The sequence below is a fragment of the Theobroma umbraticum genome, unplaced genomic scaffold (genome assembly GCF_002168275.2).
Source record: "Theobroma umbraticum cultivar Fairchild unplaced genomic scaffold, ASM216827v3 scaffold_44.0, whole genome shotgun sequence".
NCBI classification, from domain to species: Eukaryota; Viridiplantae; Streptophyta; class Magnoliopsida; order Malvales; family Malvaceae; genus Theobroma; species Theobroma umbraticum.
Window position 1 is genome coordinate 11,325,907 of NW_018397255.1, and position 133,484 is coordinate 11,459,390.

The window sequence follows — 133,484 nt, forward strand, 5'->3', positions numbered from 1 at the left end:
TTGTGCCAGAACAGATTATATATAGATGCCGTGTAGCAACAATTGCTTCCCAAGGCATGGCATGTAACAACTACTGTTAAAATATTAAACCTTGCTTGGGCAGACAATTTTAGAGGACCAATACCTAACTCCGTCTTCCATACTGCCTTTTGTTTCATTTACCCTATTAGGAAAAGGATTATTAGTTGCACTAATAGACTATAATAACAAGCAGTTGAAATATGAAGTCAGTCCATTAGTAGATAATAAACAAAATATATGAATGTAATAAACTGCACACCATATCATCTGTTCGTACTTACACATTTCAACGGTTCCACCTAGAATGGCTCTCTATGTAAGAAAAGTACTGAACATGACTCATGCATTTAGTTAGGCCAACCCACTTTCTTCATTTACAAAACACCTTACGTTCTCAAACATTGTCCTTCACATTGGACAAGTGTTGCATGTGTGATCGAGTTGTCTACAAGTTAACAAGCTTTCCTTCATCACTATTGTGGAGGTGTCAACTGGCTTGGTGATGGTGCCAGATTTGTAGATGAAACTGTAAACGACGATGGGCAATTTTGTCTTTTATGCCCAAACCTTTTGCATTGTGAACGTCTTCGTGGTTGACTACTTTCCACTATCAATGGAATTTTTCTCCTCCTTGGTCTTCTCACTTGACTTCACAAAGGTGGTGGCAAAGCGACCATTTTTTTTACATCAAGGGAAACATCCCAAACACTAGGATGCTCAACTAAAAGAATGAACTTAGCATAACCCTTCACCAAATAAGTAGTCTTGTAGTAGTTCACCCAAAAATCAATGACCTCACATTTACACTTACTACAAATTCGATGAACTCATGTTGAAGCACAATGTCAAAGTTAAGTTAATTAAAAATCAAATAAAAAACAAGGATATTCATACCTTATTGCCGAAATGAAATGGTTGCATGGTAGTAGATTTATCTAAACTTCATAACATGAGCATGTTTTCATGGACAAGTTCACAACTCCGTCCATCATACCATTGCTAACTTCGAACTCCACTCAATCGACAGGTTTAACTACAAAGTGATGTGCATCATTGAACCGTTTGCTCAACTACCTCACAACTTAAAAGTTGAGAGGCATGCTCACCTTGGCAACCTCCTTGTATCGGTCATGGAACCGACGCTGAAACATGTTTCTAAGAACTTGATAAGAAAAGTGATTGGCATTTGTCTTGCATGATTCAAGCACAAATTAACACATTTCGCAATGTTGGATGTCATGAGTTGGAATCACCTTACCAATGATTGTGCATGTGCCTATTTCTCAAGGCCTATTCTCATAAAGTCCAAGTGGGCTCCTACGTGCATTTACTTTAGCTAGTTCATATGTCTGTTAAAATCAGAAACCTTGTAACAGTTTCAAGTAAGGGTGAAAATCACTTAAATGTCATCGCTCTTGAACTTGTTTTTGAAGTTTTTCATCAAGTGGTAACCACATAGACCGTAGTGTGCGTTTGGGTATGCATTTTGAATTACTTGCATGATGCCAAAATACTGATTAGAAATGAACATTGTATTATTAGGATAACCAACCGCACGACACAGGCTGCTAAGAAACCAAGTCTAGGAGTCTTTCTGCTCAATGTGGCCTTTTCCAAATGTAACTGGGTATACGCACTTGTTCGCGTATTTACAGACAACCATAAATAGTACACTATTGAACCTACCTTTCAAATGCCTAGCATCAATAGTAACTACAGGATGCATTACATCCTTGAATCCCTGGATACAAGCCCCGTACAACTAGAAATAATATTTGAATTGTTGTACCTCACTAGTAGCCACTATTGTGACAATAATATGACCTTCACGTTCCAACATGTAGAAATACAAGAGAAAACATTGGAATGACTCTTTTGAGGGACCAAAAACAAGCATTTTCGTATACTCCTTCAGTTGACAAGTCTTACTATGCGAACATTTCAATCCTTAGTGAACCTTCATCTCACCAATTATGTTTTTAGGTCTCAATACTACTCTATTAGCCTGAAGCTTATGTGACATAACTTCACCAATTATCTTCGCACTCACAGTTTAGAACCGTCCTTACAAACCATTGGCAGTACACATGTGTAGCTTTTTGGAAAGTTCGAACTTGCCAATAATCTACTTCAAGTAACTTGATTGCAAGCACATTGAAATTGCATGCTTTGTTTTTACAAGCAACCTCAAAACAAGCCTGAAATGACCTTTTAACTCTTATCTCGAACTGCTTTTTTAGTGTCAATATGCTCGAGACTTGTTTCAATTTTACCTTTAATGAAAACATTTTTCCTCGGTATAAGTGATCACCGATTAATGTGGACTCCTTTATGGTCACTAGTTGAAAGGCGAACTTTTTTGCACTCGAATATGCCCCATACAAGATACCCTTGCAGTTTTCTTTTCTGATGATTATCATTAGTTGATGTCTAAGGTGACCTAATCTTGTTCTTAGTAATGACGAGGTATTGTTTATGGGGTCATCGTACAAAACATCTCCTAAATCTACACCCTCGTCATGTTTAATTTCACCTTCGACATGATTACAATTCAAAATGTAATTATCGTCAACCTAGTCATCCTCTAAATTGTCATCATGCCAGCCATTTGCCTCGCTATCAGAATCATCATCAAAGCTATCTTCACTGGTAGGAAACTAACCATCTTCACCCTGATTTGATGCACCACCATCCTCGAGTGTCGCCATGTCATCCTCATGTGTCATAGTGTCATCCTCGAGCATCGCATTGTCATTTAAAAATGACATTAGACCCTTTATAGTTTCACCCAAGTACTGCATTGACTGGACAAAAGCAAGTAATTGGTTCGACATGCTGATCGGAATCGTGCAGCCAATTATTGTGAGAATGTTATGTGTCTACCAGGCTGCACAAACTCATGTGCATACATCGATTGCCATTGTTGTGGGATGGAGACTGAATTCTATAGTATTTGTGAAAGAATGTAAATCTGATTCCAATTGAAGTGATTATCATGTTGTATAGCTTTTTCATGTGGCATAATATTTGTATAGCATTCCTTACCAGTGACGTACATTGCCAAAACATTCCTCTGCTCTAACAGAATTAACGTAACATCCTCATCGTCCTTGATAACTAGCCGTGATAACTCTCTGGTTACACTGATCAATGCATGCAACTCAATTTCTTGATTCTGTGAGTTTACCCCAATAACATTTTCAACTAGCTTCATTAATCCTCCAAACGAAAAATCACTCCTAACCCTTCGCATTCATGACTCACCACCCTTGTAAATACCATTGATCTAATGACCATCATTTTTTATCACAAGTCTCACAATTGGCACATTGCTATAATTTCAAAAAAAAATTAAGGGTTAAAATCCATTTACACGCTATGTTGCTACATGCCATGCAGTAAAATTTTGCTACATGTCCTATTAAAAATATGTTCTTCTTACACATCATGTTTAAAAAAATTTTGCAGGTTTGATGTTCATACTACCATTTGCCACCCCACAAATTTTTATTTTTATCTTATGATGGAATCCAGGTAAACTTGGCTTTCCTTTTAATGTTATGATATGTTTCTTCTATCTGATACTAGTTTTTCCATCATCGTATAAGACATGGTAATCAGTGGGCTTGCTTTTTCCCTACATAACAAAAAATGCATATTGTCTTTTCTTTTCTCTTTTCAGAACCACTAATTATCAAGTATTATATGATGAAAGTAAGTTCATTGCAAATAGCTTGCAAGTGCTCACAAACAAGTTATGTTACCTATAATAGGTATACATTGTTATCTATATTATCCTATATTGAAAAAATTAAATCAATTTATCAACAGCCCTACACATGTCAAGTTCTAAAATATTGCTACACGTCCTACTGAAAAGATGTTGTTACATGCCATGTTTAAAAAAATAAATTTCTACACGCCATTTTCAACCATTTTCCTACACATGTTCACTACAAGCCATGTACACAAATATGACATTACACGCCATGCCATGTTCGCGTGTAACAACTCTAGGCAATATTTTAATTTACAGACAAAGATTAAGAAATGAATGAAATGGATTTTTCATTAACTTTGTGGTTTTGTCAAAAGCATTAAACCCAATAATATACCTTGATATCATATTTGCTCTTAGATCTATATATCAATGATGATATAGTGAGATAGCAAGAAATAAATCAAAGCACTATCCCGATGATCCTTAAATTAGACAGACTTGGATGGCAAGAGAAAGCTGAGAGATATGAGAGAGTTAGGACAACTTAGAGACTTGATAGAGTTGAGATATTTGAGAAAGCTGAGGAGCTCAGAGAGTTGAGATAACTAACAGAGCATTTAATTTCTCTGTATGGCAGAAAGGGGAAATCATGAGATTAATTTCTCCGAAATGTCTTCAAAGGCAATTTTGTCAACTATGGTAACATTTGGCCAGAAACAATTAACTTTATATTGATGACTATTTTTTGAAATGGACTTAACAATTGGATTATTTCTCACAATTTTCTCTTTTTAATTTGATGCAATATGACCTTGCACTTGATTAAAATGAAAAAATGTGGCATGCATTCAAATATAATTGTTATTCTACATATGTTTTATTTGTTAATATGTAATCACAAAGATTAACCGTTAAATTTTTACTTATTAAAAATATTATTATTTTACTTTTTTCTTTGAACATATGTTTTGCTTTAGTTTTTGGCTAGATGCAAAAGATAAGAATAAAGTAGAGGGAAAAGAATACTCAACTTAAACATATGTAATAAAGTAAAATTCAAGAAGGATTATATCATACGCATGAAATATATAGCACCTTAGTCTTCTTGTAGTAACTTTTTGTTTAAACAGTGAGATAATCGATATGCTCAATTTTCATATTTGTAAATTTATATATGTAGAATCTTCTAACAAATATATATAATGCTTGAATGACAATGATTAAGTAACTTTTCTAAAAGTAGTAGCTAGCGGGTCCTTTCCCTTCCGACATTTCCCTGTAATATGTCTTTAACTTCTCCGGTTTATCATAGAATGAAAAACAGCTATCCAACATGAAGCCCCGTTTTTGCTTTTAGCACATAACTTGAGCGGTATTTTGCTTAAAATGCAAGGCATGAAATCTATAAAGGGTAGACCTTTGCCTTGGGCAAACAAGGCGCAAATCAGTCTAAAGAAGAAGTTTTTCAGCAATGCCCAGGTTGGCTTCTCGGTCTCATCTATATATGCGTTCCTTTTTCTTGTTAAGTTTATGCATTCTATGAATGATTTATTTTTCTCTCTTCCCATTTTTAATCACTTTTACAGTCAAGGCGATCCAGAAACAGGCGCAGACAAGTCTAAAGAACCAATAAACAATGTGAAAGAAATTCACCAGAAAGCGTTAGACGACCTTGTAAATGTAAACTCGCTCTTCACACTAGCCGTCTTCGTGGGCTTATCCCTCGCACGTCAAGGAGAGCACAGCCTGGAGAACCGCGCCGAGTGTGACGCTGGTCCGGAACATGCGAAGCGGCTTGTGGTAAACGAAGTGGCGTCGTTTGCTTGCTTCCTCTTATCCAGCCTGGTAGCCAAGGCCCTGAAAATCCATGTCACAATCTGGGAGAAAAAAGACTTCAAGAGTGGCCGTAACCAGGCTATTAGGGCAAGCATGTTGTTGCTATCGGTGTGGGCGTCGGTTTTCGGGTGCATATTTCTAACCATTTCGATGGTTGATGTGATCCAAATCAAGGTTGGGAAGCTCTCCTGTGGGAGTGTTTACGCATGGAGGGCTACGGGAGCTCTGATTGCCATTGTGCTTCTTGCTCTATCTATTTACGTGCCCTTTATGATGAATGCAATATTTACTTCCGTCAAGAATGTTTAAGTTTAAGAAACAAGCAATACCTCCGGGAGATGAATATATATGCTGAAGTGTAGTAGTAGTACTACTACTACGGACTACGTATAGAATATACGTGCTAATTAATTAATAAATCCGTATGCTTACTGGTAATAAAGAGGCATTAGAAGGGAGCCTCGACTCTAGCTACTCTCCCTATTGTATACTAGATTTTTCTTACTTTTTGTATTTTCAGATATACTTGAATAAAAAACACACAAACATATACTATAATTCCAAAAGCTTCTTTTAATAAATAACCTATTCGTGTTATTCTATTGGAAAAAAAATGTATACAACATTTCAAGAAAATATAAAAATATCAAAAAATATAGTTACTATTATATAATATATATATATATACATATATATCAAACCAAAATTAGATAAGACAAAATAACCTCAAATATCTAATTCTAACTTCAAAATGAAATCTAAAGAAAAATATAGAAATATATAACATTGGATTAGAATTTCTATCATTTTCCACCACAAAGAATATATTTATCAATTGAACAAGTTCAAAAGTCAATAAATAATTATAAAACCAGTATAACCGTTGAAAAAATTATAAATAATTGGTAATCTAAAGATTACAAATATTTGATATTATTTTATTTTCATTTATTGTCAATATAGAAGTGCAAAATCTAATCACATTGAAAAAACTACATTATTTTATCAAATCTATACACAAATCTCATACGAAAGTGATTTAATTATTTTCAAATCATTGTTTAAAAGAATATGAACGGATTGAAATTAGTAAGATAATATCTTATGACTCTTTTATCCTTTCAATAAAAATATCATTGTTATTTAGTGTCAATATAGAAGTGCAAAACCTAATTACATTGAAAAATGACTATATTGTTTTATCAAACCCTATATGCAAATTTCAAATAAAAGTGATTTAATTATTTTCTTTTTAAAAAATTATTTTTAAATCATTAATTAATAAAATATGAAAGGATTAAAATCAATATGGCAATATATATGGATAATGATGGTATGGTTAAAATGGGGAAGGGATCGGAGACATCGAATCCTTTGGTTGACATTGTTGGCAAAGATAATAGGTGTACGAGAAATGGGCATAAAATTGAAAAGGAAGGGTCGACGAAAATCAGTCAGTCATGTGCAAATGTGTTTGAGAGGGTATTTATAAGCAAAAGACCCCCAGATGCCTAACTCTACTGTGCACGTTTGAAAAATGGCCAAGGGTTGGCTCTTTATGACTTATGAGCGGGAGTTTTCCCCGCTAGGCAATCCTTTCGGTTGGGAACCCTACGGAGCATTGTGTTGTCTCGTGCGATTGGCACGCCCACACACTACTGGCTCATGAAACTAGCACGCTTGCAAGTCGGCCTACAGACTATCTTGATGTTGCACGCAGTTTGACCCAATGGTGTGGGTGTTGGCTAGGTGGCTGTGGCCCTGCGCGTTTAGGCTGTCTGGCTTGCTACTTGCTTGAGTGCCTAGCTTATCTGCTTAGGCAAGCAACTCTATCGCTCGCAAGTGTGACCTTTGCACCCCGCTCATGGCTTGTTTCCTGATGGTCTGGCACCTCAGATGGCCTTTCAATCACGCGGCATGAAACACTTGGTGGTGTTTAGGGGGGACTTTTAACATATTGAGAAATTGAAGGGAGATGGAATTATGGAGATCTGCTTCTCAATTTGATGAGTGCATCAATGAATTAGAGTCGGTTGATCTCCTGTTAGAAAAAACAATTTCACATGGAGTAATAACATAGAAATGCTACTTTTAACAAACTTGAAAGATTTCTTGTTGAAGCAGACCTATTGAGGTGTTACAATAATTTATTACAAAGCTGCTTGCCAAGCTCCATTTTTTATCACAACCAGATGCTATCGGGGCCAAATGAGGTAAATTAAGACCTAAAATCGTCCAAGTTTTTCAACTATTGACTTGAGGAGAATAATTTCCATGAGGTAGTATGGGCAAACAAAGAACAAGGGACCCAAGAGGCTGATGTGTGGGAAGGTCTTAAAGAACTAAAGCCATTCATCAAGAAATGGCAGATAATGAATTTTGGGGGCATGCAAGAGAGAATATCCAGCTTACAAGAGGAGATACACGAGTTAAATGTTGGAAGGCAAGTGTCAGAAGGGGGAATTACAAACAGATGAAAATAATAAAGGGTAGAATTATGTGCACTTTGTTGAGTAGAAGAAATGAAATGGCCAAAGAAATCCCGAGTGAATGGGGTATTTAAAGGGGATAGGAATATAAAGTTCTTTCATGTAATGGAAGAAGATTTAATTATATTGAGAAAGTCAAAGTTCTTGACAAAATAGTTAATGATTTGATGTCTTAAGAGTGAGGTCGCCAAGCATTTTAAGAACATGTATAATCCTACTGAGGTGGTCAAGTTGCAAGATTTGAGTTACAACTTCAAAAAAACTAAAAGAGGGGTTGTTATCCTTTTTGGAAGAAGGGGTTTGGGAGCCTATCAACAGATGCAGTACCAACAAAGCACTTGAATTGGGTGGGTATAATCTGAATTTTTTTCAAAAGCCATTGGCTAGTGAAAAAGGTGAAATGATGGAGTTTATGGGTGATTTTTGTAGTAATTGTAGGTTGAAAGAAAGTGTTAATGCCTCTTTTATGACAATTTTTTGCTATTGCTCTTTTAGAACATTTATTTCAACGATTACCAACCCCACAAATTTAAGTAAAAACAGACTAATTAGTTATTGGGGAGGTGATTGATAATAACTTGTTCGTTTTAATTAAAAGGAGGCAACCTATTGATTGTGCTTTTATTGAGAATGAAATGATTGACTTCTTGATACAGGAGGGTATCGGTGAGTTGTTGCTCAAAGTGAAATTTGCAAAAGTTTATAATAGCGTTAATTAAGAATTATTGGATTTGGCTATGAAAGGGTAAAGTAAAGAAGGTGATGGAAGAGTGCCCTTTGATTATGTTAGTCTTAATATTAGTGAATGGGACACCAACGAGCTAATTTAAGTTGCAGAAAGAATTTAGACAAGGTTGTTCATTATCATTGTTCCTATCAACATTAATTGCTGTTGATGCCATTAGTAGTATGATGTATAAAGTGGAGTTAGAATCTTGCATTTACAATATGCCAATGACATAATGATTTTTTTTCAACTTGGAACTTGATAGGTTATTAAATGTTAGGAGAATTATATTAAGGTGTTTTTTTGATTATTTTAAAGCTTAAAATTAATTTTTCAGAAGAGTAACTTTGTTGGCATCGGTGTAGACATGCAATCAATTGGGGTTAGGGTAGAGAAATTATCATGCAAGGCTGTAAATATCCTTCCTTCTAACTTGGGTCTATTTTTAGATACTAATTAACTCTTTAAAGATTTGGAAACTGGTAATAGAGCTAGACTAGTAAGGTGGACATTATGCAAGTCATTATCAATTAGTAACTGGGGGTGACTCTATTGTGGTTGGTTATGGTGAGCCTCCCTATATTCTATACATTTTTATTTTAAATTTCTTAATGGGTGAAGGATGAGCTTGAAAAGATACAAAGTTTTTATGGTGTGGGTTGCTTGGATTATTTACAATTCGATCATTTCAAATTCAAGTTATTCGAGTTTGACACTTAGGTTATTTGGGTTTAAATTATTTAAAGTTCAAGTTATTTGCTTTTAAAGTAAAATCAATTTATATTTAGATGTTTCAATTAGTCATACGAATTTAGGTCAATTCAAGTTTTTGGTCATTTTGGATTTAGGTTACTTCAGGTATAGATTTTTTTGGGTTTAAATCATTTTGAGTTTAAGTTAAGCAAATTTGAGTTGTTAATTTTTTCCTAATCAAATCGGGTTAGGTCAGGTTTGAACTTGGACAAATTGAAAAGTTTTACAGATTTAAATTAATTTTACTACCTTTAATTTCAATTGTAATTTTAGAATTAAGCAAAGAAAATATAGTTTTATAATAAGCAACTCTTGCTTTTATACAATAAAAAGATAGTAACATAAATTAAAAAGAAGGTCTAATGCTCAAACAAGCTATTAAACTATTTAAGAATATTTAAATAAATTTTTATTCTTTTATTGCATCAAATAAGTCCTTATAATTAATTATTGATTAATTATCATTAATTAAAATCCTCGTCATAGCATATTCTCATTCAACTCTTGTATAATTCATAAAGCAAACAGAAATTTTTTTTTCTGCATTCATCTTTTTATTTGATTCAACTTTTCCTCTTAAAAATTATTTCATTTTATCTTTGTTATTTTTAATTAGTTAAAAATTATTTTATACATTTCTTACATTTTAAAACTTATTATTTCATTTAATAAAGTTTAGTCATTCATATGTTATTTATTAAAAATAAATTAAAAGTACTATCAAATTAATTTTTACATTTTATAGTACTTCTTTATTAACTTTGCCAAAATGATGTGTTAATTTCTCTTTGCTCGAACAACACTCCTTACAGAATTGTCACTCCAGTCAAACAGACCCTTACAGCTTGAACAGTTTAACATCAAACAGAGCCTTGGAGCTTGAACACTAAACATCGCACTAATTTTAATCGTTCATTTTCTTACAAGAACATGATGATTCACCTCAGCCTACATGATAAATGCCCATCATCTCACTCGAGAAAACAAAAAAGGCAAAAAGAAGCTAGATTACAAGCCACTCTTTGGGGAGCAAACACTATGTGAAAGAAATTGTATCAGCACTATTAACTCTGCGAAAGTGCCACCCGCTTCGACTCGATTTCCCTTACACTTTGAACAATATCATCAATGTTCCTTGATAGCTGATTTGAATGCTCCTCCATTTCTTGTAATACCATATCAAGCTGCTCCTGAAATGCTGCAGAGCGCTTTCGCTCCCGTTGTAACTCAGCTGTCAATTCTCGAATCTTTACATCTTTCTCATCCTAGAAAGTGCATGTGAGAGAGAAGTAAAATAAATGGCATAGTTAATTTGTCCAATAGACTATGGATCTTTAACGATAGCAAGGCCAAAAGAATTCCAACTTGAAAACACCAAAACCAAAAAATGGAGATTGTGTGACCATCTTCAGGTCCAAATTTCAAGCTGGTGGAGACATACAAGCACACAAATATTTCAACTGAACCCATAATTACGCAATCAGTAAGAAAATAGCAGTCCACTCAGGCAATTCAAGTTAATTGGACTATCTACAGGTTTTGCATGTAAGACTCAGAAGCTGTTGAAGCTGAATTTTCAGCTCTTCTGTCTGCGCATTGAAGAAAAATATTTATAACTGCTCTAATTTCATAAACTAGATTAAAAAGCAAAAAAAATGACATCCTTAGGTCCATATGTAAAATTTTAACAGCATTCTCAGAGCTGCATATCATCTCTGAAACAGCCAACTCAGTTTTTAAATCCAAGTACCAACTTGTTGGGCACATGCCCCCACCTAAATCATCCAATCTATTCCCTCAAAGACATTGGATTACACACGCAATGCATTTATCTATGAACCGATCTTCCTGGGAATGTGAGAAAAATTCAAAAGTCTTATCAATGGCAAAGTAACACCTACAATAGATACAATTTTATGAACATAAGAAGTGGCTCCGAATCAGAGGAACAGCTCAAAGTCAGGTAATTGAATATGGTACAGAAATCTTATCTTGTCTATAATAACAAATGAAGGTGATCCAGTCTCAAGCAAGTTGTTCAAAAGTAAATCCTTCCCCAATGAGCTTGTTCAATCAACAGAAACTTATAGACTGCAAGGGGTTGCAGAACTTCAAGCTCAAATTTTAAAACTTATTAAAATTGGTGCTCTCTGATACTTTCCAGCCAAATAGCTTCCATTTAAGGAATATGTAGCTCTAGAAGTCTACCTTCTTCCTCCAGCGTCTTAAAATCCCTAGTTGTGGAAATTGTAACAATGTCTTTACGTCAGTCCCCAACAGCTAGTTGTAATGTTGAAAATCTTAATGCTCTGTGAAACTACATCTAACTTTTTAAAGCTTCAGTTAAATAGGTTTTGCACTATTCCCTGATCAACCTACATGTTCACCTAAATTAGCTGACCCTGCAGGAGTATTTTGCTATACCAACCTCACTTGTAAAAACAGAAATTGACCCAATTTTGAAGGCTTAAGAACAGTGAGAGTCATACTTCTTCAAACTTTCACAAAGACAAGGAAATATCATTAGTAATGTTCCAGGGCTTTGATTTAGAGTATCGCTCTTACTTAGGACATTACTTTCTCCTGACTGATACCTAGTTCTGTTTGTAAGAATTATTTGTGTCGCTACATTGCCTGTTTGAGTTCTTGAAACTTGATTATCAAACATGATTTGATGTAAGTTCCTATTTTAAGGCATGGGATAACATTTCAATAGTCTTATTTTCTAAATAATTCTCCCTCATTCTGTAATTAATCCTTACATACTCTTCACTGACTCTGGAATTGAGATGTAAACCCCACTTAAGCCTTTGCAGTCCTTAAACAGCAAAAAAACTTCTCCTGCTCTATATCACCTAATTTTCAATTTTATTGAGTTTACTCCACAAAAAGACTACAATACATTTACATTCACCAGTACTGTTTCAGTTTCACACTGCTATAAAACCAACTTAACTACAATACTTCTTACCAATTCCACCCATTATAAATTTATAATCAGTTAATTTCTTACAGAATCCATTTCGTACTGAGGCAAAGCATATTCTTAAAATGAAAAGAAAAAAGAAGAAAACTTACCGGTGTTTGCGACAAGAGCATGCTTCTCCGACCACTGGTAGGAATAGGAACCAGCTGATGATTATGTTCTTTAACAAACCTCGTAACCACCCATTTACCAGTCTTTTCTTTCTTTACCACAATCATTGCTTTACACCCTTCTCTTGTAATGGCTCTAGGCTTTCTATTTTCACTTCTACGAGGCCTTAGCTTTCGAAACCCTTCTTTATTGCAGACGAGTCGACGCCAAACCACTTTACCGTCACGCATTGAACGGCGAAACGCATCCACACGCATGATGAATCCGACGCGTGTGGCGTAGGCATCGTAAAACACTTTAGCTGCTTCTTCCGATTCAAATTCCATTCCGACGTACGGTTCTTCATCGGAAGTTCCTTCCGTTGTATCTAACTCTTTTCCATCTGAATTTTGTCCTGTTTCATTTTCAGCTTCTTCAATGGAAGGATTTTCATCCACTGATAAGAGAGGGAAAAGAAAGAAAGAAAGAAATTGATCAAGGCTTAATTAAAGTGCTTCATTTCTAGAATCGTATTTGATGTTGAAATATAAGGAAGAGAGAAAGGACTTACTGGATTGAAGATCCAAGGTGAAATCCAGTGAAGCGCAGGGCACGGCGTAGTACGAAGAGGTGAATTTTTGGGTTCCAACAGAGGCTTTGAAGTGAAAAGTACAAAAGGGCGAACGGAGTTGACGAAAGGTCGGCTTTGATATCTTGCGAGAGAGTCCCGAGCCGGAGACACGCGAGCTGTCTAAACAGATTTTGCTCTGCGCAGTTAAACTGTGCCACCTTCACACACTTTTAAAAATAAAATTTAACTTAAAAAAAAAAGCCTTTAAAATTTCAAAAAAGGAAAATAAAAATAACAATTCACGGAAAAAAAAAGAAAGATAGAGAAAATAAATAAAATATGTTTTAATTGAATAAATAATTAAGTTTATAATTGTACTGATTATTTATTCTAATTGTACCGAAGGGGAGGTGTTTGTTTGGGTTACCCGCATGATGAAACCCGAACCGAATTCACCAACCCGAAAAAGCAAAAGATGAGTGAGCCAAGGAGCAACGAATTGGGTGCGAGCTTCTACACGGGAGATAACCCTAGGAACTCATTGTCTGGGCAATCCACGTTTCAATCCAACGGTGAAATCCATCATTTCATATTGAGGCTTGTATTCCTTTCTGCATCGGATCAGAGAATCATCGCCTCTCAAATTATCTTTGGATGTCTCTCAGAAACTGTTGATTCCAGTAAGTTTTTCCCTCTCTCACATTTTGACGCTTCGATCAGCTTTAATATTTTTATTATCATCGCCATCATAATTACTATTAAATAACATCTGAATTCCCTCCAACGATTTACTCAAGTTACTCCAAAACACCCTTCTCTTCTGCTTTCTTGTTTGAGAGAGACGGAAAAATTTTTATGTATAGGTCGACAAAGCTTAGGCATGATATTTCTTTGGCTCAAGAATTTTAGGGTTTTTGTTGGCAGGCGCTAGTAGTGAAAGCAAATTGCAATTTTGGAGTATTTAAGCCAGGAAAATTTTAAGGAATGGCCTTTTTAGGAGAAAAAAAAAGTTGTAAATATTGGTGTGGATTTGGATGATCTATACAAAGAAGTTAGTTAGGTGATTCTGCCTAAATAAAGATAGGATTTGTTTATGGACTGACTATGTGTAAATCTTGGGGTACGTTTATCCTCAAATTGTTATTTTGTTGCTGGATGGTGGAAGTAGGTGCTCTTGAAAATAAAAAGGTTTTATATAAGATTCTGGAGATACTAATATGTAATGAAGATTGACTAACCAGTTCTATCGAAGTTATTTACCGATTGTTGCTGCATTTGTTGTCTTCAGGTCTTGTTTTTATGAATATACCATTTTTGGTCAGGGTATTGTTTCAATTCCATTATTCATGTCTGTATCTGTGCAACATTTGCTATTTGGTGTAATCAGTTACCTCAGTCAATCATTTATTATCCCTTTACAATTCATATTGCCAATTCTTGGTTGAACAACTGTCTTGAGTAATGGCATTCTGATTAATGTTATCTTTGTCATCAAGTTTCCATTGGTGTATATTTTTAATTTTTGAAGGCCTGCTGTGATGCTTTCATCTAAGTTCATTAGTTTATTTTGTTTCTTTAGCCTTGCTCCATAACCAAAATATAGAATCATGTGCTTTTCTATTTTTCTATCATTTAATTGTAGCAAGTTTTATCTTTTGTATTGTTTGTGTATACCTTTCTGCACATTTACTTGATTTTAGAACTTTCTTGTTGACAGTCCTTTTTCCATCTTTGGATTTTAATCCTTTTCTACTAGTGGTCACTTGAATTTAGTGTGCTTATCTAGAAGTGTATATGACTATATTGGAAAAGTTTGGAAAACTATTTCTGACATGAATCATATATAATAGCAAGCAGGGCATTATAAAATTTATGATTTGCATAGCATAAAAGGCATATTACTTTTTTTTTAAAACTATATGAATTTGTCATTTTGGTTGACCTAAAATGAGGTGACAAAGATGACATCAGAAGGTTTTATTCAATTGCTTTTTGGCCACAGTGGATTTAGATAAGGAAGTTGGGACAGTAGACAGCTCTGTAGAAGAAAAGACAGCCGAACAAGAAGTAAGAGAAATCGTAGAGCCCTATGTGGGTATGGAATTTGAATCTGAAGATGATGCTAGGAAATTCTACGTAGAGTATGCCAGACAGGTAGGATTTGTGGTGCGCATTATGCAGCGCCGTCGTTCAGGAATTGATGGAAGAACTCTTGCTCGCCGTCTAGGATGTAACAAACAAGGCTTCTCTCCTAATCATAAGGGCACATTTGGACCAGACAAGAAGCCTCGCCCTAGCGCACGAGAAGGTTGCAAAGCTACTATCTTGGTAAAGATGGAAAAGACTGGAAAATGGGTTGTTACGAGATTTGTAAAGGAGCATAATCATCCTCTTATTGCCACGGCCAATGGATTCAGTACTACGGTGAGTTTTTATCAACTCTTATATGATAAAAGTGAAGTTCAAAATTGTTATATAAAGAAAGAATAAAGTTTAAATGTTCTAACTTTGTTGATTGACTCTTATATAAACAAAACTTGAGATCATTGAGTTTCTTCCTTTATTTTTATTGTTTTTACTTTATTTACATATTAAGCAGAACACTTTTATTTCTAGATATTATGTTTTTGGTTTAATTCCTAATTTTTATGTGGCCAATATCAGTTTTGGTTTTTAATATTATATGTATGGTGGGTTTTCTTAGATAATTTAAAATTATAGAATATGCTGCTAGAAGGGTGAAACTTTCTTTCCCAAGGATTAATGACCATGATGGAAATTATGGTCACCACTTTACTTAAAAATTAAACTTAGTTCTTGCTTTAAAATCATTTCTAACATATGAAGTATTTGTGTTCTGTACCCATTGAGTAAAGCTGGGGATGGATGCCTTCTTTTTATGGTGCCAACTTTTGCCATTACAACTTGTGCTTTTGCTCCTTTAAATTGTTCCTCATTGAAAATGTCCTTGTCCTTGGAAGCTTTCTAATTTTAAAAACGTGTATAGCATGAAGGTATCCAACCTAGAATGAAATTGTCGATTTGATATATGAAGAAAAAAGAATTGCAATTGAATACTCCAACTTTCATTCTATTAAGCTAGTTGTGCCCTTGCTAACTCCGTTAGTGAAGTGTCCAAAAATATCCAATCAGAATGTGTCATTTTTTTTCTTTTTTATTTTAAATTTTTCTAAATTAATTTTTTAATTTGGAATTAAAAAACAAAAAAAAATTGAATTTTAAAAAATAAGCAAAAGAGAGAGAAATCAGGGAGAGAGGGAAAGGGAGGGAAGGGAAGAGTGAGTGAGAAGGGAAAGGGGGAAGGAGGAAGGGGGAAGGGGAAGGTGCAGCCATCGCAAGCCAGATCGTTGTTCATCTGCCTAGACTGGCACCAGTCAGCCCCTCCCCGTCTCTCTTCCCTACGCTTTCCTTTCTCCTCGATTCCCTCTTTCTCTCTTTTTAACTTTTTTCTTTTTTAATTTTCTTTGGTAAACTTTTTTTTTATTTTGTTTTCTAAATTCTTTTTTTTTAATTCCTAAAATATTTTTTTTAAGAAAAACAAAAAATAACATTAATTTTTTAGACACTTTGTGTGTTCTTATCAGCTATAATTAGCTACGTCACACATTGGGTAATGGAGTTAATCAATGTGCAAACTGAGAGATCAAAGTATAGTTCAAGTACCAAACTGTAACTTTTTTGTAGGTAACAAATCAATAGTTTCACTATAATTCGAGTACCAAATTTATAATTAACCCAAATGAAAATAAATGCTACTTTGTGTCGGACTATAATAGTTGATGTCCTGCAATACCCTGCTTCAGGTTGAGTTAGCTTCGGAAGAGTTTGTGTGTGCTGAGTGTGACTACAACAAACACACACTGCATTGTCATAACTAATATTAGCTTCCTTCTGGTACTTATTGAGGTTCTCATATCTGATGATGAAGGATGATCGTTTGCTGGTGAAAGTTTGTTTTCTGTGCTTGTCTTATAAGCCACAACTAATTAATTGCATAATGATTGTTAAATGTCTATATACTTGTATAATGACCATTCAATAAATTGTCTTTTCTGTTTTAATCCACAGTGGCTGCAGCAAATAAGTGGTTTGTTCATGTTTTTAGGGTGATAAGGACAAGAAAATTGAAGAACTCACTATGGAGTTAGCACATCAAGAGCAATTATGTTCAGCTTATCGAGAAAAGTTGTTCACTTTTATGAATAACGTAGAGGAGCAAACAGAAGAACTATCTTCAAAAATTCAAGTTATTGTTGACAATGTTAGGAAGCTTGAATCTGAAACGCAGAGATTCTCCCACCATAGATAGCCTTGGCATTATACTTGACAACTTATCTGTGGTGAGACTTGTATATTTGGTTTCTTGGAAGCTTTTAATCATGTACAGAATTCTTTAGGATCATTTTGTTCTAGTTAAGATGCTTAACATTTAACATTGTGCAATGAACTTTAAAGCATCTTGTTAGATGAAATGAAAGCTTCATGATTCTCTCTCCCATATTGTGGGTTGGTTTTTCAACAAAAGTCGGAAAATGGTTATACTCTTAGAAGGAGAAAACCTTTTTGCCCGTATTAGGAGCACCCTCTTGGAAGCTGCAGCTAGAAACCAGAGACCTGCTGCCAAACAGCTGAAATGGTCATTATTGGTGGACAGGACTATGGTCAGCTGAGAAATGCAAGGACAATGGAATCCAAGCTGACAGTGAGATTGCTTTTATCGACAGTCAAAATTTACAAGTTTCATCGTAGTCTTGGAGATTTATTAGCCTTTCTGAGATTGCTCTTTGTAAAGTAAACCAACCTTGATGTGATTCTGTGGCTTTTTTGAGATCACTCTTCAAATAAGAAAGCCTTCATAGCATGTTAGTCTTGTTCTTCACCACCTCTCCCCTTCATCATTGCTTTGGACAAGCTAGAGCAAAACTTTATTGGGCTTGCTCTCATAGAAATGCATAGGTTTTAACTGTCCCTAGCTGCAAATTCAGTGTAAGAATATAAAGATAAAAAATTAATAAAGGAGCCATCACTTCCCAATTTCCATCATCCTAAAACATATTGGAAATATTGGCTTTCTTAAATAAATAAAACAACATATCATCCTAATATCTAAATTAATGAGACAAAATCCAATCATATTAGAATCCGAAACACAATCCCCAACATAAAAGTTAAAAGTAGTCACTGGTCACTGGTCACTGGTCACTGGATTAAGCCTCGGAAGGTTGTCCCCTCTTCTTTGCTTTCACAGTCACTTTCCAAACATCAACCGTGCGTGTCCTCCAAATAAGAGATGAAACGGTGCCGTTGAAAGTATACTCTTTTTTAAAGTGGGGCCCAGCACGGGCAGGAGAAAACAACAGGATGTGATAAGATACGGCTACCCTCCATCAAGTGCCACCGCAGGCCTCACCTGAACCGTAGCAATTTTTTCAATCCTAGGGTTTCTTTTTTCTTCCCAGTAAGTAACTAATCATCTTTTAACCATTTGTTTTTTCTTATCCTTTTCTCATTTTTAATTATTAGTTTCTGTTTTCTGTTTGGTTCCCTGGAAACCCAAAGAGCAAATATTTAAAAATTTAGCAGCGCCACATTGTTTCGTTTTATGCAACGTGTCACTCCATTTACTTCAAATAGACGCTAGTTCTTTGCTTGATCCATCACTTTTCTTTCCCTTCATTTTCTATTCAATTGTGTTACTTATGTATTTGTACTGTGTCTCTGTACTGAACATAGTGTGACCTTTTGGATTAATTTATGATTGGTTTGTAATATTTCATTTCTGAGTGTTTTTTTTTTTTTTAAGGAAAGTCAATGTTTTTCTGGAGATTTATTTGGATGGTAGTTCCTGTAATTTTTGTTTTTCAGTTGCTCTGAATTGTACTTAGTTCCAAATGAAGTAAAGTGCAGTAAAGGTTTTTTTTTTTTTTTTTTATACTAAAGGGTTAAATTTCAAAGAATGGGAAAACTTTTTTCCTGCCCACCATATTTATGAAGGTGGAATCTAATATACTTGGGATGCTGATAGGTAAGACTGATGCCTAATCATTTAACGGTTTGATGCCAAAAGAAATTGATGATTTTCAGGACAATAAATGTTAGACAAAGTGGAGATCATTGGTGGGCTTGCTTATGTTCAAATTCCAGCTAATTCTTCGCTTTGGTAAAGTAGGTTATGAGCTTAAATAAATGAATTTTCACTGTGCGTAAAAAATGCTTTACATATTCCCCTTTTTAACAGATCCTTCGCATATTATTCAGAGCTCTTTATGGTAAGTATCAAGACTTGAGAGAACTGCATTTGGTAAAAAGATTTATAGATATTTCTCTGCTCTATGGAATAAGAATTAGAATCTCAACTTTGAGTTTGGCTAGTTGATTAATCCAAACATAGGTTGTTGGGATGTAAAAATGGCACAAGATTTGATCTTTTAGATAGCATTATAGGGCATTTTGTCAAGTTGGTCCCGGCACTTTTATCAGTAAGGGTAAGTGAAGGTAAATTTCTGCATGACCATGTCTTTCAGCATTGTTCTGGAGAGGATTTAAGACTCCTGGTAGTCCTTACTATTTTATCTATTCAGTCATCATCTGGTAAGAGATTGATATAAGGGTTCATGATCCACTTTTGTAATTGTTTATCGGAGTTTGGTTATAGTCATTCAACTTTTCATAATGCTTCTACTTTTGCTTCTTATTTCTCGTTTTATCTTTCTGCTCTCTTTTCAATTTCAGTTATGTGAGAGAAATTTGAAAATGAAGGTGTTTGGTTTTGCTTGCCTCCAGCTATAAATGAACAATTTGGTAAAGAAAGTGTATAATGGAGAGCTCATCTAGTCAAGGGATTGATTCAGATGAAAGTGCAAGGTGTTTGCAAGTTGAAAACTTTGATGAGCAGGAATTGGTTGATCATGAGCTTTCAGACAACATTGATTTATGCATGGGAGAAGTTGACAAGATTATAGAAGAGTCCACTGAGAGTTTACCGTTGTTAAGCAATGCTGTGGAACCATGTATTGGCATGGAGTTCAAGTCAAGAGATGCTGCAAGGGAATTTTATGTTGTTTATGGCAGACGCACTGGTTTTACAGTGCGAATCCATCATAATCGACGATCACGAATAAACAATATGGTAATTGGTCAGGATTTTGTTTGTTCAAAAGAAGGTTTTCGTGAAAAGAAATATATGTACAGAAAAGACAGGGTTCTTCCTCCCCCACCTATCACTCGAGAAGGCTGCCCTGCGATGCTGAGGTTGGCTTTAAGGGATGGGGTAAAATGGGTTGTTACCAAATTTGTAAAGGAGCATAATCACTCATTCATGTCACCAGGAAAGGTACCATGGCGCGGGTCTGCCAAAAATTTGATCAGTGAGGTACATTACTGTTCTCTTTTAATTGTAAATATGAAGGTACATATGAGATTAGCCTACTAGTTCATGCTATCAAATTCTATAGACTAAACCACATATGAGATGACAGAAGTTATGGATCAGGATTGGTGAGCCATTACTCTTTCAGCTTTTGTACATTTTCAAGTATAGAGACGAGAAAATGCTCCCTAGGCTCATATGCATTTATGTTTCCTAATATTTTTCTTCTACAATAATTTTGTTTTTTATAGGATGAGAAGGATCAGAGAATACGGGAACTAACCCAAGAGCTGAACAATGAAAAACAAAAATGTAAAAGGCGGTGTGCGGCTTACCAGGAACAATTACGCACAATATTGAAATTTGTTGAGGAACATACTGATCAATTATCAAAAAGAGTTCAAGATATAGTCGAGAACATAAGAGAACTTGAAGATGCCCAGCTGGAAGATTCAGATTGCAGCTATGTTTAGTCTATCTTCCGGCTAGGCATAAATATGTCTGATACATTGTACAATTCCTTTTTCCACCCTCGTTTGGATTTACCCTATGGTGATTATACTAGTGCAAATATAAGTTAATTTGGACCATTCCCTGCACACTTGATTTTATATTGCAAGGCCTTTTGTGGGGACTGTAAAGCGCAAAATGTGCAAAAGAGAACATCAAGACTAGAATTCTATTTAACCGTTTCCCAGATGGTTAAACTGTTGTTATAATTCCAGTCTCCAGTCTACCCATTATATCTGGAGACAGGGAATGTCTATATGTTGGCTTGAACTAGAAAAGGGCTAATTCCGCAACAGAGAGAACAGTGAGGCTACCGAACCCGATTAGCCAATTCTCCCTGTTGTCTTAATTGCGATCTACCCAAAATATTGGAGACAGGAAATATCTGTTTGTTGGCAAGAATTGCCTATAAAAACCTGCTTGCGAGTGCAGTCAAGCAAGTACAGCACAATTTCGCACACAGGTGTATCTGCTACTCTTTTAACTTAAGAAAAATGCAGAATAAAATCATAAATGTCCTCCCTTTGAAATGGATGGGGAGGCAGTCGGGTTCTTGGAAGTTCTACATTTGCTGTGTTGCATACATGCCTATTATAGCTACATTCATATACCAGAAGTTTAGCATTTGTACGCTAATGGTGGAAAATGTCATGTAAACAAGGGTAGACGATGCCAACGCCAACGGGCAACAACAGCTACAGGAATTTGACATGCTCTACACATTCTGCCGACTAAAAAATATGTCTGCACATATACGTTTTATAGATCCTCGACTGCCATGTTACTGAAAACTCAAGCATTACTGTGATGATTCCCAACAAATACTGCTCCTTCGCAATGCATTAAGGACTATGCAATCAAGCCTCAACAGATGAAATAGAGTAAATAAACATCTACAACAGCAATGTTAGCAATTACATTAATTATGAACCCTCCTATCTCCTCTTTTTCTTTAAGAGTGAAGCAGCACGTATAAATATCCGATCTACCTCGTCAAAGTTTGGTGAGTCAGCATCTTTCTCTGATGCTGTGGGAACTTTTGAGCCCATGGATATTTGACACAGGCGCTTCTCAGAATGTTCAGGTTCCCTATCACTTTCAACTGGAAATTTATCAAATTCATCCAAAAAAAGTGGTCGCTCTTCCCTCCTCTCTGTCTCAGTGTCAGACTCGGTCTCAAAAATATCTGACAAATCCTCAGAATCTGAAGCCATAAGCGAATCTGTAGTGGATTCATTTTCAGAAAGTTCCTTGCTCTCATCCAAAATTTCTTTCAATTTATTTGAACCCTCAAACTGCACGCTTGGAATGTTCCTAGAATCCATTTTGTCATTATCAGTGTTTTGCACATGTTGCATTGGATCAGGTCTATTCTCAGCTTGAGCATGAAGCAACTCAAGGTCCTGCTCAAGCTTTGGGATATACTTCCTAACAGCTCGAAGGCCATCCCTATATTTGGATTTATCCAGAGCCTGTACAACGGGAACAGAAAGAAATGATGTGAAGGCAAATTTAGATAATTACATATAAAAAAAAAAGGCACTGCAAGCTCTCTGTCTGACAATCTACCAAATGAGAGCTCTAGAAGCATGCTTGATCCACATTAAGATTACATTCTCAAAGCTAGGGTGAGAGTCACACAGTGAAGTTTTAAAAATAATCTTAAAGAAGAAAGAACTTAAATTTTTCTGAGATTTAGAAATCAGTTTAAAGTTGACCTAGGTTACTCAACCATGACAAAATATGCTAATGCAAGATACTGGTAAATATTCTACTCGATGAGAGACAAGAACAGTATGTTCTTGGTAATTTTCCAAAAATTTCTACCCAGTGGCATTTTATCCTCAGTGTAAGGTTATTTATGCAGTTCCTTTTACAATCAAACACCTCCATATCAGACACATTTAGTGAAAGGAAGAAACTCCTAAATTGAAAAACAAAAAAAAGAAAAAAAAGTCTTCAGCACCACAGCGTAATGAAAATTAATTCAGTTTAATTCCCAAAAAGTTTCTTTATTTGAGAAATTTAAAAAAACCATGGCTCATTTTCATTTGATGCTTCTGTGCCTAATTGACTTCAATGTCCCCATTGTGTGAAATGACCAAGAACCATTCAGAAAATGTCTTCTTTATGGGATGAATTAAAAAGAGATTGTTATATTCATGCAAAGTTTGTATACTCAGTAAACTGAAATTCACAATTCCATTTCTCATATTTTCAATATTAGGGAGAAAAAAACAAACCCCCGTGAAGAGATAAGGAGAGAAGAAAGACCTTCTTTCTTGAAAGAGTGACCCGGGGTGACATAATTTCCGTTGGTGGTTGAGAATAATTCTTTCCTCTGTACATTATTATAGTATTATCATCATGAATGTTAAGCACAATTCCACCTGTCAACCTTGCGAGCTCAGCAGCAATCTCCTTGACTTCCTCTGGTGAAAATGTCTTAACCACCACCTTCAAAGTCTGATGTTTCTTCCAGTGAAGGTGCATGTTCAGAATTACACCCTGGTAAATTCCTCGTCTTCCTACTGGCACATAATTTTTGCACTTGAGGCCCATCTTCAAAAAGAAAAAGTGCTCTTCCGGAGTCAATATTTCTGGATCATGGGTTGTTTCTGATGATTCTGCAGGCTCAATCTTCTTTAAAGCTGTTACAAGTCTTTCTTCTTTCTTTTGAGACTGGAGAGAGAACAAGTGAAGGAAATACACATTTAAACAAGAGAAAGAAAGAGGATTAGACACAGAAGAATGCATAGCAACTAGCATATATATGACTATCTAGAGAAAAATCCCAGCTTCAAATTCACTCAAGAGAGAGAGAGAAATATAGAGAGAGCACTGGCCTGAATTCTCCTTATCAATATGTAAACATTCTGTAGACAAACTTGGAGCTTACCTTTCTAAGTTTGTAAAGAATTTTTTCTTCAGCTGTCATTCTTTCATACTCTTTCTTCTTCTTCCACCTGAAGTATTTCAACCACCTTACTACAGCTCGTTTACCCTTCAGCTTCTTCCTCTTCACCGTACCATCACCACTACCAGCATTATCAACACTAGCACCTTTCCCAGAATGGTTGTGCGTCTCAACAACTTTTTCAGAAGCATTCAGAAATGGTGCTGAATGAATCCAGACATGCCCCTCGAGCAGAAACCTCCTTATGTCATAGATTGGGACAAAAGCTTGCTGCCAACCAAAAGCCTTGCATATAACATCACCCAAACTACTGCATCGTGAGTAAATCCTCATGCAAATTCTTTTTGTGAATATACACACACACACATATATGCATGATACATTAAACACTTACTTCAATTGCACTAAAGCTTTAAAAGATTCAAATTCACTTAGTCATTTAACAAGTTATATCATTACGTTACCCAGAAAACACACCAGGCTTCTGAAATATAACACAGACGCAACAAGATTAAAGCATTAACGCAAAAAAATAGTTGGAAAAAGGAGATGCATACAAAGTCATTGCTGGCCATGAATTCGTTCAAGATTCTATGAAAACAGAGGAGCATAAGTTAATAAGGTTTTCCTATTAAACCAAAGAGAAAGGGTTTTTAGTTGGATCAAAACAAACAGTAACCCCCAATTAAAATTGTTAAAAGTTAACATGAAAATGTGAGGGCCCTCAAATTCCTAATACACCTTCTAAAAGATGTTATTCCAAAAGCAAGTAGAAAATTTAGCAATCCATCAATATTGAGTTAACTTTAATGAACTCCAACCGAAACTCCAATCAAGACGAAAACAACCCATTTAATATCAGTCCAAAGATGACTCATTTTCATGTCCAAAGCATCCCAGATTGCCAAAAGACAAGCTTTTTATATGATAAAAGAAAAACCGGATTTTCTTCAACGAATTAACACATTTCTTTGCAAATCCAAAGGAATGGCACTAAGGAAAGAACCCCATCTACTGACAGGCTCAGCAACCTTAAAAAGTCATAATCCAAATACAGAGAGAGATACCTGGTAACTTTAAAGGACTTATTGGAGATGAAAATGAATGAATTAGAGGAAAGATTCTTGAGCCCATGAGGTTTACGCAGAGCCACTGAAGCAGAACGTAAAATCCTCCCCGCCATTTCTCTGTTCTCTCTCTTCTGCACTCTCTTGGTCTCGGTTTGCCCTTTTATGCGGTGAACCGGTTTAGTGCAGGCCCGCGCCCACGGTTCCGCCCCTATGTTTAACTCGTTTATGTGCTTTCGGCCTGGTAAACTGATCATCACTTGTTGGAATTTCTTAAAGGACTTTGAATTCTTTTTTTTTTTTGTTTATAAAATATTTCGATTGTATCTCAAATAGTATTAAGGTAATAAATAATAAATTTGTGGAAATTTATTTTTATGAAAAGTGAAGCTGTTGGAAACTTTATTTTTCTTCTAGTATTATTAACAAAACATCATTGCTTTTGTTTTTATAAATATGAAATAATACTTGAAAAAAGCTTTAATTACTTAAAAAAATTTAAATAAATCCTTATTGTAATATTTTTTATCACATTCAATTAAACTCACATATTTTTATTTTACATTAAATAAGTTTTTATAATTATATCATTAATTAGAATGTCACTTATGACACATGTTGTTGACAAACGTTAATATAGAAAGTAAAAAATATTATGTGATCATATTATTATTTTTATGTCGTGTCAATAATAAATGATATTTTAATAATAACATTTATTTAATAGTTAATTATAATAAATTATTTGATTTAAAATAAAAATATAAAAAACTAATTAAACGAATAAAAACTATATTTATTAATAATTACAGATTTTGATATAATAATTTAAAAAATTTCAAAAGGTAAAAGAAATTGAATTGTTTATCAATGTATCTTTGAGAAAAAATTGCTTAACAGTTTATCAATAATATTTTTCAATAGTTTCCCCTTTTAATTTTGTCCTTGACTCTTCTCTTAAGATGCAAATTAATGAGGAATCACCATATATATGTATCTGATAATCAATATGCTATAGGGAGGCCTAAACCTCAATAATGGGCTACGTACTGATGCAAATGTTAAAGGAAAAGTGTTAATCAACGAATAGAAATATTTAACTTTGAATCTCAATTAAGTAGTACCAAGGCATTAATCATGAATAAATAAATGGAATGATAAAAAAAATTTAATAATAATAAAGAAAGAAAAAGGCATATATCCATGAAGACAAACTGAACAACACCGTATTAGAATATCGAACTAATTACAACAATTGAGAGAAGACATTGCAAATCCTTACAATAATGATGTTGTTGTTTTCTCTATGAACCTTGAACTCAAGGTTTTGTGTGTCTTTCCTTAATTTTTGGTTGTCGTTTTTCTCTTACCCTAGAAGATTTACTTTGTTTCGTGCATGGTATATACTAACTTGAACTGAAGGCAGCAAAGCCACCACCTTTCATCATCTGCTTGAACTCCTTGAAATTAACCATTCCATCTCCGTCGACGTCCACCTTCTTTATCATCCTCTTGCAGTCCTCTATAGTTCTCCCTTGCTTCAGCCCCAGCGACGCCAAAACTGACCTCAACTCCTCAACCGTGATGAACCCATCCCCGTTTTGATCGAACACGTTAAACGCTTCCTTCATGTCCTCCTCCTCGTCCCTCTCGTTCATGATGCTCCGGTACAATGCGCCAAATTCGTCAATATCCACGTAGCCATCTCCATTCACATCGATCTTCTCGATCATTTGGCTTAATTCTTTGTCAGGGATAAAGATTCCCAAGTTCTCTAGCGAGTCGCTAAGCTCTTTCTTGGTGATCTTGCCATCTCCGTTCCTATCAAACATTTGAAACACCCGGCGAAGCTCTGCTGGATCCATTCCTTCCATCAAGAGAATAAAGAATAAATAAAAACCCTAACAAATTAAGAACTTGCTTGAAATTAAGTTAGACGACGAGCTCGACAAACAAAAGAAAACGAAGCCAAAAGAGCAATGGAAAGAAGGACCAGTCGATGTTAAAAAAGCTATTTAGCAGAAAAGGATGATTGAGAGAGACGAAAATAAGAATTGAGGGGTAATTAACAAGGAAATATACAAAAGGCGGTAAGTGGTTGGAAAATGATATGAAGACAAAAGGAGAACAAATGAGTAAAAGGTGGAGAAAGAGAAGGCATACAGTACACCCAAGAGTCTATTGGAATCAATGGTTTTTAACAACATGCATGAGAGCTTCCTTTTTTTGGGGATGCAAAACGCGTTTATAGTTTAGATTCGAGTCATTTATTTAGGGTTAAAATCAAAGGTTTCTCTGCATGCGCTTGGCCGGTAAGTTGGGTAGGCTGCTGGTTTTTATTATTATTTTAGGAATTGGACTGTTAGTTTCTGTTCGGGAATTAAGTTAATCAAAGGAGAGGTCAGGATGCTGACACTTGGAGAGCTGGCTTGGCATGGAGATAATTTGAATAATTTCTTATTTATTTCAATAATTATGTTTAATTAAGAAATGGGAGGTTTTGTCTCAAAGACTTCTTTTAAGAGATGAGGAATACATGACATATACTCGGATTACATCTTCTTGTTATCATTGCTTTGTTTATAGCACTAAGCATTAACACTACAGTCAGTACAAAACGTAGCCTTTGGTAGACCAAAAACGCAGAAGCCACTTACATAGTCTTCATTTCAGGCCAGCCATGTTCCCACTAGTTAATTTTCTATTCAATGTCTTGGGTCCTCTCAGCTCTAATTAGAGGTTAGAGAAAATGTTCCCACCAGAAATGACCTTAAGTCTCTTGCACCAAGGGCATCTTGCAGAGGATAAGCACTTGTTTACATGGAAACTAATTCCAGCTGTTCATAACCCTGGACAGATATTCTTGGTCCGAAAGTGCATTAAAAGAAATTCTTGGTCAGAAACTCAAATAAATCCTTCATCAAACTTGGCTTTTTCATTACTACATTACCAATTCTAGGAAATGCAACAATTTCTGGTAAGATACCTTTCCATAAGTGAAACACACTACATCCACCCCTCTCCTAATAAATACTATGCTCTTCCTTTCCTTGAATCACAAAAATAATTAAAAGAAATGTCCAACAAAGTTTCATGGGAAAATCTTCAAGACAAAAGAATGAGAGTGGAGACTCATGAAGCAAAACTGAGCATGGAGCCTAAACTAGAACTAAGGCTTTGGAACAATAATGAGGTTCATCAAGAATCCAGGAAAGTACTCAATTTGCTGGAGTCCCTTGATAAGAGACCTTGGAATATCTTGGAGCCCATCAACAAGAAGCAGAAGCGGGAATTCTTATGCAACTACTGCAACAAGAAATTCTCAAACTCACAAGCATTAGGAGGGCACCAAAATGCCCATAAACGTGAACGAGCACTTTCCAAAAAAGAGAAGGGAAGGATGGGTTTATATCATCCGTATGGTCATATTTGTAGTCATTTATGTCATCCATATTCACCCACGGCAAGAGTTCCAAATCAGGAGACTTCCCACAAATCCTTACGGACCAATATGGAAGCAATGATTCAGAAACCATACAATGATTCACCAGGGCATGTGAATAACCCAAATTTCAGGAGCTCTCAAATTGCCATGCCCGGATCAGATGACCACTCCTACTGGAATCCTGATGGCGATTTATCCCAATCGGGGACTACTCTATTCCGTTCTAGAGCTCCTCCTTTCAAAACATTTGAGGGTTTTCAGAATACAAATTTGCACAAGTTCTCGCAAACCAAATTACAAGAGTAGGTGATTATTGCAGAGGCGGATTGCCAAGAAATAACAATTCTTTTTAGTTTTGAACTTTTCCCGCAATGTGTTTTCAAGTTTTAATATAAGATCGAGATTTTGTCTTTTAAGTTAGTCCAATTATAATTAGGGCAATGTTATTTGGTCTCAACCATTTTCCTTGCATAAGTTTCTCTACTAGTCTTATTTTACAAAAACAGCTCACCAAATTCTTCTTATGAGATGCATGAAACTATATGCTCTCTCTCCAGCTTAATATTGGGTTCTTTCAGACTTGGTCTCCATTCTCAATACTGGGTCTTCAACAAAATCTTGCAATTCAAAAATACAAAACAAATTGAACTATGACTTGATAATTCAAGTTGCAATTCTCAAAGAAAGCAAATATTTGTTTGTCAAAGGAAAAGAGAATGGAATATGTATTCCAACCATGTGCCCCATAAGATCACATAGGGAGGACCTTAAGGGCGAGTAAGTTGGAAATCAATTTGATTGTTTATATAGCAAACGAAGAAATTGCCTCAAAACAAGTCGTCTCTAACAACGGTTTTGGGACAGAGTGCGTTTGCAAAGATTTCTTTTCCTTCTTTTTAAGAAAGAAGAGATCTGGGATGAAGAGAAAAGGATTATGCCAGTAGGAAAAGGGCCTGAAAAATCAGGAAAAGACATCAGATTCAGGTGAGTGATACTGGCTGAATTTATATCGCAAGTTTTTCTAGTATTTGATTGACTGGGTTGCTTCCAGCTACACCCAACCAAGAAGCTGACTTGCTTTACATTTCTATATCATCCGATCTTTTGTTTTCAAGTAAAAAAAGAAAAACAGAACACAAACACTTTAACTCTGTTCCTCACCCAACAGAGGAAGATAAGTTGCGGAGAGAAGAGCTAGGCAATGCGAGTAATACTACATACATATATATAAGCATGGAAAATTAGGGTTAGGGTTTGATGAGGTTTCAATATTTAGGGAGTCCAAAATAACCCACTGGCCCAAAGGCCCAAATTTTAGTGTAATGTGGACCCAGGCTTTCTGAAACTTGATCCAATCTAGCACAAATGATATCAATATCTGTTATTTAGGAAGTTGGAAAGAGGAGAACGGGGAAACGATACGGGGTGCAGGGGAGGAGAGTGGCGAGCACGGCTGAGAGGGCTTTGTCGCGGGGTGAGATTAGGTTCGGAAATTGTAACCCCTTTTGCTTCATTTTCCTTTGGTTGAACATGTGTAGACCAGTTCGTTGATTGGTAATGTGGCATCATATTAATGGTTGGGCCTATGAATGATGCAGTAGTAAAAGTTTATGTAATAACTTCTACTTCCAAAGGGTCGAAACAAAAATTGACCCTGGTTAATTAAGCAATGAATCATTACTTGTAACAGCATCAAGGCATCAACAGTGTGAAAATATAACTTCCCCTGTACAATAGTAGGGTTCAACCAAGGTAGACAACACAGGTTGAATTTTATCAAATACCATGCCACTAATCGACATACCAAAAACCAAAAAGAAAAATACTGTAATACCTACATTGCAGCGAATTATCTGCGAAGAGAAATTTGTGCTGTCAAATATCAAAAGAGGAAGGTGCATTGATTTCCCATTTGAAGATTTAAATATGGGAACATATTTCAGTCCATACTGAAACTCTTTCCTTTTTCGTTTATTTTCTCTTGTTAAGCTATTAGGAAAACCCTTCTACAACTTGCATTGCTAAAAAGATTCTGCATTAAAGAGCACTACCCCCAGTAAATGGCGTAAGAAAAATGACTGTAGGAGGAGCTTCTGTTCGATGTTTATGTAAATTTATCTCCTCGCAGACTTTTGTTGTGACAGAGGATTAACAAGTCGAAGAGCACATCAAAATCTGCCATGAGAGCATTGGCATTTAGCAAGAGGCGACTTGTAAGGTGAACAAGTCATGCAGTCAATAATCTCTGATTAAGAAAATTATTGAATACATTAATTGAGATAATAAAGGAGAGATTATCTTGTGCACCATAAGTGGATATCAGTCATTTCACTATGCAATAGAGCTTTCTAGAACCCAAGTTGAGAATTTGAAACATATATTGTTGTGAATAGGTTCTCCATGAAATTTGGAGTACAGTAACATTTTTTTTCCCAAAGGCTCGGGGCACCAACGAAAATCAGACTGTTGCAAAAGGCTAGACTAAATGCTAGGGAAAAGGCTTGACAAATCCTCTTTACTTCCCACAAAATGCATCAAGCAAGTTGCCTTGAGCGAGGGTCATCCAAGGCATTTTAACTGAGAACAAACATGTTTTCCCCTCCACCTTCTCATCTAGAAGATAAAACCATACCTTGTTGTCGAAGCTAACACACTAGTATAGAAACAATATTGAGGTTCTGACTTTAACATCACATCAAACAAGGCATGACGAGATCTACTTCGGAATCTTGACATACATGTTGAAAACCTAAAGTTATTTTGGGAACATATTAAGGATCAACATTTAAAGGAAAAAGAAATGACTCTCCCATTAGATTAACTGCAGTCTGTTAACTTATTGGAACTCAAATGTCAAAAGTATCCACAATTACAGCAAAGTAGTAATTCATATTGGATTGATGGTATGATGCCTGAACCAAATTCTTCCCATCTTATTAATTTATGTACCAGAAGCCAAATGCCCCATCTTGATGATAATTAGCAAAAGCAAAAGAACCAGCGGATATAGAGAAACTACAAATTCCCAACCTTTCAAACTCTTTACTGGCATTAAAGTGCATCTAACAGATGACCTCTAACTTGGAATGCCCGAACAATTCAAGTTACATAAAAAACTTCTTTAGCTTTTAACGTATAATATTTTGAACTGATAAGACATACTCCAGCTCTGCCCTATACTTTTATGACTTAAGCCAATGCTGAAGCGCATAAAAGAGATCAAATATCAGGTGAACTGTTCAAAGCAGTGGATTATCTCCTGTGTTTAATTGATATCTGATATCCAATCAAGTTAATTTAAGATACAATTTCAGTCATATCACTAGCCACAGAAGACAAAATCTGTGCAGTGAGATGCTGTACTTATCCAATTTATTCCTTGCATGATGTCATTAAACATAATCACTCCCTTCCCTCATAAAACATTGGAGTATATAAAATTACATCATTTCTAATCAGTTATACCTAAAGCTAAGTTTGCTAAAGAATTAAAGATCACCATCTAAAATTTTAGGAGTAATCTACCCAAAAAGTCTTCCAGCAAAGGTACCTCCATTAAAACAACTTTGTTAAATCAAATTAACAAAATTAGACACCTTTAAAAGAAACAATCATGCTTTATTTTTTTTACTTGCTACAGCTTTAGAAAAATTTTCAACCCACCCGATCTTCAATACTTGAAGAATAATCTCACAATTTCAATCACGGTTTCCTGCAATTTCCCTCCAAAGAGCTCATAGGGTTCCAACTCTTCCACTTTTATCCACGTCAAGCCACAGAACTAACTGGACAACCATCACTATCTTGTCTATACCAGCATTACAAATCTATGACTCAATGACATTGTTCAACCTAGATTCAAATGAAGCTGTATTGATTTCAGGATATATACCATACAAAACACAGGCAAGTACCTGTAGACCACAGGCAGTTCTAGCTAGCACGGCTTATAAAGTTCTGAGATGGCAAACCAATGACCTGGGATCAAAGCCCCCTTCACCCAGGAATCAAATCAAGATAAACACAAGGTTGCACCATTCTTTTCATCCAGGCATTACAAAAAAAAGGAAAGAAATACTACAGCCGTCACAGATACATAATAACTCATCCATGTCATTACTCGGTAACCAAAAACCAGAGTTCTCAATTCGCATTACATCTACTAGCATCAAGTTTTAGCCACGCGAAAAATCCCATAAAATTAAATGCTATTTCAGAAAGTTCTTAAAATTTTTCTGTTAATTCCCTAACATTTCCGCCAACCTAATAAAGCATAGACATTGAAGAAAATCCCAATATAAAATCAAAATCCATAAAATACCTTGCATTTAAATTTCAACGCACCCAAATCATAAGGGCGGAGCAATGCACAAAAATCACAAATAAAATCCTCTTCTTTCAAAGTACCAAAATTATTATTATTATTTCCACAAAACAACAGGAATACACTAAACATTCCCTCATTTCTCTTTTTGAATAAGTTTTTATGGAATATCCCAGGGCTTAGGCTCGGGGACAGCGACAATCATACCTTGGAGCTGAGGCGTTAGCACGACCTGACACCCAAGCCTGGAATGCTTGTTCAAGATACGACCCCTCGAATTCCTTACCAACACGTATTCCTCATCGTAGGTACGAGGTGGAAGCTTCTCGAGCCATTCCTGGGCGATGTTGACCTCGCATTCGGCGGAGCAAGCGTCGATCTCCTCGAGGCGGTGAGAGGCCGGGTCGATCAGCCCGCCGTTAGTCAAGGCCCGAAGTAAGGTCTGTCCCGCTAGGCCCACTACCTCACGCTTCTGGCCTTCCGGGTCGATAGCGAAGAGCTTGACGATCCGGTCTGCGACTTTTTTGGAGGAGGAGGAGGAGGATAAGGTGGCAGAGGATCGGATGAGGATGTGGGAGGAAAGTGACGGGAGACGATGAATTTGGGAAGTGAGCTTTTGAAGTGTCGAAATCGCCATTTTCTGTGGAAGAGAGAGAGAGAGAGAGAGAGAATGAGAAGAGTTTCAGTTCTGCAGGGCGTTTGGAGCTGAGTTGTTTCGGTCTTCAGCAAATTGGTTCGGCTAGTCCCTACGGTTTGAAAGCGTGCGGTGCCGAACCCTGCCTTTTCCCTTTCTTAATATTTTACAAAAATAAAAAAATTCTGAACTGTTTAAAAATATTTTTTATTTTTTATTTAGTTAAATTAAATTTTTATATTTTTATTTTAAATTAAATAAATTTTTATAACTACCAATTAATTCATTATATTAATTAAAACATAATTTATTATTTTATTTTACGTAATATTAATAAAATAGTAACATAATATTATAATTATATGACATTTTTTACATTTTATATCAACACCATATATTCACGAAATAAAAATTTGTTTGAATTGTTGACAATGTATTGATGATATAAGTATATTAAATAAAATAACTGTTTTCTAAGAAATCAAAATTATGATTGTTACAAGCTAGTTATCAATTAATAAAAATTTATTTGAATTATTTTGACAATATTTATCATAAATGTATATTTTATTATGCGTAAAGTATTAAGTAAAAATTTTGCATAGCTTATGATTTAAAAATGACTAAATAAAATGTTAATAAGTTGATATATTTCATCTCATAAATCAATAATAAGTGAAAGAAAAAAAACAATTGACAATGTTATATACATCCAAATTTAATTAATGCTTAATGGTTATTGAACAATGAAATACTTAGAACAATTCTTTCTTTCATGCAAACCACTATATTGAACATATGTACTTGTATTAATATCATCAAATATTATCTACTCCTTTATTCACCCCACAAAAAAGGAAACGAAAAAGAAAACATACTGGTACCTCAGCCCTCAAGAGGGAACGTTAGTTTGTTTTGGTGAGAAGCATCGTGGAAACATCAATGTTATTCACATCATAAATGATTGAGCATTTAAATCCAAAAGTGCTATACAAGAAACCTTCCTAGCAAGAAATGAATCAGATTCATAGCTGACAACCAAGCCAAGAACATGCCTTTCCTTTCCTTATTGCATTGCTCTGATTCATTCTTCTCTTCCAATGCAAAAATTGCTTCTGATGAACTAATATTATCATCAGTTTTTGAGCAACAGAAGAGGCAAAGCAAAAATCGAGAGAAAGAGTAGAATGGATCGTCATCACCTATGTTCTAGTATGCACGACTGTTTTAGTGCTGCCTGGAGCAGAATTTCTAGTACTAGTCTCCAGGATCGCCCTGCTAACCCATACATAATCAACGGAACAGTTGTGATCGAACATAGTCCTGGACTATCAGGTCCTGGAAAATCAGCTTCACTTCAGCTTTATAGTTCAACAGAACTCGACCCAAGTAAGTTGTGTTCATACTCTTGTTATTTATTTATGTTTTTGTGAGAAAGAATTCAAAGAACTCATGATTTTCATTTCCGGTATCCGATATTTGGTTATATTCGATCTTTTGATGATTGTTATTCTGCCTAAACTTTAAGCAAAGATAATTACAAAGACAAAATAGAAAACATGTTGGACCGTTTCTCCCTCTTAACTGCCTTCACGTTATTGCATTTGCAACCAATAGATAGCAGGATAGGGAAGCTGAGCGAGAAAGCATGCCTCAGGCAGGGAAAGAGCAGTAAAAAGGATGGCACAAAAATCACAACTTATAAGATAAAACTACATGTGGACCCTGGATTTGGAAATCCAGGAGCTTTTGTTATAGAAAACAATCACAAGCATAGATTCTTCCTTCAATCTGCAACTCTGGAAACTCCAGAAGAAAAGGTCATCCACTTTGACTGCCGATCTTGGGTGTATCCAATCAAAAAGACTAACACCAGCCGGGTTTTCTTCTCAAACACGGTAAGTTATATACAAATTTTGGTCTAGTTTTTGTAGTTATGCGTTTCGAAATGGCATTCCATTTTTGTCATTGCAGTGTTATCGTCCAAGTCAAACCCCAGCTGGTCTTGTAGAGCTGAGAAAGGAAGAACTTAAAAGCTTGAGAGGGGATGGAACTGGGGAAAGGAAAGAATGGGATCGAATATATGATTATGATGTCTACGATGATCTTGGTAATCCTCATAAAGGTCCAGATCATGTTAGACCTGTCTTGGGTGGTTCTGATTCACATCCATATCCTCGCAGGGGAAGAACAGGGTGCCCCGCAAGCAAAAATGGTATCTGACTTTTGCGTAATGCAGATATATCAATGTTACTTAAGGGTTATTACTTCCTGTTCTCACTTTGGATTTTAATTATTGGACAGAAACAATTAACTTGGACACTTATGTTCCTCCGGATGAGAGATTTAGCCCCAAGAAACTATCTGAGTTCATCGCGAATGCAATCCAAGCCACAGCTCATTTCCTCCTACCTGAGGCAAAATCCTTGTCCCATGATTCCAGTAGTTTCGAGTCATTCGACGAGATACGGGACCTGTACTCTGACAACAGAAGCCAAGTAATGAGGGGAACGCTAACAGAGAAAATGAAGAAACTAGTACCAGCTGAGCTTATCAAACAAGTAACTCATGCAAGCAAAGAAGACCACATAAAATTCCCGCTGCCTCAAATTATAAGAGGTGATCCTAACAACAATCTGCCATTACTATTCATAGCGGGTGCATTGCTGTGTGCTTAATGTTTTATTTCTTATAAACTCGTATTGCTTTCCTTTCTTCAGATAATGAATGGGCATGGAGAGAAGATGAGGAGTTCGGGCACCAAATGCTTGCAGGGATAAATCCAATGCGAATTCAAGGCTTGGAGGTCACTCCACCTTCCGGACTTGGTTCTTAAACTATTAGCTTATTAGTCGGTGAAACTTATCAGAAAATTATGTTACTTTTTTTTTTAAATAATAGGATCAGTGGAAAATATTTTACGAACCTTTCAATGCTAGTTCATATTAGCTGATGTCAAATCACTTTCGGTTTCCCTAACCATCTTCTGAGTGTTAATTTTGTTGTACCTTGCTCTTTCAGGAATTCCCACCTCGAGGAAGACTTCAGGACAGTTCTATATGGAAATCAGACATAGAGCACAACCTTGATGGTCTGAGTGTTGAACAGGTAACCTAACCCCTTTGAATTTTCTTCAATGCAATGAAACCATGAAGCAATTTTACATCCGACCCTTGTAATCTTAAGGAATTGGCAAGTAAAGATAAATTTTGAGATGTATACCTTGTTGCAAGTTATGAATTGACTTTCAGCGTATGTATTACAGGCAATGAACCAGTGGAGGATTTTCATCCTAGACCACCATGACTATCTCTTTCCATTTTTAGAAAAAATAAACTCAGGTGGTGTCAGTCCTTATGCATCCAGAACATTGCTATTTTTAAGGAATGATGCCACCTTAAAGCCATTGGCGATTGAACTGAGTTATCCAGATTCGTCATACAGCAACGAGATGAGAAGCGGGGTATTCCTTCCAGCAAAAGAAGGTACTGATCGAGCACTTTGGCAGTTGGCGAAGGCTCATGTAGCAGCTAATGACTCGGCATACCATCAACTCATCAGCCATTGGTGATGAGCCATAGCTCTTCTGAAAACTCTCTCGTCCCTAATGAATCATGATAACAAATTTTTCTTTCACTGGACTGATTCAGAAGAATATTACACCTTTTTCCAGGTTGCATACTCATGCAGTTGTCGAGCCATTCATCATTGCCACCAGAAGGCAGCTGAGCGTGATGCATCCAGTTCACCGGCTGTTGGATCCTCATTTCAAAGACACCATGCAAATAAATGCACTGGCTCGGAGTATTCTCATAAACTCCGGAGGAATCCTTGAGAAGACACTCTTTACGGGCAAATATTCCATGGAATTGTCTTCTGAGCTTTATAAAGAGTGGAGATTCGATGAACAAGCTCTCCCCTCCGATCTTGTCAAGAGGTAATGATCCTCAACAATCTGCAAGTGCATGTCTATTTCCTTTCTTTCAGTAATTAATACAACATAATTAACGGGAGATTTGAACAAAATAAAGATAAGATGATCAGAAAAAACGTTGAAAAAGCCTTCAGTTTAATAGATTATTAGCAATTCACCTAAAAAGTGGCGGAACGTTCAAAAACCTTTAACGGTTGGAGTTGAGAAACGTAAAATTTTTTCATTTCCCAGGCGCATGGCCCTGGAAGACCCAGAAAGCCCCACTGGGGCTCAAATCCTCTTCCAAGATTACCCCTATGGTCTGGACGGTCTCGATGTATGGCTGGCCATCGATACATGGGTGACAGATTTCTGCGACCTCTTCTACGAAGATGATGATTCTGTGAAATCTGATACGGAAATCCAGGCATGGTGGTCAGAAATTCAAAATGTCGGTCATGGTGATAAGCGCAACGAGACATGGTGGTACCAAATGACTACCAAGACAGATCTTACAAAGACTTTAACAACCCTCATATGGATCTCATCAGCCCTTCATGCATCAGTGAATTTCGGACAATATGCATATGCAGGTTACCCTCCAAATCGTCCCACTCAGTGTCGAAAGTGCATTCCAGAGGAAGGGACGATGGAGTTTGCCGAATTCTTAAAAGATCCAGACAAGTACTTTCTCAACATGTTACCTGATAGATTTGAGGCAACCCTTGGTATAGCATTAATGGAGGTCCTCTCACGGCACACATCTGATGAAGTTTACCTAGGTCAGAGGGCAACATCAGAATGGATTGACAACAACGAGGTCAAGCAGAAATTTGAGAAATTCAACGAATCTCTCCAGGAGATAGAGAAGCAAGTCATGGAGAGAAATCAAGATTCAAAACTGAAGAATAGGCGCGGGCTGATAAAGATGCCGTACAGACTTCTCTACCCTGATGCAACTAAGGTAGAATTCAGAGAGGGCATCACAGGAAAAGGGATTCCTAATAGTGTATCCATATAAGTTATTTATGAAGAAAACATATAACTATATTAAATATTATGCAAACACGATTATGAGATATGTAGATAAACGTGCAATTGTAAAACAGTTCATGAAGGAACAAAAAGAAAAAACAAACCAACCCATACTTCATAACGTATACATACTTGCAAAAAATTTCAGGATACATCATTCCAGACATTCTCCCAGGGCAAAGAGAAAAGAGAAAAAAGAAAAATGTCGCTAAGGCATAGAGATGCTGAATATTGCAGTTACAGCTGAATACAATTTTTGACCTGAAAAGTAAGATAATGTGACACTGTAACTTCCTGATTTCTCAATCTAACCAGCAGCTTAAGATTTGCTCAACTAGATCTGTCCATTAATATTTATCCGATGTTCTTTGGAACATTGTTCTAACAACATCGACCTTGAGCAGCAAAGGGTGAATTATCAACATGTGGGGGATTGCCCAATACCATATCAACAACCATTTCTGCAGTTCCTAAGGCCTGAAAATTGAACCAAAGTGATGAATCATTTTTCATGAACTATGATACAACAAGCAGAATTATCAAAGTTAGACAAATCGTTGTAAAAATAATTAGTGATCAAAATATTATCCATTTATGGACTAGAAGCGACAATATGGAATGACCAAGTGTTCACTACAAAAATGGAACAACATAAAATTTTCCAAAATATAATACATAAAACAAAATTTACCATAGAAAGCCCTCCTCCTTCATGCCCAGTTGCAAGAAACATGTTTGATAAACCAGGCACATGTCCAATCACTGGTTTCCCATCAGGCACTGAGAAAAGTAAAGATATCATTTCAGGAATTTCATGTAAATCAATCTATTCTGCAAGTATAAATTTCTAATAGTTGTCTACCAAAGATCAAAATATTACACAAGATGCAATCTACATGGACTTACTGTAAGGGCGTAGCCCTACTCTCACTTTTCTGTTCTTCATGAAATTTTTGAGGGAAAGTTCTTTTAATTTGGGAATGAAGTCTCCAGCCCGTTTCCATATATGAAGAATGATGGAATCTTCGACCTCAGTGCTGAACCCAGCAAACTGACGGCTGCTCCCTGAAAGACAGATCAAACTTATGAGAAAATAAGCATGTACACCACCAAATTAACATGATCAACTGGAAAATGTATGCAAAGAACATGCAAGGCATAGATAATAATGCCCATTTATGCATTTTATTTTGCAGAAATAAAGGCTACTGATAAAAAAAAAGTAAATGTTAATTTCATCTACCATATTATTAAACAATAAGACATAAAAGTTAGAATCTAAAGACTTTGCTAAGAGCATGGAAAACAAACAACATTTTGAAGGTCCATGAACTCTCACTTTTCCTCGAGTGTTAAAAAGAAGCAGAATAATAAGAACATAAAAGCAGACAATATATTCTTTTCCACACCAAAACTATAATTTTACCATGAGTAAATGAATATTTAAAAGCTAGCATTGAGAATGGCAAGCAGTAAGTGTAAAATTTTACCTAGAATAAGATTACCCATTGTGTCCATTGTGGCCGTCATTGAAACAGACAGGGTTTGGCTCTGATCATTCAGCCCTGAAGGTAAAATTGCATTTTCATAATCTACATAACCAACCTCCATCAAACCATGATTCAGTTGAAGGGAATTAAAGTTCTCAAGCACAAGAAGGTGACCCTGTTGTGGATATAAAAGGCAACGCAGACATTACATAAATAACTTTTTAAAAAATCAAATAAATAAGCATGGAAAATGCATCAATGAATTGCATTATTGAAACTCATAAATATCATCCTACTACATTCATGAAATTTTCCTCCCAAGACACGTAAGGAACTCTTCAACTGCATTTAGTAGGAGAAGCTTTGTACCAGATATTAATTGAGCTTCCTTCTTGAGGAGACAGAATAGTTGCATTTTTATGATGGTAACATCATAGTTTACATTTTGAAATGCAACTATGTTATTAGCTTTTTAGACATATAACATGTGCATGTTCAGGCATTACATGGTTCTACAATTATAACCAAAGAGCCCGTTCCAACATGACTCTGCTCTAAGACACGGCTATAAATGGATCATACTTAATAACAGTGAAGAAGTATGAAAAACCTTGGGACAGCATGCCCAAGCATGCTGAAACTGGTTTGTTTCATTCATAAGATATAATCAAACATATGATTTATTCCAAACAACCGCATCAGCATTTAGTGGGTGTCTGGCGAGATATTTTTGTGCTTTAATAATTCATAAAATTATAAGAAAAATTATATTTTTTCACATTCATCTTTTTTATTTGGTTCAATTTTTTTATCTTGATTTAATTCATTTTATTATTTTTTATTAATAAAAGATTATTTTATTTCAATCATTTTTTTTGTTCTAAAACTGATGATTTTGTTCAATAAAGGCGAGTCTTTTATTTATTAAAAAGAAATTAAAATATTACAAAAATAGTTTTTTTATATCTTACAGCACTTCTGAATTATGCAGATTTGATATTTAAGTCTCTTTACAACTCTTGCAAAATATTGAAACAAGACGTTTTACAGAAGCTCTAGCTGGGCCAAATAAGTTCTTTAGCCTAGTTTGGCATTGCTGTTGTGATTGGAAAAAGCTTAAGTTGGGAAAAGTGCGTTTGAAAACTGCTGTAAAAAATTGTAGTTTGAGATTTTTGAGTATTTGGCATTATTGTTAAAAAGTACCGTAGAGAGTTAAAAACACCTTCAAGGGGCTTTTGCAGTTGGTTCAAAAACTGCTGACAAAAAAGTGCTTTTGCACTCAAACCATGGTGTGTTTGGCATTGCATTGGCTGCCAAAAGATGTTTTTCCAGAGCCAAACACAATGCCTAACCAGCTATTAGTCTATAAAAAAAGCCAATACAATATGTCCAAACATATGCCTGACTGCAACAGCACACTGATGAATTATCCAGAGCATTACACAGCACTATGAAGAATTTTTAACATTAATATATCGAATTTAGCTTAGGATATCAGCCCAAAAATTATTTTGTTTTCATAAATGTTTGATATAGCAAAAGGATCTACCATCCTACAACAGCATACAGAGAGAGAACAGAGGGAAAAAAAAAAAGAGGAATTCTGCTATATTGATATGCCGCCAAATTCAAGGATTTATTGAATAAGATCAAAATCTCAAACCAAAGAGAATTAGTATAAAAGACTATTGAAGCCTGTTGCACAACTAGAATGCTTAAAAAAGACTATAGTCCCTAATAGAATTTGGACACGAATACCAGACTAGCACTTCCAACATGACCAGTTAATCAACAGAGATAAGAGAATAAATGTGGTCAACCAGCAAAAAATAAATAGTTTAGTGAAACCATGGCCTAAACAAAGATAGAGATCCAAGCATACGCATAGGTTCATTTGCAAGTATATTATACAGAATGACAAACGTGGCAGTATAGAAAAATAAAATAAGAAATCTTAAATTATGCAAATCCATTTATATCTTGGATTCTTACCTTCCGAGGCTTTACAAGGACGTCCAATTTAACATTTGAGCCTCCGAACAGGTCATGCATCAGAGACCGGCTCCAACAACCGGCTGCAACTACAACGGCCTTACCATACAGGGTATTATTGGAAGTCCGAATAGCTTCAACCTTCCCACTACTAGTAGATCTGAACTACAGGAGTTAGAAGAGTTACTCGAAGACCTGAATAATCATACACACACATGTTTTGTCCCTTGTTCTCATCATTAATATGATGCAGAAAATGATGACAGACCTTTCTAAACCTGTAACTGGCTCATGATAGAACTCTGCATATCTACCTTCCAGTGTAAAAGATCTGTTAACCTATAGATCATTGGAGTCTATATTATTTACATGAAAAGGGATGACATTAAAAATGAAGCAATCATTAAGCCAAATGTCATTAAATAACTAAAGGAAAAAGAAAACAAAGACACCTTTTCGATATATGCAACAGTACGAAGAGCATCCAACTGGCAATCACCAGGTACAAAAGCAGCCCCACCATCACTCCCAACCAAAAGAGCAGGTTCCACGGAGAGCAATTCATTGCTGGACAAATACTCTGCTGTTAACCCAGCTTCAGATAGCTGCCTCACCCTCTCTCTTAACATCATTGAATCCCCAGGAGTTCTACCAACTAACAAGCTTCCTACACAGCTCAAAACACTAGAAATTACCATGACTTCCAAAAAGTTTAACTCAATTTCCAATTAAAAAGAGATAACGAAATACAAAGTCACCGGACATTAACATCTGACATTACCATGCAATTATTATAACGGTCAAATCATACCTGTCCTTTTCCAACCCAATACTTGAAGAGGATCCATGCCTTGATCACGTATTGTCTCAGCCAGCCGTTTCCACAGTTGGTGACTTCTTTTGGTAAGTTCCCATGTCTGGCTTCCAGGATTTTTGTGTACCATCCATATGTACCCCTGTCCTACACCCACCAGAGTTTAGTACAAACCAAAAAAAAACCAGGAAAAGAAAAGAAGAGAATGGCGGAGGGGAATAATAGTTGGAAAAAGAAAAAACAAAAAAAAGCTTTACCTGCACCAGTGGCGCCGGAGCAAGGTATGGCCTTGTCAACGACTGCAACGGATAGATCCGACCCGATTAGAAACTGTCGAGCGATTGTCAACCCGATGATTCCCGCTCCGACGATCACGACGTCGAAAGAATGGGAAGATGCCTTCACCGGTTCTGAACCCGAATAACATGCGGGTTTGGGTCGGGTTGTTCTGGTCTCGTTGACAGACAGTGAAAGCTGTCTCTTAGGGATTTTGCAGCCGTACAAGCTCGATTCGAACGAGAAGGAACACAACCTAACTCTACTGAAAGAAGCGTAGCCATCGTTAACAAAATGGTTCGCGCTTGGGGAGTTTAGTGCCATTGAAGCCATGGTTCCTGCTGTTTCTGCTTTCAATCTCTTTCTCTCTCTGTATTCTATTTCACTCGTTATTAATAAAATGTAAAAAAAAAAAAGTGGGCTGTAAAAAAATCTTTTCGCACCAATCTTTGTAAAAAAACTTTTTATTTAATTTAATATTATCAAAAATTTTTGTCATTTTATTATTTTTCTATATTCTTTTTTCCTCTTCTTTTCTTTTATTTCCTCCAAAAATCTTGGTTTAATTGGCTGCCATATTCTAGGCATCCCACTTCCATTACCCTAATACCTTTTTTTTAATTCTAATTCCTTTCCTCTCAACTTTCAACCCCGAAATATTAGTCAGCGACCTTTCTGTCCTCTTCAAGCTCTTCCACGCTGGCATTGGTGGTGTTGCTTCTGCCATTGATGCCCTCCTCAATCCCTTTTCGCTTCCTCTCCATTTTGTATTTTAAATTTAGGCCTCTTCTCTCAAGCCTCCCTTGGTCGTCGTAACCCTGGTTCTACCGCCAGCGGTTTCTCTCATTTCTTTCTCTTTTTCCTTATCCTTTTATTTCTTTATTCGAAACCCTCTCGCTCCAATTCCCCGTCCCAAAACTCTCGCCTTCCCAATCCCTAAAATCTACCGCTTTATTTTTGTTACTAGCGTGGCCGTCCGCCCCTCATGATGCACTATTTTTTTAAAATTTAATTTAGATATTTCGAGAAACAGACATATGACAGTAATTTCATCAACAAAATAAATTGTTGGTCAATATTTCAGATATACAAAACATAAGCAATGTATCTGCCGCCACCTGGGTGGCATTTGTGGTGCAGTTGTCTTCATATAAAAATAAAAAGGCTAAATGCTTAATTTCAGATTATATATTTGGGTATTTTGTTAATTACGAGATCAAAAGTTTTAATTGTAATAATCAAAGGTTAAATATTTTTAATTCTTTATAATTAAAAACTAAGTTGATAGATGGATGGAGTGTGAATAACAAGGGATGACATAACAAACGACTTCTTGTGTTATCCAAATAGCACCATTTTAATTTAAATCCTACATCTAATTATTGCCCAATTTTGCTTGTTCTGCTTCATTTCCCTTTCGATCAAGCTCTCCTTTGGTCCAAGATTGGCACATGCACGATCAATAGTAAGATGATTCCAAGCTTTTGAAAATTGTGAAATGTGTTAACTCGTATCTGAAGCATGCAAGATAAATACGAATCGTTAATCTAATCAAGTTCAATAAAAGACATGTTCTAGAGTTGTTTTCATGAGCGACACAAGTAAGGCATCAATGTTTCTATACCTTGCAAGCCTTAGGCTACCTCTCAATTGAGCCAAATATTGAATGAAGTACATCATTTTAACAGTTAAATCTATTGAAAGAACTATTTCTTACATTTATCGTGAAGCAAATTAATGTGTCAATTGACTGACCACCCCTCAGGATAATCAATCTTTAAGATTACACATTTATGATCTTCCACCTTCTAGTCTAAATTCAATTTTATTTTCAGACTTTCTAGGCATTGCTTGGCCTAGAATGATGTAGTTGAATTTTATCTTCCTATTTATAAAAAATAATAATAATTAAGCAATTAAGAAAATTAGTAAATACCTTAAAATTTATAATTATTTAATTAAGGTTTTATCATATTTGTGGAAGAATTTAACTAATCAAATGAAAAAATGTTTTAGAAATTAAGGAATTAGTTAAATTATTTATTAAGAAATAAATTAAATAAGTAATATTAGATAATATTTTATTTAATTAAATTAATTAAGGATTTAGAGAATTAATTACATAATTTAATTAATTATGAGTAATCATGTATTGCTAATTAAGAAATTAATTAAATTAGTTAACTTTGTAAGATTTAGGGTGTATTTAAAGTAATTAAGGATTTATTAAATTAATTAAATGTTTAGTAATTAAGCAATTAACTGAATTAGTAATATTATGTCATTTTTAAAATATTTAAATAAATTAAGATGTTAATTAATGAATTAATTAAATAATTTATTTACTTAATTAATGTAATGTGTTATAAATAATTAAGTAATTACTTAAATTTGTAATGTTATAAACAAATACTTAAACTAATGAAATGAGGGAAAATTTGAAGGCATGGAGGGACCTTTCTATATTGCCGTCCACCATAAAAGATATTGTGCTAAAAGATGTTATGTCCATGAATTAACTGAGGTTTGATTATGGGGATTTAGATTTACATGGATAGCTTGGGTACTCTCTTTTCCTATCTCATGAGTTTTATCCTAATGGGTTTTTTCATGAGATGGTTTTTAATGAGGCTTAACTTTCATGTTCATAGGAATATTGTGGGTTGGTTTGTTGTGTAACTTGATCTATGTAGATACTCACGATGTAACTGAGTTTGATGAAGTAAATAAAATTCATCTTCTTTCCAAAAACACTATTAATTGATCAATTATTTTAAATTAATTAATTAAATTAACTAATTAGTTTATTTATTAAAAATAAATATTTAATAATTTTATATATTTTAATATTATTTTTGTCATGTTATTATCTATTATTTTTAAAAATAAATTAAAAGGTTAAAAATTTATATTAAAAAGAATGTAAGTTTATTCAATTTTATATTTTTCATATATAAAGGTAATTTTATAAATTTAAATTATATTTCTAGTAAAGTGTTTTGAAACTAAACAAATACAATCTAATCTTCTTAATAATCATATTACTTGTAATTTATTACTTTTTCATATTATATCAAAAATTATAAAATTATTTTACAATAAAATACCAAACGTCGTTTAAATATTAAATTATACATCATAATTTTCATGAATATTTAAACTTTTTTGGTGGGAAAGAAATCGATTCACGAGGACACTAAGTGACATCATCAACAGGCAGGGACGAAAGCAAGCAGAATACACGAGGTGGGAATTTGAGGTCTAAGAGTGCCGAAGGAGAAAACTCAAGGAGCAGGCAAAGCATTAGATTCAAAGGCCACAGCTAAAAGCATATATGCTTCTCCAAGCGCAAGCAATGTCTCCGCTCCTTCTCCTTCATCATTTCTGCGAACTGAAGGAGGCATTATCTAAATATGGCAGAAACTACTTGCTGTGGACTGAGAACATGTTGCTATCGCCCTGACCCTGAAAACGACATTATCGAGGGAACTTTTGAGATTGATCACTCCCCTAGGATTTGTCTCCTTCCCACTCAACGATCCGTTGCTATTCAGATTTACAGCAGCGATAAGGTCGATCCACGTAAGTTCAGTTTATGTTTTAATTTTATCAATTAACTTTTCAAGATATCTTTGTTCTCCTCGTTTAATGTTAAAAAATAATAATTTCATCCGTAAAATTTATAAATATTATTGTTATAATCACTCAATTGTTAATTATGTATTATAATTTTTTTTATTATAACATCGGGAGATAATTAAAGTAAATGGTGATTTGAAATACGAAGTGAGACATATATTATCTTTTAATTATTTGAAAATCAAAATAATAATGTTTTAATAATAAAAATATTATTATTTAAAAATTGAGATAATTTACATGTCATACAGTAAAATTAGTAATCCTGTGCTGCATTGCGATGTAATAGACACGAGGATCGGGTTGGAAAGTAAGAAGGCACATCTACAGAAGTGGAAAATCAACCGGAAACCGAGTATAATCCAATACAAACTGAACTTTGAGGTGGTGCGCGGGTTCGGCTCTCCAGGGGCTTTTGCTGTAGAAAACAGAGGCAGGCATGAATTCTTCCTCAAATCCGCCACTTTCAAGTACAACAGTCCTGTTCCTGACGGCGAGGAGGAGGACTTCTTTTTCCGTTGTGCTTCCTGGGTGTACCCACTTGACAAGACCGGAGTTAAACGGATTTTCTTCATAAACCAAGTATGTTGACATATAATTATTCCATTTTGGTATTTTGCTATTAAATTTCTTAGAAAACCAATAAGTAGGCAATGCTGATATTAACTTGAGCAAACACTAATATTATTTCCCTCTTCACACAGTTGTATCTTCCAGACAGAACACCCCCCGGTTTAGTTGCACTGAGAAAAAAAGAACTTAAGAAACTGAGAGGACGAGGGTTGAAAGATGAGAGGCAACCATGGGATAGAATATATGAATATGATTGCTACAATGATCTTGGGGATCCTGACAATAGCCCAGAGTATGCTAGGCCTATTTTGGGGGGTTCGAAGGAGTATCCATATCCACGCAGGTTAAGAACAGGCCGCCCTCTTTCCCAGCATGGTATATATAGATACAATCCTGTTTTAAGACACAATTTTATTTATATTTCTTGGAATTTCTTCACATTTGGCATTTGTTGTATGTAGACCATATGACCGAGTCTCGGCCGGTAGGATGCTTTCGAACTTTTGTTCCACCTGATGAGCGTTTGAGCCCGAAGAAACAAGAACAACTCAGAGACAACTTCGTCAATGCTCTTGTGCGATTTCTTACCCCCAAGTCAGACCAACCACCCCAGTCGTATCAAGAGTGTCCCAATCTCATTCAGAAAATCCTACATTTCTTTGTTCCCAAGTCAGCATTTTCAACAGCTGATTTTAGTATGATTCAGTCTATTGTTGATTTCGTTCTAAGGAAGCCAAAACCACCATCCCATCAAGATACCCAAAGTTTAGACTCAATCGATGACATAGTCGCCATTTTCTCCGATAAACAAGTAAAAGAAATGGATAAGCGAGTCAAGCAGAAGCTGAAAAAGTTGGTACCAGCTGAAATCTTTAACCAAGTTGTTGATGCTACAACCAAAAGAAACGTCCTCAACTCACAATCTCCTTCAATTATGGCAGGTAATTAGGTATAGCAATTAAATTTGATATTGTAACTAGCATCTCCAGGTTGGAGTCAGGTGGACATTCTATCTAGGACTAATATTAGTCCTGCTGCTTCTTGTTGACAGAAAACCAGTATGATTGCTTTGATGACGATGAGTTTGGACGCCAAATGCTTGCAGGAACAAATCCAGTACGAATCCGGTCGTTAAAGGTCTCTCTTCCCCAAGACCAGATTCCATCTATAAATATACATTGCTAATATTTTAGCCCTGGAATAGATTGTCATCCCCTACTTTAAAAAACCTTGCAGGAATTCTCACCTCGAGAAGATTCGCTTCCGGAGAGCCTGAAACTTATTCAAGAGGTAAACAGAGAACAAGTTTTTTCAAGAAAGTGTACAATCAATAAAGTCCTTTTGATTTACAAAGAAACAAAGTCATATCACCAAGATAGAAACATATACTGCTTGATGCGGATTGTAGAGATAAGATTGCCATTTTTCCTTATAATCTAGCTAGTTTTCCTTTTTAATTAAATTCCTAAATACTAGTACACGGCAGGAAAAGGAAGAAGATGACGAATTATTCATCTTGGAACACGATGACTACCTCCTGCCATTTCTAAGCATGATAAATGCAAAGGGTGTTTGTGCCTATGCAACTCGAACAATACTACTCTCAAGGTGGAATGACAAATTAACACCAATAGCAATAGAGCTTCGCTTGCCTGATAGCAACATGGTCCTTGGTCGAAATGATGATCGATGGGACCTTGCAAAAGCTCACGTTGCAGCCAATGACGCAGCTCACCACCAATTAGTTAGCCATTGGTGAGTCATTACAATTAGTTTATTGCATTTCCCTATGTTTAAATTAATTTCTTCTCTAATCAAGGAAGCTCCTAGTGGACCGAAAATTTTACTTTGGATCAATTAAATTACTAGTATTTCTTAAGCGTAAAAGTTATGAATACTTGCAATGTTATTAATCCTCTGTGGTTCAGCACATATTGAAGGCTCAGCATTTGTCCACATTAACTTCAATGCAAAATAAGGTCTTTAGTTGTATACTATCGGCTCATCTGCCTACCATTGACACTAGAAGAAAAGAGACTTTTAGTGTGGATGGTAACCCTCACTAAAGCACACTTTTCTTAGTGTGATGTACATTTTACATATTGAAAATTTTCTCCATAACTTAAATTTTCAATGTACATTTACTTAAAGAGTACTGTGACTCAATATTACAGTCACTTATACTTAATTGCCAATCATCTCTTCAACAACTTATGATATGTAGTTTGTATAATGGTGCTTAATTAATTAAAATCTAAATGGGTTCCTATTAGTTGCGGTATTGAATAAAATATTACTGTGGCTATATATATATGTATGTATACTGAAGCCTAATGTTATATTTATTTGTTGTACCTTTTTCGATCAAGGTTGCATACTCATGCAGTAATTGAACCATTCATTATTGCCACTAGAAGACAGTTGAGCGTGATGCATCCAATTCATTGGCTATTGGATCCTCATTTCAAAGACACCTTGCATATAAATGCATTGGCTCGAGGCATCTTCCTGAATGCAGGAGGAATTCTAGAGAGAACACTCTTTACAGGTGAATTTTCCATGCGATTGTCCTCTCACGTCTATAAACAATGGAGATTTGATGAGCAAGCCCTTCCAAAAGATCTTGAGAAAAGGTAATACATGAATCAAAAATTCTATTGCTTCATTCGGTTAGTATAAGAGGATCCATATGCATGGTGATCGAATTACTATCAATTAACCATTGTTAGCAAACGCTATAGATTTAAGTTGCAAGCAATGATTTGACCAAATATAGAATTTACCAGAACAAATGATTTCTTTTTTTTGGCCACGGGCGTTTAGAAGTTGCATTGATCAATGTGGAATGTCATAAAACTCATTATTTAACTTGATTTAATGATGACAATATTGTAATATTTCAGAGGTATGGCAGAAAAAGCAAAAGAAAAGGTCTTCGAAATAAAGGAGAAGCCAGCAGAGAATACAGGTGAGGAGGATCTGGCAAAGAAAACCGAGAATGTGGCAGAGAGAGATGAGGGTGTGGCAGAAATAGACGAGAATGTGGCAGAGAGACACGAGGGTGTGGCAGAAACAGACCAGAATGTGGCAGATTTAGACGAGGGTGTGGCAGAAACAGACGAGAACGTGGTAGAGAGAGACGAGGGTGTGGCAGAAACAGACCAGAATGTGGTAGAATTGGACGAGAATCCAGCAACTCCGGATGAAAAGGTGACATTTCCCGCTGGGGTGAAGCTCCTTTTAGAAGACTATCCCTATGCTAAGGATGGAATTGAGATATGGGATGCCATTGAGACATGGGTGAGAGCATACTGCCAAATTTTCTATAAAAGCGATCGTTCTGTCAGGAATGATGAGGAAATCAGAGATTGGTGGGAGGAGATTAGAAGTGTGGGCCATGTTGATCAAGAGAAAGGGTGGTATGATCTTACAACTCTTGATAACCTGGTAAGGGCTCTAACAACTCTGATATGGATTACTTCAGGCATGCATGCTGCGGTGAACTTTGGGCAATATGCATATGCCGGTTGGCCTCCCAATCGCCCCATGCTATTGAGGAAGTTCATTCCAAAAGAAGGTACACAAGAATATGACGACATGCTGCAGGATCCTGAGAAGTTTTTTGTCAAGATGTTGCCTGAAAAGTTTGAAATGGAATTTGTTATAGCAGTAATGGACCTTCTCTCACGCCATACATCTGATGAGGAATTCTTGGGCCAAAGGCCACCGGACAACATGTGGAAAGAGAATAAACATGACTACCTCTCACGCCGTACATCTGATGATTCATGCTTGGACCAAAGGCCACCGGACCAGATGAGGAAAGAGAATGAAGAGGTAAACGAAAAGTTTGAAGAGTTCAGAGAACGACTTAGAAAAATAGAGGGAAATATACTGGAAAGGAATAAAAGATATAACCTGTCCAACAGGTGGGGTTATGCCAAGATTCCCTACAAGCTTCTGTATCCTGATACATCCAAAACCAAGGGTCCCTCCGAGGAGAAGGAGGATATTTGTGGAAGGGGAATCCCTAATAGCATATCTATATAGTGAATTGTGAATTGACCAGTTTCAATAAGCATAAACTCAATTGGCCTTCATCATAATCATATTTATTTCTAATCTTTTTTTAAACATAGTTCTTTATTTTTGGTTTTCATTGAAATGGCCGAAATTGTCAGCTTGACTGGACTTGGGGAAAATAATATAGTGGTAGTAGTTATTTGTTGAAGTTCTTCTCTCTGCAACAGGAAAACTCTTGGTTTTCTTTTAAAAGATTAACAACTTTGAAAAATTAAGGATAAATAATGCTAAAATGGAGAATTGCGAAACCTTTATTAAATGGGTGTTCAGGCCAAAGCTCGAAAAACTGGGTCCCTCCTCCAAAACCGTACCTTTGGGAAAAATTCTCCTTCCTTTACTCTTTTCCTTCCTCCCTAAGAAACATAGCCTAGTTGTCAAAACATGACAAATAATAAAATATTCAAGTCTAGGTGTAAAAATGTTAGCATAGTATTAGCAGCAATACAAGGAAAACACTTGCAAAATGCAATCAAATATTGTTCGACCTGGCTTAAATATGGTCCACCATAACTTTCAAATATACCGTTGCAACTTAGGCAATTAACCTATAAGCAAAATTTCTGACTTCTTAAAATGTTCGAGCCTATCAGGAATGCAATCAATGATCTGGACTTCAGAGGTTGGTATCAGATTAGTCTCAAATTAGTATCAACTCCAAGCCTCCTACTCAGTTGAAGCAAATACCTGAGAAGTGGAAACTTTTATACCTCACAGGTCGCCCAAGTTAATCATCAAGTCATTGCACCAGTAAACCTCTGATGGATTTGTTTCAGAACCACTTTGAGAAAAACAATCAGGAGTTGCAGAGGCTTTGTCTAAGGAACTTGCTAAATCTGCCTCCCAATAACCCAAACTACATGCCCTCTTGTAAGTCTCATAACCTGCTGCCCTTAGGCCTTCTGAAACCAATTCCCTTAATGATCCACTGATTCCTTCGCTACTCATTATATCCAGAAAAGCTTGAGATAAATTAGGTTGCAAGAAAACCACAATGGCACAGCTCTTATCAACCAAACAGACATCAAATTCTTCAGAGAAAACATCATGCGACCCTTGGAGCAAGCTCTTAAGCATTCCAGCAGATAAGCTATCCCTAAATCCCCACAAGAAAACTAAATGCTTACAGCCTACTTTCCTCGGGCCCTTTGTCCAAATTCTGATACCCCCATCAACTGATTCTTGAGAACTTCCAGAACATGATTTGAAGGGATTTGCATATCCATCAAGGAGAGAAGTTATATTGTCATCACTAGACTGGATAGCACCAGGAGTGATTCTCAGTAAAGAGCACAGTTTTGCGAACAAATGACATATTCTCAAAACAGTTTGCCCATGAATCTTGCCTTCATTTAACAAAGCTGGAAAACCACAAAGTAATGTGCAGAAATTGATTAAACAATGAAAAAAGAAATTGATGAAAATCAGCTGCATAATAGAACTAGAGAGACACACTAACCTCCATGAGAAATTTCCATGTCAATGGGTGCAAAGAACCGATTCTTGAGGTAAGATATGGCTGCAGGTACATTGGTCACATTTTCTAAAGGACCAATTTCCTTCATCAGATGGTTAACATCAAATACATGGGGGAAAACTAATCGCAAAGAGCAAAGGAACTCATCCATGTTGACAGGAAGTGGACCTATGAATTTTGAATGAATAACTGAGAAATCTGCAGGAGCAAGTTACTGTTTAGGTCTACCATTAATCGAAAACATAAGCCAGCTATAACATAGTCTAAAATTACTAGAAACTTTCTCTATAAAGATACACCATTAAGGGAATTGTGGGAGACAACAGGTTTCTGCGAAGCAGATATCAAATCGATCACCTCTCGAAAGCCTCTTATTTTCTTGTTTTGTTCCTCTTCAACATTCTGAAGCTCCCTCTGTTAATCAAGACCCCATTGACAGAGATTAGAAAGACCCAAATCATTCATCGCGATCAAGGATTGAGATTTATTTGCTACCTCAAAAAGACTCTTGTCTTCCATTGAACTTGTCAAAACAACACGAACTGCCTGGGTTCCTCCACCCTTTGTTGGGATTTTCAAAGCAACAAGGTCATCAGAGAACTCTCCTAACATCTGTAACCAATAAACAAATTTCAAGATATTATCACAATAAAAAAAAGCCCAAGAAATTGCCCATTTCCTATAACAGCGTCACATGAGGTATACTTTTCCATCACTCCCAGTTTAAGTATCTTAATCTTTATCAGGTGAGTCTACCTCTAACACAAGCTGAACTTGACGTTCACTGCAAACATCTATTGTCATGCATGGTCTAGATCCATACTGTTCACCCCCTAAGACAAGTTTTCTCAGCGATTTTACAAGAGCCTCTGCCAAAAAGAACTCAACACAGTCAAAAATAGGAAATGAAAGATGCTAAGTTAACCAAAAATCTGATACTGCATCTTTCACCATCAGTCTTTCTGCTTGAGGAATCTGCGCATGCTTTTTTCCAATGCTTAATGCGTGATTTAACCCTTTCTACGAAAATCGTATCAGCAACGCTAGGTGAGGTAGAAGAAGGTTTCATAACATGATGTATAGCAATCGGATTGCCCATTCGAACTTTTGCTACCAACTCTTGTGCTCTGGATAAGTATGATATACCTGTCAAAAAGGGAAAAGCTCTTATAGCTTAGTTAACAATTCCAGGGTGAACATAGATCCCAATTATGATTCCTTCAAAATGATGTCATAACTCACGCAATACTAAAGTTCTTCACTGAGTGTGTCACTTGGCATCATGCTTACAATATCAGAACAATAAGAGAAGTGAAAGAGAATAGGATTTTTACCATCATATATGCAGGCGTTAAAATCGAAACCTTGTTGAGCCATAGCTGTCAAATATGAAGTTTGACATGAAAAACTGTAAGAGGGCATCCCAATGTTTAATTCATCCCTAGGGAACAAGTGGAAGTTATAACTGCAATGACAATAAAAAATACATTAGGACCTAAGAAGAAAAAAAGAAAACTAGAAATTAATTTTTAAAAGTAAAAGTTAATTAACATTTTGGACCTAAAATTTCATACATGTAATCCTGAAATTTCCCATAAATAAATTAACTTCTAATTTTCCAAATATATTAATGATTCTTTTTTCCTTTTCACCTTCTAAATTTGCTTTAATTTTACAAAATAATAATGAAATAATTTTATATAGCTGAAATCTTTCAAATTTTAACAAAAATTTACTTACTGCAACTTAAAACTAAAATTTTTTTGAAAAGAAATGTATTATTATTATTATTATTATTATTATTATTATTATTATTGTTGTTGTTGTTGTTGTTATTATAAAAAAGTCGAGAACTCACGGGTGGGCAGTGACTTTGGAGCCAGAGATAGTGAAGGGGCAGACAGCGAACTGGAGGAGCTGGAAGCGGTCGGCGGCTCGTTGGGCCTTGAGGTAGGCGGTTTCCGGGCAGTCAAAGGAGGAGAGACGGTGCCAAGCGGCGGAGAAAGAGCCGGTGTTCTGGAGGGAAACGGCGACGAAGTCGGAAGAGGAGAGGTGGGAGTGGAAGTCGTGGAGGGAGTCGTTGAAGTTGGATTTCGTAACCTGCCTTACGCTCCATCGGAGCTGATGCTGATGACTATTCCGGGATATTTTGGTGCAAATGAGACGCCTTGGTATCAAAGCCGCCATTTCTTTTGCTTCGATTCCGCTGGGTTTTGGAGGGTTTTTAGTTTGGGTGTGGTGAAGAGGATTTCTGTTGGGTCGGGAACCCGCGACTTGGCCCGTACATTTTAACTTAGGCAGGTAGCCCTAATTATCGGTTCTCGGTATCACTTTATTTGTTCCATAGCCAAATGAATTTAATTTTGATCGTCATTTTTTTGAAAATATTATATATAAGTAAAATCTCAAAAATATATATTTTAAAAGGTTTGAAATTCAAAAATTATAATTTTATTAAAAATAATTGTCAAAATTAAATTTATTTGACCTAAAAAATTAATAAAGGATAAACAAAATAGAAGGGAAAGTTTATTTTTAATATTTAAGTGTTATTAAAACATGCACATTAGTGAAATCTGAAAAATTAGTAATAAGCTATCATTTTGGTTGTTATGTCTTTAATTTAATTGTCATACATAAATCTAAAGAAACATCCTGTCTTGTTTAATTAGTTTACTAATTTCCTTATAATATATCATAAGTGAGGAGAAAAGAGAAGAAAAGAAGGCTATGATTATCATCACCAAATAAAGATCCAATAATATAAATATTACAAACTCATACAACACAAATTGCTTTGATATCTCCCCTTAAATTATTTCATTTCTGTACTCGTGTATAAGCCATTTGTATTCCTCCTTTTCATGTCAAGAAGAAGAGACACAAACAAAGGTCAAGCTCATAAAATGCCTTTCATATAGGTTTCCCTGCCAGGAATCTGCTGTAAAAATCCAATGCCTCTCGAGGTTTATATTCTGGGACAGTATGCCCAGCTCCCTGTACCCACCCAAACAAATAGGTTCAATCAGAATCAATAAATAAATTAATCAACACTGGCAGCCTGAGATATTTGTTCCAATTATATCATGCTACATTCATTATATTAGCAAATAAATATCTGCAATGTGATACCTTTATGGTTAAAAAGGTCAGGTTGTTCTCATAACCTTGTAAATACCTGCAAACACAACATGAAGGCCATTACTATGGGATAGAAAATCGTTTCATCTTATTTGGAAATCTAGTAGTAATATATTCAGAATGAGATTCTCCTTAACAATAAAATACTTAAGAAAGGGACTAAAAGTACCCAGCAACTTGTCCATGGGAAGTCCATGGCCTCCATTCATCCACTATCTCATATCCAATTGATCTAGTCCAGGCTTGACTCCCAGTGAATGGAACACACATATCATGATCCCCACTGCCAGAAAAGTTAAATACATACCACTTATCAGAGAACATAAATCAAGAAGATTTAATGGCTAACATAAAGTATACCATGCATTTTTCATGGTATTAACTTGTTTTCCTTAATTCCCAGCAAGTAGCTGCAATGAGAGTTTAAACATCATAAATTTGATCCCCCAATGTAAATTCAGAAAAATTTACAATGCACAGGTCTTCCAGAGGAGGGGCCAAATTCCTGTGCTTCCATCTAGGTTATATGTAGAAACTAAACAATTTATGACACTAAGGTGGGGATTTCCAGCTTGAAACCCCATTTCATGACTTATGGTTAAGACTCTACACAGAGAGTTTTAAATTATTTTGCGGCAACATCATACAGCATCCAGAGCCATCAACCTCTTTAACATTTTCTCTCACAGTGTATTCCTCCAAATACGCCAACCAACATCCAAAAGCCACAAATATTTTATCAAAGACAGTACTTGATTTGCACTCAAATTTATGTCAAATTATCTAGTATTACAAATTTATTGATGGAGGATGCAATTATCCTGGTCGAGAGATCACATTAGATAGGAATTTATTTTTTATTTTATGGGTTTAATAGTAACTTTTTTATATATTGAGGATATTTCAGAATATTTAGGTTATTTTTACTTCTTTTACAAGGAACAAGGTTTTAGGGTTATATTTGGTATTTTGCATTTTCTTAAAGTTAGGGGTTTAGGTACAAATACCTATGTTACTTTAGTTTTGATGAGATTTTGACTATCGAACATTGAAATTTTGAGATATTGGTTCTTGAGATTTTCCCCCTTTATTGATTCTTTTGGCTTCCTCCTCTGATTGTCTGCTTTTCCCCCGATTTCCTCAGTTCCTCCCTATTTCCTTCTGTCTAGTTCTGATTTTCCCTCTAAATTTGAGTTTTCTATCTCTTTCCCTTACTTGTTCTACATCATTGATTCTTTTTCAACTAATTCCTTTTTTTTAATATCAAAATTTAGCAATAATTCAAAGTCCACTACAAGGTAAGTTCTACAAAAATGGAAAAAGTAAAATAATCTAACTAGCGGTTGAAACAGTGAAATATAGCATGTAACACGTCTAATTTGCTAGACAAATGAGGAAATTAACACTAGAGATTTTCTGAAGAGGCATGGTAAAACCGAAAGCACTGCCATAGCTTGTTCTGAACAGTAAGTTCAAAGTCATAACAACAAACTAGGCTATATATAAATAAGCCCTGAACTTTTTCAGTTTTTCCTAAATAAGCTTCTATTTTTTTATTGTATCTAAATAAATTTCTATTCTATGATTTGTACCACATAAGCTCTTACGTTGAACATCAGATGCGACTTGCATCATCTGACCACTGGCCAACTAGCATTTTCCGCACACATGGCGCTAATGTGCTTTTTCATGTGACAAAAATTAGTTGAGTGACAAAAAACTTTCCACCCAAGAGGTGGTTATTCCAATCCAATTTCACCATGTTAAAAGGGCACGTCATCTACCACCATTGTGAAGGATTACAATTGGCCACCAGCTTAATACTTGTTAAACTCACGTGTCATAGGACATCTTTTTGTCAACATAAGAGGTTATATAGGTAAAAATCATAGCCTAAGGGCTTATGTGGGTACAATAAAAGGATAAGAACTTTTTTGAAAATTCTGAGATTATTCAGGGGTATATTTGGTATTTTAGCCAACAAATTACAATCTTGACATCCTAAGACTGAATCATTCTTTAAGGTAACCTACTATATATATATATATATAGATATTGCCATTTGTCTAGTAACTGAAATAAAGAAAAAGGAAATAAGACTTGTGAATCATGCCATGCCTAGCACCAATATCCCCCAAAGAGTCCTTGGTTATGTTTTTTCAGGTCCATAATGAAAAAAGAAAGAAATGAGGGGGAAAACAAAATGACAAAAAAATTTCTGAAAGGAACTGAAATATTACACAACATTAATTGGAGATTTACCTGAATATGAGTGCCCGATATCCCGCAGAAGTTAGATTCTTGTGATACTTGATCATGCTACCAGCATCATGATCATATAAGATATTGTCGGTACATAACTGCCATGTACCGATCACAGTCTCCTATTGCATCACAGGATCATAAAATTACTGCTTTTGAAAACTTGGAGAGATAATGACTTTGAGAGCGCTTACCTCTTCAGCATGAATTGCTTTCCTAACTGCTGCATCATTCAGCCATTTTGTTGCTATTTCATCATCCTACACAATTCATATAATATTTTGAGTATGCAACTTAACAATCCTTTCAATAAGATGGTTTGAGACAAATCACAGATAAATAAGACCGCCATATCAGTTAAACGAGTCAGATGCACACAAGGAATCTCTTAAAAAAGAAATTGACAAAAGAGCACAGGAAGTCCATCAAATGATATTAACCAAAAAAACTTCTTAAGAGCAAAGACTTGCTTCCAATTGTTCACTTTTCCCTTTGTTTCTCTTAGATCCAATGACAAGAATGGACTGCATAAGGGGATACTGATAGCAAAGTATAAGTTTAATTATCAAACAATCAAGCATGACCTGGCCTATTCACTCCATCTTTATTTGTGAGGAAAGAGTTCCAACCTTAAGAGGTGCAATGCTTTATATAATACGAATATTGAACATATATAAGCCTCCTTTTGGTTGTTATTTTTGCTACTTTGCTCTTTTCCATTTTCTTTTTACTTCCACAAAAACTTGTTTTTACATCCAAACACATATTTTGCTTTCCCTTTCAAATGCAAAAGCAACTATCGGAAGGAGACTAAGCTTTTTGTCCAATGCTTACACAGTTTGCACTTCATTTGCAATTATGAGAGTTGTGAGTCAAGACCTATTTTAATCTACCAACATCAAGGGCCATGTCAGTACTGCACTATTTTGCTGGGATGCCCACTGAATAGCATCAAATTTGCAGTTGACAGGAACAAAAAAGGAGCCCATGAATGTATTTATTAAAAAAATGTGATACAAGATACATAAAAAGCAGTTTTCACATTAGAAATCTTTTGGCAGTTTATAATAGTTCAGAATAAGTTAAACTTACAGTGCATGGAATACTTTGGCTATTGAGGAGTTGTGGCCATGTTGGAACAATTCCATCTCTTACAGGAGCTCTAAGAGGCCAGGCACGACCAAACATCCTCTTCCTTACAGCAAGTGGCCTGTCAGTCTCACCTAACTTCCTGAAGCTGGAAGGTAGTCTAATCTTAACATCTGCAGTCTCAGGTGTTTCTGGCTCATGATAACAGGGTTCAAGAATGTTATACACGTTTAAACCTCTTATGTCCTGCAATTAATCAAAAGTTTAGAAGCAAATCAAAGAAAATGCAATTTCAAATTATCTGAACTTTCCCTTAAATCACTGTAAACGAGCAATTAAGCAGTCAAATTACCTCATCAACTTTTTGTAGTTTGCTTTCACAAGTGTCACTGAGTGGGCTATAGAAATTATCCCGGCACTCATTTTTAACCTCCTGCAATATGTAGCTTGAACTATCAGAACTATGTTTCTGAAAATGAGAAACTATGGCCTGTTTTCACTCTGGCAGATGCAACAAGTTTGAATCTAACAGCTTCTAATAACAACCCAGAAACTTTCCAAGAAAAATCCAAAAATCAAAAGAAAAACGTATGTATAAATTCAAGATTTTTGGTTGATGTGAATTTTTTTTTTTTTTTGATCATATAAGGTACCAAAACTTAGGTTTCTAGGTGCACTACAATTGCTTAGTCCCAACTCATCACATTAAAACCTGCCAATTATGTTAGTATGACAGCCATTCCTAACAAAAAGTATTAGCAACAACTGCCAAACGCTTAAATTTTGTAGAGGCTTCTTTTGGTTAGGGAGGGAGGACGTGTTGCAATAAGTGGTGCTAGAGGCAGTAGAGAGGAAGACTGGAGCAGTCTTTGAAGCGTAAATGCTTTGGGTGGCAAGTGGTGAGGGATGAGAAAAGGTAGAAAGAGTGGCAGACAACAGCAAATGAAAAAAGACTGAATAGAAAGACTGTGTGGAGGAGTCTTGAGAGAGCTTTTTAGTATAATCTCTGTTGAGTTTCTAATAATTTCTCCCTCCACACTCCAATCTCCAAGGCTTTCATATTTATACTGAACAGGAATACTTTCTTAGGAGTTGCTAGGAGAGCATGTTTACTCATGGGAGAACGTGCTTGTTATAGAAGAACAGTTAAAGAACGGTTTACAGGATATTAAAAAAATGATCATGTAATTGGGTAAGGGGCATAAGTTTTGAGTAAATGGAATAGTGGCATTTGATAGTGCGTCACGTATATTTTTAAGAAATAAGGAAAGAAAAAGAGGTAAAGCACATATCCTTCAAGGAAAGGTTAAGAGGAAGTCCTCTTAACTATTTTCATATCTGAGTCACCAAGCCAAACTCTTTAGAACTTCTCAAATGTGCAGGTAACTCATGAACCATGCCACTTGTTCTGAGTTACTTTCACTTCCTCATACAAATAGTTGTTCCATGCTTGATCCTAAGTGTTTTTATGCTTGTAACGCTCTTTGGGTTCTTCTGCGCTTGGAACGTCCCAAGGCGCTTCTGCGCTTGGAACACCTTTGGGCGCTTCTGCGCTTGGAACACCTTTGGGCGCTTCTGTGCGTGGAACACCCTTGGGCGCTTCTGTGCTTGGAACACCCTTGGTGCTTCCATGCTTTTAATGCCTCTGAGCTCTTCTGCGCTTGAAACACCATCAGCACTTCTGCGCTTAAAACACCCTTAGTGCTTCTGTACTTAGAAAAGCCCTTGGCGTTTCTACTTTTGAAAAACCCATGGGTATTTCTGCACTTGGAACGCCCCTGGGCGCTTCCATACTTGGAATAGCCCTGAGTGCTTCCACGCTTGGAACATCCCTGGACGCTTCTGCGTTTAGAACACCTTAGGCGCTTCCAACTTGAAATACCCTTAGGCACTTCCATACTTGGAACACCCAGGTGGGAATGCCCCTAAGCTCTTCTACGCTTGAACATCCCAGATGTAATTTTCCTATATAATTGGGCATCTACAAATTTCAACTTGTTCAAAGAGGTAAACCATATGGCATGCAGGGTTTTGAAATGCAAAAGATAATGTGCTTGACCTACCACAAACAAATAAGAAAACCCACTATTTGAAAACACAGATTCGGGTCAAAAGTAGAACAGAAAGTCCAAATATTATTACCGCAGCAATTTTTTTTTTTTTTTGAAAAGCACTGCAGCAAATTTTTAGACCAAGTAATTACACCTACTACTGACATCTTGCATAAGGAGTCATTTCATGGAGAATCTAGTGTTATTAAGGCAAAAGGAACTGGCATAAAAATATGAAATATCATTTTTGGGGCTGCTCCACGCACCTCATATAAGTCATCTGAAATCAGGCCCATCCCATGTGCAAATGGAACAAGAGCATCGCCATCAAATTCATCATCTGTAACTCCATTTCCCACCAAATATCCCTGTTTATGATGACTTCAGATTGTGGCTAGCAGGCATGAGTTTAAACTTTAACCAAAATAGTTTCCAGATATAGTCATACCTTGAAATTGATAACAGGCTTTGCACCAGCATCAATTCCTGAAAGATTCATATCTGCACTTTAGATTTATCCTTAAAATGAATAAAATCTAAACTAAGAGGATATACCTTTCACCACTTCATAAGAAAGAGTAGGCACATATACTCCAGCATATGACTCTCCAGCAATAAAAAAGGGGTTTGAGAGGAACTCGGGATATAGCTGAAACCACTGTTGCACAGCAGTTACTTTAGACTTAAGTATCTCAGCAAATAAAGCACTCAAGCAATAATGAGCTAAATTTGTTATAACATTTCTATCCCTTCTCACCTTGAGAAGAAATGCATGCGTGTCAGTGGCAGTCTGTAGGTCACCAGTTACATAATCACTTTGATTCTTTGAATAAGAAAGCCCAACCCCAACAGGAGAATCTAAATATATAATGTTGGAGACCTGAAATAAAAATTGTGAACTAAGAAATTGTACCGCAATGGGGGCAAGGAGTATAAACAAATCAAACATCTCCTTTTTTCCCCTATCAAAAACAACTAGAAAATTACAACCTTGGACCAACTATAAAGATTGAGATGCAGTTGGGGCAAACTTCCACTTGTCTTCGCTGCTTCAAAATTGAAAGGACCTGGAATGAACAATAAAAAGCAAGTGCTATATATTGATAAAATTTCTCAGAACTCTCCGTCTACAAAGAATAAGGTGCTGTACTAGAGGTGAAAAGGGCACCACAGGCAATCATTTCAGCATTCATCTTGGCCGTCTAAAATGGAGTACTCTGAAGGAAATTAAATGCAATCTGTTGAAATTCAAATTTTTCTTTTTTGTTTTTTATCTGAAACATGAATTTATCTTATTCTAATTCACTACAGTGAAAAAGAGGATCCATGAAACCTCAGTAAATTATGCAACTGGCCACAAAATAGACCCACATTAATTTTCACCAAGGGCAAAACAGAACAACTGATTTAAAATAGGGCATTCCTGATCCATCTAAGTGAATACCAGTCCATAAATTGCAGAACTTCATTTCACCTTCCATTGCGCATTAATCTTAGAGTTCAATTAAATATTTCCAAAGTCTAAAAACCCAAATGAACTGATTACTTGGGAACAACTAAGGTGAAACAGAAATATCTCAATATCAGATTAAAAATATGAAACATCTTTTATCGATTGATGGTATATAGTGTATACCATGCTCATAAACAAAACCGTCAAAGCTAGAGCATCCAGGTCCACCATTGAGCCAAAGAACCACTGGATCCTCCGATGGCTTCCTTTCAGATTCCACAAAATAGTAAAACAGATTCTTTCCATGACTTTGATCAATATTCACATACCTTCAAGCAATAAAGAAAAATCCACATAACAAAATAAACCAACCAAACTTAGTATTTAGCAATAATTTACCAAATTCATGGATAATCCTTCAAAAAAAAAATTCCCCATGAGTTTGACCAGCAATAGTAATAATTCCCAGGTTATGGGAAACTAGAAGAAAAGCAATGAACTAAGAAAAGATGAAAATATCGAATCAGGGAATACCCGGAATAGTGCTTCGAAAGGAAAGTGCCAGCAAAACCAGGAAGCTGAGTGACCAGAGCGTTCTCAGGAGCTGACTGAGTAACTACTACCACAAAGCTAAAGAAGAGGCAAAAAGTTATGACTTCGTAAAAGCCAAGAGTAGTAGCATTAGCCATAGCTATACTTGTTAGTAGAACTTCCGCTATGGGTATTTATAATTGGGTAGGGAATTCGAGCCTGCTCTTTAAGTAAGGTATTAATCAATTAGTCAAATCTCGGGTACAGAACTTCCACTATGGATTGATTGACAATTTTTTGTGGAATTTAAAGAGGCTGTTTCTCTGACGTGTGCCAACACACTGTTTGATATGGTGAGGATAATGATTCTAGCACAAATTGATGGGTTTTGTCAGTATGCAACTTGGTCTAGCTTTTTATGCTTTCAAGGCAAGACAAGCAAAAGACAAAAAATTGGTCTGAGTAAAGTTTGTGATCCATTGAGACAGAAACTCACGAGTTTGAGGCTTTGAGGTCGATTGATGGGTTTTTGACAAACGGGCAGAATAAAATCCCAAGTTGTTGGTTGAGGATTCATTTAACTGTTTTTACAAGCTGATTTGGAAGCACGATTGCTTGCCTTCACTTAACGTCTGCGTTTTCTTTGTGCAATCCAAGTTAGCATAGTAACTTAGGAAGAAATTTGTCAAAAAACACACATTGGGTTCAGTGAGTTTACATCAATCTGATGTTAGCCTTCACATGCTTTATCTTTAAGGCTTTGTTATTTGCCTTATTGGTTTTCAATCTATTTCTAGTTTATACAAGTTCTCGCACAAAATGTTAAAACACCCTTTGGTTAGGGGATCACCACCATTCTATTACCAATGTTTGTGGTTGGATACATTACCTGCAAAGAATGGACCACCTTAACTCCACCAACCATATTTACTATGCATTTCTTGATATCCTCAACTCATCTTGATGGCATTTTTATAATAAAATGAAAGAGTACTGGTAGACTTCAATCATTGCTCATGGAGGATTGAAGTTCTCAATTTTTTATTTTTTATTTTTGCCTTTTATCTGTTGCTGGTCAATGCCTTAGCCACTACCCATTACTCCCAATAATGCCACTTATGCATCCCCTGTTTGATACTCCATGTGAAAAGAAATCGCAAGCAAAGTGCATGTGAAATGCTCTTGATGCATGCAATGCTTGATTACTTTCAAGTTTGATGATTCAAAGCAGAAATTGGAGCAAATGGTTTATGACTCTGCAAACAAAAGTGAAATGCTCGACAAGGTTATAGAGAATAATTATGCCCCTCGGGTCCACAAAAACATTGTGTCTATAACTCATCAAGCAAGGTAGGATTACAAAATATATTTAACTAAATATGAAGAGATTCAACAATATCATGGGCTAAAATTTTGCATGATACACTACCAAAAAAAAATCTTAAATTACAGACTACCAGTACAATTTCCTTTACAGTCAGTTGCTGTTCTTAAAGCCTTTATGTGCACCTATTTCAATGGCATAACATGCAGTTTTTCCGGCAGGTTGAATGATACAAGTTCAACAAGAATAGTACAGGATTTTCAGGTAACAAGATTGTAAGCTAGTCGCTGTCCATAATTTTGTTTCCCAACCAAACTAAGGCCATCTGATCTATAATATTACTATTTCCCACTGACAGAGGCTTTGTATTGCTGGTTCAGCAGTAAAATTATGGTGCTTACTTGATTTTCTTTCTCACCATTGTTACCTGAGAGAATGCCCAATTAAGGCTATGATTAACAGAATGAAAACTGTTTTACTTGAATCAGAAATTGATGGTGCACCAGAAAAATTAACCCTTTGAGCCTGATCCCTGTAATTACAGAGAAAAATAAAGAAATTAGCAACCAATAAAAGGAAAATAGTAGCAAACAAATTTGTAGAAAATCTCCAACACAACAGCTGTACTTGTACATATCCCATCGGCCTCGTGATGGCATTTCTTGTGGGATCTTGACAGATCCCATACTCAAATTTTCCTTCAGTAGAATAACAATATTGTTGTACCAGAATTTTTTTTTTTCTACAGGAATGTAGTACATCCTTTTCCAAAAACAAGGTTGTTCAATGGAGAATTTGAGCATGAAATTTTCTTTTTCTATAGTCTCTCAACAATTTGGACGTGCAGTGACTCCAAGAGTTTCCACCTCTATCACTTTTAAAACTGGGGTAACTTTAACAAGATGCCCAGGAGATATAAAGACGACCATTAACCCTAACAGTATCACTAATGGAGGGAAACAATCTAGACTTGATCAATTGAAAAAGTGAAGGTTCAATCTAGAAATCTCCATGAATAATTCCCCCATAGGAAAAATGTAACAAACTATAGAAGAGACCGAACCACATTGTTTTGAGATCTTACTTCTGTAATGACGAAAGGATACCACAATATATGGAATTTTCAGGCAACAGAACCTCAGATTGGTCAACCTCTGGATTCACAACACTCACATAAACTTCTTGGCCTAGATACCATGAATCAAGATTCTGCGCACGTAAATTCCAAATGCCCGCATTGTCAAGAGAAACCAATATTGCTGTCCAGGCGCCAGAAAAGACCTGCAACCAGGTTTAAATGTTAGGAGTGGTTGTTCATAGATGAGAACTTAAACATATAAAAAATTTTCAGTAACATTAGTACTCAACTACTTGAAAATATTTAATAGGAAAGTACATTAAAAAGGCTAAAAGCAGAATGTAGCTACTGAGTGTAAACTTCAGAAACTTAGATTGAAGGATGAACTCAGTTTAACAAAAGAAGCCACAAACTAGAAAAATCTTGCTCTTTTTCTATGATAAAGATAGTCAAGCTTCCTTAATCTGAGCACTTTAGGCTAACTTTTATAAGCCCTACAATGAAGTTGGACTGGCAATTTCTCAAGAATAGGTTTCCCCTTGTTTTGTTTCTCAAATCAAGATCAAGATTCCTTTCAATGATTTGATAAAGATCTCTTTCCTGTTTTCTTTTCTCTTACCTTTTTCACCACATTTTTACTGAGCAGTTTCATCAGAAAGCATTTGTGATCAAGATTACAAGGCAGGGGTACCTGTGTTGTAGAGCGTGCAACACCATCCCATTTGTTGTATGTGCCTCTGCTATTCTCAGTCCACACCCCAAAATCCATACTGCGATAGTGATGGAAATTTGTCAAATTCATGCATCCCCACATCCGAGGAAGCGAAATAAGATATCAGAAGCTAAAAGCTCACCCTACAACAAAGAAAGCATAGCCATCCAGATGGTAGCTCTGTACCGTGGTGTCATTGTTCTGAAAGATTATTTCCATAAAACCTTTGAAAGTACCATTAATTAGAGATGTATCAGTTTTGGGAGGTCTGTTCATCAGTCTATTTGGAAAATCAAGCTTGTAGACCCCGGGAATGTTGAACTGCTGAGCAAGTTTTATGGGTGTTGAAGGTGCTAAGTATGAAATACCATTAAGGGTTGTACGCCGTTTTCCATCTATAAGCTCTGCAGGCCTATTAAGGATCACATACACGTCTGTCACGGTAATCTGGCCATACTTGAAAGATCCTTGAGGGTTTGGACGTGCAGCACCAGCAGAGACATTCCACCTATAAATGCACCAGAATGACAAAGATATAGTTAGCGTACCATTGATGAGAACTTCATGGTTTCAGTTTAGCAGCACATTCAGCAGTTGAAAAGTCAATTTCATCTTGACCAAAATATCTGTCAGCATTTAGATAAAGGAAAAAGCAATCTTTACAACTGCTCGACGTTTTAAATATGAGGGTTTTTTAAGCATACAATTCTTATAGCAGCTCAAAGAAAAATTTTCTAGTATATTTTGAACTTTGATTAAAACAAATATAAAATGAACTACAACCTTATTGATCTTGCTTGATTCATTGAGAAATATGTGTCATAATCATTAGGAGGATCGGGAAGAGGACCTGAGGCGGGTCCTTGAGAATTGGAGTAGTGCAAGATGGCGACTCCAGTAACTTTAGCCCAGTCAGATGAATTGACAAACCGAGGACTGGCTACAATGTAATAATCATTGCTAGCATTCTGGTCCATGGTAACCAAGAATGAGTACGACTGACCCACATGAATATCCATGTTTGTGTAGTTTTGCTGAACTGTGTATGATCCTTCAGTCTCAACAAGAAGTAGGTTGTGGCCTTGGATTCTGAAATTCAAGCTAGTTGAAATTCCAACGTTGTGGACCCTGAAGCGATATGTTTTTCCTGTTTCAGATAGAATATTAAACATCAGGCTATTACCAGAGGCACCAGAAAAGGGAAGTCGATGGTATAGTGTCAACAGAGTATTGCAGCAAATTCCAAACATATCACATCAATGATCCAAACATAGCAAAGATATTATGTTGTAATTTGTAAAACAATACAGGGCCACAGGTGGGTATGACAATATAATCAAGCACAAGGACACAGCAATACACATGGATTTAGAATTTCATAATATTAACATAAATATTTAATATAACAATGTAACAGTCATCTGCTTCGAAATAAATCTCAGACAGCAAGTTATGAAAAGAAAGGTTTCTTCACCAAAATACAAAGAGCCTTCTCATTTTACAAGGTATCTAATTATATTAAGTTTAATCTGATTCATGTCTATCCAAGCATCAAATACATATGGATTTAGAATTCCATAATATTAACATAAATATTTAAAAATAACAATTTAGCATTCATCTGCTTTGAAATAAATCTCAGACAGCAAGTTATGGAAAGAAAAGTTCCTTCACCAAAATACAAAGAGCCCTCTCATTTTGCTAGTTATCTAATTATATTAAGCTTAATCCCATTCATGTCTATACATGCATCAAATAAGCATAGACAAGTATCACGACTAAAAAGTCTGACATCACATGGCCATTTTTCACAAAAATTCAGGTAAACTGAACCATATCTAATTTCTTGTTTCCAAATTTTCAATAAACACAAAGAACTACAGCATGCAAAGAACCAGAACAGAAGAAACTGGGATTCTGTCATAAATGCAAGTACAAAACCAGAAAAGCATCCCCCAAAAAAATCAAGTGCAAAAATATTATTAGTAATTAATTTGCAAAGCCATGAAAAGCAAGATACACTTGTCTAATGGTATGAAAATGTAAAGCCATGCTTCAAATTTCATGGAACATCCAAGCCTGCCCTCCAAAAACTAACAATGAATTGATAGGTATTTTCAGATGTCTAGCATATTGAATATCTGCTATTATCCTTCATGGAGAATGTACAAATGAAACCCATCATCTAGGACTAGCTAGAAGCCTAGAATAAATATACTTCTCAAAAATATGGAAGATGGTATGATTTATGTATATATAAGTTTATTACTACAAGCAAGATAATGTTCAGTGAATGGAAACAACAGCAAACCAAGTGTTGCACGCACACCTTCAGTTGTGTACCTGGTTCAACATTTATGATCTGGTAAAAAATCCCATCTTCAACAAGCGTTTGATCATAACGATATGGACCCAGTCCATTGATAAGGATACCATTGGGAACTCCAAGGTCAACTCCATTTTCAACATCTTTCCTTAATCCCTGTTTTTGCACAAGAGCAATTGTTTAGTACCCAAAATTTCACTAAATTAGCTGACAGACACAAAAGCATTGAGCTAAATCAAAATTTATGCAGACCTTATGACTCTTAGTATACCAGTCACTAATAAAGATAGTAATATCACCATCAGGTATCCCAAAGGGTAGTGGAATGACATCTCTGTTGTTTATGATAATTCCTCCATAGCCACCTGCAGCTCTTTGGAAGTTTAGGGAAGGGAAGTAAAAGAAACTCCCTATTTGATCTTTGACCTGAAACTCATATGTCCAGTTCCAACCAGCAGGAATCGGACAATTAGTACCCAAAACACCATCTTGCCAAGAGTTTTTCCTATGTTGTATACCGTTCCTGCATTAAAAATCAATATTAAGACAGATATCATTATTTTTCCTTTTTGATGGAACCAAATAATTGATTTATCTCCTTCATTTGATCTTTTTTAATCATTCATGGCACATGTATTTTTTACCATGTAAGCAGAAGTGGCTCATCAAGATCATTCTTAACATTGACAACAATATTCCAATTTGTAGTGATGTTGAGGATTGGTCCTGGAAACTGCCCATTAATACCAATCACCTGGAGTAATGGTATTAAAAAAAAAAAAAGGTCAGCAGCCAGCGTGTATCAGCTCTATGTAAACAACCTTCCAATGATCAACATATAACATAGGTTTGGGCCACACTTCTGATTAAAAGGTGACATGAGTTGAGGTGCTGAACAGGCAAGACATAGACTAACATATGGATTCCAACATCATTGAGACAAAAACTATAACAAACTAAGCCTTTTCACTATGTAGCGTTCATCATTTGGGTCATATTTCACCATTGTAATTTATCACATTCAAGACCATAAGCACAAACTATTAACAAGTTAAATTCAAAATGTGGCAAAATGCCACTATTAAAAAAAACCAAAGTTTTAGAAATAAAGGGGAAAGAGATACACATATTAGCCTCCATGTATGGTGAACATGTTCGGAAGTTTTTTGCTTCAGTATCAGTAGTTTGAATTGCTCATTATATTAACTAGTATAATTTATCAATATATTTCATGGAAGTTCAACATTTACTGCTATCAATTCAGGAGATAAACAATTTGAGATTCACCTGGAATTAACATACTATAACAGCCTTTGAAACATGAATTTTTTTTAAAAAAAATGCATATTAGGGCCAGCAAGTAATTCAAAGTATAGATTCTGCATTACCAACATAAATAATTCGACGGCAAGTAATTCGCTCAGGCCAGTATGTTATTTAATGTCAAAATTTGGCATGGTATAGACAAAAGCTACCATTTTTGGAATTAAATTGCCTCCTTAAGGACGTTCAGAACAATTATTAGGCAGGCATACTAGGCAAGCATAGTCTATATTTGATTCTAGGGACCGTTTTCTTGCCATAATTAAATAACAAGTGCATGTCGAAAGTTCCTAGTTATCTTGATAACATGATTAGGCAACTCTAAAACCCAACTTCTCAGAATAGGATACTCATTATCATTTACTACTTCAAAAGAACCAGCAGTAATTTAACTCCTTATAGTTACAGTAAATTCACAAATTACACCGTAACTTGTTTACTTAGCAGAAAAAAATCGAAATCCACAGAGAATTCTACATATAATTCACAACATACCATTTTTATCCGAAATCCTAACAACCATTAAGCAGTAGAAAAGAAAGATCAAATCTTGAAACAAGTACATCAATTCCACAAGCAGAAGAAAACTGGACCAGAAGATAATGAACCTGTTGCTTAGCACCAAGTGGAGAAGTCGTGAGGTAAGAAACAGTCCAATCATAGAAGACAAAAGGGTCACCTGCCAAAGAAGCAGTCACCAAACATGCCAGCACAAAGAAGAAGGAAGAAAGCCGGAAATAGGGTGACCCAGACACCATTGGATCTCTCTCTGGAACACAGGTTGAGCTTTGGGGTATCTTATCTTCTTCGATGTAAAGATAAAAGAAAGAAAATTTGGAGTATTGCAGTGTTGGCTAACTGGGTTAGTGAGTTTGAGAGTGCCGAAGTAGAGTCACATGGTAAAGTGGCAGAAGGCCATGTTTGGACACAGCTAGGGTGGCCTTTGAGGCGCCAGTTTCTTCTTTTCTGGTTTTGGGTCCCATTCTTTTTCATGTCCCGCTGTCTAATTTCAAAAGACAACTGACCCACCATGACTTTCAATTTTAAGAAGAGTAGGTCCAATCAAAAAACAAAATACGTTAGTTCCTGTTTAGAATGGAAGTTCATCAATATCCTAGACACTTGTTAAAAGTAAATAAATGAGAAAAGCTGAAATGCCAAACTCTTTTTACCGACAGATTAGGGCCATCTCAAATGCAATTTGCTCTTTGCATTCACATAGCTGAGCTCAGTTCAATCTGGATTCACTGTATAATAATTTTTCCTTTTAAATCTTCTTCACAATTCAAGTACTGTAAGCTGAGCATTGATTTTTTCAGACATGTGCCCTCTTTGACACCTTGGTTGATCCCAAAGCCATTCTTCAATTCTTTGTTACAGATTTTGATGGTAGAAGCTTTTCTTCTATCCAAGCAAATAATTGCTTGTAAATTAACTCAGGCTTCTCCCTTAAGAGGTTGAACTAGATATCATCACTATCACAAAGGGGCGTCCATTCTAACACGACAAAGGAACAGGTGTCTGAATTTTGGTTTTTATAGTAATCCTCAACCTTTTGTTTTGTTTGTAATACCTTGTACTTTGAAAGATAAAGTTTTTTCTTTTACAGAAATTGACTATTTCATATTATTAGAGATAGCATGACTTGTTCTTATTTTTATTTTGCTCTAAAAAAATAATGCAAATAACTTAATATTGCGTGTTGACAAACATTCAAATGTTAACTTTTGATTAACAATATGCATATATTTATATTTAAGAGTGTTGAATATGTCAATATAACACTTAAAAAAAATTTAAACTATTTTAAAATTTTAAATAAATTTTATTTTTTTATTACGTTCAATCAAGCTCTTATAATTTTATTTAGAGTCAAATAGGCTTTTATGACTTTTTTTAAAAGAATATTTTATAAATAACGGTTAACTAATGTCTAATTGTATTAATTAAAATGTTATTTATTATTTTATACTCATGTGCTGTTAATGGTTAGAATGAAAAATATCATATAATTATATCATCAAGTCATATTATCATCCATTATGAAAATGTCAGTATGTCACATGACATAAAAATAACATGATATTTTCACTAATAAGAGTTAGTTAGTAATTAGTGAGAATGACTTAATTGGTTCAAAATAAAACTATAAAAATTCAATTAAACATAATAAAAGAATAAAGGCAACATGTTCCAAGAAGCCCCTAAATTGTTTAAAAAAATTCAAATAAACTTTTATTCTTTTATTATGTTTAATCAAACTCTTGTTCTAGTATTTTAAGCCAAATAAGCTCTTATGAATAATTATTAATTAATTATAACTAGTTAAATTATTAATCATCATTTTATACTCATATGGTGCTAACATGACATTGATATAGAAAGTGAAAAATGTCATATAATCATATTATCATATCACATTAACATGTCATATCATCATCTATTATCACTTATCAACATGTCACAATATTATCTATTATAACATGTCAATATATTACGTAGTATAAAATGATAAGTAGTATATTGATTCAATTAACTATTGTCATGAAAGCTTATTTAATTCAAAATAAAAAAATACAAATACTTAATTAAATGAAATAAAAGTACAACCATTTTAAGGATTTTTTTAAAATATTATGCTAAAAATAATTTTTTAAAATTTTTTTTAAATAGTTAATAAGTTTTTTTAGGTATTGTGCCTAATATATTTTTAAATCTTAGAACTCATGAATATAAAGTTTATTAGTGTTTTTGAGTAATTTTATTTTCTAAATAACAAATTTTAAGAATAAAATTGTCACATCCGTGCCCAATGGACTACTTGCAGCCCATCTCCAGCATGAAGGTTACGGCCCAAATAAAATAAGCTGTGGCCCAAACAGCTCAAGCCCATCAACATCTTAATTTGAAAAAAAAATACACAATACTTAAAAAAAACTTTCAAACTATTAGAAAATATTCAAATAAATCTTTTCTTGTATTACATTTAATTAAATTCTTATATATTTTAATTTTAATCAAACAGATATTTATAATTAATGATTAATTAATTATTATTAATCAAAATATTAATTGTCATTTTATATTAAATGGCATACTAACACGTGATAATAGATGATAATGTGTCATATTGACGTGACAAGTTAACATATCACCAAGGATGGAGTTAGCTAATTTTTATTGACGGGGGCAAAGGTAAAAAAATAAAGTTAAAAAATTTTAAAACTATATATTGAACTTAACATTAATAATCAAAAGATTTATAATAGACAATAATTTATAACATGTAAATAAAAAAAAAAAGAAAAAAAACTTATAATAGCTGAGGAAATTTTTGACAATGACAATATCTTTTTTAATATAAACAACTAAATTTTTGTAAAAACTGATTATCCATTTATTTTAAAGTTTTACCTTTATCAATATAAACACTAAAAAAATAATGTAATAAATTTAATATTTTTATTTTATTATATTTAAGTTCATAATATAAATATTAAACTTATGCATAAAATATAAATAGTTAAATAGATATAATAATTAATAATTTCTTCTTATACTCAAGATAATTTCTTTCAACTAAATATAAAAGTAAAGCACATTAAAACCATATACTCAAAATAATTTTTTCTTATATAATTAGATTAATAAAAATAAATATTACTAAATTTTAAACAATAACTAATAATGCAAAACTAGAACCTAATTGAGAATTAATATATAATAATTTTTAATTTTTAAAAATTAAAAATCATTAAAAATAAAATCTACATAATAAAAATAAAAAATCATGACAAGGGAAATATAACTTATATAACAAAAAAAAATATGGTTGATGATTCATGAAATTTAAAGAGAAATTTATAGAAACTTAAAATATATAACAAATAAATAGAGTTTAAAAAAATAAATAATAATAATATATAAAAAAATATTAATTAATAAAAAACTTTACATCTTTATAATTTAATATAAGAGAGAAAAGAAAAGAGAGAAATATGGATGGAGAAATTAAAAATTAAAAAAATTAAAATTGAATAAATTAATGATATTTATAAATTATTTATTATTTTAAATATATTAAATAGTTAATAAAAATTATTTTTAAAAATTATTAAAAAATATATAATATATAAAAAATTTAAAAAACATGACCCTCCGCCGTTGCATGTCACGTAATATACTCACTTCTTGTCAATGCCACATAAAGATAAAATGATAAATAAGATTTTGATTAATGATAATTAATCAATTATTGATTTAAAATAAAATTATAAAAATTTGATTGAATGTAATAAAATAATAAAATTTTATTTAAATATTCTCAAATAATTTAATAATTTTTTTCAATATTATGTTAAAAAAAAATTGCATTTGAAGAAGAATGTAGTAATATACTTCTGATTAACTATGTTATCTTTACTACACAAACACTAGTTACAGATTTATCCATTTCTCTCTTATTCTTTTTATCACATTGAAGACCATTTATATTAATAAAAGAAACTTTATAGTAATTGAAATTGAGATAAATTGTGATCTTTATATCCTTAAACATATTTTGTTAGTAACTTTGTATATAGACATTGATTAAGAATTGGTGGGCTAAGCACATGATGGGTAATGAAGTGGATAATGTAGGGGAGTTAATCATAATGTACGAAGTAAAGTAGGTGATGGAAATGATACAGATGCCTTCGCAAAAATACAAGCATTATTCACAAAAGACATGCTTAGAGATTTTTTATGTTCCGATTTAATGCCCTGGAATTATTTGTTACTATTATTTATGTCAAGACAAAATCATCATCATCATAATCACGCTTCAACCCTCCCCCATCTTTCACATGCTATGTCCCCCCTCCTATTATTTACTGTTCAACTAATTATTTTTCCTTTTTAATTTAGGCAACAGAACATCTATTAAGTATTGAATTTCCAAATGATTTTAACAATAACAATTTAATACTTAATTTTTTTCAATTTATCAATTAACCCCTTAAATTATTTGAAAATGATTTTTTTTTTTGGATAGATACGATATTCTTAACTACTAAGATGATAAAAGAATTCATGTTTTAAATGTTTATATCACATTATAATATGTACTTATAAATTATTCAAACTACGAAATTAACTCACTTACCAATGATCACGTGTTAAAAGAAAATCATTTTTGAGATAAAATTTAAATTTATTACTTTACTTATAGTGATAAACCGAATTTATTATTCATTTTTGAAAGTTAAACTTTTAACACTACGATTTTTTTTGGAAATATTTATCACCGTCAATTTTAATCTGAACCACGCTCCTTAGAAGCGCGTCTATGCCACTAACGTTCCTCGCGTGTGAACAGAGTCTGGAATTTACTGAACGACCAACTCCAAACATGAAACCCCGGAAATCACACGAACGTGCAATTGCACTTCACAGAATCAACGTGGCAGTAGAATACTGGTTTAACCGTACGATAGGGAAAACCCAAACCGTAGAAGATAACGGCGAGTGTCGAAAAGGGTTGGATGGGGACCCCACTCTTAATGCCAATAATTGATCATTCTCCTAATCCTCTCTGTATTCAAGCTGGCAACACTGTCCCGTTCCACTTCTCTTCTTCTCTCCTTATTGTCCCAATTTTCCCTTTGTCCCAAAAGTTCCTTAAACCCTAGCCCTAATCTCTTCATCCCCTTTCTTTCTGGTAAATGCCCTAAAAGATTTTCCCAATCTCCATGCTCTAACAAAAGAAAAAAAATCCCCTCGCACCCCAAAAAAGGAGACGGAAAAAATGATTCATTTAATTCCTTCCGTATTTCTTTACTTCATTTTCATCTTCACGATTGTGAACGGCGAGCAGGATTCTATTTACGAGATCCTAAAGGCTCATGGCCTGCCCATGGGGCTACTTCCGAAGGGGATAACCCAATTTGACTTCGACGATACGGGCCGGTTCGAGGTTCATTTGGATCAGGCCTGTAATGCCAAGTTTGAAAGCGAGTTGCATTACGATCGGAATGTGTCAGGGACTTTGAGTTACGGGCAGATCGGGGCGTTGTCAGGGATTACGGCGCAAGAATTGTTTCTTTGGTTCCCGGTTAAAGGGATCCGGGTCGATATTCCGAGCTCGGGTCTTATTTATTTTGACGTCGGTGTCGTTTTTAAGCAATTTTCTTTGTCGTTGTTCGAAACGCCAAGGGATTGTATGGCGGTTTTGGATTTTGAACCGGGTAATTCAATTCGAGATCGCAAGTTTGTAGCTGAAGCAATCGCCAAGGTTCAATTTTGTTCACTTCCTTTACACTTAATTGATTAATGCTTTGTAAAATATAAGTTAATTGAATACCAGAATTTAACGTTTTATAATATAATTTGTAGAGTCTACCTGCGAAGCTACGATATGAGTTCGTTCAGGAAAGTTTTGGGAGGAATGAGATTTAGAAAGGTGGAGAAAAGAAGTGCAATAGCTCAATCAGTTTAGCTCTCAAAGGTTTTTTTGGGGTCAGGTCCCCACGCTGTAAATTTTCGTCGGAGAGTCTGCTCTAGGAGGTCGTTACGCTTCCATCCTGTGTGCTTCGCTTGCGTTTTTTCTTATTCTATATAGTGCAGAGTCGTCCACATGCCTAGTCCAGCGGCTCCTGTCTATGTGAGGATGGCCAGTGACGCGGAAATGGAAGGTTGGGAAGCTATATTTTCGATGATAATCATGGTTGGTTTACCCTATGGAAGATAAAAGGAGATGGGAGCATTTGGTCGGCGATTTCAGGTGATTAAATCTTTGGAATTTTATTCATATGTTGAAATTTTCATTGTATGATGAATATAAGCATGGTTGTTAAATTAAGTCTCTTTTTGTTGTAGTATAAAACTTTAGGTTGCTGAGACAAGAACACGTTCATGAATCAATGATGATATAAAGTTCAATAATAAAACTTTCTCTGCTTTGTTTCTAATTTTATTGCTTGGCTAACATTTTTTAGAGGCCTTGTTATACTTGATTATTGTGTTTCCTTAGTCTTGCTGATTTTTTTTTTAAAATTTTTAGTTTTCCCCTGTTCCTTATCAGACATTTGTACTATGAGTTCTATAATCTCTATTTTTTTGGGGATGAGTGAAACAGAGGGAGAATATGGGTGGGCATACTAAGGACTTTGTTATTTGATTGCCTTTTTTTTTCGTTTTCTTTAAGGGACTTATACTTACATTGTTATGCTCAGGTCTAAACCTCGATGGAATCTGTTTTCATTATCAGAGAGTTTGAACTGGGGTTTGTGACTTTGTGTAGTGATAGTCATGGGAGTTTATTTCTCCCAAGGATTTTTGAACTGGCATGCTCTTCTCTAAGATAAAATTTTGATTTTATATTTTTCCTTTTATTTTCTTTGGCTTTGGAGTAGGGTTGTCAAAACTTAGCAAAGTTAGTGAACTTTGGGTATCTACCGAATGGCGGGTGATGCCTTATGTTTATTTTCTACACATGCAATGAAGCAGTGAGAGGCTTTCAAAGTAGCTGTTTTAGTATCTAAGTTATTAGATTTTGGATTTGTTAGTATCCAGAATCAGAGAGTCACTGCATACACGGTATACTTCAGTACAAGGTTCTGTAGCTTGGAGCTTGGTGAGATTTTCTGAGTGTATTAAGTGTATAATTTGTCTCTTCTTCATCCTTAATTGTCAATTTCCCCTTTATGTAAAAGCATGTAGATTGTCATATGAAATACTGTCTGGATGTATGCCAATCTTATAAGCAGTCATTTCTTGGCCTTGAATAACTTGACAGTGATATGTTGAACAAGAAGTCGGATGTACCAATTGTATAAGCAGTCAAGTTTGGAATGTTTGAATTGGGCAAACCTGCTATAAACAAGTGTAAAAATTGAATCTAATTTGTCTTGATTTCCTCTATGTAAAATTTGGCATTTGCCTTGACTGGCTCGTAGGCTTGGCTGATCCTTATCAGATGGCTTTGAACTAGGCCAATGGACCGTCTTTAATTTTATTTGGTAAGTTGGATTTTGCCCCTTCAATGCCCTCCTTCTGTCAAGTCAAGGACACTGTTCCTTTTGCATGGTAGATGTATATTTTTCCTTTGCTGTCCCGCTTTGAAATGGACACTCCAAAAGGCCAACATTCTTTTCATCTCTGATGGGGTTATAGGTTATGCTAACACTCTTTTCCCTTAATATTATTGTATCTCAGGTAAGCATGCTAGTCATTTTCCATTACTTGGTCCTGCTAGGTAACATTGGAGCTAATAGGTGCAATTCTTAAAAGTTAGTTGTTGGTTATGGAAGAATAGCATATTGCAAATTACTAAAACCTTTCTTATTATACAAAGAAGACTATCCAAAGTGAATCTTGTTCTTGGTTTACTGCTCTTGCTGGAGGCATTATTGTCAACAATTAGAAGAAAGAGAGGTATAACTTACAGTTGTTTAATAAATGAATTGGGTGAAGCAAGTGCATTATGGTTTCAAAAGTGTAACTGTGAATTGAGATGCTGATATTCAACCAGCAAACGTTTATTTCACCCTTACCATCTTAGTACAGTCTGTAGAACAATTTTTTATTCACTCAAGAAACAAAAATTTATTTATTTATTTATTTATTATATGTTTTGTTGATGTCATGAAATTACTGATTGTGGTCAAGATTGTGATCTGAGCTGAGAGTCAGAAGATTGAAATGGGAGAGAATGAATGTGGGGTGGGGTGGAAGCCATGTGATGATCCAGGCATCACATGCTACCATGTCATAGGATGCTGGAACGACAATATCTAATATATCATCTATGCATTGTAGTATTATTGAGAATTGACAGTGATAGATTAGGATAAAAGGGTCAGCCTATAACTTATCGGGATTGGCAAGGAGAACATGGCTCTTAAATTTCCACTCTGTTTTAGACATTTTCATAAGGTTAAGTTGTAACCTGGGGCTGGGTATTTGTTAAGATGTTCACACCTTGTGAATGTATGAACAGATCCTTTTAGCAGTAAGATGATAATTTATAATGGGTTGATGTAATTACGTGGTATTTGTCAGGATGTTCACGCCTTGAACTACAAAATCAGCTGTAGATTTGAGGTGTGACAAAGACTTGTATTGCGAGCAAAGTTAAAACCATTAGAGTATGAGTGAGCAAAAATGAAACGAGATCACTTCTCCTTCGCTTTAAAATTATTGGTCAAATGCTTGTATGGTGTCTAGATTTGTACTTCTTATTTAACAATATTTTGTTAGACAACATCGGAATCTTCTTTGCTATCAACTGTACCATACACATTCACTCCAAAAGTATTTATTTTATGCACGAAACTCGAATTCTATGTAGAAATAATTTCTGTCACTTTTATGTTCCTCCCCCGTTATCAAACATGAAGAAATGTTTTTTCCTTTTCTGCCCCCCACGAACAAAAGATAAAAGAAATAATTTTCCCTGCATACAAACGTAAATTTTGCCTTTTGTTTGGCCTTGTCATCATCCCCGTGATAAAAGGTCTCTTTTCATGCATTCTATTTCACTCTGTCCACCCACTGGGTGTCACTCCTTTGCTTCCAAAAGCAAAATAAAAGGCAAAGCTTAATGCGTTAAACTCGTGCCTCATGGTCGTTTTATGTACGGAAAGTTGAAGCTTTAGCTTTTCTCTAAATTAATAATTTCTAATATTGAAAGCGTGGTGTTGACTTTTTAGTGTTAAACCTTTTCAAGTGTTCCAAATGTATGCTATTAAGTGGTTAGGTGTATTAGTTGGAAATTAAAAATGAAACTTATACTACTTACAAAAGTTTTTGAATTATTTAAGTAAATTTTTATTTTTTTATTACGTTCAATTCAATTTTTATTTTTATTTTTGATCAATTAAATTTTTGTTACTAATAGTTGATTAATTGTTATTATTTAAAATATTATTAATAATTTTATGTTATATTACATTAATGTAATATATATATTAATGTGGCATAATAATGTAGTAGCATGACATTAGTCACTTTTCACATTAACATCACGTGGATATAAAAATGACAAATGACATATTAATTAATGATAATTAGTCAAACTTTGTTTTAAAAGCTTGTTTAACTCTAGATATAAAGAGAAAATATTTAACACATTGATAGTGTATAGTTTTTATAAACTATCAGGTCACTAAATCCTGACATTTCATTAATAAGGTATAAATTTGAAAAAATAAAAGGTTGATATTAAAACCTGATGCCTTTTGGGAATTTATCAATTTGCTAGGATTTAAGAGCTTGATTGTGTATAAAAGTTATATACTGTTAATGCATTAAATATTAATATAAATAAAAAAAATACAAGAATGATTAATATTTGATACATTGATAGTGTATAGCTTTTATACACGATTAGAGGATCAAATCCTAATACCTTATTAATGAGGTATTATTTTGAAGAATATAGAAAGTTGATATTAAAACCTAATGCTCTTTGGGGATCTTTTCAACTTTTTTTATCATTCAAAATAATACCTCAGCGTAAGGATTTGGTGTCTTGATTGTGTATAAAGTTATACACTGTGAGTGCATCAAATATTTTTTTATATCGAAATTTAATTGAATGTAATTAAAAAATAAAAAATTATTTAAATTATTTAAAATAGTTTAATTTTTTAAAAAATATTATGTTAAAATGAAAGGGATATATAATAATTTTATAAAAATTTCACAGTTAATAAAACTAAAAGGAAAAAATATGATTACTTAGTGTTGGGATTTTAGAATACTATCAATTAAAAAGAAAAAAAAAAGTGAAAAAAAGGGGATAATCAAGTAGTGCTGAACTTGAGAGAGATGCAACTTGAGAGGTCAAACAATGGAAGAGTGATGAGAATCAAACAAGGTTATTAGGAGTAGGACAAAACAAAAATTAATGGTCCAGAAAAGCAGAAGAATTTTTTAATTTTCTGAAAATTCAACTATCACTTTTGTCAAAATACTTCAATTATTACAGATTTTTCAATGAGAATTGTTTTAGTTTTATTATAATATTTTTTATTTTATAATTCTAGAAACAATATAATATACTTCACGTTCAGGGAAGAAAGAGACCCCAAAGCACAGTAATATCAATATCAACATCCAAAAATGACATAACTTAAACGGCACCATCAACCTTCTTCTGCCGTTTATGCTTTCCATACTTGTTTCCATTTGTGGAGAAGCCTTACCCTGCAATTGTAACTACAACATACAATTTGCAACTTCTTCCATCAGGCCTTCTTGATCAAATCGTGCGTCTCCCAAAAAAAGGGTTTGATTAATGCTTGTCCTAACCATATATATTTTTAACTTATTTTTTATAATTAAGTTATATACCGTGTACTTATTTTCAATGCATTGCGTAGAAAATCTTATTTCATATGGGTTAAGGTGAAATTTGACAATTCAATATTGATGTTTGTCACTATTATTTAATTTTATCACTATATTTTTCCATTTTTATATTTTTAAATAAAAAATAATAGAAATAAAATATTTCACAAAATATTTTATCAATACAAGTAGTAAATTTTCATAAATTTTGATATTTTGTATTTAGCAATTTGTAAAATTCAAGAAAATTGAATTATAATAATAAAATTCAATGGGCATAGTACTTGAAAAAACTCATTCAATAAAATTAAAATAATTTATTTTTTATTACATTGAATCAAATTTTTATATTTATATTTTAAATTAAATAAATCTTTATGATTACAATTGATTAATGGTCGTTAACAAAAACATCACTTGCTATTTTATATTATATGGTATTAACATGTTAATATATTACATTATTGTAGATAATAACGTAACATTTTACATAATATAATAATATATTTACATGATATTTTAACTCTTAATATCAGTGTGATGTGAGTATAAAAATATTAAATAATAATTTTGATTAAGAATAATTAATTAATGGTCAATCATAAAAATTTATTTAATTTAAAATAAAAATAAAAAACTTTCATTAAATATAATAAAAAAATAAAAATTTATTTAAATTCTTTTAAACAATTTGAAAATTTTTAAAAAATTATGTCCATTTAATACTAATATGTTAATTAAATATATATATATATATATATTATACACAGGTTCAGTATCCCATTTTTTATAAATCTACTTTATGCTGTTGATTATCTGATAAGCCGGTTCACCGTTTCGGGAACATGTAATATATCACATGATTTGTCGCAAAAAAAACCGACTATCGCCCAACCTTTTCTGCTAACAAATACATACCACATTTTTTTTATTTTTTTTCCTAAATTATTTTATGCCCATAGTTAACTTTTTATATATTAATGTTTAATGCTGTGCTTTGTCTTTGTTTTTACAATAAAAAAAAATTGCCCTTTTAGTGAAAGCATTTCCTTGTCCTGCTTCCAAAAGTAAAAATTTGTAGGAAAGAAATATTCCAAAGTAATTCATTGTGGTAAGGACCAAGAACGTGTAAGGGGGAATCAGAGGATATTAATTTGTACAAGCAAACAAAAGACATAGCAAAACAAGCGGCTAAGTGACGTCAGGTTGGTTGACATGCATGGGCATGCACAGCCTTTATCAGCTCAACACCTCCCGAAATTTTCAGAACTCCAGTCCAACACTTCTCAGACACGTGTCCACCGGATTCTCATCCTTTCTCTTATTACTTTCCACAACTTTCCTAATATAATGGCTCTTCTTTCAATCCGCTATGCCCTCGAATTCAATCATATTCTTGATTGTTTCTCTATGCTTTTGTGATTCATTCATTTGTGTCCTTTTCATGTATTTCTATTGGATTTTCATTACTTAAGGTTGTTAAATAGAGATATGTATTGTGTATTGAAATTTTCTTTTTTAATATTAAGTATCGTATCATACTATAAGATATAATAAAAAATTTTAAAATTAATTATAAATAATATAAAAAATTTATATGTTAACATTTAATTTATTAGTCAATGTATGATTCTTTAATTAGAGAGTAAGATTCGAATTTTTTTAATTAAAAAAAATTATATATGTAAAATTAAAAATTTAAAAATATTATATTTTTTTAATAACATTAAAAATTATAAGATATAAATTTAAAAGATATTATTTTTTAATTTAATTTTTTAATATATTTCTTAATAATATATATTTAAATATTACAAAATATATTTTTAAATAAATATATTTTCATATTAATTTATTAATTAAAAATTAAAAATACTTAATCATATTAAAATAAAAAAGAGAATATATATTTTTATTTAAAATCTAAATCAAGATTGAAACTTATAAAAAAATAATTTTTTACGTTTCAATTCAAAAAAAATAAAATTTTTTTTTTTAATAATTAATCAAAATTGAATTTATAAGAAATATATGAATTATATAATATAATATGTATTACATATAGTATGATATATTTTTAATATTTAATCAAATGTGATGTAATTATTGATATATATCATATAATATTGTATCGTATATTAGATAATATTGGTAACTATGCAAAATATATACTAAAGAAAATAAGAAAACGAAATTCTCATATGAAGACTAAATATGTAACAAACAAATGCCTCCTCTGCAAATACCCTTAAATGACTTTGACTTACCCAGTTTCACCTCATCATCACCGTCCATTACCAAGCAGATGAAAATATCGAATACCAACTAAAACTGTCCTGCTAACCACCCAAACACTTCCCTAATCAACACGTATATAAATCAACCCACCACTTTACCTCCCTTCACCTCCTCTCATTTCCTTTCCGCCACTCGCATCGTTACTAAACCTCTCTGGCCGGCCACCATCTCTTTCCGGCGCCGGTCAAAACTATCAAACAACTACAATCTTTTATTGAAGTACTTTTAAAATGACCTCAATTACACCCTTTCTTTCTCTCGCAGCCCCCAGCAACACCGCTTTCACTTCACAACGGAAGCAGCTCTCAATCTGTTCCAAACCAGCGACGTCGTTTCGTTGTTGTTTTTCGAATAATGGATTGAAGAAGCTACGTGGGATGACGGGTTATTTTAATGTTACCAAAAGTAAAGGAGGAGGGTTGTTTGTATTTGCTTGCTCCACGACGCCATATGTGCGGAGTGTTGGGTCAAAGAGGCTTTCGTTCGGAAATAACACCGGTAGTGGGGCCGCGCAGGTAGCAACAAATGGTGATGTTTCGCAGGTTTTGTCAGCAATGCTCCCTTTTGTTGTTGCTGTCACTGCTGTTGCTGCGCTTGTTCAACCTTCCACTTTCACCTGGTAAATTTCTTCTTCTTCTTTTTTTTTCCTTTTATTTTTGTCTTTCTAATCCATTTTTGATTAATTCTATTCTTTAACTTGGGTTTTCGTTTCTTGGGGAAATTTCATTTTTTCCTTCTTACTCTGTTTTCTTTTAATAGTATTTGTTTGATCCCATGATTGGATTTTTTATTTTGGAAATTTAGTCCTTGCGGAAAACTACTTTATAAATACTCGAAAACTTATTATTTTAATTGTTAGTACTGTGAGAAATCTGTGTTTCTTGATTTATATATGAAGGTGGTTATTTATTGAGTTTTAAATGTTGACTCTTTTGACTTGTTTAGCTTTATGTATAAGGGGGGTTTTTTTTATTTATATTTTCTTCAATCTCTCTAGTTTTAGTAGTTTTGATAGCTTTCCTTTGTTTTTTTTCTTTTCAAATTCTATGTATTTTTTTTTCGCTCTCGAACCAGAAATGCCAATTCTTTGTTTCACAATCTGGATGTAACGAATGAAATTGGGACTGCTTCTACATGTTTAATTTAAAGATCAAGAGAGTCCAGTTCTTAGCATAATAATGTTTCAAACATTGTTATATTTGCTCTGTCTTTGTATGAACAATGGTCTTGTTTTCCTTAAATTAATTATTCTATATACGTTTGTACTTGTTTAAGGAAGAAAAAGAATTGCCAAACATAAATATTTCCTGCAGGGTATCTAAGGAATTGTATGCTCCTGCTCTTGGTGGGATTATGTTGTCAATTGGAATTAGACTTTCCTTCGATGATTTTGCACTTGCAGTCAAGAGGTAAAAGATCTCATTTTTTTTTATATCATGTGCAGTAACTTTTGTGCTGATTATGTTATTTTATTTTGTTCAATTGGACGGCTCTCCTCAAGTTTTTATGATTTTGTTTCACTGCAGACCTTTACCCCTTTCTGTTGGATTTTTCGCTCAGTATATGCTCAAACCGGCTCTTGGGGTTTTAATTGCAAAGGCATTTGGCATGTCTCCGTTATTCTATGCAGGATTTGTCCTCACTTCTTGTGTCGCAGGGGCTCAGCTATCTAGCTATGCTACCTTTTTGAGCAAAGGAGATGTGGCTGTGAGTATTCTTCTCACTAGCTTTACCACCATTGCGTCAGTGCTTGTCACGCCTCTTTTGACTGGCCTTCTCATCGGGTCTGTTGTTCCAGTTGATGCTGTTGCTATGTCGAAGTCAATTTTACAGGTAATGAAGTGCTTGAACAGATATATATTTTCAAGTGAGCATTCTTGTTTCTTGGTGAAATGTAAAATGTTTTTCGTGGTTTTTCTTGTTAGGTTGTTCTTGTTCCTGTCACTATTGGGCTTGTGCTCAATACTTATGCAAAACCAGTTGTCACTATCCTTCGACCTGTGATGCCTTTTGTTGCTATGATCTGTACTGCCATGTGCATCGGTAGCCCTCTTGCATTGAATAGGAGTCAAATTCTATCAAAAGAGGGTATTCAGTTGGTTCTTCCTGTTTTGGCATTTCATACTGCAGCATTCATTGTGGGATATTGGATCTCAAAAATTCCTGCTTTCAGGTAATTTGAAACTTATGTGTTACATCTGATCTATTTTCGAAAAAGTCCTACTTGGTTTTAGGCTTTTAGCATCCATGTCACCTGGTCCGCTTGACGGAAGAATAGAGGGATAGTTCTGTGTGAATCAATCTTTATATTGGCCTGGCATGGAGGTTTGATACTTTCATGGTGTCTGCATTCACAGACATTAACTTATTAAGAGAGCTCTGTTAAGGATAGTGATGTTGTTTGTACTTGTGCTGAATAACCTGTTCCATTTCCTTGTGCTCAATCAAGCATTTGTATGAGGAATGACAGGTTGCCATTTTCTTAGATACAGAATTAGAACATAACAGTGTCAGGTCTGAAGGTATCTCTTTTTCTTATTTGTTTCCTAGGTTTGGGAGAATATCAGGAAGCGGCAGCTTGAGCCATTAAGATTCTGTAGGCTATCCATCCTTGTGGTTATGATCCCATTACATCCTGCTCATAAAGTTTAGACTGAAACCAAAGAGCATTAGGATAAAATTTGTTGCCTTTAAAACCAAAATGTGAGCTGTGACCACAATATTTTCTTTGTCCGATTTATCACTTACGATATCTATTTCCTCATAACAGTTAAAATTTACTGAGTTTGCCGAAGCATATGAAATTCATTGAATTTCACACATTTAGAAAAACTTCTAGTGGAGGATCGACTCTGATGAACCAATGTGGTTCAAGTCAATTTTTTAGAACATTTGGTAGATAGGGCAATAAAAAGATTGGACCATGGTAAATACTATGTTTCTTGGGTTACCCTGGAATCTTTTCCTTATTTCTCTCTGCTTCATGCCTTTCCAAGTTTTCTTTCAATCTCCAAGTATTGGTCTGAAGAAGAAATGCCTGCCAATCTGGCAGAGAAGGTGCCATCCTGATTCCTCAATGGTCCCTTGGTTTTCTTGCGGCTTCCCCTTATTGTTTGTCCACTGAATCTCATTGCAATATGAAACATTTGTTGTTTCTTTAACTCCAGAGAAATCGTTTTTATTGAAAATTTCTAATCTCTTCTTAGCAGGAGCACAGACAAAGATTCTTCCCCTTATAAGTACATCTATGTGTGAATGCTTGAAATGGAGAACAAACTTTCTTCTGTTTGCAAAAGAATTTTCATCTGCAGATTACATTATCCACAGAACTATTCGACTAATATTTTTCAAATCTGTTTTTACTTGCTGATTTTTTTCATTTAGACCATCTAATGTCATGTGGTTAATGTGCAGGCAAAGAGAAGAAGTTTGCAGGACAGTTTCATTATGCACAGGAATGCAAAGCTCCACCTTGGCAGGGCTTCTTGCGACCCAGTTCCTTGGGGTTAGTCAAGCAGTGCCACCAGCATGCTCTGTTGTTGCCATGGCTATTATGGGTCTTTCTCTTGCCTCTTTCTGGGGCAATGGTTTCCGTATTAGAGACCTACCATCTCTACTCGTTCCACAAACTGGCTCTGCTGTACAGACATAATGAAGCAACACCTGGGAACATCTTCCAGGACTGGATCAGGCTATTAATTGCACAGGGATGGTCATGTTTTAACTGATCCTCACATGAACATGATCCTTTCCTCAATTGAACAGCAGTGGTGGTCCGGCATAAGCTGGTCAAACTCAATAAGTTGTATAGTCATATTGGAGGCAAACATAGAAAGCGGAAAAATGACCCTAGGAGTTGCCATAGTTAGGAAAGCACTTTTTCCAGCTTCACCTGAAAGTTGCTAACGTATGTATAGTATAGATAAGGTGTATAAATCACAAAATATAGTGAATCAATCTGGATGCGCATTCTTTCGCTCTCTCTGAGTGTCACCCCCAAGCATTCCCTTTTTCTAGGGGCAGGTCATAGTGTTTCATTCGCCTCAGCTAAACTCGCAAGGTCCAGAAACCATTTGTGTTACTGGTAGGTGCTTTTAATGGATGGGTATTTCAAGCCCACGGTTGGTTAACGATAGGTTGTGATTGAGATGGGTTTGCCACGGGGCGTGCTTTAGTCACTTTTTTGCTACCCAATAGCAGATATTTGTTAATGGAGAGTCATAAACAAAGTTAAGTTGGTATGTCCTGTTCCCCAATTACTAGCTAATACATTTCGTTCATGGGAAAATGTCAAGAGGTCGGAGGACTACGGTTACCGACAGCTCAGAGCCAGTTAATGTTATTTATCTGACTGGGCCCATTTGGTCACTGTGACGATACAATCTTACATTTTAATGTGGGTTCAACTCATGGTAATTGATGGGAGAAGTGTGCGAGTTTGAGCTTTGAAAAGAGCTTTTCAGATGAAGGAAGCTGCAGTAATTAATACAGCCACGTTACATTGACGGGTTTATGAAAAGCTCATAAAAAGCCAATCTCCAATATTCCCATGCAATGATGAGTTTTAGACTGGAAGGAAATAAGAATCCAGAGTCAAGGAGACTATGGTGGACCCTGGAATAGGATCCCAATTTCGTAGCGCAATTATGGGCTACAAAAATGCTGTTTCAACTTTCAAGTATATTTTCCATCTAAAAAGATGAGTTGATTAGCCATTTGACATGCTCTTTTTCTACACCTTGAGCTGGACTTTGTCCTATTTGCATGGACATGACTGTTAAGCCGTTGAAATCTTCGTTCCTGGTGCCAAAATTGATCCGTGTTTGGAAAAACAAGGCCACCCTCACCCATTTCCTCTTCGGAGGGCTATCCTTCTCTTTAATGACCGTAACAACCTGGTCACATTCTGCCTGCCATGCATCTTCTTGATTCATCTTATTACTGTTTATATCATCAGTGCAACCTGCCTCAGGGTATTTCTGCTCGTTCGTCATCAGCATTCATCTGAGGCTAAAGATTGTTGCTTCCAGCAGAGAAGGGAAACCATACTACCAGAAAACTAAACCCTTAGCGCTTGATCCGGTAAGTCCCTGGAATGCACTCTCGCAATTCGCAAAGTATATAATTTGCTTATTCCTTGGATCATTACAAAGCTTTTATTCCCATGTTTTACACATGTCATTGCTTGAGTTAGCTGCAAATATGATCTCGCATTGCTTTTGTTACAGTTTAAATTCAAAACTATATAATTGCCACCGCTTGATCTTGTTCTGGGATCAAATTGATGAATATTTAAGCTTATCGATAGATATATTTGGTTCAAGGCCATCATCAATGATGATAATAATAAATAATAAAAACTATAGTATAAAACTTGCACAGAACCTCACGATCTCTAAATAGTTTTATAAATTTCTAGGTTGGGCCATTTGTGATATTAAAGCCCACATCAATTACTGTGATACAACATCATACATACTTTAATTTCTACCAAGAATAGTTCACTTTTCTACCAAATAAAAAGACCAACAGATCACTCTCGAATAGACTAGAAAATATGCTTGTACCCCAAATTTGAAAAAAAAAAAGGGATAAATGCCTGAAAGGATTTTTTTGACACCTTGAAGAAGACAGGAATTTATAATAGTATATTTATTTCAGTTTTTTTTTTTATATTTGGTTTTCCCAAACAGTAGTAATTAAAGAAAACTCAGTACAATTAGTATATTCGTAAATCGATTCAAATGTCGTAAAAAAACAAAAAAAAATGATCAAAGTGCATATATTATGACCCCAGAGGAGAAAACAAAGAATTGAGTTTAGGATTTCTAAACAATTACACCTTTCTCACCCAAATAACTTAAGTTAAGTCCAACATAGTTAAACTCTTAAATCTAATTGGACTTTGTTGCCTTGTTTGAAAAAAACAATAAGAGTTTATATTTTAATTTTTCAAAATTTTGTGTTTTCATAATCAATATTTATAAATATTATTCTTTTAGTCATTTAGTAGTTAAAAGATAAAAAGCTCCTGCAAATTCCATTCCACATCATCATACCTTAACTAGGTGCCATATATTCACGTCAACTACTCTATCACGTAGTAATAAAAAATTTTAATTTTTTAAATTATTGTTTTATAATTTTTTATTAGCACAAGATATATATGATCATTTGATAAAATGAAGTAACATGGATATATTACTTGATTAAGGTATGACTGATCACGTCAAGTAGAAGATTTGTTATCTTTTAACGCTTAAGTGATAAAAATAACAACATTTATGATTGTTATATCAAATCATTACTTTTTAAAATAGAAAAATCAAAATAGTAAACTCGAAAAGATAAATAATAAAAAATAATTTACTCAATAAAATTACTATTTGAATTCAATCCAATCAAATTGATTTTTTTATTTTATTTTATCTTATCTTTTTCATAAGCACACACGCACACACAATTTTAAATGTACAATAGAAAAATGTTTTAAGGAGAATCTGTATTCATATGGATATTAATAAGTAACACTTTTTTAAAGAAAAGAAATATTCTTAATTTAATTAAATTTCACACCTAACGGGCCCTTTCCTTCTCATAAATTAAATTAATTGGTTTTTCCAATATGTTGTTGCCACATCAAATTTTTCAGTGTTAATTAAGGGAAATCCTACTCATGAATGATGGGCTACTTGTCTAAATCTTATAGTAATCCTAAAGCAATTCAATAATTCAATTAATGCTAATTAGTTTTGGGTTGGATGCGTCTTCAACAAGGTATCAAAGTTAGGTAAGGCATCAATACTTTTAATTTACTTGTATTTGTAATATTGAGATACCTAAGCGTATATAATCAATAGGGTTTTGGGTTCTCGAATAAAACCATTACTTATTGTCTTATACCTTTCTCCTAGTGCAGTGAAGCGATGCTCTTGACGGTTAGCTGCCTATAATATAGGTGGTATCTGATGACATTTATACTCTTAACTAAAGAGCTTAATAAATGTTGTAGTCTATCTATAATTTCAAACTTTTTAATTATTAAAGAAAAAATTTAAGCTGGTTTTCTAAAGGATACTGGGTGAATTACTTTCTAACAAGATATTTCCTCAACAAGAGATTATATAGTGAATAGGTTAGATGCAAGTGTTAGCTTGGCATAATATTACTTAAACAAAACATGGAAAATTGTTAAGATTAATCGACCACTTAAATTAATGCAAGAGACTCATGATCTAATTGGGAAGGATCATGGAAGTTAATTAGGCTAAAAAAAGTCTCCTGCCAATGGAAATGGCTAAAGACTTGTGTTCGTTTTATACTCCATGATGTCTTATTAATATATGAAATACTTGCTTTTCATATATATCTAATTGGGAAGGATCATGGAAGTTAATTAGGCTAAAAAAAGTCTCCTGCCAATGGAAATGGCTAAAGACTTGTGTTCGTTTTATACTCCATGATGTCTTATTAATATATGAAATACTTGCTTTTCATATATATATATATATATATATATATATATATATATATATAATGATCTATTTCACAAGATCATCGACCTATCACTTTGATTTTGAATTTAGCTTTTATTTGCAAAATTCATCAATTTTACATATGACAATAAACTCTTAAACTCTGCCAATAATTAATATAAACTCACCAGTGGATTATCTTTTACGTTTTACAGATGGTGTTAGAATAATGATCTTAAAATTCTTATGCATTTCCCTTTAATTTCCGCACAGAAACATCGATCAACACTCCTCCTTGGACAACAAGAGACTGTGAGTTAAAAAAACATATACTACCTTTAAGTTCTTTAAAGCAATATATAGATACTAATTAAGAGCTACTTTTACGTCTTGCTAGCCACTGATCGACTGGAGCTGTAACATTTTTTGCTTATACTAAAATTCGCTTTGAAATTAACCAAGCTAATCCTATACTCTATATATCATGCACGACCTTAAAAAAAATGGAGGATTTGGACATGAAACCTTCTTTTGTGGTGGTATATACTTCATCAGAAAAGAAGAAGAAGAAGAAGAAGAAGAGTTGTTGGAAAATGTTGATCCTGACCAACTGAAATATACTAAGATGCAATAAAGTTGGAACTAAGCCTGTTTTAGAATAATGAAATGAGTGATGCGGCTTAGTATTCTATTGTCCTGTAAACTTCTTGACCAAATGGCTTAAGCTAGGCTGACTCAAGGAGAGGATGTCAAAGCAACAAAATGAGGGAGAAATCTTGGATTCATGTAAGATAATTAATTGGTGAGAAATTAAGTAATAAAAGAAGACAATGGAAGGTGGGGGGAGGGAATTAATGGAGAAAAAAAAAACGTATGCTTTTGCAATTGATAGGGTACGTACGTACAAGTATCCAAAAGCAATGGGGGATGTAAATCATTGTGTTTAGCACAAGCAGAAGCGTGTTAAAGATTTCAAAAAGATTGTTTGTCCCATGTTAATGTCTTTGTTTTGTTTCTTTAGTGCTGCTCAAAGTCCAAATAGGATTAAATTTAGCATAGGGCTAGACACGCACACTACTTCATGTTTTAAGATATTATTACTATTTTCCTTGTAACTAAACAAAGTGTAATAGCTTGTGCCTTTTTCCTTTGTATTCCTATCATATTACAGATAAGGAAATTTTGTTTTCTCGACTCTCATTCAGATACAGTATACTATTCTTTCTGTTTGGCCCTGGACATCTGAGTCTTTGCTTGACATGGAAAAATTCACAAGGAAACGCAAATCTAATTAGGAATCCAAAGGAAGCACGTGAGGATAAAGGAATCATTCCATAGGCACTTTTGAAGCAAATTGGATGACAACCCTAAAAACAAATTCAAAAAGTTGAAGAAATTGAAGAAACATTTTACACTGGGTCATGTTTTTCTTGAAACCCAACAAAAATAAAAATAATTATAAAGGAACATAATCATCCGTTTCTTGGACCCATATACCTCTACTAATATAGATGCTTTTGTTGTTTATTTTGGCATTATTGAAAGAAATTAAGAACATTCTACTTTTGAGTTTCTTTCTTTAAGGTTTGGGTTTGTTAATTTTGTGTGGTTGATATTTGTTATAAGATACAATGAGATTACATGTGTCTCACCTTACTAGCTATCTTGATGTATACTCCTGCCAAACTTTGATGAAAATTCACTTCATTTTTCTCTTCAGGAACAATAATATATTTTCTAAGTAGGAAGACATATCGAAGGTTGAAGACGACAATTGATCAACCAAGCACCCATCAGGAAGAAATGAATCAAGCCAAAAAAGAAAAACTTAGGACCCAAAAACAAGAAAAAGAGGAAAAGTGAGAATACAAAAGGATCGATGGAGACTAGATCTTTAACAGCAAGTGACTCAAAGTATATATGTAAAAATAGAGGCAAAGGAAAAGAAACCAATAACTATACAAACAGTATATAAAAAGATAAAAAATATGTCTCAATATCTCACAGAGATTGTGCGTGTGTCTTCACTTAGTACTCACTTTCTGTTTAAAAACTATTTCAGCTGGCTAGGTGCTCTCTACAGAAAATAAAATACTTACCATCTTAGACAATCATCTCTGTATAAACCATTTTTCCTTTTTAACAAATATGTTCCTCGGATTTATATTATATATTTTTATTCTATATATATTGATATAATAAGAATAACATATATATATATATATATATATATATATATATCAATTACTCAGGGAGAGTAGAAATCGACAATTTTTCTCATCACCTGTACCTGGGTGGTAAGGCACTTTATGTAATGTGCAGTCTCATCCAATAAGTTGCATAAATCCATGGCTTCACCTCCTGGAACAAGCTCTCTTAGCTCATCTGTTTGGACACCAAAGCCAACCCCTTCCCCAGTTGTGGTCTTGTTTTCTCTTTCATGAGCTGTTTTCTTCATGATGGCTTGATGACAACTAGTAGTAATCTTCAGTCTTCTGACTGAAGAAGCTTGACGCCAAGACCGGCTTCGAAGCTTCCAACGCATTGCCCTACTCCAAGTTCTCCTTGACCTAACTGAGTAAGCCATGGACTTGTCAGCTGCGACCTTAATTCTTCGGAAACGTTGGAGGATCTCTCTGGGAGAAGATGATGAGATGGGATTTTGAGCATTTATTTTAGTCAGAGCCCGAAGGAACCTGGTGGTGAACCTGGATTTTAGAGAACTAGGGTTCGGATGATGAGGGCTCATGGGGAATGAGATGAAAGTAAACTAGGGTTTTTTTTTTTTGGGATATGAAGGTGGATAAGAGTTACAACTAACTGTCCTGGGCTTTGCCTTTTTTGGATGGATCAGAGGGACAAATATGAGTTTGGTGTGGGAAGAGAGATTTTGTTTTCTGACACAGAGGGGCCTGGTTGCCCAGAACTCACAAGGACAAAAGCAGAATTTTAGTTCTGACTTCTCTGACACAGTATCTACATAGACCAACCAGACAACAAGAAAGACAGAGATGTGGCTAGGGGAAATTTCAAGAACAAAAACATGTGAGGAGAATGAAGAAAAAGAGAGAAAGTAAGAGAAAGAGAAGGGATTGGAAATGGGAGGTGTAAGGAGGAAGGAGACTTGGGAATCAACCTTTCATATACTTTCTCTTCCCTATTTTCTTTATTCAATGTCTCAAAATTAAAATTGTTTAATATTATTATAAATAATTTAGTTTTATGATTATTTTATTTTTTATATAAAAAAGTAGTAAATATTTATATTATAATTTATTATTATTTTTTAAAAAAGACATTACTAATGGAAAAATCTAATTAATCTGTCTAAAAAGAAAAGAGATAAACATTTAAAGTGAAAAGGAGTATATAATTATAATTATTATTGGATTACAGGTTCTGCTTTCATTTTCGGTTTGGGGTTTTGGGGATGGAAAAGTGAGTGATGTGGGGCTGAAATAGCCAACCACCATATGAGCGCACATGGTTCCATTTTCCCACTTGGATTGGTGGGACCTCTGCCTTCCTTTTCTTTTGGTCTTCATCATCTCTTCCCATCCCCCTCTCTTTTCTCTCCTTCATGTATTTTGCTCTATACTTTGTTCTGTTGTGAATCTTAATTTATTCCTTGTAACCTTGATATATATAATTAATAATGCCTTATATATTTGGTCATGTAGGATTAATGTTGGAGTCTTATCATTTCCACCCAAAATTTCCTCCTCAATTTTTTTGGCCAATCGGGAGGGGAGGTGATATATATATATAATAGAATGACAGCGATGGGGGCAATTGATGGTGGCAGCAGCAGTCGACATGGAGTGATGTGTTGAGGGTGGCGATGTCGGCACCAAGGCCAAATCCAAAAGCAAAATCACAGACTGTACGGAAGGGAAGGGAAGGGAAGGGAAGGGAAGGGAAGGGAAGGGAAGGGAAGGGTGTCATCATCAGTTTCTTCACTACTCTTTTACTTGTATGGAGAACTCAAATATTTGTCCTAAGTAACTGCTGCATATATCCATCCCATTGACTAGAACCCACTCAAAAGTTTTTTCATCACAAACTTGTTTGACCACTCAATCAATCAACAGTTTTTATTTATTTTTTGTTCCTCACATGGTGCTCTTATTGTTTTTCAAACGGGAAAAATACCACATTCAAAAGGCGAATCGTGGGGTCATTTTTTTTTTATCAGACGGAATATTTAATAGCACTCAGTTGTTGTGAATTTATTCTGCTGTTGCTCTACGTTATAATATTTTCATATCATGATAAAATATTAATCAATTCTCGACTGCTGTCTATAATATATATGTCTGCGTTTCTTTTATTTATTTATTTATTTATGATTTTCGCTTTAGCATGCTAAAACTCCTTGCCAAGGAGGAGTAGCTACAATCAAACATTGACTAGTGTAGCTAGAAAAAGAGATCCACAACTCTAATTAATTAACAAACTAACTATATATATATATGCACTGCTAACCGTGTATGAAACTTCCAAGACAAATTAATGGCAACAGTTTTTCTATCTTAACATAGGATTTGCTTAATTTCACTAGTACAAAGAGCACCACCAGCCCCATATTGCAATATACATTATAGTTGTTATTCTTTTCTAAGTACGTTCAATTAAGATATATTTCAAATGGAATAGATCCATCTCGGTATACCCATTATATATATGAGCGAGTGTGAAGATTAAATCTTCTCTTGAGATATCAAGCCAACTTGGTGATATAATCTTTTCTTAAAGTACAATACTTTTAAGCAATGATTTTGAAGATTCTGATCAAAGACATGAGAAGAAGAAGACGAAGAAGAAGATCTCTAGCTAGTCCCCCCTCAGCAAACCCCCACCTTTCTCTAGTATCTTTTCTTCCTCTCCTCCTCCTGATCATCAGCCATGGCATGAACGGAACAATTTTATACCTGAAACAGGCATGCCTATATCCTAGAAGAAGAGAAAGAAAATTCAAAAGGCACACTTTCTGATCACTTGGAAGAATGTTGTAACTTTAATACTATATATATGTATGATATCTACTTAATTTCATTGAATAAGAGAGAGGGGGGAAGTGAAATTCTCAATCTAAGAAATATATCCGTTGAGGCGGATGGGAGTGGTGCATCATGGTTTTGGGTGGACCACAATCAAGTGGGCGCATGTGTGAGGAAAGTGACAACTTGCAAGCTTTGATTTCGAGTTCATCACAACTTGGAACTGATTGTAACGTTCCAGTTTATTCATCAATTCTTTGCCTTTAATTTCATGTATATCGTTAACCTTACTCAATAGTAAGGTACTAAAAGGAAAGAGACAGAGAGAGGAGCAGTGGGTTTGCATCCCGAAGGCTGGAGGTGGGTACCTGGCTACATGGGAAAGTTTTTCTAGGGTTTGGTTCACCTCCTTCCCAAACAGAAAGGGTGGGTGAGGGTAGCCACTTGGACTGAACTGCTCTAACTACTAGGATTTCAAGTCACCACATGGAGGATAAAATCACAACTCCAAGAGCTAGCAAAGAGGAAGCTAATTAACGACTTTGATGTGATTTCTATCTTTTTCTTATATATATATAAAGGATGGACAACAAATTTGCATGCGGTGACAGAATCATTTGGTTGGCATCACCATCGCCATCACCATCACCATCATACATATATATTCTTTCCTTCTCTTTCTTTTGCTTATTTAGTTTTCCTCTTTATTGTATTTAATTATATAATTAGAGATTTTTAATTTATCTTATTAATCCGAATCTCCATTTCAAATTCAAATATGAAACTTTAAGATATATCCCTTTGGAGCATTCGCAATGCACATTAATTAAGCCTTACATATAGAGTATACAAAGCTACAAAGTTGTGAATCTCCTTAGCTAAACCTATGTGGACGATTGTAGCTTAGGACATTTACTGCTGCCCAACAGATTTAAATATTGGTGAATCGTTATGACGCTTAATATTTAACATAAGCTTAATCTATGCACATTCTTACTATAAAAATAAATTGCTGTCTACAAAATAACTGATTAGGAAGAATAAAATTATTTAGGTATAATATTTAAAAAGTCTTTGAATTATTTAAATTAAATTTTTATTATTTTCTTGTGTTTAATTAATTTTTTTTAAATTTTGAATCAAATAAACTCTTATCACTAATGGTTAACTAACTGTCATGAATCAAAATTTTACTTATTATTTTATATTCATGTGGCATTGATATAATAGTTGAAAATATTATATGACCATTTCATTATATATTATAATATATTAATATCATTTCAACGTGATGATATAAAATGACAAGTGATATTTTGACTAACAACAAATGATTAATTGATAATCATAAGAACTTATTTATCCAAAGTAAAAGTATAAATATGTGATTGAATACAATAAAAATATAAACGTTTATATGAATTTTCCTAAATAATTTTAAGAGAATTTTATAAATATTATGCTAATAATTTATTATATATAAAAATCAAATTATGTAACATTCTAGTAAAAGTTACTCTTGCATAATACTATCAAATTTCTTTATTTTTTTTCTATAAACTTTTTATTCTTCTTTTACCGAGTATAAATAAAAAATTTTGTGCTTGGAAATATCTATTTATAGCTCTAGGTCGGCAAACCAGGTGATTCCAAAACAATACAAAAGCAACAGTAAGAAATTAGGTTTCAAGTCTGGTAAAATGGCATTTGAAAAACAATGAAAGTTGGTGGCTTCCTTGGATAAAGAAGCAAGTTTGAAGGTAGTGGTCCCCCTGTAACGGGACATGCATGTAGATCAAGAAAGGGGGCAAATGATGTATGAACATGAATGAATATATATATATATTCTTTAAACTCACTACCATTATTACTTTTCATCATATAAATTAGATTAACTGGAAAACAACAAGGTGACAGACATGCAAATCAAAATGCATCATCAGCTGGCTTGGAAGGTCAAGGTGGGTTTTTTGTTTTTTCGAATAGGAAAAGAGGAACATGGTGGGGCTGGGCTTGCCTATGGTTTGATATACATCAAAGCTTTAGGATTAGACCCTTTAACCACCTCATAATTATGCTTAGTTTGAGATAAGCAGGATCCACATGCTTGCTTCCTTCATTCTTTTCTTTCGTTAGGACCACTTTATTTGGCTTATGACTTGGAAACAGGTGTCATTCTATTTGACACTCTTAAACCAATTTCCCTCTTCTGCTTACTCTTTTGTATGACTGCACAAAGGCGGTGCACTTGAAGTTGCATGAACTGTGGATGAGCTCAAGGTCTAAAGCTACTTTGAGAAATTTTGGTGTGGACTGTGGAGTGAAAATGGACTAGTCGTCTCTAGATGCATTTTTGTGGGGCATGTGGTAATGCCCCAGCTTTACTAGAGCTCGGGAGTTGGGACTCATCTCACGCTGGAATTATCTCAATCCAGCTTAAAAATACTGGAAACAAATAACAAGGATTTATAATTTTGACAGAATAAATTCGATCACAGTTACTCTCAGCTGTATTATTCCTTCATAATCATATGCTTTATATTTGTTGAAGATTGATCAATCTCATCTGGTTGATCATGAAGATGTTGGTGGAACAGGCTGGTAGCACCGGATTTTTAAAGAGAGAAGATAGCCGTTAGCATCAAAACGGCAATGTTTTAACTTTACTCTTTCATTTTACTTCTACGCAAGTTATTGTGTCGTTTTGGTTTCTTTTGTTTTTAAGTTTCATAGTCATGAAACGATGTCATCCAGTACTTCTCCTTCAAGCATCTGGTCCTTTTAGTACATTTTCCTTTTTTGATTTTTAGCCGTTGCTTGCACACTAAGCTTCCTTTTTTGTTGGTATTCTTGTGAACCTCAAGGCTACATCTCAGGAGCCTGAAGTAGTTTATTTTTTATGTGAGAAATATAAATTGAAAATGAGAGGATTTGGCAAGAGAGCCATTTTTTACTCTATTGAATCTTTCTATTCTTTTTCTTTCTTTATTCAATCTATTCGATTGTTTTTGAAAATTATCTCTGAAAAACTCGACACGGTATCAGAGCTCTTATCTTAAGGGACTTGAGACTTGATTTGTGCTAGTGATTTTTCTTGGTTCTTCTTTAGATTATTTGTTAAGCTGATTCAAGTATGGCCACAGTTGGGTTCGATGCTGCAACCTCTCCCATTTTCTTATGTGAGCATTATCCTTTATGGAATGTTAAAATACGTTCATACTTGAAAGCATATGATCTTTAGGATGTGGTTGAAATTGGTGAGACACCTGTGCAGAGACATGCCAATCCCACGATTGCTCAAATGGAGCAATATAATGATGAGGTGGCTAAACGTTATAAGGCACTCATTTGTTTGCAATCAATTGTGTCAAAAGCCGTATTTGCTAAGGTGATAGAACCATGAAAACCTTAAGCAAGTATAGGATAGTTTGAAGGAAAAGTATCAAGGCAGTGATTGTATCAAGTAGATGTGTGTGTTGAACCTCTTCAGACAATTTGAATTGATGAGGATGAAGGACGAAGAAAGCATTAGGGTTTTCACAAACAAAGTGATAAGTCTGAAAAATCAATTGAGGGTTTTGGGTGAAGAAGTGAGTGGTAGAAGGGTAGTCAACAATATTTTGATCAATCTTGAAAAGAGATTCAAGGCAAAGATTTCATCCCTAAAAGATTCAAAAGACTTGACAAAGATCTCATGAATGAACTGGTGAGTGCTTTGTTGGCTCAAGAACAAAAGAGGGCTCTCAAGTGTGAACATACTATTAAGAATGGTTCAGTTGCCAAAACCAAAAGCCTAAGTATCAAGGGTGAAAGTCCCAAAAAGCTTAGCGGTAAGGGTAACAAGCCTAATGGTGATGGGAAGTAAGGAAAAAAGCAAGATAACTACCATATTTGTACTCACTATAAAAAGAGAAATCATACCCCTAAGTACTGCTACTAGCCAATTGTGAAGTGTAGAGCTTGTACCTAGCTGGGATACGTAAAGAAGGTTTGCAAGGCGAAGAAGATTGATGTAGAGAACAAAGCAGCAGTTACTGAAGAAATTGGTGAATTAGATGAGGTGTTATTTTTGGCAAAGCTTGAAGATCAATCAGCTGAGAAGAATACATGGCCGGTAGACAATGGCTATTCAAACCAATTAACAAGTAATGACGGTTTGTTTACAAAATTAAATAAAAGGTTTAAAGCTAAGGTGAAGATAGGAAATGGTGTGCTTTTAAAGATTGTAGGAATTGGAATTGTAGCTGTTAATACTCATACTGGTATGAAATTTATCATTAATGTGCACTATATACTAGAAGCAGACTAGAACTTATTGAGTGTAAGGCAGTTAGATGAGAACCACTATGCTTTGTTGTTCAAGAATAAACAGTGTACTATCTTTGAGCATCATGGTGTTGAGTTGATCATTGTCAAAGCAAGAAATAAGTGTTATCCCTTAGACTTGCTGAAAACTGAACATAGAGTTTTTGTCAGTGAAGTGGATGTCTTTGAGACTTGGCATAGGAGGTTAGGTCATGTAAATTTTGGTTTTTTGATGAAAATGTCTTCAGGGGATGCGGTTGAGGGACTACCAGCAATTGTGAAACCAGATAAGCTCTATGAAGCTTGTTAGTATGGTAAATAAAGTAGGAAACCAATTCCTAAGGAGAGAAATTGGAAAGCAAAGCAAAAACTGGAGTTAGTGCATACTAATATCAGTGTTCCAATGAAAACACTATTTCTGAGTGGCAGTAAGTGGTTTGTAACAATCATTAATGACCTGACACATTTCTGTTGGATTTATTTCTTAAAATAGAAGTATGAAGCACTAAAGAATTTTATCAAGTTCAAAATCTTGGTTGAGAACTTTGCAAAGTTGAAAATCAAGACATTAAAGATAGATAATGGAAAAGAATATACTTCTGCTAACTTTGAGAAGTATCTGGAAGAAATTGGTGTATAACATCATCTTACAGTTCCTTATAATCCTCATCAAAATGGCACTACAAAAGAAAAAATAGAACATTAATGGAGATAGTCAAATGCATGCTTTGTTAGATGAAGCTACCTAAGAATTCTAGGCTAAGGTAGTTAACATTGCAAATTACATCTTAAACAAGGTTTATTCAAGAGTGTTTCCATAAAAAACAACATATGAACTCTGATATAGAATCAAGCCTTTAATCTTTCCTTTTAAGACTTTTGGTTGTGTATGCTTTGCAAAAGTTACAAATGAGAAAAGAACCAAACTAGATGCCAAATCACAAATAGTCGTACATTTAGGCTATAGTGATGTCTCAAAAGGATATAGGTTGTTTAATGTGTCTTTTGGCAAGGTTATCATTTCCAAGGATGTAGTTTTAATGAAAGGCATTTTTGGAATTGGGAAAATAACTTATTGAAACTTGTGAGAAAAGAGAAACACTTGTTAAAACTTTACTGGTTGATGATTCTAAGACCATAAACATTGAAAATGAGTTCCCAGCTGTAAGAGGGACAAGTTCATTGCAAGATATCTATAGTAGATGCAACTTAACAGTGGTTGAACCTACATGTTACAAATATGCTCACTTGGACAAAAATTGGCAAGAAGCTATGGATGCTGAAATCAAAATGATTAAGAAGGATGGTACTTGGATTATTACAGATAGGCTTGAAAATCAAAAGGTGATAGGCGTCAAGTGCATATTCAAAACAAAATTAAATCTTGATGGTTCAGAGAACAAATATAAAGCAGATTAATGATGAAAAGGAATGCTAAAATCAATATGATTAAGAATAATGGTACTTGGATCATTACTGATAGGCTTGAAAATCAAAATGTGATAGGTGTTAAGTGGATATTCGAAACAAAATTAAATCTTAATGGTTCAGTGAACAAATACAAAGCCAGATTAATAATAAAAGGGTATGCTTAAGTGTATGTTATTGATTACTTCAACATATTTGCACCAGTAGCAAGGCATGACTCTATTAGAATGCTTGCTGCATTGGTTGCTAAAGAAGGGTGGATGATATATCACCTGGATATCAAGCCTGCATATCTTAATGGCTACTTAAATGAAAACATTTATATGGATCAGCTTGAAAGGTATAAGGAACTAGGTTCTGAGGGCAAGGTTTGTAAGCTAATTAAAGCCTTGTATGGTCTTAAGCAACCACCTAAAGCTTGGTATGAATGGATGGATAATCACTTAAAGAGTCAAGGTTTTGAAAGAAGCATCACTAAATCAACTTTGTATGTGAAAAAGTTTAATGAATCTGTTGTACTTATAGTTGCTTTATATGTTGATGACCTATTGGTTACAAGACCTGAGAATGATTGCTTAGAAGATTTCAAAAGTCAGATGAAAATTGATTTTGAAATGGCTGATTTGGGTCAAATGGTGTACTTCTTGGAAATGGAGTTCATTCAAAGTAACAGTAGAATCCTTGTGCATCAAACTAAGTATGCCAAGGATTTATTAAAGAAATTTAACATGGAGTCTTGCAAGCCTGTTCATACCCCATTGTCAATTGGTGAAAAACTGTGTAAGGTTGATGGCGCAGCAGAAGTAAATGGCTTGATGATTAAAAGTATAATAGGCTCATTGCTGTATTTATCAACAACAAGACCTGATATTATGTTTCTCACTAGCTTGTTGTCTAAATTTATGCAAAACCTCTCAGAGATACACTTTAGAGCTACAAAAAAGATACTCAAATATGCAAAAGGCACTATGAACTATGGTATTCAGTTTTATAGGTATGAAAGTGGAGAGCTATGTAGATAGTGATTGGGCTGGCTTTTTGGATGATTCAAAGAGCATTGGAGGATTTTGTTTTTCCTTAGGCAGTGGAGCTTTCTTGTGGAACTCTAAAAACCAAGAAGTGGTGGCACAATCCTTAGTAGAAGCTGAATGCATAGGTACTTCAGCTGTTTATCACATTCTGTGGGCTAGGAAGATTCTATTAGATCTGGGATTTCATCAATTAGAAGGTATTATACTTTATGTTGATAATAAATTAGCTATTACCATTCTAAAAAACCCTATGCAACATGGGAGGACTAAGCATATAAGGGTTACATACCATGCTCTAAGAGAAGCTTTGCAGAACAATGAAATTGCTTTACAATACTATCCAACTGATGAACGAACAACGGATATCTTTACAAAGGGTTTGAATAAAGACAAATTTGAATATTTGAGAAGTTGTTTAGGGATATGCCGGGTTCCAGATCAAGGGGGTGAGTTGAAGATTGGTCAATCTCATTTGGTTGATGATGAAGTTGTTATTGGAGCAGGCGAGTGGCACCGGATTTTTGAAAAGAGAAGATAGCCGTTAGCATCAAAACGACAGTGTTTTAACTTTACTCTTCATTTTACTTTTACGCAAGTTATTGTGTCGTTTTGGTTTTGTTTTTAAGTTTCATAGTCATGAAACAACGTCGTCCAGTATTTCTTCTTCAAGCTTCTGGTCCTTTCAACACGTTTTCGTTTTCTGATTTTTAGCCGTTGCTTGCACAAGATCTAATACTTGTTCTGTGCTAAGCCTCCTTTTTCGTTGGTATTCTTGTAAACCTCAAGGCTACATCTCAGGCGCCTGAGGTAGTTTAGTTTTTATGGAAGATATATAAATTGAAAATGAGAAGATTTGGGAGGAAAGCCATTTTTCATCAACCTGCAGAGTATAAAGTGGTATAATCATGTTATACATTTGTTAATTGTTAGAGTAGCTTTAAGTAAGTACTTAGGCCCTAGGGGTTGTACTTTTTATCAACTCAAGACGGATTGTATGCAAGTTAGAATTGATCCATTTTTGAGATCAATGGTTTCCTTCCTTCAAAATCACAGTATCTCCATGCCAAGGGATTACGAAGAGAGGAAAGAGATGAGATTGCCTTTCAAATCACTTTAGAACGGAATCAGAATGTTGACCAATAGATACAGATAGGTAGTTAGAAGAGCAGAAAGAAGAAAAATGGAAACGGAAAGACTATTCACATATGCGTTTGCGTTTGCAAAATTTGCTTGCACACCCCGCTTCCTGTAATGCCATAAAACAATCTTTGCAACTCAAATTGAATCCAAAACGGGAGTGTGTAATGAAGAGAAACAACCAAGAAAATAGAGTTTAAGCACCTACTTATACATCCCTGTTCTACTCTACTGATGACTCAGATGCTGAGTCGTCAATTGTTGAATTTGAGATCGTCTCCAGTTGGCTTCCGTTTTCGCTATCTGAAGTTGCAGACGGTTTCTCTTCAACCGGTTGTTTCAAGAACCAATACATGATACTTGCAGTCAATGTGAGGATCATTTTTTGATTCACCTGAAATGATGTCCCACCATGTTAAAAATCCATGTAACCGTATGATACAAACAAAAATGAAAAGGGAAATCCAGTTCCGGTTTTGCATTATAGGAGAAGGTCATGACTGGTTCATGTTTTTATGTCCTGATATGGGGAAAAAAATCCTCTCACCTCAACTTTCAACAGCTATATCCAAGGGAACATTCAAAAGTCAAATGTATCCATTGACAGCGTCAACTTTCATTGACTCCTCATGGATCATTCTGCTTTTGTATGTGTGCATTCAATTTGTCTTTGTAAGTAACTGGCTTTATCACCTATTCCTTGGGTAATCTAACGGACAGTGTCTTATTTCCACAGCATTCCAACAATCTTATTCAAACAAACAAATTCAAGTCCCATGACTCTTACCAAATATGTGTTTGCTTTATAAAAATATCAGGAAGAAGTTGCATCTACAGTTAAAGATACCTCAGTTATGTCTTCAGGAAGCAAAAATATTGAGCACCCCAGCTTCCTCGCAATACTAATGATGTAGGTGCCATTCATCTTTTTCTGCTCATCTGCAATGCTCCCAAGAAGGGGAAACATGAGTAAAATTATAAAGTTGTGTGAAAGAATAAATAAAATTTGTGCAGAATGTTCTTACTTCAAGGAGGTAAAATGAACGCTTCTAAAGAGGTAATGGGCCCCTATAATTTACCTAGATTCATTCAGCTAATCTGAAATTGTAGACTTTGTTGAGGGCTGAACTGAAGTTTGCTAGATGTTGAAAATATCAAAACAAATAGTGGTTATAGAAGAATGGCATATCTTGTATGATTGATTTTGTAAACTAAAATATGAAAGGCTGTAAAGTTCAGGAAGAAACTATGCTTTAAGATGGTAGCGGAAATTTGGGTTTAGGCTGCACCATGTTAAATAATGCACAATTTTTAAATGTCAAAAAGAGAAAAGAGAAGGAAAAGAAAAAACTTAAACACCAAAACTTTAGATCACAGGACATACCAGTTACTCCTTTTGTAACAAGACTCCAGTTTACAGATCTAGGCTGCACTGCACTAAGAAGCTCAAGGAAAAATATGCCATCTGACAAGCTTTTGTCCTGGAAAATGGAAACAGCAATGATCTATAAACTAAACTGCCATTGACTATGAGAGTTGCTATATCCTAAAGCCTTCACTTCACTAAGTCCTGCTTAAGTCATTCGTGCCCCACCTGACTGTAAGCAATGCTACAAATAGAAGGGCATCTTTCACTAAGTCATTTTGAATCATTACCAACAGATAAGATCCTTCTAAGTGCTTTTATCTTTTTCTGGAGAACAATAATAACCCTGAGAAAATCCAAAAATAGCTGTTTACATTAATATGAGCTGTGACATTGGCCTTAATACACAACAATTCTAAATTTCATGTCCAGCAAAGGCTTAAATAAAAGCATCAAGTGTGGGCTTTGTAGATTCATTTTACCAGTAGGTCATGAATTTAAACTCTGAGGTTAAAATCAGATCTATTTAGGGGAAACAACCATTTAAAGCCAGCGGTAGAAACAATACCTTGAAACTATCCATGCGACTCTGGTTTCCGCAATTGCTTACTTTGGTGTTAGCCCACCTTAGAATATCAACATCAGTAATTTCTTTTCCATGGGAATGGAATCTTAGGTTCTTCAGAAGTTGGAGAATGTTGTATCTCATTAATTGCCACAAGTAAGCTGAATAGAAAAACCAACATTCTGTTCAGACAGGACAAAACTAATTTCGAAGCAAGTTCAAGAAAGCTGCAAAATTTTTGAATTGCTATCATATCAACAATGGAAATTCTCATGACAGATAACATACCTAATATTAGTTTTTTGTTTCCTTGCACAATGTCATTTCCAGCGATATTAACCAGGGAAAACTTTAACTGTTTCCCTATTTTAACCACTTGGTTACAATTTTCTACTTTCTTAAATGGCAACTTAATAGGAGGCTTGTTAGCAACCTTCCAATTAACAATCCCGGGTGACATCTTGTCAAGGGTCTCTAGAAGAATCCACCTTCACAGGAACAAATTAGTCACTTCATCAGTTCAGCATCAAAAAAAAAAAGAAAACTTAAACACAGGAAAGATTTACTAATTTCAAATGTAGGAGACAAAACATAGCTGTAAGCCATCATAATGTTTTTATATAGAAAACTTATTTCAATCTTTCAGAACTATATTCCAGATCATTTCTTAAATTGTTGGAATTTAAACAACGACAAATTTGAAACAGAAACAGAAACAATAGTACAAAATTTTCACTGTAGAGTAGAACCTTATTTACATTTTTCAAGAACTCTGGATAAAACATCACGATGGTAATTATTACAATGATTTATGAAACTTCTGATCGTAAGAATAATACTGTTAATTATAATCCTTGGAATAATACTTACCCATTTCTGAGATCTTCAAAGACATTGTCAATGTATGTTGAATTTCCAAGACTATTGATCCAGAAGCGAAATACTCTTTCCTCTCTAGAAACTTGGGCATCATCTGGTAGAGTTTCAAGAAAAGATATCTGTTTTGTTTGAGTTGAAAGGCCATTCCTGCAGGTAAAATATAGTATTTAGCTTTTACATCTTGAACTCATTACCAGATATAGACATGAAGAAAAACATCATAAGCCATCAATTTGTATTCTTTTGCACATGTGAAACATTCAAAAGGTTACAGTTCATATTCCCATCAATATATGATATGACAGTTGACACATTCTACCTGAAGCATATGGAGGAAGAAGATAAATGCATAGGCACAGAGAATAGAACCAGCTCTGTAAACATGAGGAATTCAAACATCTGTAAAATAATAAACCTCCCTATAATTGTTGAATACCCATGTATGGCAATACCATATAACATATCTATAACTGCTGTATAAAAGTTTTGATGGGCTTGAAATTCTATAGTATAAATTATTGAAAAGTTCCAGATCATAGAACTTATATTAGAAACAATGTCTTGGAACAAATTAATAATTCTTTCCTATGCGGCTTAACCATATGATATATGTAAAGGATGATAAAAGTTAGCATAGAACTGTATATATTAAAAGTAAATAAAGTATTCACTTTCATATTTAAATTAAAAATTGTCACCGGAAAAAGGGTGCTCTCACCTGTGCTGGAAAATATGTGCAACGAAAGCAAGATTAAGATTTGGTGAACCATCCACAATATCCTTTGCAGTTAAGTATCTCTTGCATCCCATCCTATCTGCATGTTCAAGGACCAACTTTGCTCTCTGTAATGGATCTTTGACGGCCAATGTAGAGGGATTACTATGCTCAGGTGCAAGAACATTTAAAAGGTACGCATAAGCCTCTGCATCCTGCAGGTTGAATTAATATAATTAAAAGTGGATTCGAAAGAAAAGGTCTTCACATATTGTAGCTTGCCACTAAACCAAAATCACAGGTTTCACTTACTGTTAGCATAGACAAATTGAGGAAGCAAAAGCATTATATATGGTTTGTCCCAATTTCAAGCATTTAGTTTAAGACTAGATATTTTATGGTGGTTTTAAGAAGTTTGAATTTATATTTGATTCTAGCTAATGATGTAAATAGGAAAGGTGGTTAAACAAACATCTAGTTATAGTGCTTATTCAAGTGAATCTGAAGTTACCTTTACATCAGAAGAGAAATTTGTCACTATTTTCTTGTATGAAGATTTCCTTAGTTGAAAATTCATCCACCTCAGTAAGATCTTCTCTGGTGGTAAACTCATCAATTCTTCCACATCCTGTTGGTTTAAGAAGAGGAAAATATGTTCAGAAGCAGTTAATCAAACCTCTAGAAGGCACCAAAGTTCTGTCTGATTTGCTGAAAATTTGGAGGGGAATGTAAAAATGAAATACAAATTTGAGAGATTGTAGGCATATTAAGAAGAGACCTTGATTCATCACATGTAGTATAAAGGACTTTATATATTTATTTATTCATTTTCCTCCACATTTCAGTTTTCCTTAAAATAATCCACAAACCAAATATAGCCTAATTGAACTGATATTCTAATGAAGTAATATCTTACCTTACTATCATCAACAAGCTCCACCAACTGAGGTGTTTTCTTCAAGTTGAGGTCCGCCAACAGTTGTATCTAAAATAGTATTACCATTAGCAAGATTAACCAATGCTCTCATAAGTAGCAGAGATTGCAACTATTTAATTAGTTTGGATGGCCAATAATTTGAGAGCTCAAGTTACCTTAATAATTTGAGAAATCAATCCAAGCACAAGATGTCTCTGTAAAAGGAATCAGAGATGATATCATTCTCACTAATTACTTGAAAAATATAAGCTTAAATAATTGAATTAATTAGTCATTAAACTCAACATATTCTGGAACACAAAAAAGAACTTAGATTGGAACAGTAGATGTAGCAAGAACAAGAAACAGCTCAGAATTTTGGTTTAATCAATAAACAGATAAATTCGGTTTGGTTTGGGCCAGCCACAAGTCCTTTTACTCCATAATTCAGCCTTATAGAGTGTGAATAACTTATAAGACCGCCACATATAGATTAGTCCAAAAGGCATCCAAGGATGAAGGGGTAAAAGAAAAAAATAGTTAACTACTAATGAATGAGCTCAGAAATAGGATACTAGCTGAAATCCTATACCTAGTCCAAGCCAAATAGAGTAGCAATGAGCATTCCAACTCCAATATCGCATGGAGTAACAGCTTAGAAGCATAAAAATAGCTTTAAAGATTGACACATAGGCAACAGCTCTGGACATTGCAAATACAACAGAAGCAATAAAGCATGCTTTAAAACAAATTTGTTGATATCTAAAGGTCTTTCCTAAACTCAAAAGTTAAAAGCCAACCATCAAATAAACTATTTCAATAATGCAACAGTACAGTATATGCATACCCTTCCTTCAATGAAATCTTGTGTCCCTATATTGACTACAGTGCAACCAATAGCCTTGGCAGAGTTGAGACATAGCGTATGATTTTCGTTTCTTTCCCATGGATTGAGCACTCTCTTAGTATTAATAGCCCTTTCATCAATCGTACCCGGAACTGCTACATTTATAAGCTTGCTGCATTCGTTTTGTATAAAAGCTTCAAAACTCCAACATCCCATAAGCATAAAAACAACAAATTCAAAAGCTTTAAAAGTTGAAAGAATAATTTACCAAAGAAGAACTCCATCTTTAACAATCTCAAAGAGATCATTAGAGGAAGGATTAATGGGTAAGTATTTGTTTAAGAACCCATCTTGAGCAAGATAATTATTGATATGGGCAACATAGGATGCCTTTTCAGACTCGCTTATGGTGTGAAGCAGAGTAGTTGTAGCTGCTTTTAGGAATGCTGATGAGTTCTTTGCTGGACTTCCTGTTCTTGCACTGGCATGCGCATGAAGTTTCAAATAAACCTATCCACAAAAAATCCAAATCCCGATTATTTCAGAAGCAAAAAAATGGGGAAATTCAACTCTCCTTTTCATTACTCCTCCTAGTATTAGTTAATCCTCCAAGCATCTTAATAATTCCTTCTTTTTTGTTTAGATCAACAAAATATGTTATGTAGGTGAAAATAAATAAAAACAAAAGGAATGATTGATAGTCTGTTTTCCAGGACAATAGAAAAATGGAAGGAACAAAAAAAAAAGAACTTTTCTGAAAAGTTATATTTTAAATATTGCTAGGATAAAAAAAAAACAGAGCAAGCAAATTCAAATTTTCAAGCCAAAATTTTCAGGGAAAAAAAAAGAATCAAACAAACAAAAGAAGAAGATCTTCACAATCTAAAAACGGATTGGAACCAATAGGAAGAACATCAACCGACCTTCAAAAAGAACTCGAAATCGACTTCATCGTTCAAGTCAGGATACAAATCAGCGATAAAATCAGCTCGTTCTTGCTCACTCAGATTCTCTCCCACAACTTTCAACCTCGACATTCTCGATGCTAAGTCTCCCACCGTCAGCTTCCCGCTCTCTCTTCTCATACTCATAAACTACAAATACAGAAACCAAAAAAATAAAAAATGTTAGTTACGAACTTACGACCAAAACAGATTCATAACTGGAAAAAAAAAGATCGAAAAAAGAAAAAAAAAGAATCATTTCTTCACTTACGTGAGTCTTTAAGCTGCGAAGCTCGACTTGAGTGAACTGGTTCTGCAGCCATGGATCTGAGACCAAAATGCCAACGTAACCTGACATTTTCTTTATTTTGATCAATATCTCCTTAAAGTCAATATGTTTAAAAAAAAAAGAAACAAGCTTTAGTTCTCTCCGGTTTCTTCAGCTCTCTGTTTTTCTGGTTTTGAGCTGAGGAATTAATCTGGGAAGAAGGGAACAGTGGGGTGGGACGGGTTGGAGCTGTCACAAGTTCAAAGTTGTTCTTTTGAGAATTCAAATTATGACCATTTTGTCCTCTCGATATTTTTTTTTATTTCTTTTATAATTTTCGAAAATGAGTAGGCAGTGTGGGCCTCTGGGCCCATTTAGCTTCAACCCACTTGAAGGGATGGAGATGGGGTCCCATTTTTACTGTTTTAAAGAGAATTCAAGTTTATGCCTAATTTGTCCCTTCAATTTAAACTGTTAAAGCAACCGCCTTTTTTCGGTATGATTAAGGCTCTGTGTTTTTTAACTTCACAGCAGGGGCCCCGACTGATTAATAACTATGATTAAAAGAGACATCTAAACAGTAAGTAAGGAATTAAGATTCTCTTTCTCTCAATTGTTCGAGTCAAGTAATGATTTTCAGAGTCTTTCCCTAACAAACTCTAACACATTAAGATGTGTGGAACACACATTCGATCAATAAAATTCCAACTCTTTTCGTTCATCGGAAGAAAATATGTCCAATCTTGAATGAATGTCGCAAATAAAAGTTAGTCAAGATTGAAAAGTTTTTTAAATTATAATGCAATGGGTGAATGAAGGGCAGTTGAATCACTGCAGAAAGCAAATTGACCAAGAAACCCCCGACGCCCATTGCCTTAATGAAATGATAAAACACTCATTTTATTCAAAAAGAGGAAGGGTAATCAGATGACAGTTAAGCTGTGGTTTTCTTGTTTTGACGTTTACTAGTAAAAACCCATTAGGAAAGCTAAGTTTAACTAAAGTGTTAAGCCTTTAAAAAGAAAAACAAATGAAGGTCTTCTTTCATCTATCATCAACAAGTGTACACTGGCTTTCATATGGACTCCTCTTTACTATGACTTAACAGTTATAACTGAATTAATTAATATGGGACTCCAACTTGCCTTTTTCCATGTTGGGGAACAGTAAATATAATGACAGCTTCGAATGATATATTCATCCATTTTGGACATGCTACCCAACCATCGCACTTTCCTATTAAACACAACACATGCACAAATCTGGGCCCTCCCAAAGCTTAAATCTTTTCTTTCTTTTGTAGCCTTTGTTTCATTTTGGATTATTCTTAGTACTTATAAATTGGTTCAATAACAAGATGTGAAGGAGTTCTATGACAAACCAAAAAAATAAAAAAATATTGATCCATTTTAGACATGCTACTGCATTTTGATATTACTGTCCAGACATTAATCTAAATAAGGAAAATACATCTTATCATATAATATAGTATAGTATAAAAAAAGCAGGTGATATGAGGAGTAATAAAGTAAAAGAAATATTACTTTATTAATCACATTGTTAGAGAATTGAAATAAAGAATGCTTAATTTGAGGGGAAGATGAATAGGTCATTAGATGACTTTAACTTAAAAAACATATGGAGTACCATATAAGTTCGGATTCTCGTTTGAGCTTGACAAAATAAAATATCTTAAAGTCATCTTCAGCATAAAGGATTTTTCATGACCAACTTCAATATAATTGCTATTAATTCAGTAATTCCAACCCATTAATAAATTTTGAATTTTTCCCTTTTTTTTAAAAAAATAAATTTTTGGACAATTAGGGACATAATTCTGTGTTAAAAGATCCAGAACTTTAAGGATAAGAGCGAGTTATTGTTTTCCTCTTTACCATTGTTTGAAGAAAAGAAATGAAGAAGAATAAATCCCAGAAAAGGGAAGATATGAATCCATTTACAGTGACAAAGGATTAGGCCAATATGTGCACATGATGGATGCAATGAGGCCTGCCATAGCAAACGCAGGGCAGCTGCTTTCCATTATCGGTTTCACCATTTTCTTCATTCAAAAACAGTCATGTGATGTGATAGAGGGATCAACCCACCAAGGGAGGTTTTTATGGTATGAAGTGAATCCATATTCAACCCCATTTTCATTTTTAATGTCTTCAATTCTATATCCAGATTTTGTACATTAGTTTGTTGTTGTTTTTTTTTTTTTTTTATGTACTTTTTAATAAGTATTTATTAATTCAGGGCCAAAGTTACAGTCGTCTGATCTGGTTTGATTGTGAATCTCATTAGATGGACCCATCAGCAGATCCTCCGAATACAAGATATTGATCAGATCAAGTATTATATATGCTACCTGCGTGAGCTCAAAATTAAAGATGATGATGATGATGATGAATTTCATTTGCTTTCAGTTCACCCCATCCCTCTGGATAGGGAGAGGGAGAGAGAGAAGAGAGGAAAGTGAAAATATATAGTGACATGCAAGAAATGATCAACCTCACAAGGTTGTGAGAAACATCATTTGCTGCATGAGATTTATCACACACAAATAATCCACTAGTAAGTGAAACCCAACGTGGAGTTTTATTCCAATAGAAATACAACAAAACAATGCAGCTGCCTTTATCCAAAAGCCATACTTCCTAACTCTTGGATGACTAGAAAAAGTTGTTCATTCCAAGCACGCCATGAGACTTGACAACAAATTTTGAAAGAGACTGCTCACGTGGGGTAATTCCACTCTTATTTTATTTAATTGGTTCGGAAAAGAAGACGGGGGGAGAAGAAGAAGAAGATACACAGAAAAAAATGGTGGCATGAGAATACAGCAGAGGTTAGGCTGGATGAGGTGCGGTGCCAAATCCTATTGGTGGGTGTTCATTCAATATTTGCGCTTTACTCACTAAAGCCACAAGGGGGGGGTGGGTGGTAGTGGGGAAAAGGCTTTGTAAATTATTGAGGGAATATGTAGCAATCCTTGCTGTTTTTGCTTCTACTTCTCACGACATTTTAAATCATTACCAAGGTTCTTCGCTGATACCCATGTTATAACAATGGCTATTAAGTGGGACCTTTCCCCACATGGCAATCCACCATTGTTAACTGGATTGTGAATTTTCATCATTGTTAGCTGATTCGGGATGCAGCACATGTATGATTTGGGTTGGACACGGATTTGATTTGTTCCATCATTGAAGATTTGATTAACAAATTGGATAATTTACAAATGAATGTCACAAAAATGGAAAATGTAGCTCAACTCTCTGTGACCCAGGTTGAGGTAGGCTACGGAAGGAAGTTCTTAGGTTATGGATATCATCATCGATCCTGAACCAAATTTCCTGTGGTTAACACATCATTGTCACTGAAAATAAAGACTAAAAAGATGGGAACACCTAAAAGATTAGGCAAAGATATGAGAAGGGGAGGAGCGTTATCAGAAGGGTAGGGAAACCCTTGGAAAATGCTTTCTATGACACACCTTGATCTATGTACCCAGGTCTGTTGGTGGTTGAGTTTGACAGGGTAAAGCCGTTTGTGATTGTCCGAAGATTGCTTTTTGCTTCTAGTTCAATGCAAGGAATTGCCCATGAGGGAAGAAAAATATAAAGCAAGCAACAAATGTATGTATATCAACCGACAGTTTTTTGCATTCATGTTAGATATATTCATTCTTAAGGAGAACATCATCCCTCCCCAACTTTTGGCCGGCAAGACTACTAAAATCCAAAATAGTGAATAACAGTTCATTCTAACATACGCACGTGATACATCTAACATTGCTCCATTTCTCAATGACCTACTGTCATAGATATTTCATAGTTTGGAGCACTAATAACTAAACTTTACTTACCAAATCATCTCTCGCCCTAGAGAAATGATAAAAATTGGGCATATGATGCAATCCAGCTTCTGGCACATGCCACTGAAAGAAACATTAGAATGCAATTTCCTGAAGAACTTGAAGTGTTTTCTGATGAACCTGGATAAACAAAAGATAAAGATGAGACCACAGACAAACAGTGATGAATTACGGCCAGTCAGATGTTAAAACAGTTCAACAAGCTTAATTGCACGTTGTGATTGATGAGATGAAGCAAATTCTAGAAAATATAGGCAAATATATTCCATAACAATGCATGACATTTTACTTCAAAGTTCTCAATCAATTATCAAAACCCTATTAGGATGATCCATAAAATACGTGCAGCACAATTTATAGCATGTAAGAGTATCAAATTCACATGAATACTCTACACTTAACCTGTCAATGGGAGTTGTGAAAAAAACAATAAAAGATTATAATAGAGACAACAGAATATGCTTATGACAGAGAAAATAGATAATTTCAAGAGTTACTAAGGCAAGGCAATAGATCATTTACCCATTCTAGATGTTGTGCTGTTATGCCAGAGACATTTCCATTGTATATACCACCCAAGACCTAAGAATGCCAAGAAAGGAAGTTCCATCAGTGTTGATATTGCATGTGGCAAAAAGGTGATTTGAGGAGTTCATGTGCACATAAGCTAGGGGCATGCAATAAAAGGCGATTGCCCCTTTGCTTGCCATGAGGTCCAAAACATTAAGTCAAAACTCCGTTGACTAATAGAGTAAGTGAAGGATACCTTTGTGACAGTCTCAAGAAACATGCCAGGGCGAACAGGAAGCGGTTTTCTCCCTGTAACACTGCCCTGGTTATCATGACAAGAAGTGAGTCAATACACTAGAATTTCCATGATTTGGCATGAAACATGTCTAGCCAAAAATCCAGCTGTCTTTTCTTATTCATGAACACAGAAAATAGTGTATAAATGAATCTAAAACTGACCCTTCCTGCAATTCCGCTGGATTTCATTCCACCAGCATTAGCTTCTTCATCAGAGTCAGAGAAGTCTGCACCTTCATCCTTTCCTAGCATCACATTTTTTATCATTTCCTGGACAGTTTTCCCAGGCTTCAGAGCTACAAGTTTCATTAACAAGTTCACCTGCATTGATAAGATCCTAATCATGCCAATGATCATTCAAATGGCAATAACATAAACCATTAAAGCAGATTTATTTGATAAGTTAGAGAATCGTAAATTATCATATAAATTTTAGATATTTTTAGAAATAAAGTATTAAATGGTATTATTCTGCATGGGTTTGTTTTGGTGTCTATTTGAGCCTTACGTCTAGGTTAGGCCTCTCTCCTTATTGCCAATGAGTTTTCTGCTATAAGCTTAACATGATATCAAAATCATAGTTAGTAATTGGTTTTTTATTAAAAATATTAATATTGTATTGAGACTTAGGTTGTTTAATGTTTATTGTTTCTTGCCCTGTTTTCCCTGTCTCAACCAGGCATGTGTTCTCAGCTATTCCATCGAGCCTCCACATGAAGGGGAGTGCTAAATGGGGTTATCCCACATTGCATTGGCTTGACATCTGTTGTTGCACTAAATCCAGGTTGGGCCTCTCTCCAACCAATGGCAACTGCTTTTAGATTTGATGCTTAGCATAGGGATTAGCCACCTATCTTAATCAATTTTAGATTTTGTAAATGCAATCATGCACACCTCTGATTCAGGAAGAGTACTAAAACCACGGTCATTTCTTTCATCCAATATTCCACCTCCCATCATATTTCGAGCTTCCTCTCTGATCAAAACAAGCCTTGCAAGTAGTTTTCGATCTGGGACAACCGGCCGAGTTTCCATTGTCTAAAACCATTAATAATGCAAAATAAGTTTACTGCTAAGAAACTTAGAGAACACCGCCAAATGTGAACCAAAACTAACAGAAATAAAATCCACCCAGTTCTAGTCTCCCAAAAGCAGGTTAATTAAAAGGTAGCAAAAGAAATAAAACGCTTTCATACAATATAGTCTATATAATAAAGTCACGTAAAGGAGATGGAAAGGCTTCGAAAGGAATAATTCCATACTTGTAGCTATAAAGCAGAATATTATCCTTTTCTCCACCTAAAATTTGATCTATTATCATTTTTTCCATTTCTTTATTATATCAAAACAAAGTATTAGTCAAAAAGGCATCCTGCCATCCATTTGTTAATAACAATTTCTCTTAGGGAAACAGCAATATAATTCTGCATGCTAAAGTCATTGACAAATTCCCTTCGCAGTTGTCAACTTGATATGCAGCCTCACCTAGGTGATAGCCCAATGCTAAGGCAGTCACCTAGGTTAAGTTGGATTATCTACCCAAAAACAATTAAAACAAAACTAAACTTGGAAATTTGCATCTCAAAAGCAACAATAACAGCAACAGAGGTCAAAACATTTACAATTCATAAATAGTGCAATTAAACAAAATTGCGGTTGAAAATGTCAGATATATTGTGTGATAACAGACATAATTCAACGGGCTTCTTTTTTGATTTTATTTATTGTGTCATGTATGAAGTTACATACAACATATTTTGCATATATATCCAATAATTTAAAGTTTTAACAATGAATGAATCCTTTGGAAAATAATACATCACAAAGTATCTAATAATAACTTTATATTAAAAAAGCATTACGAGATGTGGTCTGTTAGTTAGCCTGAATAGAAGCTGACCTATCTGGGTGCTTAGGCATCTCTTAGGCAAATAATCAACTGAAACAACTTCATTTACAAAATATTAACATGCTCTCAATCAATATCCAGAAATACTTATTAAGATGCAAATAATCACCTTGATGTTCAAGCATCTATCAACTTAAAGAATTTCACTTTGTTAAACACAAAACTCAACAGGTATAAGAGAAGAGTTATACGCAGTCAGCCAATCGACTTCAAAAATTATTCGAAAGTATGATTTATGATAAGACCTTCAAATAAATACCTCTAGTAGATCATCAGCCTGGTTTGCTATATCATTTAGATTTGCTCCAGGAATATGAACTTTGGTGCCATTTGCACTTTTGAAAGCACCACCACCAGCAGCCACTCGCCGTAGTAGTTCATGTCTGCTTTCTTTTTGGGGTGTTCTACAGAGAAGTCCAATCACTTGAACCTTGGGAGCAAAGAAAAACAAGAGAAAATAGCTTACTATTCAGTTCATGTAAGTACATGGACTAATTTTGAACTAAAGTTGAATCAGCTATTGGGCATCAAGGGATTTCCTTACATGTGGGGGACATTTTTTTGTGAGATGTGATAGCACGGTCTCCTTAATCACCTCAAGCAGTGACTTTCGCTGAATCCAAAAAAAAAAAAAGCATATTTAGTCCATTCTGAATTTTTAATATGAGAAAAAAAAAATCAACCAATAAAGATCAAACAATGACTGAAGACAAAATGGCCAGCTCCAAGCCTGCCAATTTTTCCCTAAGCATAACAGAGGCAGACATTTCAAACCATGCCAGAGCCCAAACTGACAACAATATACATGCAGAAAACTAACATGGAGTTTTCTACAAGCAGTCCTAAACTACTAGTACTTTCTCAGTCCTATGTCAGGAAAAAAGGGAGAAAAAGGCACATAGAAAGAGAGGCACCTTCAAGTAATTTCTAATGATGTTACAAATCCCTGTAAAAAGAGGCAAATAACCACAATGACTAGTCATACTGCATAATCCTGCAAACAAATGATAAGTTGACAACATTGCAAGTACTACATCATATAGTTGGTCTTGGATACAAATGAGATCAGGCCGATGGAAAAGCACTTCACAAAACAAGTGATTATCAAGTATCAATGATTCTTCAATTCCAGTTTTAGAATGTCATGCTAAAGTTCCTATTCTCAATAAAGTTTGAATATTGAAGTACCAAGTGAAAACCCTTTCCAGTCATCTTAAATCTTCAAACAAGCAGCTAGGAGGTGTGATAAAATATTTTACAGTTGGAAAAAATTGATATTTGTATATGAAAAAGCTTGCTTTTGAAGCATGGTTTATTTATAACAAAAGTCAAATTAAAATTAAGATGCAGTTTTATTGAGCATCCATGCGAACAAATTCAAAACTTAATAATTGCCTCCCCAAGCTTTCTACATGTTTTGCTGATAAGAAGTGGTCTATAACGAAGAATGATCTGTAGCAAATCTGGCAAATGCACAATTAAAGTTGTACTACCTTATCATCTTGGTCCCTCTCAGCAAGTTGGATCATGTAATCTAAGGCCATCATGAACCCTGATTCCATTTCATCCACCCTTTTCCCAATTACTCCTTGTGCAGCTAATTCAACAGCCACCTCCTCAGATGCCTCATCCATGTTCATATCTTCAAGCTGTACCCACATTACACATCATATAGTCAACATATGGATGCAATTCACTACTAGGCTCGTGAGGATTAGAGAAGAGGGATTCAAAATTCAAAGGTTATGTGCTATTTGACAAATTGTTTCCTAGTCAAAAGCCTGAAAAGAAAATTGGATTCATAATAGGACGCAAATACAAATAGAATTCAGAAAGCTAGTAGGTACTGCCTGGTACATATAGACAGCTAAAGTCCAAGCCACATTTCAACTATTGTTGCAGCTTAATTATGGGCTCTTTGGACATATCAGCACATAAACTGGAATGAACGGCCGCTAAAATGTGTGCATAAACATATTAAAAGTCCTCTAAGAAGATTTGCAATATAATAATGTGGAAGATACACTTATTAAGATTCTTGTTTCTGAGAGTGATTAGGTGTCTGGACTTGCCTATAACCTTCAGCTTTTGAAAAAAAAAGTCCAGCAACAAATCTCTAGAAAATCTGTACTGATCAAAGTTCAAACCAGTATAGCATTTCAGAGACTCCACATTCCACACCAGATTCAGGCCAATTGTGTTTGGCTGTTGCCACTACTTCTGCTACTGCATATGTTTGTTTAAGGTCTATGCCACTTCTTACATAAAACCCCCATCCCTATGAACCAGCAAAGCAAGCTAGTCATTGTGAACCCAAAATACAGGTGATGCTAATATATAATGCAACTGTTTACTGCCACATCACACGGTGTTCTATGTAGTGTAGCCATCAATGTGTTGATGGCATCACAGGACTTGAATTTTCTCATAAAGAACATAGTATTTCTGCTTTAGACTTCTATTTCCAAAGTCCTCAGCACGTATTGTCTATTTTACTATAGGTTGAAAAGTCTAAAGGTAGAAGACTAAGCAAGCAAAGAAGCACTGAAAATATCTGGATATTCATGCCAAGAAAACAAGTATCCTATTCTTATGAGACCTAAGCAAATGCAAATCACAATTAAATTAAAGTGTCCTAAAAATGATAGATTCCTAAATAATAATAACAATAGAAGTAGTAGTAGTAGTAGTAGTAGTAAGAAAAGAATGGGGAGCTTACAAGGGTAATAATTTCTTGAAGAACAGAAGTGACTTGGTCTCCTCCTTTCAGTAAAGCTTCATACTGCGCAGAATCTAAGTTTTGGGTGTCTTGAACTTGTTGGTTTTGGGTTTTATAAACTGTATCAAATTCTTCATGAGGGTAGCCTCCACCAACTTCATAGCTGGATGACACACTGCCCAAGAATTGCTTCTTTCTCTTGGGGTGTTTTAGTTGCCGGTGATAGTGGGGATGGGGCAAGTAAGAGGGGATTGATGACGTGAAGAAGAGTGAAGGGAGATTTGGAGTTGAACAAGCAGGGAAGAAGAAGAGCACACTGCTCTGCAACATTTGTTTTGTGGGGTTTTGGAGAATGGGAGATGGCAAAAAAATAAAATATAAAGGAATATAAAATATGAAAAATGGTAACATTAACGGATAATTCTAAATAACGCCGTCTGTGGGAATCGAACCCACGACCACATGGTTAAAAGCCATGCGCTCTACCAGCTGAGCTAAGACGGCCTGGCTGGAAGCAATTTTGTAGTCAGTAATTAGAAGAAAACTTATGAAGTTTAACACTTTCATTATTGAAGTATAAAATAATAAATTAAAAAAGATATTTTAAAACCTTCCTAAATTGATCAACTTGACATTCATTGAAAGCAAAATCAAAACAATGTTTAATTTTTGCAAAGCGGTGGTTTGATCTGGAAAGTGGATATGAGAGTTTCATTAATTTTTCCAACAACTTTCCTACAAGAAATTAAATGTGCACAGAATTGATGACCCTTTTATCAACTTTGAAATCCCTAAGTTTAAAAAACGACTTCCTTTTCCTGTGTTTCAATCTTGGTATTTATTTTTGACATGCTATATTAAATCAAAAGTGTTGGTTTTTGGATCCTGGTCCACGGTAATGGGTGGGTTACCCATATCTATACAAATGATCCGTGCCTAAACGAGTTTTGCTATTTGTTTACGCTCCACTCATGTTTTACAGACTAAATACTTAATTAAGTCAAGAAACCTCTCTCCTTAACTCTTGGTTAATTTCTGTTAATTAATTATACACATGGTACTTTTATATAATATTGTCTACTAAAAGTTATTGATTAAAATTTGGATACTTCCTTTTTTTTTTCCAAACATATGTCAAAAAAGATCAGTTAAATTTTTTTTAAAAAAAAACCTAATTACCTTCTTCCTAATTTGTTGAAGCAACATTATGCTTGTAAACAAACTAAATTATCTTATTTAGGTTTTAAGAAAAACCAAAATAAGAATAAATTGAATTCAAAATAATTTAAAGTACACTATTAGCTACTTTTTAGAGATGAGTCAATAATTAATTACATATTAGCTTAAGTCTTATTAGATTGGTCCTTCAAACTATTTAACTTTGTTTCTCGTCCTTTAATCATCATATTATGTTCATTGATACTTTATTTCATATTATTATCAAAGGTAAAGTACACTAACATTTTTAACTTTTAATCTTAATTATATGAGAGTCTACTGGTTTTCAAAATAATATTTTACCCCAAACATATAAATGGTGTTGATGCTTAAATATAAAATATCCAAAATAGGGTGTTGAGATAAAAAAAAAAAAGGTGTCATTATATATATATATATATATATATCAAATTTTCAAATCTTAATTTTCTGTTATGCACATTGGGATCAACTCTTTTTAATGAACCTAATGTGAATTTTAATTTTTTTTTAAAAAATGGGTAAATTTAAAAAGATTAATTGTATTTAAATAAAAAAAGCAAAATGCCTAAAATAAGTCTCTAAACTATTTTAGAAAATTCAAATATATGTTTATTCTTTTTTTACGTTCAATTAAGCTCTTATATTTTTATTTTAAGTTAAATAAGATTTTATATATTTTTTGAATTAAATTAACTTTTATGATTAATAATTGACTTAATCAAAATATTACTATTTTAAAAAAGATTAATTGTATTTAAATAAAAAAAGCAGAATGCCTAAAATAAGTCTCTAAACTATTTTAAAAAATTTAAATATGTCTTTATTCTTTAATTATGTTCAATTAAACTCTTATATTTTTATTTTAAATTAAATTAACTTTTATGATTAATAATTGACTTAATCAAAATATCACTTATTATTTAATTTCACACGATACTAACGTAGAATGCTGAAATATTAGAATTAATGATGATAATATGATATGCTAACATATCATAATTAATGATGACGTATTATATTAATGACGCATGATGACATTGTTATGTGTCATTTTTCACTCTTCTCGTCAATATTACGTGAATATAAAATGACAAATAACATTTTAATCAATGAAAATTAATCCACTATAAGTAATAAGGGTTTATTTAATTTAAAATAAAAATATAAAAAATAAATTAAATGTAATAAAAAAAGACTTATTTATATTTTTTTAATTAATTCAAAAGCCTTTTTGAACATTATGTCAATAAAAAAAATTTGATTAACCCAAAAAAAAAAAAAAAACTCCTCAGCCTTTAACCCCGTTTTTAAGGAAATTTGTCAAACCTGGCAAATGGAACTCCGGACCCGAACATCGCGGTGCTTTTATCTTTGCTGATGTGAATTTGCGTATTGCTCATTATAAGAAGGGGAAGAAATGCCCTCCATTTTCTGTAAAAGAGGCATGTATGTACCTACAAAGTAAGGGTCAAAACACAGACGCGAAAGTAGAACCAAGAGATGAGCTACTTCAACTGGTCCTAGATGATTTACATGTCTCGGCTTTTGCACTCAATGTGGCTTCCCACTTGTTCATCTTATCCATTTTTTTCACCTTCACTACATCAACGCTTACTAGGACTTGAATCAATACTACATTTTTCACCTTCCGGTTCCAGTTATTGTGCTCGGATATTTTACCAACTGATTCATAATCAGCATAACATTAATAAACATAGACTTTAATCCATACCGTAAATTGGAAACGTAAATTCATTATTCCTTAAATATTTCTTCCCAAACTTGTTGAGCCATGGAACTTACCTTTCATTCTCTCAATATGATAACCTATCCCAATCGGATCACGCAAACAGTAAATTATTTATTTATTTAATTAAAAGTAAACAAATAATTAGAATATAGTATTAAACACATCTAAATATAACATCTTCATAAAAAAAACCTTGACAGAATGCTTAAAAAAACTTTTTAAACTACTTAAGAAAATTCAAATAAGAGTTTTTTTATTTTGTTTAATTAAATTTTTATATTTTAATTTTAAGTCAAATAAATATTTATAATTAATGATTATTAATCAAAATATAACTTATCATTCTATAGCACGTGACTTTGATATAACATGTTCATATATCATTATTTATGATAATATAACATATTGATAAAACATGATAACGTGATCATGTGATTTTTTTATATTTTATTTTAACATCTCATGAATATAAAATGACAAGTGACATTTTGAATAATAACAATTAATAAACCATTAATCATAAGAACTTATTTAAATTAAAATAAAAATACATAAACTTTATGTATCACAATAAAAGAATAAAGATTTATTTAAATTTTTTTAAATAATTTAAGATTTATTTTTCAAACAATACACCAAAATACTTTTTATATGTTATTGACAATTAAATTACAATAAAAAAATTATATGAATGGGTGTTACATGTATGAGTTTTAAGTTTTAATTTATAAAATTTATAATTATATTTTTGAGCTATAAATCATAGTTATCAAAATTAGAAAAACTTGACAGAAAATTTATATATACCAGTTATTACTTTTCGGGGGACAAAAAAATATTAAAAAAATTGAGGTACAGCTAACAATATCGTAAGAAATTATGTGCAAAGCTCTGGCACCACTACAAACTTTACACAATTTCACTTGCCAAAAGAGAAAAAGAAAGCAAAGAAGATTATGACGAAAGCAAATTAACAAGGCCTTTATCTTTCTTTTTGCATAATTTGACCTTTATCAATTAAAACAATTTTGGCAATAAAAATGTCAATTGGGGGTGCGGACAACTGTCTGAGCCCGATGCAAGTAGAGCCTGCGCTTTCATACTTACGCGGCCACTCCAGAACGAGATTTATTTCTAAATGGACGAACTGTAGCAGCGGAACTGGAGAACAACAACATTACTCTGATGAACTGACCATTGAGCTTGAGTGCATGACACGCCAAGGGCATTATTGGTCTTTGAAAATGACTAACAATGTAGTAAACGGACACCACGATTCGTAGTACAAAACAAACAAGAGGACAAAATCGGAATCACGAAATTTGTTTAAAATCCCAATCTTATCCCTGAACGGTTCCACTTCCCCGCTTCTATAAGTACACCCAACCCTGACCTCCATTCCTTCTTCATTGCTCTCCCTTTGTTTAACTTCTCTCTTTTTCTCTTTCTTAGGGTTCGGTGGGGCTGTCACGGTCTTGTTCTTTTTCTCAGCAAAAAGCTTTTGCTTAGTTTCGTCAATGGCGCAGCAGGAGGTGCAAAACGGAGGAGTGGAGAAGGCAGTTGCGGTGAAGTTCACGGCGATGAAGCCACAGCTGGTGGTGGAGGCACCGAAGGCAGTAGATGCAGTGCAGTTCTACAAGGCCGCGTTTGGTGCTGTTGAGGCTGGCCGTACTGTATACCCTAAGCGCAAGGCTGAGCAGGAGCTCCCTCACATCCTCTCCGCTCAGCTTGAGCTCGCTGGCTCTACCATTCTCGTATCTGATATCGCTGAAGGCTCTGCTCTGTACGCTCCCCCCACCCTCCAGCTCTTTTCTCTGCGAGTATTTTCGTTGTTATAGCTGATTGTGCAGTTTGTTTGCTCTTATGATGGTGTGATGCTTCAAAATTTCGCTTCTGCTTTTGTTCTTTAGTATTTCTAGCCGGTTGTTTGTGGAGTTTCTTGTTTGGTGTACGTGTTATATGAGTGCCTGCTCTGATATCCTTTTGTTTAGCTAGGAAACCATTTTTTTGCACTTAATTTTTTTTCTCATTTTTGGTAGTTTTATGAACGGTGTTAACTCCTGATTTTGCGGTTTCGTTGTTTAGAGCTCCAGTTTCTTTAGATCTGCATGACTGAAAGATTATGTATGCTTTTTTTATATTCTTTCTTTCTCAAACATGCAATTCCTGAGTATGCTGTCAACGATCGATATTTATATAATAGTGTCCTGTTTGGCTTTCACTGCTTTACCTGTTTATTTTTTACTGAAGTAATTTAACAGAGATTATCACAATGTTTAATGTTATTAAAGCTCGTTATAAAATGTTTATACCAGTATTTGAAGCTGTTATTAGTCTGAGTTTGGCATCAATGGTTTACTCATTTTTTTCCGGTTGTCTTGTTACTCCTTTCGAGTGCCATATTTGAGTCCTTTGCTTTTTGCGTGTTTCAATTGAGCAGGGTGAAAACTGAGGGGAATGGATGTGTGTTCTGCCTCGAGACCGAGGACGTGGAAGCAGCTATTGCCAAGGCCGTGAGCGCTGGAGCCGTTGCGGAAGGTGAGATAGCTGAGGGTGACGGCGCGTGCTGTGGGGATCGCGTGGGCAAAGTCAAGGATCCCTATGGATACGTTTGGCTCATCTGCACCCCCGCCAAGAAGTGCGTTGACGTGGAAGCGTAGATGCTGTCGATCTTTGATCTACTTTTTTTTAACTCTCCTTTAATTTATCAGTGATGGGTGGGACCCCGTTTCAGGAAAAAGGGCGTTTCTAGCCGGTAGGATTAGGTGATCAATAGAGTTTAGGCTGTGGTATTGGATATTTTGATATTGCTCATCGTGAACCTTTGGTAGTTTTGAAGTGAAAAAGTAGAGACTGTGGGATATCTTTTAACCGACAGCTGTCTGTTGCCGCTAATTAAATTTCACTATATTTGCCGTTTTTATATACATTTCTCTGTTTGTAGATGTAGTAATATTTCGCAGCAGGTTTATTTCATGCTACGTTTAGTTGCCCAATAATATGTTGTAAGGGTAAGGATGACTTTTCAATGTCATTGTTTTGGACAGGGGTATGTGTCCGTTTTGCAGTGGTGGTTTATCGTTGGTCCGTGGTCAACGATTTTAGTATTAGACAATGGGGGCAGGATCTATTCTTTACCTTAATTGTTTATTAATGGCTTTGTCTTATTTTTTACTGTAAATAAGCATAAGTGCAAGCGTGATCGTGATTGTGTCTTTACAGTGACTAAAATATAAATTGTTTCGAGACTTGGACGAAGGAGAAGGTCCTGGGGCAGAGGGATGCGGGAATAAAGTAGAAAGTTGGCTTGGACGCAAAAGTGCGGTAGCCAGTAAGTGGTGGACACGCGTCCATTGGGTGTAAGGCAGTGTCTGTTGTGACTTATGAAGTGTACAAGGTCGTGGCAAATGGATAAGGTCTCTAGTGGTCCCAACATGGGTGGGGAGGGGTTCTCGTGAAGTCGTTATGGAAATGTGAAATGTGGGTGAATTTTTCATGCCTCCTTAAATTGAGGACCCAAAAAATTGTTTTAGCAGATGATTGTCTTCACAATTTAATGGAAAGGAAAGGAAAGGAAAACACTTGGACGTAATTTTCACATTGCGGTCATTATCCCTTTTTTTATTTAGATGGTGGCCATTGTCCCTTTTTAAGTTTAAAGGAGTATATTTTGGGGAGCATGTTATGGATATGCTAACTTGTAGCTAACTAGCAGGGCTTTAACCCAGGACGCGAGGCAAAAAGAGACAAGAGCTACATATGACTATGAGGGTTCTAAAGTAATTCCCCACGTTACTTTAGGATGGTCACTTTGTATTATTATTGTGCCTGTCTTCTTTTTTGACGTGTATTTTTTTTATTACAAAAACATAATTTTTGTTTAATCCAATCCTACAGAGTTAAAACTTAATCTGCTTGGAAGCCCTTTGTTGTTGTTGTTGTTGTTCTCCTTTATTATTATGGTTATCATTATTTTCTCCTGTCTCTCTTTTTGTTGTTAATGCATGTGACATCATGAACTGGCTTCGCTCTCTCGTGGGCTTGTGCCACTTGGGTCTTCAATGATGGATTCGGCAATGCATTTTTCTCTACGTATGGTTTTTTTGTTTTTGCGGATTGCTGGTCTCTGCTATGGCAAAGAGAGTGGGGTCTGGCATTCTACCACCCAAAAAACGAGATAGTGGGTCTGGGTGGGGTTGAAAATGGAGAAGGCCCACAAAGAGAACTCATGATCAAACTTTTTTGTTCAAAAGATGGGTCAAGGATAGCATGCCCTTTGTGGGCCTCCAAGTTAATCCAACGCTCAACGTGGAAGCTACTACAGTAATGAGACTTATATAATGGAGGATTCACTATTGGATAGCTAAAACTTTGGAAGTCATATATTTGGGCCTTTACTTGGTGGGGTCTGAGCCTCAAAAAGATCTATTCTAAAGTAAGAGAGTCACGAGTCATCACAAATAAGAGGTGAGGAGTCACGCCATAAGAAAGGGCTACCTAGAGCACACATCGGTTTCGGATGCATGGCGGCCTCATTAAATGAAATGGTGAATCCATGACTAAACTTTTGGGTTCAAAGCCGATATCTCTCGCTCCTTTCCCATTTTTAAAGAACATTGAAATTTATAAATTTTTTGCCTCTTTCTGTTGGTTTTTTCCATTGAAAGAACCAAGGAGCAAATGAGCCGATTGTTTCAAATCTAGAAAACTTGAAGATCCTGAGTTAGAATTCAAAAGAGCAGAAGCCCACTTGTTCATACAAACTTCAAGTAAACACATAATACACACAGATACAGGATTTGCAAACATCTTCCACACCAAAACAGAAAACCTTTTGAAAGGCTGACAAACATGAAAGCAGCTTCTTTCTCCTCCGGTAACCTGAAACAACATATAAATAACATTTCTCAATGATATATAAATAAATGATGGAAATGGTCACTAATAACTAATAATTGGCACTTCGGGTAGTAATATGGCTGGAGATCCTAGTTGCCTAGCCATCTGACTTTTCTTGGGTTATTTTTAGGGTGAGGGGAGGCAAACCATGTGGTGAATTGAGAGCAAGACAATTGGGCCTACAAGAATGGTGGATTGGGGCTGTGGGGCGGGCAAGAGATGTAGTTTCTGGGCCCAAGGGTACGTGAAGCAACCAAGTGTTTATAGGACCAAAATTTGATGCCCCTTGTCTCCTCTTCCCTAGCTTTGGGAATTTTAAAGGATGGAGATCAATTGTCCGGGGCACACGTCAGTATTTCACGTTCAGGATTTGATTCCTCATGCTCATGGTTGTCCTCGGATAGGGACTGAATATGACAAATGGCACCGTCAAAACTGACATGAAATATTCTCCACTACATTGACGTGAAACTAAATTATGAAGGAGACATTATTTTCCTTTCACGGTGGATGGAATGGCACATCAAAAACATTAGTAATCATATCATAGTACTAGAAAAAGAAAATTTAGTAATGATATGACCATAGAAATACAAGGAGAGGTGATGGAAGGATGTGTTGGGGCTCCTGGATTAATGCAACATCTTAGAATATTAATTTGGAACAAAGGGTTGTTAAACTTATTGATTATGAAGAATGAATTTTTAAAAGACCACATACCACTTTGCTAGTGATTACTTTGTAAAGGAAAGGAGAGAGATGGGTATCTTAGCAATTAGGAGGCATTTGGAGATTGCACTTGGGAGGTAGAGTCAAGGCAAGCGTCGGATCAATCCCAAAAGATGGCAGCCACATTGAATTCTTATAAGAGCACAAGCATGCCAGGTCGGCCCCTTTAAGCGCCTCGCAACAGTCAGGTGAAGGGTCGGCTGGGTTAGGCTGAGTCACAGATGGCTTGCAGTCCGCCAGAGCTTTATCGTCCATGTCACACAAGGTCATTGCCCTTGACCCCTCAAACATTAATGCAACCATTATCAACATTGAAGCAACCAACTTCCCTGTAGCCATAGCTTTTTCGTTTTACTACAAGCTCAAGCCTCAAGAAAACAATGGTGAGCCTGTGTTTCTAAAGTTTTGGGGCCGTCATATATACTGATGACAAGATGAGTTGAGCACCACGAGTTTTGGACCCGTGAAGGAGAATTGTCAGGACTCAAGAGTCACGGGTGGTTCCCGGCCCACTGCTTTTTCTTATATCTCTGTTTTACATCGTCCACTGGCCATTGGCTTTGCTTAAGAATTAAGATGCTCTGAGTGTAAGGTGGGTTCTATAACCGCCACATAAAGACAGAAAGATTTTTGTGAGTACACAGACTTGACGAATATTATGTGATCTGTCATTGATTTTGAAGACGTGTTTTTTAGCTTTAATTGAATTTGCAATCAAGTCTTCATAGCGTGCATGGAAGCGAAGAGAGTACTTTCAGGCTATAAAGGAATTATAAGAGGTAAGAGGGTGTATAAAATTATTGCCCATGGTCATGGAGATGTTGAGGACTCATGTCTTGTTTTCAGGTTATGGAAAGCAATAGCTGCAGTTTCTTCTTTTGCTATGGAAAGTATAAACTAGCTCAGGAATCTATGGGAATGACACATCCAGTGTACTTGGTACCATTTCTTCTCGAGTTTAGAATAATCCCAGCCTTAACACTCTTTTCTTGCAAAACCACGTGGTAAAAAGAGCTTCGGAGCTCGCAAACGTTCCAGCCACTAATCATTGGCGTCTAATAGTATCATACGATCATGTGAACCACCAAATTTCAATATATATATATATATATATATATATAATTTACTTTTATTTTTTTTTAAGCCCAAACAAACACCATCTACATAGCTAGAGCTTAACAAACCAAGGCCAAGCAACTCCTACTAATCTTCCTTCCTTAAAGGTAAGGGTAAGGATAATTTCTTCTATAAAATCTTTTCTCTCAACTATTTTTGGTGGAATTCAATTGGTTTTGTGCAAATTTTGATGAAGCAACATAATCTACACATTTTTTTCTATATATTAGTATTAATGAATAATTAACATTCTAATATATATTCAATTCGATGTAAGATTCGATAAGCATGTGCTTTATTTATGACATCCTCCCCATGGAGATCCGAAATCCCATGTGAGCACAACTCGTAATGTTTCTCAAGTTCGAATAATATCTAAAAGTTGGTTTTCATATATTATTTGGGTCTCAACCTCATTATTATTTTTTATTTAAGGAAAAGAGGGATTTGTAATTTTTTTTAAAAAAATTATAATACAAATACTTATCATTGGGGCAAAATAATAAAAGAATATTCATTAAAATATTTTTATGACTAATTAAATAGGTAACACACTTATAAGAAATTTCTACTCCCTACTATATATGCTAACAACTAGCTGTCTGAAGAATCTAATTATTCAATGAATTCAAACGTTGAATATATAGCCATAACACATGATTTCAAGTTAATTAGAAGCGACAAAAATCAATAATGAGTGCCAATTGGAAATGGTGGGACAAGGATTGCAGAGGGCCCCCTTGCTTATCTCTTCAATTAACCATTACACCCACTACTTAAGTTCCTTTCATTCAGCAGAACTTTTTTCTACTTTCAGACGACAATCATTGAGCTATTTGTTGTTTATTGTCAACCAATATATATAGGCCCAATACAATTAGAGGCTTTCTATCTGCAAGCCCATCTCATCTGAGGGTTGGTCTTCTTTCTTTGCTTCCATTTTGCCCTTTTCGCTTGTAAACCGTACGCCATACACCTAATTAGGGCTGCATACAATTTTCGTTTCATTTTAGGACAAAATTCTTAGTTGATGTTTAGTTTTATTTTTTAAAAAAAATTAAAAATATCATAAAAAATTATAATTTAATATGATTTGAAAAAAATTGATAATTTATGAATCAAAATTTGAACCAAATTAAATTCATACAATTACTATCTGAATTGCGAATCAAATACAATAAATACTTAAACGGAACAAAAAATTTACTAATTAAACTGGTTTTTTATTTTGTTGCTTAATTAGCCCTATGTATAAGAAGGAAGCAGGATTTAATCTTAAATAACCTCCAAATGACTTTCACACCAAACTTTAATTAGTAAGTAGCACCATCATTAGCTTGGCAATACAATTGACAGATAATGTCTTTTTCTTATTCATTTAAATGTGAATTGAAATTTAAATCCATAATGTGAACTTTCTCAACATAAAAAGGTATATTATTAGTATATGATTACACATGCATATTGTGTATGAGTTAATATCTTTATGTTGTATTTATTGATTGATTTATTTTCTTTAATTACACCCCCCCCCCCAAAAAAAAATAACTGACCATCTTCACACAGTGGAGGCAACAATGGGGTAAAAATTTGGCAAATGAGACAAGTAGTCCAGCTGCCTAGAGGTAGGAAAAGTCATAGAAGAATATACCAACCCTGAAAAGATATGGTAAACGTTAGATGATGGTTGATGGCTCACTTCACGCAAAGTTGCAAGCCTCTCTTCTGAGAGAAAAAGGAGAGTTCATTCAAACAATACAGGACAAACAACAAGGAATAAAGAAGAAATTCATGTGTTGTAGCGCCATGGCTGTATAGAACCTTGCGTTTTATTTCTCTCTTTGATGCCCTTTTCGTTTTCTTGAAGATGGGTTTTCAAACTACATGATGTCTGGATTCTCCATGACAATTGACAAGAGAGTGAGTGAATCATTTCTTTTTTTTTTTATCCTTTTTTCCCCCATTTTTTATTCAGAGTGAATCAATTTCATGACCTGTAACTTTGGGGAAACCATTGTTTGTTTGGTAATAGAGAAACAGTCTCATGAATTTCGATCCTTAAGTTGTATTAGCAAAGTTGTTAACCAAAGCATATATGGTGTACGAATTAGTGTATGGGAAGAAGATAAAGAGGGAGAAAGTTACGGGCGTTATCATGTGTTGTCTGTGTGCGCTTGTAATTAAATCTTAATAAAATCCAGTTTGACTTCTGAAGGCCAAAAGAGAAAAAACACTAAATTTGGATAAAAAATAGATACTTCCGAATCTGGGGAATGCATTGTTCCGAGGTATCAAACAAAACAAGGTTCTTCGGAAAAGGTTCATCCACGTCAAATCGTGATTGATGTCAAGGTTTTTGTGGTAAAAAAAAAGGAGTTCTAACGTGCAATCTTCAATGAAAAAGCACAGTTTAAGCAATGTTTTTACTGTGTTCCTGCTTGGTTGAAAATGCTCCAACTAATGACCCAATAGGTTGATGGTGGATCTGATGTAATGCCCGAGTATCAAATGGCTCAAATTTTCTCAGTTGACCAGACTCTTAGATAATTCGAAACCCCATTTTGACAAAATTCATGAAGAATTTGTGAGAAAAATAGCAGACATAATGATAAAGTCTTTGAAAAATGCAAAGGCGGTGATAGTTGCAATTCATGCAAAGCATTCTTTGAAAAAAAAAAAAGAACAGATTCATGCATACGATAGCAGACAAAATATTACGAATAAAGAAGGAATTCATGTTTACTAGTGCCTTGTAACCTTTCCTCTTATCTTTTTCTTCAACTTCTTCCATTTCTTTGGCCCCGAGCCTCTGGGTTTTTGAAAGTTGAAACTAACGGTATGGCTAGAATCTCCATGACAATTGACGAGAGAGTGCTATTCCTTTTCCTTCTTTCTCTCTCTCTTTTCCGGGTTTTCATGTTAATAAATGCAGGTGAATCTGAAATCCCATGACTTGCGCCTTGGGGCAACATACTGTTTAAAATGTGTAACTTCGTTTTTTATTTTTTGGGGGGTGAAAGAGGAATTTGGATTAAGACAAAATAAAAGTAGCTTACATCAAATATTGAATCAAAAAGAGAAAAGGAATTGCTTACATCATACACAGTCGTACAAACTTTGATCCCTTGAGTTTTATGGAGAGAAGTGTGAAGCTAAGGGGCTAAGACTCATTAAGAGCAAGCTTGTTACTTGTTAAACTATTTCCTTTTGTCAACAAGAAGAAAATTCTGTAATTGGGTTATTGGCCTAAACCTACTCTATCACTTATTTGCCGTATACATATATAGATGCTTTCCTTTTCCTGTCATCCCCTTGTGATGTAAGAAAAGCATAGGTAAACTCGAGAGTGAAAACTGTTAGAATGTGTATAAACAATTAAGGCTTCGGATGGAATGGAAGAAAATGAAGTAAGTACTGATCTCTTGCAAAAATGAAAACATTATCATCAATTCGGGTATGCTAAGAAAAATATCAACTGATGAAAGGGCAAAGCCCAAGGGGAAAGGGGTTAAGTAAGGAGTTAATGAAAAGCTGAAAGGAGCAAAGGGCAGAGCTGGTGTGCACAGTGCACATGTCCTTATCCAAATAAACTGCAAAGATAATATATTCTATTTAACTGGAGCTTTGTCTCCTGCAAGTTTCAACTTTAAAAGACTGTTACCTTCTCAGTACCATTTATGCCCAGTGTGAACTGTTGAGTGTTGACCTCTAACTGACTTCATCGTCATTAACCAATTAAAATATAGACAGATATACATATTTATATTTAAACTTTTTCAATCTCAGCCACTCTCTTGTGCACAAAACACCAAGTTTTACTGGGCTACGCGTGTGGGGTTAAAAAAGCCTAAAAAAGGCCAAAGCATAGCCTTTGCTTGCTTGGAGATTGGAGAAACCCACAATACAA

The 133,484-nt window shown here is 34.7% G+C and overlaps 20 protein-coding genes and 1 non-coding gene across 38 annotated transcripts; 8 read left to right on the forward strand and 13 right to left on the reverse strand.

Moving 5' to 3' along the window:
- The first annotated feature begins 5,177 nt into the window (after positions 1-5,177).
- Positions 5,178-6,178, forward strand: LOC110409645 (uncharacterized). Its single transcript, XM_021419072.2, has 2 exons — positions 5,178-5,221; positions 5,329-6,178. The coding sequence occupies exons 1-2, from the start codon at positions 5,214-5,216 to the stop codon at positions 5,885-5,887; spliced, it is 567 nt and encodes a 188-aa protein (XP_021274747.1). The 5' UTR covers positions 5,178-5,213; the 3' UTR covers positions 5,888-6,178.
- Positions 6,179-10,315: 4,137 nt separating this feature from the next.
- On the reverse strand, positions 10,316-13,627 carry LOC110429244 (Far-red impaired responsive (FAR1) family protein). Its single transcript, XM_021445179.2, has 5 exons — positions 13,622-13,627; positions 13,443-13,456; positions 13,195-13,412; positions 12,626-13,080; positions 10,316-10,812 (listed from the first exon to the last, which is right to left on the reverse strand). The coding sequence occupies exons 1-5, from the start codon at positions 13,625-13,627 to the stop codon at positions 10,612-10,614; spliced, it is 894 nt and encodes a 297-aa protein (XP_021300854.2). The 3' UTR covers positions 10,316-10,611.
- LOC110429388 (Far-red impaired responsive (FAR1) family protein) lies at positions 13,386-18,076 on the forward strand. Of its 3 annotated transcripts, none has more exons than XM_089782349.1 (3): positions 13,386-13,874; positions 15,197-15,618; positions 17,284-17,418. In XM_089782349.1, the coding sequence occupies exons 1-3, from the start codon at positions 13,670-13,672 to the stop codon at positions 17,323-17,325; spliced, it is 669 nt and encodes a 222-aa protein (XP_089638475.1). In that variant the 5' UTR covers positions 13,386-13,669; the 3' UTR covers positions 17,326-17,418. The 3 variants fall into 3 exon arrangements, with proteins under 3 accessions (XP_089638475.1, XP_089638474.1, XP_089638476.1); XM_089782348.1 differs by having other exon boundaries at positions 13,559-13,874; positions 17,321-18,076; XM_089782350.1 differs by lacking the exon at positions 13,386-13,874 and adding an exon at positions 13,881-14,314 and having other exon boundaries at positions 17,321-18,076.
- Positions 18,077-18,603: 527 nt separating this feature from the next.
- On the forward strand, positions 18,604-21,270 carry LOC149527653 (protein FAR1-RELATED SEQUENCE 5-like). 11 transcript variants are annotated; one of them, XM_089782359.1, is made up of 4 exons: positions 18,604-18,673; positions 18,775-18,845; positions 19,999-20,587; positions 20,836-21,270. In XM_089782359.1, exons 3-4 carry the CDS (start codon positions 20,033-20,035, stop codon positions 21,055-21,057), a joined length of 777 nt encoding a protein of 258 aa, XP_089638485.1. In that variant the 5' UTR covers positions 18,604-18,673; positions 18,775-18,845; positions 19,999-20,032; the 3' UTR covers positions 21,058-21,270. The 11 variants fall into 11 exon arrangements, with proteins under 11 accessions (XP_089638485.1, XP_089638487.1, XP_089638481.1 ...); XM_089782354.1 differs by lacking the exons at positions 18,604-18,673; positions 18,775-18,845 and adding exons at positions 18,854-19,380; positions 19,454-19,484 and having other exon boundaries at positions 19,948-20,587; XM_089782356.1 differs by lacking the exons at positions 18,604-18,673; positions 18,775-18,845 and adding exons at positions 18,854-19,380; positions 19,454-19,484.
- Positions 21,271-21,576: 306 nt separating this feature from the next.
- Positions 21,577-25,269, reverse strand: LOH1 (RNA-binding CRS1 / YhbY (CRM) domain protein). The gene is made up of 4 exons (XM_021419267.2): positions 25,079-25,269; positions 23,994-24,318; positions 23,369-23,776; positions 21,577-22,566 (listed from the first exon to the last, which is right to left on the reverse strand). Exons 1-4 carry the CDS (start codon positions 25,192-25,194, stop codon positions 22,030-22,032), a joined length of 1,386 nt encoding a protein of 461 aa, XP_021274942.2. The 5' UTR covers positions 25,195-25,269; the 3' UTR covers positions 21,577-22,029.
- Positions 25,270-26,208: 939 nt separating this feature from the next.
- On the reverse strand, positions 26,209-27,142 carry AGD11 (ARF-GAP domain 11). The gene has a single exon (XM_089782375.1). It carries the CDS (start codon positions 26,950-26,952, stop codon positions 26,485-26,487), a length of 468 nt encoding a protein of 155 aa, XP_089638501.1. The 5' UTR covers positions 26,953-27,142; the 3' UTR covers positions 26,209-26,484.
- Positions 27,143-32,821: 5,679 nt separating this feature from the next.
- Positions 32,822-33,605, reverse strand: LOC110409451 (2Fe-2S ferredoxin-like superfamily protein). The gene has a single exon (XM_021418798.2). It carries the CDS (start codon positions 33,482-33,484, stop codon positions 33,008-33,010), a length of 477 nt encoding a protein of 158 aa, XP_021274473.1. The 5' UTR covers positions 33,485-33,605; the 3' UTR covers positions 32,822-33,007.
- Positions 33,606-34,518: 913 nt separating this feature from the next.
- Positions 34,519-38,427, forward strand: LOC110409567 (linoleate 9S-lipoxygenase-like). The gene is made up of 9 exons (XM_021418948.2): positions 34,519-34,870; positions 35,099-35,379; positions 35,456-35,696; positions 35,786-36,100; positions 36,202-36,287; positions 36,503-36,589; positions 36,747-37,048; positions 37,155-37,418; positions 37,647-38,427. Exons 1-9 carry the CDS (start codon positions 34,669-34,671, stop codon positions 38,413-38,415), a joined length of 2,547 nt encoding a protein of 848 aa, XP_021274623.1. The 5' UTR covers positions 34,519-34,668; the 3' UTR covers positions 38,416-38,427.
- Positions 38,428-38,767: 340 nt separating this feature from the next.
- On the reverse strand, positions 38,768-43,923 carry LOC110409568 (FAD-dependent oxidoreductase family protein). Of its 2 annotated transcripts, none has more exons than XM_021418949.2 (9): positions 42,983-43,923; positions 42,723-42,872; positions 42,364-42,578; positions 42,180-42,250; positions 41,912-42,071; positions 39,920-40,094; positions 39,336-39,494; positions 39,121-39,209; positions 38,768-38,906 (listed from the first exon to the last, which is right to left on the reverse strand). In XM_021418949.2, exons 1-9 carry the CDS (start codon positions 43,332-43,334, stop codon positions 38,811-38,813), a joined length of 1,467 nt encoding a protein of 488 aa, XP_021274624.1. In that variant the 5' UTR covers positions 43,335-43,923; the 3' UTR covers positions 38,768-38,810. The 2 variants fall into 2 exon arrangements, with proteins under 2 accessions (XP_021274624.1, XP_021274625.1); XM_021418950.2 differs by having other exon boundaries at positions 42,723-42,867; positions 42,983-43,110.
- Positions 43,924-46,296: 2,373 nt separating this feature from the next.
- Positions 46,297-51,387, forward strand: LOC110408859 (linoleate 9S-lipoxygenase 5-like). Its single transcript, XM_021417975.2, has 9 exons — positions 46,297-46,583; positions 46,930-47,222; positions 47,345-47,588; positions 47,675-48,154; positions 48,265-48,350; positions 48,450-48,503; positions 48,700-48,968; positions 49,583-49,846; positions 50,117-51,387. The coding sequence occupies exons 1-9, from the start codon at positions 46,415-46,417 to the stop codon at positions 51,261-51,263; spliced, it is 3,006 nt and encodes a 1,001-aa protein (XP_021273650.1). The 5' UTR covers positions 46,297-46,414; the 3' UTR covers positions 51,264-51,387.
- A 213-nt stretch (positions 51,388-51,600) lies between these two features.
- LOC110408860 (Polynucleotidyl transferase, ribonuclease H-like superfamily protein) lies at positions 51,601-55,057 on the reverse strand. The gene is made up of 8 exons (XM_021417977.1): positions 54,629-55,057; positions 54,105-54,235; positions 53,722-53,916; positions 53,527-53,639; positions 53,266-53,382; positions 53,070-53,184; positions 52,753-52,968; positions 51,601-52,654 (listed from the first exon to the last, which is right to left on the reverse strand). The coding sequence occupies exons 1-8, from the start codon at positions 54,955-54,957 to the stop codon at positions 52,005-52,007; spliced, it is 1,866 nt and encodes a 621-aa protein (XP_021273652.1). The 5' UTR covers positions 54,958-55,057; the 3' UTR covers positions 51,601-52,004.
- A 428-nt stretch (positions 55,058-55,485) lies between these two features.
- Positions 55,486-63,788, reverse strand: SCPL21 (serine carboxypeptidase-like 21). The gene is made up of 14 exons (XM_021445362.2): positions 63,301-63,788; positions 62,950-63,095; positions 62,304-62,380; positions 62,071-62,193; positions 61,869-61,971; positions 61,762-61,799; positions 61,580-61,681; positions 59,615-59,695; positions 59,266-59,508; positions 58,368-58,433; positions 58,174-58,295; positions 56,081-56,194; positions 55,903-55,948; positions 55,486-55,767 (listed from the first exon to the last, which is right to left on the reverse strand). Exons 1-14 carry the CDS (start codon positions 63,453-63,455, stop codon positions 55,684-55,686), a joined length of 1,500 nt encoding a protein of 499 aa, XP_021301037.1. The 5' UTR covers positions 63,456-63,788; the 3' UTR covers positions 55,486-55,683.
- Positions 63,789-64,653: 865 nt separating this feature from the next.
- Positions 64,654-71,016, reverse strand: SKS3 (SKU5 similar 3). Its single transcript, XM_021445361.2, has 9 exons — positions 70,669-71,016; positions 69,382-69,491; positions 68,990-69,260; positions 68,755-68,893; positions 67,195-67,558; positions 66,554-66,919; positions 66,391-66,469; positions 65,706-65,902; positions 64,654-65,153 (listed from the first exon to the last, which is right to left on the reverse strand). Exons 1-9 carry the CDS (start codon positions 70,816-70,818, stop codon positions 65,045-65,047), a joined length of 1,785 nt encoding a protein of 594 aa, XP_021301036.1. The 5' UTR covers positions 70,819-71,016; the 3' UTR covers positions 64,654-65,044.
- Positions 71,017-75,652: 4,636 nt separating this feature from the next.
- Positions 75,653-77,855, forward strand: LOC110409825 (uncharacterized protein At5g01610-like). Of its 2 annotated transcripts, XR_002444608.2 has the most exons (3): positions 75,653-76,334; positions 76,436-76,823; positions 77,275-77,855. XR_002444608.2 is itself a non-coding variant. In XM_021419304.1 (2 exons), exons 1-2 carry the CDS (start codon positions 75,849-75,851, stop codon positions 76,496-76,498), a joined length of 549 nt encoding a protein of 182 aa, XP_021274979.1. In that variant the 5' UTR covers positions 75,653-75,848; the 3' UTR covers positions 76,499-77,010. The 2 variants fall into 2 exon arrangements, 1 of the variants encoding a protein (XP_021274979.1); XM_021419304.1 differs by lacking the exon at positions 77,275-77,855 and having other exon boundaries at positions 76,436-77,010.
- Positions 77,856-83,785: 5,930 nt separating this feature from the next.
- LOC110409586 (Sodium Bile acid symporter family) lies at positions 83,786-88,232 on the forward strand. Its single transcript, XM_021418976.2, has 5 exons — positions 83,786-84,311; positions 85,006-85,101; positions 85,219-85,525; positions 85,618-85,865; positions 87,107-88,232. The coding sequence occupies exons 1-5, from the start codon at positions 83,923-83,925 to the stop codon at positions 87,342-87,344; spliced, it is 1,278 nt and encodes a 425-aa protein (XP_021274651.1). The 5' UTR covers positions 83,786-83,922; the 3' UTR covers positions 87,345-88,232.
- A 4,568-nt stretch (positions 88,233-92,800) lies between these two features.
- Positions 92,801-94,290, reverse strand: LOC110409587 (transcription factor IBH1). The gene has a single exon (XM_021418977.2). It carries the CDS (start codon positions 93,914-93,916, stop codon positions 93,416-93,418), a length of 501 nt encoding a protein of 166 aa, XP_021274652.1. The 5' UTR covers positions 93,917-94,290; the 3' UTR covers positions 92,801-93,415.
- Positions 94,291-104,027: 9,737 nt separating this feature from the next.
- On the reverse strand, positions 104,028-110,836 carry LOC110429382 (Actin binding Calponin homology (CH) domain-containing protein). 3 transcript variants are annotated; one of them, XM_021445402.1, is made up of 15 exons: positions 110,572-110,836; positions 110,280-110,450; positions 109,625-109,866; positions 109,357-109,528; positions 108,686-108,724; positions 108,510-108,578; positions 108,105-108,221; positions 107,597-107,808; positions 106,870-107,025; positions 106,288-106,487; positions 106,003-106,160; positions 105,453-105,549; positions 104,916-105,007; positions 104,277-104,462; positions 104,028-104,177 (listed from the first exon to the last, which is right to left on the reverse strand). In XM_021445402.1, the coding sequence occupies exons 1-14, from the start codon at positions 110,656-110,658 to the stop codon at positions 104,292-104,294; spliced, it is 1,983 nt and encodes a 660-aa protein (XP_021301077.1). In that variant the 5' UTR covers positions 110,659-110,836; the 3' UTR covers positions 104,028-104,177; positions 104,277-104,291. The 3 variants fall into 3 exon arrangements, with proteins under 3 accessions (XP_021301077.1, XP_021301078.1, XP_021301076.1); XM_021445403.1 differs by having other exon boundaries at positions 104,028-104,197; XM_021445401.1 differs by having other exon boundaries at positions 104,028-104,462.
- Positions 110,837-114,214: 3,378 nt separating this feature from the next.
- On the reverse strand, positions 114,215-120,247 carry LOC110429436 (protein PEP-RELATED DEVELOPMENT ARRESTED 1, chloroplastic). Of its 2 annotated transcripts, XM_021445483.1 has the most exons (9): positions 119,884-120,247; positions 118,658-118,813; positions 117,709-117,777; positions 117,424-117,594; positions 116,150-116,293; positions 115,418-115,576; positions 115,215-115,280; positions 114,971-115,030; positions 114,215-114,568 (listed from the first exon to the last, which is right to left on the reverse strand). In XM_021445483.1, exons 1-9 carry the CDS (start codon positions 120,211-120,213, stop codon positions 114,524-114,526), a joined length of 1,200 nt encoding a protein of 399 aa, XP_021301158.1. In that variant the 5' UTR covers positions 120,214-120,247; the 3' UTR covers positions 114,215-114,523. The 2 variants fall into 2 exon arrangements, with proteins under 2 accessions (XP_021301158.1, XP_089638535.1); XM_089782409.1 differs by lacking the exon at positions 116,150-116,293.
- A 67-nt stretch (positions 120,248-120,314) lies between these two features.
- On the reverse strand, positions 120,315-120,387 carry TRNAK-UUU (transfer RNA lysine (anticodon UUU)). Its single transcript has one exon. It is a non-coding gene; the product is annotated as a tRNA-Lys (tRNA).
- Positions 120,388-124,228: 3,841 nt separating this feature from the next.
- On the forward strand, positions 124,229-125,760 carry LOC110429437 (Lactoylglutathione lyase / glyoxalase I family protein). The gene is made up of 2 exons (XM_021445484.2): positions 124,229-124,616; positions 125,274-125,760. The coding sequence occupies exons 1-2, from the start codon at positions 124,351-124,353 to the stop codon at positions 125,491-125,493; spliced, it is 486 nt and encodes a 161-aa protein (XP_021301159.1). The 5' UTR covers positions 124,229-124,350; the 3' UTR covers positions 125,494-125,760.
- Positions 125,761-127,556: 1,796 nt separating this feature from the next.
- Positions 127,557-128,866, reverse strand: LOC149527655 (putative lipid-transfer protein DIR1). Its single transcript, XM_089782427.1, has 2 exons — positions 128,453-128,866; positions 127,557-127,714 (listed from the first exon to the last, which is right to left on the reverse strand). The coding sequence occupies exon 1, from the start codon at positions 128,798-128,800 to the stop codon at positions 128,501-128,503; it is 300 nt and encodes a 99-aa protein (XP_089638553.1). The 5' UTR covers positions 128,801-128,866; the 3' UTR covers positions 127,557-127,714; positions 128,453-128,500.
- Between the last annotated feature and the right edge of the window lie 4,618 nt (positions 128,867-133,484).

What these genes read in the sequence shown, in the direction of transcription:
- LOC149527655 (XM_089782427.1), bottom strand. Translation starts at nt 128,800, where the DNA reads ATGGCTACAGGGAAGTTGGTTGCTTCAATGTTGATAATGGTTGCATTA.
- SCPL21 (XM_021445362.2), bottom strand. Translation starts at nt 63,455, where the DNA reads ATGGCTAATGCTACTACTCTTGGCTTTTACGAAGTCATAACTTTTTGC. An exon ending in TTCTTATGAAGTGGTGAAAG is followed by an intron (nt 61,800 to 61,868) that starts GTATATCCTCTT and finishes TGAATCTTTCAG; the next exon opens with GAATTGATGCTGGTGCAAAG. An exon ending in TTTCAGATGACTTATATGAG is followed by an intron (nt 59,696 to 61,579) that starts GTGCGTGGAGCA and finishes TACATATTGCAG; the next exon opens with GAGGTTAAAAATGAGTGCCG.
- LOC110429436 (XM_021445483.1), bottom strand. Translation starts at nt 120,213, where the DNA reads ATGTTGCAGAGCAGTGTGCTCTTCTTCTTCCCTGCTTGTTCAACTCCA. An exon ending in AGAGGGACCAAGATGATAAG is followed by an intron (nt 117,778 to 118,657) that starts GTAGTACAACTT and finishes TTTTGGATTCAG; the next exon opens with CGAAAGTCACTGCTTGAGGT. An exon ending in TTCTTGAGACTGTCACAAAG is followed by an intron (nt 115,031 to 115,214) that starts GTATCCTTCACT and finishes TGGCATTCTTAG; the next exon opens with GTCTTGGGTGGTATATACAA.
- LOC110408859 (XM_021417975.2), top strand. Translation starts at nt 46,415, where the DNA reads ATGGCAGAAACTACTTGCTGTGGACTGAGAACATGTTGCTATCGCCCT. An exon ending in CCGCCCTCTTTCCCAGCATG is followed by an intron (nt 47,589 to 47,674) that starts GTATATATAGAT and finishes TGTTGTATGTAG; the next exon opens with ACCATATGACCGAGTCTCGG. An exon ending in ATCTCCTTCAATTATGGCAG is followed by an intron (nt 48,155 to 48,264) that starts GTAATTAGGTAT and finishes TCTTGTTGACAG; the next exon opens with AAAACCAGTATGATTGCTTT.
- LOC110409825 (XM_021419304.1), top strand. Translation starts at nt 75,849, where the DNA reads ATGATTCATTTAATTCCTTCCGTATTTCTTTACTTCATTTTCATCTTC. An exon ending in TAGCTGAAGCAATCGCCAAG is followed by an intron (nt 76,335 to 76,435) that starts GTTCAATTTTGT and finishes TATAATTTGTAG; the next exon opens with AGTCTACCTGCGAAGCTACG.
- LOC110429388 (XM_089782348.1), top strand. Translation starts at nt 13,670, where the DNA reads ATGAGTGAGCCAAGGAGCAACGAATTGGGTGCGAGCTTCTACACGGGA. An exon ending in CTCAGAAACTGTTGATTCCA is followed by an intron (nt 13,875 to 15,196) that starts GTAAGTTTTTCC and finishes TTTTGGCCACAG; the next exon opens with TGGATTTAGATAAGGAAGTT. An exon ending in CCAATGGATTCAGTACTACG is followed by an intron (nt 15,619 to 17,320) that starts GTGAGTTTTTAT and finishes TCATGTTTTTAG; the next exon opens with GGTGATAAGGACAAGAAAAT.
- LOC110429437 (XM_021445484.2), top strand. Translation starts at nt 124,351, where the DNA reads ATGGCGCAGCAGGAGGTGCAAAACGGAGGAGTGGAGAAGGCAGTTGCG. An exon ending in ATCGCTGAAGGCTCTGCTCT is followed by an intron (nt 124,617 to 125,273) that starts GTACGCTCCCCC and finishes TCAATTGAGCAG; the next exon opens with GGTGAAAACTGAGGGGAATG.
- LOC110409567 (XM_021418948.2), top strand. Translation starts at nt 34,669, where the DNA reads ATGGATCGTCATCACCTATGTTCTAGTATGCACGACTGTTTTAGTGCT. An exon ending in CATCAACTCATCAGCCATTG is followed by an intron (nt 37,049 to 37,154) that starts GTGATGAGCCAT and finishes ACCTTTTTCCAG; the next exon opens with GTTGCATACTCATGCAGTTG. An exon ending in CCCTCCGATCTTGTCAAGAG is followed by an intron (nt 37,419 to 37,646) that starts GTAATGATCCTC and finishes TTCATTTCCCAG; the next exon opens with GCGCATGGCCCTGGAAGACC.
- LOC110409586 (XM_021418976.2), top strand. Translation starts at nt 83,923, where the DNA reads ATGACCTCAATTACACCCTTTCTTTCTCTCGCAGCCCCCAGCAACACC. An exon ending in TGTCGAAGTCAATTTTACAG is followed by an intron (nt 85,526 to 85,617) that starts GTAATGAAGTGC and finishes TTTTCTTGTTAG; the next exon opens with GTTGTTCTTGTTCCTGTCAC. An exon ending in TCAAAAATTCCTGCTTTCAG is followed by an intron (nt 85,866 to 87,106) that starts GTAATTTGAAAC and finishes GTTAATGTGCAG; the next exon opens with GCAAAGAGAAGAAGTTTGCA.
- LOC149527653 (XM_089782359.1), top strand. Translation starts at nt 20,033, where the DNA reads ATGGAGAGCTCATCTAGTCAAGGGATTGATTCAGATGAAAGTGCAAGG. An exon ending in CCAAAAATTTGATCAGTGAG is followed by an intron (nt 20,588 to 20,835) that starts GTACATTACTGT and finishes TGTTTTTTATAG; the next exon opens with GATGAGAAGGATCAGAGAAT.
- SKS3 (XM_021445361.2), bottom strand. Translation starts at nt 70,818, where the DNA reads ATGGTGTCTGGGTCACCCTATTTCCGGCTTTCTTCCTTCTTCTTTGTG. An exon ending in GATCATAAATGTTGAACCAG is followed by an intron (nt 67,559 to 68,754) that starts GTACACAACTGA and finishes TATCTGAAACAG; the next exon opens with GAAAAACATATCGCTTCAGG. An exon ending in ATCCTTTCGTCATTACAGAA is followed by an intron (nt 65,154 to 65,705) that starts GTAAGATCTCAA and finishes CTGTAATTACAG; the next exon opens with GGATCAGGCTCAAAGGGTTA.
- LOC110408860 (XM_021417977.1), bottom strand. Translation starts at nt 54,957, where the DNA reads ATGGCGGCTTTGATACCAAGGCGTCTCATTTGCACCAAAATATCCCGG. An exon ending in AAGACAAGAGTCTTTTTGAG is followed by an intron (nt 53,185 to 53,265) that starts GTAGCAAATAAA and finishes CTTGATTAACAG; the next exon opens with AGGGAGCTTCAGAATGTTGA. An exon ending in CTCCCACAATTCCCTTAATG is followed by an intron (nt 52,969 to 53,069) that starts GTGTATCTTTAT and finishes TTGCTCCTGCAG; the next exon opens with ATTTCTCAGTTATTCATTCA.
- AGD11 (XM_089782375.1), bottom strand. Translation starts at nt 26,952, where the DNA reads ATGGAAGGAATGGATCCAGCAGAGCTTCGCCGGGTGTTTCAAATGTTT.
- LOC110429244 (XM_021445179.2), bottom strand. An exon ending in CACCTTGGATCTTCAATCCA is followed by an intron (nt 13,081 to 13,194) that starts GTAAGTCCTTTC and finishes CTCTCTTATCAG; the next exon opens with TGGATGAAAATCCTTCCATT. An exon ending in TGCTCTTGTCGCAAACACCG is followed by an intron (nt 10,813 to 12,625) that starts GTAAGTTTTCTT and finishes TGCACTTTCTAG; the next exon opens with GATGAGAAAGATGTAAAGAT.
- LOC110409568 (XM_021418949.2), bottom strand. Translation starts at nt 43,334, where the DNA reads ATGGCTTCAATGGCACTAAACTCCCCAAGCGCGAACCATTTTGTTAAC. An exon ending in ATTGGGTTGGAAAAGGACAG is followed by an intron (nt 42,579 to 42,722) that starts GTATGATTTGAC and finishes TGAGCTGTGTAG; the next exon opens with GAAGCTTGTTAGTTGGTAGA. An exon ending in CCAGTTACAGGTTTAGAAAG is followed by an intron (nt 42,072 to 42,179) that starts GTCTGTCATCAT and finishes CCTGTAGTTCAG; the next exon opens with ATCTACTAGTAGTGGGAAGG.
- LOC110409587 (XM_021418977.2), bottom strand. Translation starts at nt 93,916, where the DNA reads ATGAGCCCTCATCATCCGAACCCTAGTTCTCTAAAATCCAGGTTCACC.
- LOC110429382 (XM_021445402.1), bottom strand. Translation starts at nt 110,658, where the DNA reads ATGTCAGGTTACGTTGGCATTTTGGTCTCAGATCCATGGCTGCAGAAC. An exon ending in TTCGCAGCTTAAAGACTCAC is followed by an intron (nt 110,451 to 110,571) that starts GTAAGTGAAGAA and finishes CTGTATTTGTAG; the next exon opens with TTTATGAGTATGAGAAGAGA. An exon ending in AGCTTGTTGATGATAGTAAG is followed by an intron (nt 108,222 to 108,509) that starts GTAAGATATTAC and finishes TTAAACCAACAG; the next exon opens with GATGTGGAAGAATTGATGAG.
- LOC110409451 (XM_021418798.2), bottom strand. Translation starts at nt 33,484, where the DNA reads ATGGCGATTTCGACACTTCAAAAGCTCACTTCCCAAATTCATCGTCTC.
- LOH1 (XM_021419267.2), bottom strand. Translation starts at nt 25,194, where the DNA reads ATGGCGGGGAGGATTTTACGTTCTGCTTCAGTGGCTCTGCGTAAACCT. An exon ending in TTCTTTACAAACTTAGAAAG is followed by an intron (nt 23,777 to 23,993) that starts GTAAGCTCCAAG and finishes TTCTCTCTCCAG; the next exon opens with TCTCAAAAGAAAGAAGAAAG. An exon ending in TCACTCTTTCAAGAAAGAAG is followed by an intron (nt 22,567 to 23,368) that starts GTCTTTCTTCTC and finishes CCCGTTGTACAG; the next exon opens with GCTCTGGATAAATCCAAATA.